Raw genomic sequence first — 128,175 nt, 5'->3', positions numbered from 1 at the left:
GAGAGCGAGGGTCGCAGCCTGCAGTGCAAGGCGCTTTGGGCACTGGCCGGGCTTCTCTCTCCCTCCCTCTCTCCCCCCCCCGTAGAGTAATTTAATTTAATTTAATTTAATTTAATTTAATTTAATGATTCGTCTGCAGCTTCTGCATACCGTCCCCTGCAGGCGTCCCGGGACGGTGCTGCGGTCCAAGCAGCCCAGAGGCCATCGAGCAGCGCGCCCGGCGTCCCTGTCCCGCTGCACCGCGGGCGCCCCCCGGGCCGGGGCTCCATCGCTCGGGGCTCCCGCGAGCCTCCCGCGGTGCACCGGAATCCGCCCGGGACCGGGGAGAGGAGGCGCTGCCCTTCCTCCTCCGGGCGCTTGTGCGGCGCTGGCAGATCTCCCCGCTGCTGGGGCGAACGGGCCCCGCTCCCTCGGGCGGCCCTCACAGCGCCCCGTTTCCGCCGCCCGGACCGTGCTTCTGCCCCCCCGGAACCCCTCCCGGCCAGCCGGCATCTCTCCCGGGCCGTGGGGCTCAGAACCGGCCGCCGCCGCCCAGAGGAGGCCTCCCCGGTGCGGGTGCAGCGGGACTCGGGCTCCGCGTACCTCGCTCGGTGGCAGCCCGGCGCCCGAGTGCCCGGTGTGGCCGCCCGCCACCGGGAGAGTCCATGCGGTGCGCAAGGGCATCCCTCTTCCGCAGCACTGCCACAGCCTCCTGCTGCTCCGCATGTGCCCGGGAGAAGCGCGCCGGCTGCACGACCTCGTTCCACGAGCGCCTACCCTGGAGCAAACCCGCTGCGTGCGAGCTGCCTGGTGCGGCCGACAGCCGTCCTCACGGCGCCCAAGTGGCCACTGCAGTCTCCATCATGCATGGCCGCACGGCCCCGGCACCGCTCCCGGAGGAGGCACGCAGCGGGGAGCCCTGCACCGAGGCCCAACAGGGCTCAGTGCAGTGGTGAAACCCCCCCGCTGGCTCTCCGGGTCTTCCCGGCCTGTGCCAGGGATCCATCCTGCACCGTTGACCCGTGCTTAGCAGCTAAGGGCACCAGCGATGGCCCCTCCGTCCCTCCCCAGGCCTTTAGTGTTGCCACAGAGTCCCCTGGGGGGTGGGACGAGGGGCCCCTGCCCAGAAATGTCCCAGTTACCCATTGGGTGCGTTTTGCGTCATGCAAACCCGCAATATGAGCCAAGGGAACGGGGCTGGATACGAACCGGGGCGTAGCGGTGGCTCGCCTCAGTGACTCGTTCGTCATTGATTCTTTTTTTCCTGCTATGGGGAGAATGACTCATGATACAGATAAACGCAGAATTTGGCCATGCGCAGACCATGGGTCCCCCTTCTGGTGCCAGGCACCTTCAACACGGGCGCTCTCTTGGCGCGTGTGGCGCATTCTGCCCCTCTGGAGCTTTCTGTTCTTCAAGATTTTCGAAAAGGTGACGTATAGCAAAGTGCCGCCCTGGGCGACCATCCGTCCCCGTTTGGTTTTGCGCTTCGGCACTTGGCCTCCATCCCTGCCTTGGATTTAGCTTTCTGGGCAGATTAATTTTCTCATAGTCCCCACCATTTCCCCGTCTGGGAAATGAGCATTCTGTGGCCGGCAGCCCCCTCCATGGTGCCCCTTTTGTGAGACCACCCACAACACACATTTTATTTATTTATGGATTTATATCCTGCCTTTTTCCTACAAAGGCAGCTGACATTCTCCTCTTCCATCTTATCCCCACAACAACCCTGTGAGGTAGGCGGGGCTGAGAGTCTGTGACTGGCCCAAAGTCACCCAGCTGGCTCCATGGCTGAGCAGAGACTCGAACCCAGATCGTCTTTCCACATGGTGTGTGCTGGGCGGGGGGAGGATTATTCCAGGCAGGTGTTCTTCCAGCTCTATCCGGAGATGTGCAGGGTTCATACCTGGGGGGCCCCGCAGCCTGCCTGGATTCATAAACCAGACAAACGACTGAGCTCAGTCTTGGAAGCGGAACCCAGGTGAGGCCAAAAGGGCCTTTCCAGACCGAGTGAGGGCTGGACAGCCCGAGCCAGCTTCCGACTTTCCATCTGTCCAGGGCCCTCTCTCTAGGCCGAAGATTGACCCTGCAGACACCAGCCTCGGCGCCGCTTCATACTTCCGAGACGGACAGAATCGGACGAAATGCACCGTGCCAGGTCGCTGCAGTGGCCGAAGTGTTGTAAATCCACACAAACTTCCCCCTCTTTGCCCCAGTCTGGATCCTAGCAAACGTGTCCCCCTCGGGAAGCCAAGGTGCCTCCGGCAGTGTAACACAGACTAATCCAGGACTCGCTCCCTTGGCTGCCTCTAATAGATTTCTTGGGGAGCCTGCAAATTGTCCCCAACTTTAGCCGTGCGCATGGACTCAAATCCCTACAGGAGGTGAAGGTCAGTGCGAAAGTGCTGGAGTCCACCGCCAGACGAGGCTTCGGTTACCCGCACCGGGCTTGCTGGAGGTCCTAATTCGGCCAATTAGAGGTTGCCTCCTTGCTTGCCACAATCCTGCCCAGAGCCATTTGTTTGCGAGCCTTGCGCAGGACAGGACTTCAAGCGCGCTCGGCTGAGCAACATGCCGGGGTCCACATGCAAGATTTATGCTCAATTTTGTGCCTGAAGAAGCATCTGTCACTCATGCCAGATCTTTAAAGATTATGCATAACCTGATGAGATGGAACAGTCAAGGTAGTTTTGCACAACTTCGACATCTCACTAGCCGTGGTCCTGTGCTAGTTACCGACCTGCCGCAGTGCTGAAGCCGCTCTGTTTCCATGGAACTGGGCTGACCGGCAGCGTCCGGGTTTGGGAAAGACATCTGGGCCCCTGCTGAGAAGAGGCCAGCCTTCGAGTCGCCGCATTGCGGCCCCCCGAGCAACGAAGGGCACTCCTGGGCCCGGGCCGGTGTGTTCCGCTGCCCCCATGAGAGGAAGGGGGGTGCAACTGGCAGGACATTTCCGACTTTCCTGGCACCTCCGCGCATGCTTGCCTGAGTTGGGAAGGCACGTCAACGCAAGGAGAAGGTTCCTTGTGTGACAGCTGCGTCTGAGAAGGAAGGAAGACGCTGCCCTCGGAGGGGTCACTGTGTGGAGCGCCCCTCCTTTCGCGAATATGACTCTCGCATGATGCTCTCGAGGGCTCTTTTCCGGGGATGCCTGCAGCCCTCCGAATGCAGGGGCTGCGGACGTCCATTGCAGGCCAGGAGGACCACAGAGGCGGAGCAGTTCTCCTCTCTCTGCCCCCAGAATGGCCACTAGGCCCCCTCCGCAAGGTCGCACCTGCAGCTTGGCAGAAGCAACTGCCCTGTTCATTTTGCAGCAGGCGCAATGAGGATCCGGGCAAGGCAAGAGCAACGGCCGAGCCCCAGAGCCGGCAAGCCAGGCACACTCTACGTCCACCGTGACGCTGTCCCAGGCCACAGGATCGCTCTGCCCCGGTTTGGCCACATTCACCCTCAGTATACCCATCGTGAGGCAGATGCGCCCATTTCACAGATGGGCCACTTGCATGTGGAGAAAACGAGTTCCTGAGACGGAGTATTGACTCTGTCCTTAAAGCTGGCTTTGCGCCCATGTCCCCCGAGTTCATTCCACTGGCAATACAGTATAATTGAGCCAACCTTAGGCTGCTTTTTCAGGCTTAGAGCACATACCCTCGTCCATTTCCTCCTCCACTTTCCTTCCATCCCACAGGAAATTTCATGACTCAGAGTCAGCATATTTAACAATAAAACACTGAAATCCGGTAACTTAGCTGGGTTTTGCTCATTTCCCCTGGAGTTTGAAAGGAAAGGCCCTGGTTGTCTGCAGGTAACGATTCTAAGTTCCACTCGTGGGGGAGGTGTAAGTTTGTGTTGTGTGGCATCCAACAATTCAGTTGTGCATTCTTACATCGGCTGGTTCCCTATCCTTTAATTAGTTCCACGGCTGTCTTGCGTTCGTGGCAGGAAATGGTCACCTGGGCACGAGATGCCCTGTCCGTTTCTGCAAAGGAGAAAATCTTTCAAGGATACCTTGAAATCCTTTTAGTGGGTTAGGGGGCCCAGCCTTTTATGGGTCAGACTGGGGGGCTTCACTACCGCCATGGGACAGAGAGATTCCGCTGATGTTGCAGGCCGTGCGTGTGATCTCGCTGCCTCAGCCCACCCCACGGCCCTCGCTCTGAGGACTCCCACCCTGGGCACCCTCGAGCAGGGTGGTCCCGGGGCACGAAAGGGAGGCTGCCGTCCCTCCCACCTCCTCGCTGGCAGATCCCACACGATCTCCGATGCCGTTGCCAGATGCTCTCTTCTCCTCCCAGAGTTTGTTTTTATTTTCTGTTCTTCTGTCTCTTTTCCTCCCCCTCCTCTGCACTTGATGAAGTTAAACTCCAGTCTCTGGGGTGAATTCCAGACATCAGAATTGGATTGGCATCCAAACAGCCAAGCAGTTGGTGGTGGGCGTCTGGGGGAAAAAGAAACAGCAGGTTTTAGCTAGAAGGGACAACAGCTTTATTTCCCTCTTGGTCCCTGACAACAAAGCAGATGTCCTACAATTATTATTTTACCTCCTAGTAATGGCTTGCCTCTCTTCCTATCCTCCCAGGTACATGTGGCAGCCTCTCCTGCAGATGTGCAGGTAAGGCTGAGCTGACTTCAAAGTGGTCCTCGCCGGACCTTCAGCGCCACCTGCTGCCGCCGTGGCTTTCCCTGCCGCTCGGCCCGGAGCCAGCCTCCTCCATGCCAGGGTGGTGCGCACGGGCATGGGGGGGGGGCTATGCGTGCACCACAGCAGAGGGGTCAGTCCTCTCCAGCGGGGATGCAGAGTCCCCAGAACCGCCAGGGGGTGAACAGGGAGCTGCATGTGTGAATGGGTGGGGGGCTTGCCCAGGGCCATGGTCTCCACGCCGGCCACCAGAGTGGACTCGCCGGCGCGCCCAAATTGGCCTTCATGAGGGCTGGCCGGCTGGCCGGGGGCGAGATGCGCCCCAGTGGTTCCCCTCCCTTCCCACCACCGGCTCCCCTTCTGCACCTCACCTTTGCCTGCACGTGTCCAGCCAGCGCCGGGCAACAGCTGATCGGCCCTCTCACCCCGTGGCCCGGTTGGCTGGACAGGCCGAGGGCCGGGGAGCGAGCAAGAGGCCACGGCGTCCGTGGCTCTTCCTTCGCTCCAGCGCTGTTGTCCAAATCAGGGCGAGAGGCAGGAGAGGAAGCCGGCCGTGGTGGGGAAGGGGAAGGGGCAACTCCAGGCGGATCTCGCCAAAGACCCCCGGGGGGGGGGCCCTCCGCAGCTGCCCAGCCTTGATGCCGCCCTGACCAGGGAGCCCTTGGACTGACCCCTGCCTAAATCCTTGGTGATGGAGCCATCGTCCCCGTCAGCATAACGTGGATCCCTCTTCAGGCCCTGGCCTTGTTCCTCCGGAGCGAAGGGAGCTGCCCGGGCACCTCCGTTCCCAGTTTTAAAGCAGATTCATGCAAAGGCCCTTCTGCTGCAGCCAAGGCTTGAAGCTTCTGCAGTGCTGAAGCTACCAGAAAATAATCTAAGCCCGCATGTGGGCAAATTCAAGTGCGGTTGCAGCAATTCCCGAATATTTGATCCGCAGACATCGGCTGCCTCCTCTCCCTGCCGCCCACGGAGCCCCTGACTGGCGATGCGGCGGCTGACAAGAGGCAGGAAGGCCTGCCGGAGCTGTCTGGCCTCATTAGCTCCTCGCACAGTTGCTTGCTTTGAAACTGATGGCACCTTCTGGTTCCTTTGAGAAGAGAAGCAGAGACGGGAAATCGGAGAGCTGCAGTGAGGAGGGCTGGAAAAACTGTGGGTAAGCAGGAGCAGGACATGAAGGATGAGGATTTAAAATAGATTCTTGCTCATCCAGGGGTTCCCGACCCGTTTGGATCTGTAGGTGAATTTCTGCAGAATTTCGTTCAGCATCTCACCGAGTAGGTCAGGCTGGTCAAGGCAGATTTCGCTGCTACGCTAGCCAGAATTCTCTGGAATTCTCTCGCCATGGCGTGTGAATATGGCCATTCTGAAGCATCTGCGTTAATCGAATGCTTTTGCTAAAGTTTTATCCATGCTCTTGCTTGCTTCTTGCAAGCCTCACAGGGTAGAAGGCATTGGTATCATTGCGGGGTGCGGGTCATTCAGCACCTGTCCTGCCTTCTGAACAGCCCTTCAAGTCATTTCATGAGAGCCAGTGTGACGTAGGGGCGAAGAGCATGGGACTGGGACTCAGACGATCTGGGCTCGAGTCCCCGCTCGGCCATGGAGCCAACTGGGTGACTTTGGGCCAGGCACAGACTCTCAGCCCAGCCTACCTCACAGGGTTGTTGTGGGGAGAAGATGGAGGAGGAGAATGATGTCAGCTGCCTTGAGCCCTTTGTAGGAAAAAGGCAGGATTTAAATCGATAAAAAAAGCAAAATAAAAATAAATAAATTTCATCCGTTGCACCAGATAGCTGAAGCTTCCTGAGCCGTTTACGCAGATTAAACCCTTAAAAGCACATTCTAGAAACTGCATCGATGCAAACACGTCCCACACAGAGAGGCGCACGTGCCTCTAAAACCGATGTGAAGCCATTTCTTCCTGCTGTTTCTTGCAGACCCTCTTTGGGGTTCTCCCCAGGCCTCCAGCGGGCTCAGTTTTGAATTTCTTCGTCTGCATCGCCCGCGTCCCAGCGCCGAGCGCTCGCCTTGCGGTTTTGGCGGGTGGTGCTGCCACCTAGCGGCGAGCCTGATTGTTGACCAAGGGAGAAAGCCAGCGGCGGCAAAGACACCGGCAAGCGGAAAGTCCCGAACTGGTGGGGCTGGTTGAGCTCATGGGAGGCCCGCTTGCCTAAATTCTTTGCCTGCCATCCGTCGGGAGCATCTGCGAGCTGCGAGGATTGCCGGCTGTGGCCCGTGCTTGGAGAAAGAGACATGACCAAGGTTTGAAGTGCAAGCAGCATCTCTCCCTGCGAAGGACAAGTCCTGTTCGCAGCTGACGGAAAGGCAAGTCCGGAATGTTGCAACTCTGCCAACCCTAAGGAGGGCCCGCAGATGTATGTGTCTCTCCGCACTTCTGCAAACCTTAAGGCCGCTCCCATAAAGATCTGGTGGCAAATGAGCTCCCCCCCGCCCCCCGCACAGGTCTGGCCCAAAAAGAACAGCAACTGAGGCCGCCCCCTCTTCAGCCGCAAGTGTCAAGTTGCATCGCACCCGAAGCCGGCCAGGTTATTTTGGCACCTCCAGCAGCCCCCCAGCCCCCCGCCCCAGTGCCTCTCCCCCTCCCTGGTAGCACAAATGCAAGACGGAGAAATTAATGCCTTGTCAGTATTCCGATCAGGCCGCTAGAAAACGAAACGTTTGGGAGAACGAGAATAAATCTGGGCGTGCTTGGCAGGCTGCCTGCACAGCGAAAGGGAAAAAGACCCTTTGAGGGAGGGGGTTTTCTGTGGGTCCACATGCGCTCCGGCGGCCATAAAGGTCTTTTCAGCAAGTGAGCAAGCGCCCGAGCAGCCGAAAGGGCAAATACTGCATTTCTGAGAGCTGCCAAACCACACGAACCCCGACCAAGAAGTCTGAAGCCTTTGTTCCCTTTGTGACGGCTAAAAGCGCTTGCCCGGTATTTATCCAAGAGAAGAAAGGAGCCGTATCTGTTCTGCGCCCCCCCCATATGGGGCGGGGTGTGCAGCACATCTCGAGGGCACAGGCTGGGCGAAGGATTCTAAACCAGGCAGCTCGGCTTTCCAGCCTGGGAACTGGGGTGCACATCCAAGGACCATCCAAGAGGCCGCCAAGCTGAATCCCCCCCCCCCCGTAAAAAGTTCATCTGGATCTTCTCTGTGGGAGGTGAAAAAGAAATGCAGCCGCAGCAGCGTTGAAGGAAGCACGAGACTGAGAGCCAAGACCTTTCAGTCTGGCACGGTGCGGCATGTGCCTAAGTCCCGTTCTCTCCCTCTCCCTTTGGGCGAATTCCTCATTACTCCAGCTCATTGTGGGGCTGGCACAGAAGGATCCGGCCCTTCCCGGCCTTCCCTTCCGCCACCCCTGCGAGGCTTGTCCCAAATCAACAGCTGGTGTCCTGCTGCGCTGGGGAAACAATGGCGTCTGTTCCGACAGACAATATACCTGTCACGAGAAAACATAAAACTGGCAATTAATGGAAGCGCTTCTGGGTTTTGCTTTTCAGGCCACACAATGAGAAGGGCCTGCAAGAGAAAGATTAAGGCCCCAGCATCCAGAAGAGCTTGTTAAATGGCCCCTGGTGTGGTTTGTTTTTGCAAAAAAATAAAGCCTCGACCAAAACCTCTCTGACCCGACGTCATTGCTCGTCGCAGGGGAGAGCGTGTGTATCTGTTTCCAGCCTTCCAGGGGGCAGGAGTGGCCGGGCAGCCGTGGGGCGTGCGCCTGTGCAGGAGATCCAGGGGCTGTGCAGAGTCGCTGCCCAAAAGCGGGCTCGGTGGTGCGGTGCGAACGCTGGATCTCCGAGCACCTGGGCAGGTGTGTGTGTGCCCCTCTTAGGAGCAGAAGAGCTTCTCAGGCCACTGGGTTGGGGTCCAGGCCCCGCTCCCCCACATTCTGCAGCACTGAGAGAGAGTTGGGGGTCTGCCCAGGGCCCCCACCCCTCTCAGGCCCGCTGGAGCAGCCACATGAAAGCTGAAGCTCGCTCGGTCCGGAGGCAGTCCCTGCTCGGACCCTGGCCTTCCGCTGCTCCTAACTCGCCAGCCTGCATCACAAGCCAAGAGTCCATTCCACCTCAGGACTCAGCCGCGGGGCACCGATCCGTCGCTGGAAGGGCCTCCGCTGCACCTCTCTTGCCTCTCTCGCGGTGCAACGAGAAGCTCCCCATTCGCGCCCGGTTCTCGAGCGGCTGCACATCCTCCTGTTGAGCCGTCCGCGTGCCTGAGCTGTGAGAGGCCACACGAGCGCACGAACGCTGTATGCTCCTAAGGGCCGTGAGGAGAAGTCCGTGGGGCAGCCGGCCCTTTGGCTCGAGGGGGCCGGCGCATGGCCCCTCGGCTGCCCACGTGCCGCTGTGACTGTTGCAGTGCTGCGGAGTGGGGAGAACGGGGCCAAGGAGATCCGGACTCCAGTCCCTACTCTGCTGGAGCAGGGGCCAGTCCCTGCCCCTCAGCCCAACCTACCTCACAGGGTTGTTGTGAGGATAAAAGACTACCGTGAAGGGGGAGAGGATGTGCACTGCCATAGACCTTGTGGCAAAGGGGAAGGAAGACGTGTAATGAATAAAAAAATACAACGGGTTCGGAAGAAGGCCCCACTGAATTTATCCATCGCAGAGGAGTAGAGTTGGAAGGGGCCGAGAAGACCCCTGGGTCCAACCCCTGCTGAAGCCAAGCATCCCTCTCAGGTGGCTGTTCAGCTGCTCCTGGAAGGCCTCCAGGGTGGGAAAGTCCGAGGGTGATTGGTTCCACTGTCGTGCCGCTCTAGCAGCCAGGAAATTTTTCCTGACGTCCCAGCCAGGAGCTGCCTTCCTGCAACTTGAGCCCGTTATTCCGTGCCCTGCACTCTGGGACGATCGAGAGGAGATCCGGGCCATCCCCTTCCGGACAGCCTTTCAAGTATTGGAAAAGGGCTGTCAAATATCCCTTCAGTCTTCTCTTCCCAAAGCTAAACATGCCCAATTTATTGGATTTATATCTCGCCTTTTTTTTTTCTTTTAACACGCTCAAAGTGTCTCGGATCCTCCTCCTCCTCCTGCTCTTGGTCTTCTCTACAAAACAACAACCCAGCGAGGGAGGTAAGGCTGAGAAGCTGTGACTGGCCCAGAGTCATGCCGTTGGCTCTATGGCTGGGCAGGGCCTAAATCCTGGATCGCCGGAGTCTCTTAGCCACTCCATCGCACCGGCCCTTTCGTGGTTCCTTCAGTCTCCCATCACAAGGCTTCCCTTCCAGCCCCCGATCGTCTTTGCTGCCCTTTTGCACCTTTCTCGAAGTGTGGTGCCCAGAGCGGGCCGTGCTACCACACCCACTAGGCCACCGCTGCCCAACTCCGTCTCCAAACACCTGCGTGAATGAGGATCAGCTCCATTCTTGGCGTGCTTCAACAAGATCATGTTGGGCTAGGCGTTGCTCGGGCTCCAGCAACGCGCTCCGCCTGCCAGCGCTTCCTCGGTGTCCTCGGCAGGCAGCGAGCGCCAGTCTGCATCCATGATCCAGGCATCCGGAGAGCAAACAGACATTGCTCACGGCCGTCACCCATTGGCTGGCCCCAGCGGTGGTTGTCATGGGGCGGAAGCCCATCTTGCGCTTGAGCAGCGAAGGCATCTGTCCTGTGCAAGATTCAGTCCTTGGACTGGCCAAGAGGCAGGCAAGAGGCGACCTTCTGGAAACGGAGAGCGGGGCCATGGGTTGACGAAAGAGCTCTCGTTTACTCGCTCTTTTGCACCCTTTTAATCGTGCAATAAAGAAATTGTTTGAAAGTGAGATCGAGTCGCTTATTAGCAAAACTTTCCACGGAGATGTTTTCGAAGGAACTTGCCTTTCAACCAGGCACTCGCCAGATGTGCCGCACTACAACTTCCAGCATCCCTGGCCAGTCTGACACACCCGAAGACATCCAGGTGGTGGGAGGCTTTCTAAGGGGGTGCTATGCCCCCATTGATAAAACTTATTTCACACTGATTTGCTTTGCAAACTCAAGAAAAGCGAAAGTGTGCAATTACGTGAGATCAATAAACAGGGCAGTCACAAGACCAATGAAAACAGTGGTGTGAAAAGTCCAGTTTCATCCTTTAAAATACAGCATTTTGGGAACATAAAAAACATGTTCCTGGCCAGAGGAACTCCATTCAGCGAGCGGTTCCTACCATGTTCTTTCAGCATTGAAAATTTAAGCCATCGCCGTGTTGGCAGGAATCAAATTGTCTTAGTCAGACACCGAAAAGACCCCAAAGTGGGTGCCAAGCAGGTCTCGGTGGGGTGGGAATTCCGTAACGGGGCTCTGAAGAGGACCTTTGTGGAAGATGCTAGAATTCAACTCAAGGCAGGGCTTGGGGCGTAAGCTCCAGTGCCTCGAAGCAGGAAACGAACCTGTATGGATCTCTCGGAACTGGCAAAAAGGCTCGGCAGACACTCCCGTCCTCAAAAAATCCTGGCCCTGACACTTTGGACCATCTCCAAGGGTCGCCTCGCACCCTTTGCATCCCTGCCCAGGAGGGGAACGACCCTTTCCTAAACCAGACTTCCCCGACCGACCGGCTGTGCTCCAGATGTGTTGCCGTGCTGGGGATGCTGGGAGCCGCAGCCCAACACACCTGCGGCGCAGCAGATCGGGAAAGGTTCCCGGGGTCGTCTCCTGCCAAGTGGGCCTCCGGGCAGGCTCTGTGGCCGGGTGCCCACTCCGTCACCAGCCCGGCCTTCCCCTGCTCCGCCGCGATGCCGTTCGGGCGGCCACTTCCTCCGAGGGCCATTCAGCAGCTGGCCAGGATGACGAAAAGGAGCCATGCCACAGCTTCAAAGGCCTGCTTTCTTTTGGAGATTTATGGCGGTCTGCAGAGGCGCTGGGATCCGGTAATTGCCTCAGCCCAGGACCGAGGCCCCACAGGACAAAAGGCAGGGGCAGCGCGAGCATCTCTTTCCTGGGGAGGGAACGCTGCCCCCGCCGGGGCTGAATGGAGGGAGGCTGAAAAGAGAACATCTCCCTTGAGGAAGAAAACGATGTTCTGACCACGGGGTGGGGGTGGGGGGACGGATGGGACGCCGCTCAAGAGCCGGCTGTTTGACTCTCCGGCTTGGCTTTGAGCTGCTATTGAATAAATCACAAAAGCCCTTTGTGGGAAAGACAGAATTGGGGAAGAAATAATCCGACGACGTCTTACGCTTGTTCACATGTTTGGAAGCCTTGTGTAGCCAGTGTGTTTGTTCTTTAATCACATCTCTCCTCTGGAACTGAAACACTCAAGGGAGACCATTTTCACACTTCGGGGCAAAATGGAAGTCTTGTTAAAATCCAGGGTCCACTCTTCTATTAATGACTGGCGCTGACACGGCTTTTGTTGATGGGGGACAGTGCAGGCCTTCTCAGCACCCCCTTTTTCTGGGGAGGGAAGGGAAACAGTGCTGGAACTTGGCAATCACATCTCCCGATGCTTTACAGTCGTGCAAACGGCCATTTCAAAAGTGGGGTGCGACCACACACAGGGTCCAGCTAACACGTCTTGAATGCATGCAGCGTCGTGCAGGGGGTGCCCGGGACCGAGATGGGAGTTTTTGTGTCTCTCCTCCGCTGTGAATGAGTCAAAGAAAAGTATGTGCCCAGTTCTTTGGCTTTCAACCTGAACCCTTGTTGGGAAGGGAAATTCCGGTTCGCCCTTTTCTCTCACTTTGCTCCATCCAGGCTTTGAGTAATCACCTATTACCCTCAGCCAAACCGCCTCCTTCCTTGCAGCCCTGCGATCTGGCTGGAGAACAGGGTTAGGGCAGGTCAGAGAACTTTGTCCCAAAATCAAATTTCCACGTCCAGCTTTCTTCCTGAACTGTAGCGATGTGTGGCGGTTTCTTCCTCGCTTGCGGTGGGGCTGGCACAAACGGCCAGCATGCTGCAAAGGACCCCCAGCCCCCTCCAGGGTGGGCAGCAGGCATATATTCTCCGGTTTCTGCCTCTTGCCACGGGAAAAGCTTCTGCGGCCGCTGGGAAAGCCAGACCTGTGCCCAGGCCTGGACACCACAGCCAACCTCACCCGGGGATGGAGCGGGGGGCTGGAGTGTCCCCCAGAGCAGCTTTTTAGCCCCAAAGGGGGGATCAAGATGCCCCCTGCACCCAGCTGGGCGCCCGGAAGGAAAGCACCCCACTTGGGGTGTGCCACTCCTGGGAGGGAGGCCATGCCCCCTTCCAGCCCGCGTCTCCGGCGACGCTTCCGGCTCGCAGCCCAGCCCCCTTCCCAGGTTCCAGAAGCCTCCCCAGACCGAGCCGAGGCACCCGACTGGGGCGACGTGCTGCTGATTCGGGGGGCTTGCAGTCACCCCCAGCCTGGGCCTGCGGGGAAGGGGAGGGCGCCCTCCCTCCCCGAGACCATTTCCCGCCGCCTCGCCTCGCCTCTGCCCGCCTTTCCTGGCTCTTTCCTCCGAGGGGGCGCCCGCAGCCGGGCCGAGCGGGCCTGGGAACGGGCTGCGCCCCCCGCGCCCCCCGCCCGCTTGGGTGAGTCATCGCGGGGCCCCGCCGCGCCTGGGCCCGCGCCCAGGGAGACAGCGGCGCTCTTGTGCCTGGCCGCAGCCTCTCCGCTTCGCCTCTCCCTGCTCCCTTTGGGCAGCTTGCCGGTCGCTGGCGGGGCGGGAGGGGGCAGGAGAGCGCGCCGGCCGGGGCGGGGGCGGCGGGGAGAAGCGGGGGCCGCGCCGGCCCCTCCCGGGCGCCCGTCGAGCCACTCGCAGCCCGGCGCGCCGCTGCCTCCCGCGGCTCCCTCGACGGCTGCTGGCGCGCCGCGATGCGCGGGGTCGAGCCGGCCGTGCGGCTCCCGGGCCGCCGCCCCGGGGCAGGTGAGGCGAGGGCCGCGCCTCCGGGCGCCTGCGAGGGGCTCCCCGTGCCTCGGCGGCGCGGCGGCGCGGGACGGGGCGATCGCGCAGCGGGCGGCGGCGCATCCGAGCCCCCCGCGCGCTCCGGAGGGGGGGCTGAGCTCTCCATCGCCGCCTCACCGACGGCCCGTCCGCTTCCCGGCGCGCCTGCCCGGCCCTGGAGAGGTTTGCGCGCAGCCGGCGGCTCTGGAGGAGGGCGCAGGATGCGGGAGCGGGCGCCGCGGCCCCGAAGTACTCTGGAGCCCCGGGAACAGCCTGGCCGCCCCGTCTGCCCCGAAGCGCCCGGCAGCGCGGGTGCTGCAGCCGCCCGGCGGGGAGACGCACCCAGCCGCCTCTTCCGTGGCCTCCGGGTGAACGGGCCGGACGCGCCCCTCGCCCCGCAGAGACGGAAAGCCGGCAAGGCGACGGTCGGCATGGTCGGCGGACCGCGGATGCGCGCCTCTTGGCTCCTCTGCCTTCTGGTACGTTGGCCGGACTTGGGGCGGCGTGGCGCGCCCAGCAGCTCTGGGCAGAACCTGCCCGTGGAGCCTCTTACGCGCGAGGGAGAGACGCGGGCCCATCTTCCCTGCAGCCGCGGAAGCGGGATGCCTCCACGGACATTCCCACCAGCTTTCCCCAGACGGTTTTCATTTGCGCCTGGGTTGCTGGGCGAAGAAACGGCTTAGTGATCAAAGCGAGATCAGGTCCGGTATCAGTAAGCGGAAAGCCATGTGCGTTGGGCGACAAGTCCCCGACTTCAGGCACGAACCGATGGGATCTGGCTGGCCGAGAGAGAGAAAGTGGCATTTGGGCGCTCAGTTAAAATGGCAGCCACTGGGGGGAGCACTTGAATTTGGGGTCCTGCACGGAGCAGGGGGCTGGACCCAGTGGCCCCCTTGGGCCCTCCCAGCTCCATTCTTCGAGGATCCTCTGACCTCAACATCCCAAAAGTATACCCAGGTTTGGTGATTCTTGGGTGGCTGTTTCAATTTTTCCCTCCATCAACATGGTTACCAAGCCAGGCGTCCACATATTTTTCCTGGGCTGCCGCTCCCAGTCCCTTTGTTACGAAACTGCTGGTCAATGTGTGGGAATATCCAGGGCATTCCCACGTGGGGGGGAAATGAACACATCGCTAGAGGAGAGCTGCTGGATTGTCAATCCCCCCAAACAGCGGCCAAGCTTCCTTTGCAGGTCAGCCTTCCCCCAAGGAATGCTCTGGGGTTCACCGTGCCGGCTGGGAACCACACAAGGGCGGGTGAGTGTCTTCGTTTGTGAGTGTCTTCGTTTGTGCTCTGACATGCTTAAAGGCAAGCTCCAGCGCTCGCAGGCAGTGAAGGGCACCCTGTGGGATGCAGCACGAACACCCCCGTGGGCCTTCCTTTTTCTGCGATGAGGGGCATTTGCTCCCGGGACCAGAGAGGTCCTTCAGCCGGCCTCCTCCTCCTCCTCCTCCTCCTCCTCCTGGTGGTGGTTCCTGGGATGGAGTGGCACTTCCAAGACCTCTGTGGTGCCCATCTTCCCAGTCTGATAGATCAGACCAGCCATCTATTTTTGTTGGGGACGGCAGAAGGCCGCCCCGTGTGGCAGTGCCGGCTCCCGGGCCACCGCTTTTCTTCCTTGGTCCAGCCACGGAAGCGCACCGTTTGCTCCTGGCTTGGGTGGCAGCTCAGAGCCGCCTGTCACTTTGATGTCCCACAGTGCCCCTGCTGTGACGATGCTCTGGGGCATTCTGGGGAATTCTGAAGGGGGATAGTTCCCCGCTCCAGCCAGGTGGGGTGGCATCGGGCCCCGGCAGCCGCCGGAGCATCCTGGGTGCCGAGCAAGTGGGGTCTCCCGGGACCACGAGCAAGAGCGAGCCATCAGAGGTTTGTCCTGAGGAGGGTGGGCTTTGCAGCAGCCACGCTTTCCCCACACTTCCTGCCTCTTCTGCCTCGTCCCTCCAGGCTCCAGCCCCGTCCCGCTGCTCCTCGAGACGCCGGGGGAGATGTACGAATACGTGTCCACACCCCTGGACTGGTGGCGTGCCGACGCGCACTGCCAGCAGCACTTTGCGCAGCTGCCCTCCGAGGCCCAGAGCGGGGAGCTGGCATCTCTGGGCAGAAAGCTGCCCTCCCACCAAGTCCAGGGGGGCGTGTGGCTGGACGGCGAGGAGGCGTTCCTGCAGAAGCCGAGGCGGAGACGTGAGTGGAGGGGCGAGCAAGCGGGGTGGGGGGGCCCAGTAGGGTGCCTGTTAAGGCCCTGCTGCCCGGGAGGGATGAGGCTGCAGCCCCACAGATATGGCGGGCACCAGGTTGGAAAAGGCTCCGTGGGTCAAGGCTCTCTCTCAAGCACCCGTGCTTTGGCCTGGGTGGAATTGGAACCCGACCCTGTTTGATTGCCGTCCGGCACACGAAGGGCAAAACCGCGCCGGCATCTAACCAACCAATTAATCAACTAACCCAGTGATGGCAAGCGTTTTAGAGGCCGAGTGCCCAAACTGCAACCCCAAACCCAAGCATATATTGCAAAGTGCCAACACTACAACAAAACCTGAAAACTGAGGTTTTAGATTAGAAAAAACACCTCACAGCCAGCCAGTCCAAGGAAATATATGTATATCCTTGGCAGCGCACTGACCAGCCATGCGAAAGCTCGGACGAGTCGCGGCTGATGAGTCGCGGCTGATGTCGTCATTGCCTGGCGCCGCCACTCCTTTCCGAGCGTGCGCATGGCCCCTTAGTGCTGGTACCCGATGCTCAGCTGCTGGGGCGACTTGGCTCTGCCTGCCCACCGTGGGGCACGTGCCGTAGGTTCGCCACCACTGAACTAACCAATTCAATTAGGAGTAACCTTCCCAATTAAGTAACTCACTTAATTGGGCTGGAGCAACTGACGTTGCACTCCAAACAGCCGGGAGCAATTCTCCGTCCTCTTGCAACTTTTATTGGGTTCCTCAGTTGCGTCTGGTTTCTTCTAAAACGCAAACAAGGAAAAGCAGAACCGATAGCAGACAGGGGCTCATGTTGCAATTTCCACCAGCGGGAGATTTCTAAACTCTGTCCATAAACATCCCCACTTGAACCTTCACTTTTACTTTACCTTCCCCTTTCTAAACCCTAAAGCAGTACTTAAGCTACACATAAAATGCAAGCAGTAGAAGATTTCATTGGACCCAGAAATCTTCCTCCACAGGCCAACCTTCCCCACAGCTTGTGGCCCTGCAGTTCAGAACATCTGGAAAGCAACGTATCGTGTGTGTGTTTAAAGAAAAGAATCATGATTTTTAAGAGCCCCCTGATTATTGGCACTGATCAGAAGTTGTCTGATCGATGCTAATAATTTTGCCCAGGTGTGTCAGGTTTGTCAAAAGTTGCCGCAGCGGCATCGTGATCATTCTTATCCATCCATCGATGAATCCCAACATCCCGCCCGTCGACCTGCAAGGAATCCAGCACGGCTCCCAGAACCCTCCCCATTATATCCTCATGACTCCCCTGTGCAGCAGGTCACGGCTGGCTTTTGCATATGGACGGCTGGAGGGTGCCATTTTGGTTTTTGCTTCTGCTTCTCCTGCCCCTCCCTGGCACCGAGGCCCCTCTCCACCTCTCTCCCCAGGAAGCCACCCGGCGCTGGTCCTGGCATTCCAGGACAAAACAGACACGAAGTTCGCGAAGGTGCGAGCCAGCTTCCCGGCACTGCCCGCGCTGAGCGCCTGCGCCCACGTGCAGTGGGACCCCGGAGCCGCGGAGGTCTCCACCGTCTTCTCCTACGCGGTCCCGGCCTTCATCAACGAGTTCCAGCTGCGGGGCTTCGTGGACGAGGAGGGCTTCGTGCGCTTTGCCGTCATCCTGCACGGGCATCACTCCCCGTACCTGCCGGTGTTCCGGGCAGATGGGCGGTGGCACCATTTCTGCGTCACGTGGCAGGAGCACGGCGGGGCGTGGGCCGTGTTCGCCGACGGGAAGCGGAGGGCCGCTGCCACGGGGCTCCTGGCCTCCCGGGCCATTGGCGGCCGCGGGACCTTCATCATCGGGCAAGACCAGGACTCCCTGGGCGGCACCTTCAAGAAGAAAGAGTCTTTCAGCGGGAACCTCACGGGGCTGCACCTCTGGCGGAGGGTGCTCAGCAGAGGGCAGGTGGAAGGGGTCCGCTCCTGCGTCCCCGTGGTGGAGGGGCTCTTGTTCGCTTGGGACAGCAGCATCCTGGAAGTGGAGCCCAGCCTCCTGCAGGCCACCGTGCAGCTCACCTGCCCAGGTAAGACTCTCTCGGGCTGGGACTACTCCAGTCCTTCCCTTTTTGACTTTCATTTCCTTTTTGACTCTGCAATTCTCCCTGGGGGTCCACAGCTCCCATCCAGCACTGCCTGGATTTGTGCTGCTGCAAACCAGGCTTCGCGTTACTCCTGGCCCCTCTTTCTGCCCCTTGGGCATTTCTGAAGGATGCAGGGTGTCACGGCTCACAGACGGGGGCTCAAGAGCCTGGTTTTGGCACAGGCAAGAAGTGAACGACGGGGCCGGAGACCGTGGGCGCTTGGCCGCGGTTCAGATTCCCATGCGACTGCCTGCTTTCCTCTCTAAAGATCCACAGAGACTTTTTGCCCGTGTGCTCCCACAGGGCCTGTGGAAGAATGCCGCGTTTTTACGCCCACCCGTGGGGGCCCCGCAGATGCTTCCTGCTCGCAGGAGCGGCCTTTTCTGTGCCGCTACAAGAAAGGTACGGTGGTCCCAGCTTGATCCATTTCAGCTTTGCTCGAAGAGCCCCTCCCGGGATGTTCTCACCTTTGGGCTCGGACTCCGATGCCCACCTTCCCCGGGAGGGCACTCCCTAGGGGTGCTGGGCTTCATCCGAGCCTCGCCAGCTCTTCCGTTGTTTGGAATCCACCTTGGACCTCCTCGCATTCAGTGGCTGCTCCTTCAGGGTCCTACCCTGAGGCCTGTTTTTAGTGAACCTAACGCGGGAGCCGGCATTGCTGGCGTGGACGTGGGCTGGGCCGGCAGCCACGGCTCCCGGGGTGCACCACACTGAGCACCGCTGCTCCCGCGCAAGTGCCGGCCCCCCTGCGAAGCTGCGCTGGCACGCCGGCCCTTCTCCTCCCCAGATCTGTACTTCCAGCTGAAGGAAAGGCAGTCAAGATCCGTCCCGCCGCTCGCCGCTCGGGTTAACACGCTGGCCAACGCGACGGTGGTGAGTCTGCAGATGGCACGTTCTCTGTCAGCCTGGGGGCCGGATTCCGTTTTGGAAACATTCCTGGGGGGCAGCTTTTAACCCGTTACTGAGGTCCAGCGACTTGCCAGCGTTCCACTGAGGCTCCGCGGCCTCCCCGTGCCCCTTTGTGAAGCGGGTCTGTCTGTGGCTGGGGATCAAGCCGAGTGGAAGGAAGACCCCTGAGCCAGCGCCCGAAAGGCATCTCTCAGCCAGAGCACGGTGGGAACTTGCGTGAGAACAGAGGCTCAGGGCGTGTGTCCCGGGGCACGGATTTCTCAGGCTGGGCACGAAGCTCCAGGCTGCAGCGCAGAGCGCCTGGTTTAAGCAACACCCAGGGGCTTGTCGGGGTGAAGCAGGAGGCCGTTGGCTGCCAAGGAGCCAGACCCTTCGCAGCTCACGCTGGCCGGCTGCCCCCTTCCTGCCTGCCTCATTCCCCCCACCCCCAGTTTCTTCTCTCCCCGGCTCCATGGCTGGCTTGGGCACGTCCCCAAGCAGCCAGGCCTTCTCAGCTCGAGCTCTGCAACCTGGAGGCACAAATCACTCTGCGGGGTGATGAAAGCAGCAGAGAATGAGCCGATGCGGGCTGCCTTGGATGGCCCTTGCTCTGCTGATGGCACCCCTGCTTCATTCTCCGTCGCTTGGCTCCCTGATGCACGTGGGCACAAGCACACACACACGCAGCCCGACGCAACTCCTCCGCCCCTCAGACCCGCGAGTCCTTTTACCTGCTGCAGATTCCTGAGAGCGTCTTCCAGGCAGAAGTCCAAGCCATCAACATTTCGGCAGCCAGCGATTATCTGGGGGTGGTGGAGGCGGTTCTCTCTGAGGTGGAGCCTCCCCAGCTGGACGCAGCTGCCCTCCTCGGAGTCTACCAGCTGCTGAAAAAGGTCTCGGACGTGGAAGCGGACACGCCGGAGCAACTGCCAGCGCTGGAGCAGCTGGGCCAGAGCTTCGTGCAGGTCGCGGGCATCCTTCTGGAGGAAGAGAACGCCGAGGAGTGGGCTGAGATAAAACCGGTAAAGCACAGGAGCGTAGCTTTGGAGCAGGCCTAGAGAGCCATTTCTTTGCCTCTGGAAAGGGACCCCCCCACACACACACACATCATTGTGGGAACTGGAGCTTCCCAAGTGAACAACAGCCTTGGCTTGGCCTGGGAGCTGGACTACAGCGAGTCCAGCCTTGGTCCTTTTCGTCTGGTGCCTGCGCCTCTCTGGCATTTCCGGCAGGAATTTCCCCAGCCCTCCTCCATCTGGGCGCCTTCTGTGGACAAAGCAGGGGCACCACTGAGGAGCAATGGTCCTCCAAAATAAAACGAGGCGCCAGTCCTCAGCGCTCTGAAGAAAGGGCTAAATGAAGCAGGAAAGCAGAACTTTCAGGACTCAGACCATCTGTCTAAGTCAACTTAGAACTGCGGGGTTTGAGGCAGAAGCTGTTCCGGCCATACCTGGAGAGGCCACCATTGAACCCGGAGCCCCTGCAGGCAAGGCAGATGGGGCTCGAGAGCCTGGTTTTGGCACATGCAAACAGTGAACGACGGGGCCGGAGACCGTGGGCGCTTGGCCGCGGGTCAGATTCCCATGCGACTCCCTGCTTTCCTCTCTCAGGATCCACAGAGAGTTTTTTGCCCGTGTGCTCCCACAGGGCCTGTGGAAGAATGCCGTGTTTTTACGGCCACCCGTGGGAGCCTCTGTTCTGTCCGTGGGAGAGGGAACGTGGCACATGTGGCACAGACGCCTGTGGATGTGTTTTCCCGTGCGGGCGGGCTGCGGGCGGTGTGTCCTGACCCTTCCCTCTGCTCGTGCCACCCCCCCCCAGATCACCGGCGGACCCATGAAGCTTGTGGAAAACATAGACAGGATGGCCAGCAACCTGCACCAGCTCCTCAGCGCCGATCGCCCGAAAGTTTCCATCCAGAGCAAGAACGTCGGTGAGTTGGGGCAACCCCTGAACTCGGCCGGGATGGCAGAGGAGTTCCCAGGGGGCTGAAAGGAGTTCAGATGTCTGTGAATCCGGGCTGTGAATTCTGCAGCGGATCACGCAGAGTGGAGACTGCGTTTCGACTTTTGAGGGGGGATCTGCGAGATTTCTGCAAAGATTTGCGAGATTTGCAAACGCAACTGCACGTTTGCAAGCGTTCCTGGTGCAAGAAAATCTCATTCTGTCGGTGGACAGAAAACGGAACGCAGGACGGCTGACCCTCTGCAAAGCACAGTTGGAATGGATTTAGCAAGATCTATATGTCCTTCTGCGTGATATAGCCCAAGTCGCGGACCTATTTGCAAGGTCGTGTGTGGGGTGTTTAGTTCCTCATTCCATCTCTGGGACAGGACAGGTGGCCACATTTCCTCACTGCTTCGCCCGGCGAGGCAAGCTGGGCCGCGAGTGCCAGGTCAGCGCTCCACAGGTCAGAAGTGGGCAACTGGACAACCTGGCACCTGTTCGAACACCTGGGATGGGTGTCATTGCAAGATGCAGCCACTAGAGGGCACCGTGGGAACACAGTTCTCCTTCGGAGCAGGCGGCTCTGCCCTGGCTGGTTGGCAAGCGCTTTCGCCTCTGTGGCAACAACAGGGATTCGGAGCAGAGCAAGAGGAAACCCACCCATGCAGAGCAGCGGGCAGAGACCAGCCTGGGACGCGGGAGGCGATCTTGGAGTCCCTGCGTGGCCAAGGGCTCACCGGGGCCAGGCAGAAACTCTCAGCCTAACTTCGGAAGGGAGGAGGCGAGCCACGCTGGGCTTCTTGCAGGAGGGGGACGGGTGGGGGCGGAAGGGCATCCCACCACAGCCAAGCACGCCCTGCAGCTTTCCCAGCAAAAGAGGGGCTTCTCCAGGCAAGTGTCCCTGCTCTTTGCCCTCCAGGGGTTGAAGTTCGGCGCGTGGAGCTCAGCACCCTGGCGGCCGGCAGCGCTGCGTACATGATGCGGGCCCAGCACCAAGACACCCCAGACCAGATTGAGGTTCCAGCCGAGGAAGTAGAGAGGCTGAGAGTGAGAGGTGGGTGGCGCATGATCCTGTGCCCCCGCTTGGCCCCATCCCCTCCCAAGCAAAGCTGCAGCCCCTCTCCTGCTCTGGGGAGACCAAGGGGCAGGGCGAGGCAGCAGCCTCAGGCAGCTGAGCAGCCGGGGTGGCAGCGTCCGGGGCGGGGGCGGCTGACCGGCAGACTGGAGCACCAGGGCCCGGCAAGCGGGTCAGAGCACGGGGACACTCACGCCACCCGAAGGTCAGAGCCGGGGGTCGCAACACCAGGCAGTCAGCGTGGTCCGACTAGGTGGGCAGCAGGAAACCAGGAAGACGCTAAGGGCACAGGTACCTTGAGGGCTGGAGCAAGGTCACAGGCGGGGCGTGCCAGGCCGGGCCCCAGGGGCAAATTCCAGGAATCCACACACCAGGCGCTCTTCAGCCAGGCAGCTTCTGGAGAGCAGCCAGTTCTTCTACAGCTCTTCCCCCAGGGATCCCAGGTGGAGCTCATGATAGCCCAGGAAGCTGCCGCAGGCTGGGGCAGTGATCCTGCAACTACAGGGCTGCCGTGCTGCCCTTAACCAGCAGAGGGAGCCCTGAAGCTGCCTCGGCGCCTCACACAGGGCTGCCCGTGCCGCGCAGCCACCTGAGTCCACCAGGCCAGCCGGCCGTGGCCCATCTCCCACCGGGATGTGACTTCTCCAGGCGGGGTAAAGCGAGCGGCCATCTCGGCCCTCCCCTGTCGGCCGAGTGGCGTGGGAAGAACTTGCGCGGTCTCCCCCTTTCTCCAGGCCTGCACCAAGTCACGGTGACGAACACCTGGTACAGATACGGCTCGCTTCAGCGCCTCCTCACTGCCGACCGGGCCGTGTCTGAGGACGCCGCTGTCTCGGACGGAGGCATGAGGTAGGAGCCCACGAAGCCGGGGCCCTGAAGCCTCCGCCGCCTTTCCTACCTTCTCGGGCTGGTTCCCCACTTGCCAGGGCTTTCTCCGCTCCCGAGGCTTCAGTTCCTCACCAGGTTAGGGGGGAAGTGATTTTGAGGGGTCCGCCAAGTGGGGGGCATGTAGGAAGCGGCGATGTGGACTTGCGGACAGCTTGCCAAAGGGCTAAGAATGCCGCTCGGATGGGTGGAAGGGTGGGTTGCATCCTGGTACGGCCTCCCTGAGGCAAAACGTAAAAAAACCCATCAAAAGAAGAAATCTAGTACAAACAACATGAACAATCGCGGCAGCCTCTCCAAAGGCCCAGCTGGGAAGGCGCACGCGGACCTTTCCACAGGGTGTGCTGGACTGGCCACGACTCCGGCTGCAGGGTCTGGAAGCAGCACGCGACACCCCCCCCCCCATAAAAGCCAAAACCGGTAACTGGACATGAGCCAGGCACGAAATTAGCAGCAGGCAGGGGCTGCCCCAGAGCGCCGTTCTGCGGTTCAGCACCACGTGGCGCTGCAGCCTTGTGCCCTGGCGGAGAAGTGCCACATGGGTGCCTTGGGTGCCTCTTGCAAAAACCGCTCAGGGTGACTTACCACATAAGCAAAACAGACAACTGGAGAGCCACACTGGAGAGGCAGCGTGGCGTAGTGGTTAAGGGCATGGGACTGGGACTCAGAGGATCCGGATTCAAGTCTCCGCTCGGCCATGCAGCCAGCTGGGTGACTTTGGGCCAGTCACAGACTCTCAGCCCAGCCTACCTCACAGGGTTGTTGTTGTGGGGACAAGATGGAGGAGGAGATGTAAGCTGCCTTGAGCCCTTTGTAGGACAAAGGCAGGATAGAAATTGGGGCGGGGAAGTCTCTGCTAAAATATCTTGCGCACAGGCGTGAGCTCAGGAAATATCCAGGGGGATAAAACGATTCAACCGATTATGAGGAAACACCAAGACATACACCAGGATCGCTGAAGGACCGCCTGCCCCCGAACGTAGCTGCCAGGTCCCAAAGCTCAGGCGTGGAGGCCTTCAAAAAGAGGCGCTTTCCCAGTGCGCCCAGCAACAACAATTTAATTTTCCAGATGTTCTTACAACTGTTTTTATTCTGTTTAATTTTAAAGTTATTCAATTTTATATAGTCCTACTGTTTGTAGCTTATATAGTTTTAACCCATCACCCTTAACTCTCAGCTGTGGGTTGTCGGTGTAGATCTTCGTGTATACTGTTAGTGTTTCTGCATATGTCTGTTTTCTTCTCGTCACTTTATCGCTATATTGTGTTTTTATCCCGTTTCACTGTTATTGTTGTGCTGCCATAATCCACTTAGAGACTCTGATGGGACGAGTTGTGGAGAATATAAGTTTAAGAAATAATAAGTAAGGTCCCAGCATCCATTGCCTGGGAATATTGGGCACTCTGAGCCTGGCAACATCGGTGCCAGGCTGGCCTCTCCGGGGGGATCGTTCCGCAGGTGCAAGGGGCCAGCACCAAAGAAGCCCTACCTCAGAAGTGAAGCAGAGTCCATCGGGCACATCGGCCCGATTCTTTTGAACGGTGGGGCTGCGATCAGCGTGGGTGGGGAGCCCCCTCCGTCCACCAAGATGCCCCACCCCCGTTTTGCCAGGTCTGTACCCCCCATGCCATTCCCGCCCCAGCCCCCTCTGGCTGAGCTCCTTGCATGCCGATCTCTGCCAGGTACCTGAGCACCCAGGTGGGCTCCTCCCTCATCTCCTCCACTCTGGTCAGCGACTACGAGGAAGTCAGCACCGCCGTGCGCTACCGGCTCCGGCACCGGGCTCAGGTGAGGCCGCTGCACGGGGGCTTTGGGGATGAGTGAGGGGGGCCCTCCCTCAAAGCAGACCCCCTGACCGTGGGGGCTAGGCGCCCCCGTGGCCGCTCTCCAGGCCACGGCTCCTGGCTCTCCAGGGGCCCGTCCAGCCCGCGTGTTGGGAGCACGGTGCCTGGAGAGGGGACTGCAGCACGTGTCAGACGCCCAGTGGCCGGAGGAAGGTGGATCCGGGCAGCCGGACCCGGCGGGTGGCCTGGGGCAGAGGGAGCTTTCCCGGGAGCGGGACGGTCTGTGCAGGCCCAGGCAGCGCCCCCTGGCAGCGCCTTCTGGCGGCGGCGAACCCTCCCTGTGCCTCTTGCGGCTGCCCCCAGGCTTTTCCGGACCAGCTCGCGGAGCCCGTGTGCGCCTTCTGGAACTTCAGCCGAAGGTAGGTGGTCCGCAGGCAGCTCCACACCCTGGCGGTGGCTCGGGAAGGGACAGAAAGCTGCGCCGCGCCTGGCACCCGGCTCGCGGGCGGGGAGCCGTGGCGCTTGCGGGCGCGAGGGGGCGATGTGTCTGGAGAAGCCCTCTTCTGCAGAGTCCAAGCCCTCTTGCACGACAGCTCCCATCATCCCCGCCTGCACTGGAGGGCCCAGAGCGGCCTTCCCCAGCTGGGGACCCTCAGGACGGGCTGTGCCCACGGGCTCTCCTTTCTGCCCCCACGTCGGCGTAGCCCCGAAGGAGCGGGGGGCTGGTCCACCACCGGCTGCGGGGCCCTCGCCTCCCACGCGGACATCATGCTCTGCGCCTGCAACCACACGACCAACTTCGCGGTGCTCCTGCAGCTGTACGAGGTGCAGGTGAGGCGGCAGCCCCCGGGTGGGGTGGGGGGCACGAGCACGGGGGGGCTGCAGCGCTGGGGTGCCCCTTCTCCGCCGGGGCTGGGGCAAGAGCGGGCAGGGCCGGCCCTCTCTTTCTTTCCCTGCCCCTCCACCGTGGATCCCTCACGGGGCCAGGGGCCAGCCCCCGGATGCCCCCCAGCAAGCTCTCCCCCTGTCCGGAGCAGCGGAGTGCAGAAGAGGAGGCCACCCTGAAGACCCTCACCTTCGTGGGCTGCGGCGTGTCCTTCTGCGCCCTGATCGTCACGCTCGTCCTCTTCCTGGCCATCGGGTGAGCTGGAGAGGGCAGGGTCCCCGGAGCAGTGGCCTGGAGCTCATCTTCCGAGGCCGGGCCGGCAGGGCGAGGGTGCCGGGGCCTCCCCGGGGCCAGGGGCTTGCGGGGTTCGTGCTGCTCAGCGCCAGACGCACCCTCTGCGGCTGCTCCCTGCAGAGCCTCCAGGCTGGGAAGCCGCTGGGTGGGGGGTCGGGGAAGCGGGGCTCCTGCAGGAGCCTCCCAGACCTAAGTGGGTGCTTGCAGTTTCTGCTCTGTGCATGTGCAGAGTTGGGCTTCACAGCCCCTGCCCTCTGGCCATTCCCCCCTGCTGCAGGGTCCCCAAGAGCGAGAGGACCACCGTTCACAAAAACCTCATCTTCGCCTTGGCGGCCGCGGAAGCCTTACTCATGTGCAGCGAACTGGCCAAAACCAACCAGGTAGGCAGGCAGGCGCTGGGGGCGGTTGTGTGAGTCTGGCCCACCGGCCCTCCCGATTCACCTTTTGGGGGTGCCTCGGGGGGCACACCCCCTTCCCTGCCCCCTCTTCCCCCAGCCACACATGACTAGACATCTTCACGGCTTGTGTGCATCTCCCCAGCTCTAAAGGGGAGAGCGGCTTCTCCGAGACACGGACAGCGGCAAACGCGGAGGCTTTTCTGCTAGTTGGAGCCTGGCATTTCCCGCGTGTGCCTGGGCACCAAGGGGCGCCATGGCAGGGCGCTTGGCCTTTCCCTGCAAGACGGTTTGCAGGTCTAAGGCTGGTGTTTTGGCGGGTCAAAAGCCCAGGAAGATCTTACGCTGCGCTTGACCTGTGGGACCAGGACCAGCCCCCAGGGCAGCCCGGCTGGGCCCATGCCAAGGGCCCACAGCCCAGCAGGGGGCCACCCCCAAGTGTCCCCTGCAGATTCCCCTCCCCATCACCATTGCGGCCTGCTTGCTCACCTGCCGCTCGCCCTGGAGAACTTCAGAAAGCCGTTTCCCACCTCCCTGGAAAAATGGATCAGCTTCGGAGACGCAGAAGCGTTTAGAATTCCAGGCAACGCGTTGAGACGTCGTTGCCCAACTATTCCCCGCACACCCCCAAAAAGATGTCTAAAAACGATGATATAAGAACTGTGTTATCGAAAGGCTGCTTTTGTTCTTCTCCTGCTGGATTCTCTTTGCCAGCAGCTGCTCTGAACAATGATACCGCAGTGCTCCAAACCCGAAGGTTTTCCAGCCAAGACCTTCTCCTGACACCTTGCTCACAGAACCTGCCTCGCAGAAGCGGCTGCGATGGCCTGCGTGTTCCGCTTCTCCGCAAACAATCCCAGTATTCTATTTGTCTGCATTTTTGTCTTTTCTCTTTCATGCATTTTATCTTCATACACTTTGCGCTTCTGAAATGCATTCTGTGACAAAGCCGTGTTTCACGGGTCTTCTTACGGTCGTTTGCGTTGGAGTCCATGGTTCCGCACCGCAGAACCGGGAAGACGTACCGCCACACGCGAGACGTTCTCGGGGCAGATCCCCCCCGAGTCTCCGGCGGTTCCCCTGGCTTGGGCATCCCCGGCTCGGCTCCCCAGCGGCCCTCAGGCCTGTTCTCCCCCCGCAGGGCGTCTGCTTCGCAGTCACGGCCTTCTTGCACCTCTTCTTCATGGCGGCTTTCGCGTGGATGCTGGTGGAAGGCCTCCTCCTGTGGAGCAAGGTGGTGGCTGTCAATATGAGCGAGGACCGGCGGATGCGCTTCTACTACGTGACCGGATGGGGTCCGTGTCCCCGGGAGCCGGAGCGAGCGGAGAGCCGCTGGCGCCCTGCCCCGCGTTGCCGCGCCTCACGCTCCCCCGCTGGGGCTTCTGGATCCGTTGCAACGGACCCTTCGCCCCCGTGCCCTCCCCACACCCCGTGCGGCCGCTGGAGCGCCGCCTCATTCCCCCTGGGATTGTGGGGCAGAGGCCGCCCGGAGCCAGAGTCAGTGCAGCCTCCTCCAGAGAGACACGGGCGTGAGGCCCGGCTGCTTGGCCGTGGTAACCCTTGCAAGGGGTGGCGTCACCGAAAAGCAGTGCCTTTGGCTCCCGGAACTCTCCGTGCCCATTAGAAGGTCAAAGAAAACGGACCGGGCCGAGGGGGAAGGCCTTGAACCAGACACGCACCAGCCGTCCCCAGCCTGGGCCTCCCCGCTGGTGTGGGACACACCTCCCATAATCCCCAGCCAGCTGCAGCTCTCCCACTGTTGACAGGAGCATTTTAAGCACCTCGCCTTGTGTGTTCAGTCATGTCAGTGATAACAACAACGGTGCCTCTGAGCATGCGGGGAGCCCCTTCCAACCCCCGTTTCTCTCTCGCAGCCAGAGCGAGCTGACCGGGGCATTGTGGGGGCTGCGTGAGAGGCCCAGACTGGGGGGGCTGCGGCGGGCGAGCGGCGCAAGGTGGCTGGGGATCGTGGGAGTGGGGGCCCGACATGGCCGCCTTCACGGGCCCCTCCCGCTCGCCTCTGCAGGGCTGCCGGTGGTCATCGTCGGCGTGACCTTGGCCACGTCGTTCAACAAGTACGTGGCCGACAACCACTGCTGGCTCAACGTGCAGACGGACATCATCTGGGCCTTCGTGGGCCCCGTCCTGTTCGTCCTGATGGTGAGGCCTCCGTCTCGAGGGGGGAGCCGGGCCCGTGGCGGGAGCCGTGCTGGGTCAGGCAGGCGCTTGGGCGAGGGGGGGGCACCGGCCCACAGAGAAGCCTGAGCCCCCGGAAAGGACCCCCCGGCCGGGGGGGCGCTGCGGAGGTTCCGTGTCCCGGGGGGCAGGGCTGGTCCCCGCCCCCTTTGCACCCCCGGCCGGCCACGCTCGCCCGTCTCCGGGGGCCGGGCTGCAGGGGGAGCGCGGCATGACCCCCGGGCCGATCCCTCGCAGGTGAACACCGTCGTGCTCTTCCGGGTGGTGATGGTGACCGTGTCCAGTGCCCGGCGGCGGTCCAGGATGCTGACCCCCAACAGCAGCCTGGAGAAGCAGATTGGCACCCAGGTCTGGTGAGTCGTGGCAGCGTCGCTGTCGGATGCCCAGGCACTCACGTCCGGGGGGTCCCTGTTCTCCGTCTGCTGGAAGCAACAAGAGCCGGAACGAAAGGTTTCTGGAGGCTGGGCCTCCCGTGAGGCCGAGTGTGGCCATCCCTTTGGACGGCAGATGCCGGGGGGAGGTGGCCGCCCCTTGGCCGGGTTCTGCTCCCAAACCCCCCGCCGCTCCCCCCGCTTGGAGGCCAGAGCCAGGTGTGTCGCTCATGCCTGCTGCTTTAGGCCTGGGGGCCGGGGGAACAGTGTCCCGTTGCTGCCACCAAGCAACTCAAAGTTCAGTCCGCTTTGGCGTCAGAAGCTCCAGGCCCATGGAGGGCCCCTGGCCGCTTCCACCCCGACTCCACGCTCACCTGCAAAGCAGGTGCCAGGAAGGGCTCCCGCCGCCCGCCAACCAGCCTCCCGAAGCCCCGGCTTCACGCGGCTCCTCGGAAATGCCGGCCGTGCCTCCATTCTGCCCCATCCTTCTTTCGATCCTTCCTGCCCCGTCATGAGCCCTTTTCCAAAACTCTGATAAGGCCACGAGGCTGGAAATCGCTTGTTGCTGTTCAGACTGGCGCCGGCTGGCAACCCTCAGACACACGCTGTTCCCGGGGCTGCATAAATAAATGCGGCTTGACGGCAGGCCGGCAGCGGAGAGGGCAGGTTGACACCTCTGGGGCGGGGAGGGGGTCCTTGAGAAGGCCTTTTCCTGACCCGCTGATGTCCCAGACCTTCTCTGGGGCTCGATCTTGTTTGTAAACAGCTGGGCTGGCTTCGGACAAAGCCGAGCAGCGAGGCAAGCTGGCAGACCTCTGGTTTATTTCCAGAAAGCCCTCTTATTTTGGCTTTGAGTCAAAAAAAGAGTCACCGCTTTCCATAACAAAAAGCAAATTCATTTGGCATGCATTCTGCCCCGTCGGGCTGCACAGCCTGGATTTAAGGTGCCCCGATCTTGCGGCAGTGTCCCCCAGTCGTGGGGTGGGGCAGAATCGGGGCGCCTTACCAGGCTGGGGTTGTCGTTACGTATTTTCTGGAGGGGGTTTGAGAATGCCTTTGGGCCGAGCCCCCACACAGACAGCTCTCTGTGTGTGGCAGTTTGGGTTAGTCCCAACAGAACAGAAATCAGACCCCCTCACGGTTAGACAAAAGCCAAATCCCGCGACACGGTCCTGAGGACGGAGCCTGAGCGAAGGAGGGTCTCAGTGCAGGCAAGGTGCAAGCCGGGCAGAAAAGCCCTGGGTCGCCCGACCCACGTCGAATCGACCTTGAGCGAGAGCAGTGCAACTCCGAGACGCAAACACACCCGACTTGGGGTGCAGCCGTGCCTGGCCTGGCCTGAACAGGGGGATTCCTCTCCGGATTTCTCTCCTCATCCTTTTCCAGGGCCACCGCCCGTCCAGTCCTGGTTCTCCTGCCCGTCCTCGGCCTCACCTGGGTGTGTGGGATCCTTGTGCACTTCAGCATCAACTGGGCCTACGTCTTCATCGTCCTGAACTCCCTCCAGGTGAGTCGCCTGGCCCGTGTTGGAACGAGGTGATCGCCCCAAGATTTGATGTGATCTCTTTTGCGCTCGCTCGCGCTCTCTCTCTCTCACACTCGCACACGCACCGGGGCTGACCTCGCACCATTTTTCGGTGGGTCCATCCTGCAGTACAGTTAGGGTGCTGGTGATGAGCTATAGAGCCCTAAACAGCTTGGGTCCTGGGGAGCTGAAGGAGCGCCTCCCTCCCATTTCCCACGGGCTGCTCGGTTTGCGAATGCCCATGGAAGCTGTCAAACAGAGCTGGCTCTGTCCATCTTGCCCTCCCTTCTCCAACCTGGTGCCCTCTGGGTGTTTTGGACTAAGGCTTCCAGCTTTCCTGACCACTGGCTATGCTCGCAGAGCCGACGGGAGAAGTGCAAAACAGCTGGAGGTCACTGGCAGAGGTTCCTTCCTACTGTGGCCGTCTCCAAAGAGGTGCTGCTGCCAGTCCGTGCTGGCAATGCTGGGTTGGATGGCCCACGGGTCTGAGTCAGTAAAAGGCCACCTCGAAGCTTCAGCAGTTTACATGAAGTACTGCAGAAGAGCCAGTATCTGAAAATAATTTTTAAAAGGCAGTTGCTTGAATCCCTACCCTGCTTTCAAAGGCCTCTTGCTGCGGCCAGAAGAGAAACGTTCGGAAAGACTGGGGAGAGAACATCATAAGTCCCAAAAAAGCAGAGTTGGAGCAGAGGCAGGATATCTTCCTGCAGCTTTCGCCAGAGAAGCCCTACCTCCTGGGGGCGGGGGGGAGGGGGGGACACACAGGCTGATATGTCCGGGAACAGCAACAGCTTCCTCCCCGCAACGCGCTCTGCCCCCAAACAAGGCCCAGGTGGGTGTGCGTAGACGAAGGCCAGCCGGGGCCGGGGAGTTGATGGCGCTGCTGATGGCGCTGCCCCCATCTGCCGCGCGCATGATGTCAGCCCCGCCGTGCACGGCCCCCTCCCTCACCCGCGTGGGAGTCGCTCGCGCTGTGGGGGTGCTCACTGCAAGGAGAGCAGCAGCAGCACAGCTCCGGGGAGCAGATACGGGACGCGGGGAGCAAGCCTCTCCTGATCCCGGAGTGAAGGCGGGGCGGGGGGTGTGGAGGCGGGAGGGCGTCAGCCGGGGCTGTCACTGCAGCCCTGCAATGGAGGGTCTGCAGGACGACGAGGGGGAGAGCGCAGCCCGCTCCCCGGCGAGCCCTGAGCACGGCAGGGAGGCAGCGTGTGAGCTCGTGGGAGGGCCGGCAGAGCTGCCAGGAAAACGCTCGCAGCTGGACCGCCCGTCTCCAGGTTGCAGGCTGCAGAGCTTCAGCCAATCTCGGACCCGTTTTCCGAGCAGCTGCGGAATTTTCCACCTCTTGGCCAGCAGGCGTTTAGTCTGAAAGCCATGTGGGGTGCTGCATGGTCCCCGGTGCTGCCGTGGCTTGAGCATCTTTCTCTTCAGCGACTGAAGGCAGGATGATTCTGCAAAGACCGGGCCTCCAGGCTCAGGGATTTATCTCTGAATTAGAGTTTGCACACATGAGTCGGTTGCCAACGTGCCGAGCGGCCACGGAGGGCTGTTGTCTCCAGGTTTTGCTTCTGGGGTCCCCAGAGGGGTCTGGCCAGCTACCAGGTGACGCTTGTGTTGCAGGCAAACCATCACATCTGGGGTGAGACTACCTCCAGCAAAGGTCTGGACTGAGCTGGCCTGCTGGTCCACTTGACCCAGTATAACCCACAGGGCAGCAACGGATTTGGGGTCAGACGCTTTCCCCATCCTACCTGGAGATGCTGCAGGAGGGCAACCTCGAGGTCCTTCTCCAGCGATGCTGGAACTCGCTGGTCAGGCTGCCTTGGCGGCTGCCCCGTGTTCCCTCCCCTCTCGAACCTCCGGCCATTCCTGCCATCTCCAAGTTGCTCTCACTGTATGGAACATAAGAAATTTTTTACCTAATCATCGGTCCTTAGCAATAACCTGCTCAAAATCAATCAGTGCGCTTACTGTCTCCCAGGTTTCATGGCTAAGTAAGAACAGAAATATGCAAAAAAAAAAAAAAAAAATAAATGGCACAGAGATGACCTTTAATTACGTCAAGGGGTTGTCTCTCTTGTTAGCATAGCTTCCTGACACTTGCCAAGCCAAGCGCTGTTCTTTTAAACCACAGGCAAATTCTTCTGTCACAGCATCTGTCTGACTGAATTGTGTCACTATTCCTAGCATATCTGACCTACGTCATCCGAGAATTGGGAATGCAGGGAGGGCACGGGCGCTGTGGCTGGGGAGGGCTGCCGTGGTCTTCCACAGGTTCTGGAAGCTCTCTGGTGGGGAGTGAGGCTGCCCGTGGCCTTCCCTTCCCTGCAGCTGAGTTGCGTCCTCGGTGCCGTGGCGTTTTGCCCATCAGCAGAGGCGTTGGCAGACAGTACCAAGACTCCACGGCCTTTGCCTTCTCCTCCATGTTGGATTTTAGGCAGCAAAGCGGGGAAAGCAGTGGGAAAGCATGGGTAGGAAGCGAAGGGAAGGCCGCGGTGTTTGGCTCACCCTGAGTGGCCGCACCGTAAAAGTCTTGTCTGGAGCGAGGAGTCCGGTGGCCCAAGACAGCATCAAAGGGGCCAATGGACAGCTGTGACCTTGCCGCTGGGAATCGGCACCTCGGTGCTGCCCCTCCACCCCCGGATGAGGCGAGAACCATCTGGCTGCCTCGCCAAGGGCAGGAGCGTGAGCTTGGAGAGCGGGTGAAGGGGACTGGAAGGGAAGGCGATGGGAGAAGCCGAGGCACAGGGCATCTCTTCCAAAGCGCCCCGGCAAGATGGCGGGAGGTGGCGGGAGGAGCCGCTGCTCCAGAGCAGCTCCAGCCTTCCTCCTGCTCTGCCCAAGGTGCCGAGACTCCAAGCTTGGACTTGGAGTGCGCCTGAGACACTCGGCGTCGCTTTGCCCTTTGATGCTGGCGCGTCTTCCCGTTCCCTCTTCCTTCTGGACGTCAGGGTGCCCTTTGGGCCCCTCTTGCATGTTCCGCTGGGGCTTGCGAGGGCCGGGGGGCAGAAGCTAGAGCCGCGGAGGGTTCTCGCTGGTTCGCCTTCCCCCAAATGCCTTTCGCGCTTGAAAAATCACAGCTGCAATTCTCCCTTGCTCACCTCATCCCACAGAGGGCTTGGAAGGAGAACAAAGCAAAGTAAAAGCCAGCCTGTACGATGGGTTGCAATCCAGACCCAGAAACGTTTTCCAGCCCGTCCGTGGTCGCAGAGTCAGGCAGTCTGGGGCAAGCGTCTCCATTTGCAGGGGTCAGGAACATCCAGCCAGGGATTTTCGGAAGCCCCTCCCCTCCACCCGGGCCCCTCTCTCTCCAGCTTTGATTCTTGCTGACTTCCTGGATTTTGCGGAGTTTTTTCTCCCTGTTAAAAGTCTGAATTGCCTCTCCTAAGAGTTTCTCCAAAATTGTATTTGACTCACTGGCTGAAAGAGTTTCCCTGCACATGGTAATCATGCTCTTCGCCCGCTTTGGTGGACGCCCCAGGCTGTCGGCGCCTGGCAAAGCAATGGCAGCGCTCCACAGGGCCGTTCATGGCTCAGCAATATATTTCTGATCCTTCATCTTTTCGCTTTCTTTTTTATTTTATAGGGTCTCTACATATTCCTGGTGTATGCCATCTACAACAGCGAGGTAAGGTCAGCGCCGGCCACTGGGGTGGGAACATTTTCTGCTCTTGCACATTTCTTCTTTAAAAGCTCCATGTTTCTAGCCCTTAAGGCTTTGCAAGTAAGTTTGGATGGGACCTCCCGACACTCATCTGGGAAAGGAGGCAGTCAAGCCCTGAGGCAGCTGCTTTGGGTAGTTGATCCTAAAGAGGAACCAGAATAGATGGGAAACGAGCACAAAGGGAACAGATGCAGGCCAGTATGGGGGGATCTGACCGACGACAGGAGGGGTCCGCCTTGCCCCCCGGCCACCTTCAAATCATAGCTCTGTAGAGGCGTCTTCTCTACGCCCACCTGCCCGTCAGGGCCAGACTCCGGTTGTGCTTGACTTCCAGGTGAGAAGCGCTATCCAGCGAATGAAGGAGAAGAAGAAGGCCCTGTCATTCATGGTAGGTGTGCCGGTCCAGTGCCCATCTTTCGTTTTCATAGAATCATAGAATAGTCGAGTCGGAAGGGGCCGTGAGGCCATCTAGTCCACCCCCTGCTGTTGCAGGACACCAAGTCACACCACCCCACTCAGAGGGCTGTCCAGTTTCTCCTTGAATGCCTCCAGTGTGGGAGAGCCCCCCACCCCCCCAGGCAGCCAGTCCCACCGCCGTGTTGCTCTGACCGTGAGGAAGCTTCTCCTGATGGCCAGCCTGAGTCGGGGTTGTCGCGACCCGACTTGGTTATCCCATGTCCTACGCTCTGGGTCTCTCGTGCCTTTTCTGCCGCTGCGTCTCCAGACCATTTCCGTCCCAGCGCGGCCATGGATTGCGTTGCCTGATCCTCTCAGGGAAGGCCAACTCTCGTCCTAAATGCAGGGATGGGCCACTTGAGACCCTTATGAGCCTTGGCCGACGACTTCCATCATCCCCCACCATTGACTGTGCTGGGTAGGGTGATTGGGCATCGCTATCCAAAGTAGCTGAGGGGCCTTTCAAGCTTTCTCCAAGCAAGCATTGACTTGAGCTTTTGGGGGATTTCCAGAGCTCGCTTGGGGTCCCGTGGTGGGTCTTTGGGACCGGATTTGGGAGTACGGGGACCGTGGGGTTTTCTGAGCATGTGCCACACCCAGTGACAGCCTCTCCATGTGCTAAGAAACCACACGCCTACAACTTGTGAAGGACAGGCCTGGGGCCCATGTCAATCCCCCGTGGGAACAGTTCATCGAATGCGAGGCCATCAGCCCTCCAGTTCCTCAGATGGGAACTCTGTTCCTCTCTTTTCAGGACTGACTCGGTGTGGATCTCACCAAGCAAACTTGGGCTTGGGGACAATCATTTCTGTACCCCCCCGAGCTTGCAGGCTGAACCAGGCGTCCCCAAACGGCACTTGAAAACCGCAGAGCAAAACATGCATGGATTTTCATGGCTTCCCCTGCAGAACATTAAAAAATCCCACCCTTCGGCAAACTCCTAAGGGTTCAAGACAAGGCTTGAGCTACTGCCGTGCGCCTGGGTTTTGGTTTTCTGCAGATCCCCGGGTGCAAGGGAGCTTAGTCCAGGAAAATGAGGACGTTAATAAAGGTGTTCTTCTTCAAGATGCCACGGGCCTCTTTGCTTCTTCCTGGGCAGAGCTGGGCAGCTCCTCTGGAGCCTGTCGCTCTGAGCGATCTCTGGGCTCACCTGACGAGGCCGAGTCAAGTGCCACATGACGAAGGACGGCTAATTTGCGGGGCTGCCGGGCTGTCTGTGCGTGGCGTTCTCTTCCCGCACGGCGTCATTCCGGTTGCTAGGCTGATGCAGCCCCAGTCAAACGTAGAAATCGCACAGCGTTCACGGCAAACTGATTTCGGTGGCTGTATTTTGCATCCAGCCCCTTGGCCATACAAGGAAGCATTCGGGAGCACCGTGTCTAAGGTCACGGCCTGGAGGGACTCCAGGAACGCATAACCTCTGATCACCAGGTGCAGGCGCAGAGCCTGCAGGGTGGCTGTTATTTCTTATTCATTAGTAAATAATAATAAATATTTATTATTTCTTATGCATTAGTAAATAATAAATATTTATTTCTTATTCATTAGTGAATAATAATTTATAATTATTAATCATTAGTAATATAATATAATAATATAATTATTAATCATTAATCATTAGAATAATAATAATCATTAGTGAATAATAATAAGAAATATTTATTATTTCTTATTCGTTAGTAAATAATAGTACATACCTATTATTTCTCATCCATCAGTAAATAATAAATACCTATTATTTCTCATCCATTAGTAAATAATAAATACCTATTATTTCTTATTCATTAATAAACAATAATAAATACTTATTATTTCTTATCCATTGATAAATAATAAATATTTATTATTTATTAAAATCCCATCTTTTTTCCTTTTCAAGTAGTTCAAGGCGACTTACATGATTCTGCTCCTCCTCTTAAGCTTACTCTCACAACAGCCCTGTGAGGTAGGTTAGCCTGAGAGTCAGCGCCTGGCCCAAAGTCCACACCGAGCCTGAGACAGGGCCCGAACCCAAGTCTGCACAGCCAGTCCAACACTCTAACCACTAGGCAACACTGGTCCTTGTCATTTCAGAACTGCTCTCATCCCATCAATTACCTGTCGAGTCCACGGAATACATCCTGGGAGAGGGACAAATTTAACCCTTCCACTCCCGAGAACACGGCCTCGCCCTCCTCAGAGAAGGATGCAGTGGCCAAGAATGTCAACAGCAAGGGTACGTAGAAAGACGCTCGCTCTCTTTTTCTTCTTATTTGTGTCCCAACTAATTCCCAATTAATCTCTTCCTGGCACAGGCAACTTTGGCACCAAAATTCCCATGGGACTTGCCTTGATTATGTCTCCGGAGCGGCCAGTAAGTAGCCACTTCCCACTCAGTGTGTGGCCTGGGTCCATGAAGTTGCCTTAAATTTCCTTCGAAGAGGAAGGACCTGGAAAAGGCCTCTGCCTCTGCTCTCGGGGGGGGGGGGGGGCTGGCATATAGGAAATTAGGAGGGTGGCTACCTGGAGAAGGGACTCTTTGGTGGTGGCTCCCCGACTTTTGGAACACGCTCCCCAGTAAGGTTCGCCTGGTGCATTGCTTTATTCTTTTCGGCATCAGGGGAAGATCTTATTCTCCTAACATTTGAACAGTCAATCGGTTTTATCTTTGATTTTACCATTAACGGTCAGAGGCAGCGTGTTGTTTGTTGTTCGTGGCTGTTTTGCTTTTTGTAAGCTGTTCGGAGATTTTAGTATAGGGCGGCATATAACATTTTAAATAAATAGATGTGGGGACCTGCGCCCTGCCCTTCACCGAGTCGCCCTTACCGCCGTTCCACCACCTGCTGCTATCTCAGGCTGAGTCACCCCTCCCCACCTCCGCTTTCTTTACACCTGTAAGAGTTTTCTTTACACCTGTAGCTTGCATCCATCGCCTCCCCAGGGAAGGACCAAGCCTCCTGCCAAAGGCACTAGAATGCAGGGAGAAGCGTGCCCTGCCTCCAAAACCGGGTGCTCAAGCAAGCGCCATCCCTGCTTCAAGCGCTGCAAGGCTGCTTTTTCTCTCCGAAGCAAAGCCCCGGTCGCCGTCTTCCCAGGAGGGCAAGCAGGGGCATTGTTTCCCTCCCCACCTCGCTCTGCTGTTGGCAACCGCAGCTGACCTCAGAGCCTGAATGAGGTGTTCTGGGAAGTAAGAAATATATATATAGAGAGAGGTTCTTTCTAAAGACGATTACATTTCTGCCACGTTTGTTCCTTGCTATTGAAAAACAGGATTATGCTGTGCTCTCTCCACTTGACATCCAAGGGCACTTCTGCCGCCTTGCAACCAAATAAACAGCACATTGTTTTGTTTTTCATCTGCGGAACAGGCGGGGTATTTCAGGCAAGGGCGCGGGCTGGCTTTGGGTGGCCTGGTTGGCCAGGTGATGAGAGCCGCATGCCGGTCACCTTCTCCCCGGTGAGCACAGGTGTTGGATCAGGGGAGCTGCGTCATTGCTAAGCTACTGGGCACCCAATCTAGTAGGCATGGACTAAAGAGATTAAGTTTCCCGGGAACATCAACACAAACCTGGTGGCTTGAATGCCAAGGACACTCCGCTCGCCTTTCCTGTTGTCGGACCGAAAAAGTGGGAGCAGAAGCGGCGGGTGGCCATGTTGCCATGTTCCAGGAGGGACGGCTCGGGCCCATTCAGCATCTGAAGGAAAAAAATAGCCAGACTTAGTCACGTACATGCAGCCCATTTTCTCCTTTGCCTATTTTGGGATGCAATTCGGTGGATGCTGGCCGCCCGTTCTCCAAATTGTGCCTTCGATGTGCTTTTTCAAATCACAGAGAAAAGCAAAGGGAATTTGAGCATGGGGAACAGGGCCCGGACACCCGCTGGTTCCCAAGCTTTGCTCCCATACTTGCAAGCCTTACACTTTTAAGGGCGAGAAGCCTTTCTTAAACATGAGGACGTGGGTATTTTGGGGACGCTGTATTCCAAACCAAGCCCAACTTCTGCGCAGGGTAGCTATGGGGCTACAAAACGAATAAACAACTCCCCCTTTTAAAATGCCTGTCCATTTTATGGTTTTTTGTGATCTGGCTTCCAACATATGCAATCTGGAAATTTCCCTGGGAAGAAACTGGGACCGAATTGATGATGCAGTTAGCCTCTGGGCTGCACAGAAAAAAAAAAAGCAGGATAAATGAGCCCCCCTCCCTTCTGCCCGTGGGCTCCAAAGACACTAGGACCAACCTTTGAGCTGGTCATGATCTTTTCCTCCAATCAGCTTTTATAAAAGCAATCGTTTGCTCCAATCGAAGGTTATTTTTACCTGACTAGTCCATTTCTACCAGCTTTTCTTGAGATATCAGAAAAGGTAGATATCTTGAGGGCAGGAGCGCCGCTGAAGTTTTTCCCCAAGGACTCTCCAAACCCCGGGAGCCAGTGCTGGCAGAAGCGCCTTGGAAAAAGCCAAGCTGTTCATAAGCCACAACTGGATGTTTCGCACTGCCCGTCGCCGGCCGGACAGGGTGGATGAGGGAGAAACTGAGGCCCTGCTTTGTAGCAAACCTGGACACGTTCCTTGAGAGTGACTAGCTTTTACGCCGGACTTTGGCATCAGTCCTTGGGCCGGTTTGTTTATGACACGCTCTTTTTCGTCTTTCAGGCCGTGCAGCTGACTGCTTTCAAATCTTCAGGTAAGCTTTCCATTCCAAGGGTCCCACATCACCTCTTTCCTGTGCTTTCCCGTCAAGGCGCTTCCGGATTGTCGAACGTTTAACAAACGCTTTAAATTTACCTGGGTGAGATTTTTAAAATGAAGGTATTGGAGAAGCTTTGCAGCACAAAACATTTTCACTCTCTAAGAATGTGGCTGCAGCAAGCGGAATGAGGGCCATGTTTACATCTGTTTTTGTTTTAATAGCCATAAAGTGTGTGTGTGTGGGGGGGACCTTTTGCAGTGTAGGTGGGGGCAAAGCAAAGGACCAGGCCAAAACTACTGAGAGATGGCAGCTGAAAGCCGTTACAGAAAAGAAGCTGCACCTTGAGGATTCCAGCTCCTGGAAAAGATTTTAGGAAGGTGTCCGAGGCTGGCAGGACCCCACTGCCGTCTTGACACCTTCGCCGTGCCGAATGCTTCGGAGTCGCCACGGGGTTCACTCTTTGGGGGATGTGCTTTTGACCAGATTGGAAGTCCCCCGCCGTCATCTGTACCGCTCCAGCTCGGGTCCCCCTTCGCCTTTTCCCTTTTATAGTCCGGTTTGCGGGGGATTGAGCGAGAGAGCAAGCGAACCGAAACTCCTCTGAAAGAGAAAATGGAGCCACAGGTGCTGCGTGCACGCAGGGGTCCCTGACCCGCCGTCGCTTCCATACAACAAGGCCCCATCCTCCCACGTATTGTTCCACGCTTATTAAATAGGGATTTTGTTCCTCCGCTCGTCGTAGGTCTGAATTAATCCCACACATCCTGGGATGAGAAACCTTGTCCTATTCTTTGGAGAGGAGAGTGTGTGCGCTGGGGGTTGCTCACGGAGGCACACCCTTCTCGTGCGTGCATTTACACCTTCTCTCTCCAAGAGCACTGTCCTTTCACAAGCGGATGGAGGCAGAAGCTTGTTCTGCTTCCATCCGTCTCTTTTATCTTGGTCCACACTTCACACAGACATCAAAGACTCTAAGAACCCGGAACATTGAGTCCCTAATACATTGTGGATACAGTCAGTGTTCCCCATCCGCATCTTATTTGCCTCTTCTTTGTATTATGCATGTTTACAAGACACGTCAGGCTGCTCTCTAGGAGGGCAGAGATGGTGCGTTCAAGTAGGGCCATGTCCTAAGCTAAAACTGACCTAATACTTTAATCAAATATCGTTTGCTCTTTGGGTAGAGCCCATTTCCGAGTGCTTTTCCAGTTGCAAAGAGCTGTATGGTACGGTTTGTTTTTCCTCTGTTGTATTTAAGCTTTTGTTATCGTAAGCTCAAGGTGCAATTTCAATGTATCCACAGTCGCAGACGGGGCTCGGTTTGCCACAGCTCTGCCAACAATGGATTTTCAGAATCCTTTTCTGCTGCCTTCCCTATCCGCGGCCCAAGGGGGCGTCCAAGAACAGACCAAACAATGCGCATCCCAAACAAATCCAATTTTCCAAAATGTAACTTCAGGGGTAGGACCTAACCCTCACAGAGAACCAGAGCTGTTGCCTAGACCTCAGGGGGAAATCAGCCTCTGATTTAGAATTGACTTATTCAGCTATTTGCAATCTACGACTCAGTCTGAGATAATCATTTAAAAACAGTACAATTCCTGTTTCATTCCTGGGTATCTGCTCCAGTCATGTAGAGAGAAGCCTCTTATTAAGCCAAGACGGGCGCCACAGAAGGTGTTCGCTGTTTGTTTGAATTGGGAAGACACTTCCCCACCTCACCCCCCCTTCAAACCTTTTTCACCCCCTTCTCTTTTGAAAAAGGCCCAATGCCCCCCCCCCCCCCCCCCCAAACACACAAACACCCTCCTAATGAGTTCCTGGTCGGCTTTATGGAGACATTGATGCGCCGTCAATGTTCATTACATCCCATTATGTGGGCAGGCGAGGCCCCGGGAAAGTGTGCGCGGGGCGGGGGGAGCGACGTTGTCGCATATTTGCACAGACAATGAGGAGCGTCTTTTTCATCTTGGCAAAGAAGGCGATTGCCACGGCCAGCGTCTCCTCAAGTGCCACCACATTGTTTCCCAGTGATAATTTCATTATACACTTTGAATACGCCGTGTATGTTGCTAAGCCTCGCATAGCAACATAGGCCTCCTCGGCTCTGCAGATGGGCGTCTGCGGGACCGGGAGGCGGCCGCCGTTCCGACGAGCCTCAGCCACGCAGGCCAAGCGCCCCCGTCGGCCTGAAAACTGCCCCGCTGGCGCCTTGCTAATGCTCGGCGTGGGCAGTCGATGCTGCCCCGAGAACGGCCGCTTGTGCCGAACGGCGGCCAACCAGAACGTAGCATCTCCTCCCCACCCATGTTCCTCCGCAACCGGGGCACAGGGGCTTGCTGCGTCTGATACAGCAGCTATCACAAAGCCCAGAAGCCACCAAGAGCCTTCTCATCCGTGGACTCGCCCAGTCCCTTTGAAGCTGGCCGATCTGGCGGCCGTCGCTGCAGCTCACGGAAGCGCGTGGCATCTTTTAACCGTGACAAAGCCCTTCCTTCAGTCAGGCTGACTCTCCCTCCCATCGGCACCATAGCAGCATCTGTCAGGTTCCAGCATGGCTTGGGATGATGGGAGTTGTGATCCAGTGGAAAGCTGGTTTAAATCTCGGAGTCGTTGGTGCGGGAAGGGCATGACCTGATATGTTTCTTGTCCTCCCGCAGGTTTATGAAGGGGGCCGTTCTCCGCCCTACGAGGTTCAAGAATGGAAGCACAAGACAGTGGAGGAAAGAGGGGTGCCCAGCTGGCTGGCCTCCCCGCCGCCTCCTCCAGAGAGGGAGTAGATCAGATGGGACCGTCTGCTCCTCACTGGCCGAGCCAGTGGCTTTTGCCCGGTTTCACTCACTTCCATCGCCAAGGCCGGTGTCCTGCTTTCCCTTGGAGCAGGGCAGTCACCGCCAGGTGTGCCCCGTGCCTGGAGAAGACCCCTGGGGTAGCACGAGCCACAGAACCAAAACTCTCCTCCCCAGCAGATCTGCTTTTCAAGCCTGGGGAAAGGCAAGGAGGACGAGGCCTTACCTGGGCAAGGGAGTCCAGAGATGGGCTACCTGTTTCCCTGCCCTTTGAAAAGTGCAGCACAGAAGTCCTGAGACGCAAACCCGCTGAAGGAACCGATCCAGAGCAGATCCTGGTGGGTTTTGCGCAGCTTTGCCACACGTGTCCCGGTCAACGTCTCCAAAGGGTTGTGGAAGGATTTCCTAGCTGAGTCAGTCCGCTTGGATTGGGTTGCGCCTCTCCTGGGGATACCTTTCTCTGGATCTCTCACCTCCCGTCTCTCTTTCTGCTCTCTAGAGCTTTCTGCTCTCCTTTCTCCAGGCCGTGGGCCGCATCCTGCTACCCCCTGAAACCTATCTGTTGAGCCGCATCCCTTTGGATTTAATGTCTCTTTCTTGTCCATTCCTCCTGCAGAGGGATCTCTGCTTCTTTGTCTAAATTCCTGGCAGGCTTTAGAAACTGACCTTAGAGCCTTTAGAATGCAGATTTTGAAAACATCAGTAGTTTAAAAATTATTTAGCCATGCTTCCTGAGCTTTCCTCTGTTTTGTTATGATTCATGATGTTTCGGGAATGTCCTATTGTATTGCTGTGTATTGTCTGGGTGGATTGAATTTATGGACTAGTACGGTGACCCTCCAGAGGTTTTGGCCTACAGTTCCCATCAGCTGTAGCCAGCATAGCCAATGATGAAGGATAATGGGTTTTGTGCACTGTGCATTTCTACCCTGGCTACCTGGGGCTTCCTTTGAAGGAAAGTGGAGGTTATTAAACTGTTGAAATAACCACAATGGGTTTATTATTTTTAAAAATCTTGCCTGCCATTCAAAACTATGCGTTAGCATTCACTTTGATGGATTTTTAAAATGAGAAGGAAGGCCTTTCTATCCTGCAATACCTTCTGCTTTTCAACAAGACTTTCCACACCGTCAGGTTTAATCTCCTTTGGTAATTTGTAAAATGCGATTTGCAAATGGAAACAAGATACTCCTGTGGAAAACTTTGCAAGCAAACTGTATTCAAGAGGTTTGCGGGAAGCCCTTCCTGCCATGGTCTTTGGAAGAAAATCGATTTTAGCCTGCTGTGTGGGGCTGGGGCCTCCACCCCACTGTACTGAGGCTTGGAAAAGGGGCTGTCTGAACCCAGAGTGGCCTTTTGAACCCGGAGCAGTGGAACTGCTGGTCACCGCATGGCCCTTGCCTTCCTTGGCCCTGAACGAGCTTCAGGGAAGGCCCCACCTTCGCAGCAGGTGGCCGTGTGGCTAGGTCGGAGAGTCTTTCCGTCCACTTCTGCACCGCTGCAGATTAGCTCACATGCCCCCCGCAGACGCACATGCCCCCCTTCCTCAGGGGAGGGGATGAGCCTTTGTAAGACCTGGTCCTATGTTGTGGGCGGCCGCGGCGGAGGAAGCCCCTCTGCCGCCACTGCCTTGCCCTCCCCCGGTCCTCAGAGCTGGAGCTGCTGTTTGCGTTCTCCTCTCGCTTCCTCCCGGCTTTGTCCCACGGCGAGGAATGCGCCACCCCCCACACGCAGCTGGACTGCGGCCGGCCGCCTTATCGTGGTGCTCCAGCCCCGGCGGGCTCGCTGCTGGGAGGCAGGTTGGCTGGTCCGTCCGCGGGAGGAGGCACAGCTGGGGCGTGCTTTCTCCTCCGTCTTCTCGGGGGCAGACAGATCCCTCGAAGGCCGTGGTGGACGTGCCCGTGCGTCACGGTGACGTTGGCCAGATGGCTGCCGCTGTGCCACCGCTTCCCGGGCGGGTGCCCAGTCCGCCTCTCCGAGGCCCTTCGGCGCGAGGGACTTGAGCCCTTCTCCGCCATCAGCTGGTTCGAGCTGCCCGCCAGTGGCGGCTGCCCGATCTTCGCCTCGAGTGTTTGGCGAGCGAGCAGACGCTCTCGCCGTCGCCGTCCAGGCTGCTGAGCCACGGAGGACCCGTGAAGACGCCCCTGGGGCAAGCCCACGGCTCGATGCCGGAAGATGGCCTTCGGCGAGGGATGGCGAGGGCTTTGGGGACTCAGGCCCTGGCCGCCAGCACGGAAGGGCCCCCATCACGGGTGCTCAGCCCCGGCCCTGTGAGGGGGCTGGGGGAGGCATCTGTGCTGGGGCAGGGCTCAGGGACCTGGTTCCCGTCCCCCACGCAGCCGCCGGTCGCCAGCTCTCAGCCTAACCAACCTCACAGGGCTGTGAGCACAACAGAGAACTGGCGTGAGCGGCCTTGGATTCCGTGCAGGAGAAAGGTGGGACATAAAGGTAGGCCTGTACTCAGGTGTAACGGTTACTTCCCCGTCTCGCCCCACTCGAGCACCTTCAGGTCATCTGGACCGCAACAGTCATGGCTTCCGATTACCATCAGCCCCAGACAACATGGCCGACCATCAGTGAGGGCAGGGATGGCGGGACAGCTGCTTCCAAGTTAAGGGACAAAGTGCCCACGGCATGAGCTCGTCATGGCGGTGCCTTCCTCTTCTTTTGAACTACAACTCCCATCAACCCCAGCCACCACCCCTGCTGGCTGGCGCTTTTAAGAGCGGAGGCATCCAAAAAGCTGGAAGCCCCCAGCCGGGTCGCCAATCCTTGACCCCGAGCCATCAGCACAGTGGCCGGACCAATCCTGGACGGTCCAGGGAGGGCTGGAGGGGGCCCGGGCAAGCTGAGCAGGTGGGGCTGCACTGCCACAGGCCCTGTTCCAGGTGATGGCTGCACCTGCGCGGAACTGGGACAGATGCACTTGCCCCCTGCTCAGGTAGCAGCGTCGCGACACGTCCTTCCCGCGCGGTTCGCGACGCAGCAAGGACGAAGGGACCGTGTGAAGCCGGAGACGTTAATTAAATCTCACGCTGGTGGGCTGGTGCCTGCAGTTGGCCGTCTGCGTGTCCTCAGAGGATCAGGTGCTGACGTGGCATCAGGTGAATTGGAGGACAGGCCCAGAGTGGGCGCTTTGCTGACAGGAGCTAATAAAGAGGCCATGCCGTGAAGTTGGAGCATCGCTCCCCCAAGCATCTCTCAGACCCGATGCAACAAGGACGGCTTGGCAGCGCTCTCCGCCCCAGCAGGATTGCGCATTTCAGAGCAGCCCTGTGGGTCGAGCCGAAGGCCTGGCCCATCCCGCCCAGATGCCCAGAGCCAATCCCCCCACAGGAGATGTGCCCAGCAGTGCCCCCACCTCCAGCTGCCATGATCTGGCCTCATCCTGGCCACAGCATTGAGCCGTCCGGACAAGTACCCACCACAGCCGTATTCACCACAGCTTTGACCGAATCCACGTGCATCTGCGGCCCCCGCGACTGCTTGCGGAAGCCGGTTCCACTGTCCGTACGCAGGGAGAGACTTCTCTCTCTCTCAGCTCTTCCCACCTTGGGCACCATCTCTGTGTGGCACTCCAGAATCCACAATCCACAATCCTGCACCTGTTTAGACAGAGCAAAAGTCAAGTCCCAGCCACCCGCGGCCCACTGGCCCCACCTCCCCCCCCCCCGCAAAAAATGTGGTAGGACTTTTTTCTATTAAACATACTTAGAATCCCGCTTCACACACGGCCAGTGGGAGAAGAGACCCTCCAGAGGACCTCCAGCCCTTTTGGACTACAAACCCAAAGAGACCTTGTGGGATATGTAGTCCAACAGGCATGGGGGGTGGCACCAGGTAAGTCTCGGTTCTGTTCCGTTGTGTTTTCCTTTCCCCAGCCCTGCCTGGACTAGTACTGGGGTTTCATGCAGCCATGTCGGTCGAGTGATAATTACAGTGCCCTGTCCATTCAATTTATTTTCTTTCACACTTTTCTAGTGTGGATCCATCCATTTTCAAGCCTGCTTGTGGAGGGAAAGAAAGGCAAACATGCTGGCACTCGGCAGCGAGAAGGACTTGTCAGAAAGGAAGAGAAAGATGCACTTGACTTTAAGTGAATTGCAAAATTTATTGGAATGTCTTCGTTTGGCAAGGTAGTTCATTGTAACCCCCCTGGCTCAGAAGGTCTTCTGAAGTTGAGAAAGAGCAGAGAGAAAAGGGGAAGAGAAGGACACTTAAGGGGCGCTTCATTTTTAGAAGAAAAAAGACACACACGCACAAGCGCGCACGCAGGGCATATGCCGCTTCCCAACTATGCTCCCCGGCTCTCGCAAACCATCCCACGCACGCACGTCGAAACGCTACACCTGGCACAGAAAATGCAGCACGGTGTCGTGAAGACACACGGAGACGATCACGGCAGCGCCTCCAAGGCGTCCGAAGGCTTTGTCGGGTGTTGCGAAAGGCAGAGCAGGGTGACGGAAGAGGAAGGCACGCGCCGGCCACGATCCGGGGGGCTGCTCCTTGCGGCAGTCTCGGTACGAGAATTAAAAGGAGCAGGTGCTATTAGAAGGCGACTTGTGCTACGGAAGCGTTGCGATGCTGAACGTAACCTGTCCCTGCGAGAGCGCCGGCCGGCCGTCCCCAGCAGCACTCGGACCCTGACCTTTGTCCCCACCAGCAAAAGCTGCGGCACCAGTGAGAAACCCGCCCAGCGCGCAGAGTCTGTCAGAGCCGCCAACAGAGACACGATGCACCCGAGGTACGATCGTAAGCTGAGACAGAACAGCGTCCCACCGCAGAACGAGGGCCGGGGGAAGCGATGTGCTTAACAGTGGGAGAAAAACGGAGGATCTAGTACATCAGAATCGAAAGGGACGCCAAACGGACTCGGCTCCGAGGCTGCTCAGACTCCCGCACGCCGTGCTTCCGAGGCCCGCACCTCAGCCGAGGAGGAGGGCAGCAGCGAGCGGACACCCCCACCCAAGCCTCCGTCCATCGCGGGGGACCCGGGGGCCTTTCCCCCCGGGGCCGAGGCTTGGCTCCAGCTGTCTCCTGCCGGACTGAGGCGAAGGCCACTCCCTGGCTGGGCACAGCGGAGGGTGAGCGGGAACTGGCCATGCAAGCCATACAAGGGAGTCCCACAGAGGCAAGCCGCGCTCTTCTTCCCGAAGCCCAACCGCAACCGCAACCCTCTTGCCCCCCAGCCCTGGCAGGAGGGCAGGGAAGAGCAGCCCCCCAAAATCCAAGCACACCCCCCCAAAAGCAGAAGAGCGAGGGCTGCCAGAGGCCGGATCTGCATGCCCGGGGGGCTTTCGAGAGCACCCCTCATCAGCAGAGCAATTAGACTGCCTGTGGGAGGGGGCAACGAGGCACCCCCCCGCCCCACACTGCCCCCCGGCCGGGCCTGTCCGTCTCTCTTCCCAGGAGGGGAGGGGCTGCCCGGGCCCTCAAGTCCGCTTGGCGTGCAGCATCTCGATCAGCAGGTTGTTGCAGGGCACCTCCCCGCTCAGGTGCTTGTGGTACAGGTACTCTTCCGCCTGCATGCTGAGGGCGCGGATGTCGGCCAGCCGGAGCAGCAGCTGCCGGAATTTGTCCATGGTGTGGGGGTAGTGGCAGGCCGTGTACTCCAGCAGGGCTGCGTTGGCTTTCTCCTGGGCGTCCTTCACGAGACTCGAGTTCTCCACGTACTTCACATCTGCAAGACAAACCGGGCCCGTGTGAGCCTGGAGCAAGCGCAGCGCTTGAAAAGGCAGCCGAGAGCGGAGACACGTTTCGGAGCCCCCGGGTGGATCCGGACGCAAGGACCGAGTTCCAGGCACTCGGCACAACAGCGGCTCTCCACTCCCTCTGCCGGTCGGGTGGGGGCACAAGGACTGCCCCCTGCCGGGCTCCGTTAGCCCTTGGCTGGTCTGGCCACGAGGCCACGGCACGTGCGTAAGCACTCCTAGCTCCAGCTGCTCGGGAGGGTGGGAGAAAGTGCTGGCACAGAACACAAACGAATAGTGCTGCTTCAACCGTGAAGAGAAGTCAGCCGGGGGCAAAACCTCACCTGCACATTTCCAGATGCCATTAAAGCTGAAAATCAGAACACCCGAAGAACGCCGGGTCCATCCAGTCCTGCATTCCATGCCCGGACCGGTCAAACAGCCGCTCCGAGGAGCTCCACCAGCAGGGTAGGAGGGCAAGACTCAGTGCCCATGCTCCCCAGCAGCCGGTGCCCATGGGCCCACGGTCCCTGATCCTGGAGGTGGCATCAAGCTCTCCAGGCAAGGAGCCACGGAGAGGGGCCTGCTCCCCGAGAACTGGGCCCTGTCAAGCCGCTCGCAGGGGCAGCCGGCACCAGTTCGTAGAAGCGATTTCCGTCGGGCTGGGTGCAGCGGTGTTCTCTGACCTGCGTCTTCCACCATTTATTTATTTAGGAGACTTCCCTGCCGCCCCATTCGCCATCCGCTTCGGGGGACAACCTGGCTGGCTCCCGCTACTGGGAGACGCGGAGAGGGTTGCTCCTCAATCCCTGTCGCCCCACCACACACAATTTCCTTCACCTCTCTTCCCAAGCTGAGCACCCAACGGTGCAAACACGAGGCCTTGTACCTTCGCAGCCCTTCCCCGCCAAGCGTGTGCCCTGCTTTTCCCTGCACGCGGTTTCAGGTCGAGGGATGACCTTCGGGGCAGATCCTGCACCTTGTCGCTTTCTCACACGCATGCAGGCCGGCTGCAGCCGCTCACGCTCCCCCCGCCCACCCGGACAGAGCTCAGAAGGATTTCTCTCCACGCCGTGCCAAACAAACCTTTAGATTGCCGGATTGAGCTCCGTTTAAGAGCCGGAAGGAGAGGCGAGCTTAATCTGCCCGGCTCAGCCGACATGGAAACCGTGATCCCGGCTGCCTCCGCAGAGCGGCCGCGTGGCGTGCAGAGGCGAGAGAAGCCGGCTGGCAGGTGTGACGACGGAGAGATAACGAGAGCCCTTTGAGCCGCCGTGCTGGCCGAGGTGCCAGCGCCAGAGCCCCACTCGGCCCGAGCGCGGAGCGAGAGGCGCGGAGCCAAGGGGAAGCGTGCTCCCGGGCAGGGGAGAGGGGGCCGTGGGTGGCGGGGTGCGCGGAGAGCGTGTGGTCCCCAGCCCCTGCAGGAAGGGGGCGAGGGAGGGGATGCCGCGCGCCACCGAGAACGGTTCAATGGTCCTGGATGCCATTTCCTCCGTTTTCCCCACGTGCCGGATTTTAATCTGCACGCTCTCCAGGTCAGAGGGTTTTTTCCTGTGCTCTGCCAGCACCACATAAATCAAACATCTTTTCCTCCCGCCAGCCTGAAGGCTGAACTCGATTTCAGAGAAGGCCTCCTTGCGCTGGACAGAGCTAAACTGCAGCGCGGCCCCTGGCACCTGGTGCTAACGGCTCTTACGGAGGGTGGCGAAGGCTTTGAGGGGGCTCGCTTGCGAGAGGGAGGAAAACCCCGAGCGGTGGGTGGTCCGGAAGGAGATGTGTCTCTCTGGGGGAACCCAGAGGCCCACGGGGGTGGTGAGCAAGGCCCGGATGGAGCCTTCCAGAAGGCCTGCCAGTCTCAGAGGGACACAAGTACAGACAAGAAGGCCGAGGAACCGTTCAGCTCGAGAACGGTTCCCCCAGAGAACCATTCCTCCCAACCAGATGGGAGTTTCTTGCCAATACCCGAAGCACGAACGCGATATTGTCGCCTGCCTCCGCCTCTCGGATAATCAGTCTTGTCATTATGGAATCTCTTTCTCTCTACGGTGTTATTGCAATTTTCATATTTAGAAGAGAAAGAATTAGAAGCAAGGGAAAAAAGCTGCTAGAAGTTATGTTGCTAAATGTCAAATCTTCTCTCCCCCGAGTTGGCTCAACAAAAGCGGGTTCATCCAGATGAACTCACCTGGTTTGGAGAAGAACCCCTATTCACGGTTTAATTGAATATTTGAATAATCTTTTCATTCCTGCAAGGCATAAAAGAATGTTGTCCAAATAACAGCGTTGAGCTCGCTTCATTTAGAGACCCGGCGGCGGCTGCAAAGACTCCATCCCTCCACAAAGCCGCCCCTTGCGCAGGAGGAGCTGTGGGGATGGTTTTCTATGCCCTCGAGTGCTCTTTGCATTCAGAGATGCTTTTGTTTGCCTGAGGCTTCTGATAAATTGCAACCACTTAAGGGAATGCAGGCACATAAAAAGCCGCTCTTGCTCCCCTCCCCTGGAGTGGCTACTAGGAGAATGGAAGTCAGACAGGCGCATGCGAGGGTCAATCCATTAAGGCACTATTAAGCCCTTCTGGAGAACAAAGCTAACCTGTGCCGTTCTCATAAATATTGCTGTTTGGAGAAGCCCTAATTTTAATTAAACTTCTTTACCTGCTCAGGAGAGAAAATGTATTTAGACTCAAAGGACGGCCCCTCTTGTGCTTGCCTGCGTGCGTGTGCGGATGTGCCAGGACTGTGCCACAACCGAGAGGGAAAAAACAACAACATGAAAATTCTCTGTTAAGAGCAATTACCGCCTACGCATAATCAGGGGGGCGAATCTTTGCAGCTGAGCCTGGGAAGAGCAAATGCTCTCGGAGCATCGGCGGCACCCGGAGAGGAAAGTTGGCCATGGACACGGATGAGGCACATGCCTGGCAACCTTTTGTTCCTGGCGGGAGGCTTCGGGGAGCCACTGGGTGGAAGCTTCCAACGCAATGCGCAAAGGAGGAAAGAGAGGGGGCTTTGGAGGCATGCACAGCGGTTCTCCGCCTGGCAAAAGGCAGGGGAGAGTCCGGTGCCCTAGGGCTCCAATCAGGAACACAACACGTTAAGAAAAACAGAGTCAAGAGAGCCCCAGAGCATGCACAGAGAGTCTTTCAGCCGAAGTGAGGAGGGCAGAAAAGACGCAGAACTCGGCACAACCAGGATTTCAGCTTTCAGGTTTGGGAAGAAGAAATAACCTGGCAGGGGGTGCTCACATAACCGGCAGAAAATGAAACTGTGTGAAATGGGGGGGGGGCATGGAAATACGTGGGGTGCTTTTGCATACGGGTTGCAAAGCCAGCTCGCCCGGGGCAGCTCAGTGCAGAGTCCCTGCCCGTCCCTCTCTGGCCCCACACAGAAAAGCCGCCTGCAGTATTTCCCACAGGGGCCCAACCCTGACGCAGACGGGCCAGATCCTGCCGCTAGCATTGTCCTGGTGCATCGCAGTGCTGGGCACTTCCAGAAAAAGGAAGGGGCACTGGAGGTGGGAGAGCGTTGCTTCTCCAGGCCGGCTCCCCCGAGGGGTGCGCACGAGACGACCCCCCCCCCCCGGCCTGCTGGTGCAGTTCGTAAGCCAGGCTGCAGGCAGCCAGATGACCATCCAGTCCCCGGCCACAGGCGAGAGGAGAGGAAGCCCTGCATGGGCAGCCACGGAGGTCTGCGAGCGGGGATAGCTTCTAGCGGGGGGGGGGGGGGGGAGGCAAGCCAGCCACGCCTCTCCCGCACAGCCCTGCCTCCCCTCCCAGGCGGTTATTATGTCTAGGGGATAAGCAGCCACCTCGATGTCTCTGTGCCCCAGGCTGGGTGACAATCGCTTGCGATCTGTGGCTGCCAAGGCTGCCCAAATTCCTCTGACGCAAACCCAGCCAGGTGTTCGCCTTCCGTCCCGAAGCAAGAGGCCATCACCCCCACTCCTTGTTTTGCAAAGGCCTATCAGGCTGTTTTGAGCAACAGCCAGTGCAGTACAGCAGGAGAAGAAAACCGGGAAGGGAAGGGGGGGAAGGGGAGGGGAGGGGAGGGAAGGGGAGGGATTGGCAGGGCAGGGCAGGGCAGGGCAGGGCAGGGCAGGGGAAAGATGCTCTGTTTGGTCTTGGCTGATCCAACACAATCCACTCCAAAGGCCATGTGCAAAACACACTGAGGTTGCAAAACGGCAGCACAACTGACAAGACAAGTGTGAACTTGGATGCCAGAACGTCGAGAAAAGAACCGCTCCAACATTCAGACCGGGAGAGAAATCGAGCGTGCGAGTAAAAAGCGGCAGTGCTCAGGGGCAACCTTCGCTAAGCCTGTGCCCCCAGGATCCCTGCTGGCTACGGCCGATGGGTGGACGCCAGGTAGGGAAGGGCGATTCAGAGGGGCAATAGGGGCAGGGCAAGGAAAACCGGAGGGGTGGAGAGGCCAGGAATGGCACCCTGGCCGCAGCCTCCTTTGGCAACCTGCAGAGGGAGCTGGTCTTCACAGCCGGCCCTGCGCAGGCAATTGGGTGGGGAGCTGGGCAGGCCTGGAGGACAGCTTGCTCTGAAAATGAGCAGGGGCAGGAAGGACCGGGCCCGGCTCCTGCTGGAGCAGGCATTTTCTTTTCCTGGTTTCCTTAAATCAGGAACACAGGGGGAGGGGGAGGCGGAGGGGGCAGTTCCTGCCTCGACAGTCCAGCTATTCAGCTTGCCAGCCCAGGCTCTGCAGACGAATTCGCGAGCCAATTCGGGGCCAACACAGAAAGGCCCCTGCAGAGGACGCCCTCCCCCAGAGCTTCCCGGCTCGAGAGTCCCATCGGCGGTGGCTTCTCCCGCTTCTCCGGCCCAAGGCTGGCTCACCCGCACCTGCCCCGAGCCACCTCCTTCCCACCCCTCCACTTACCAAGGCTGAAGAGAATCAGGAACTTCAAGCAGACGAACTCCTGCTTGTCCACCTGGAGGGCATGCAGGTGGAGCACCACCTCCTGCGCTCTCAGCACCAGGTTGTTCAGGATGGAGCCCGCCTGCGTGGCGACTGCGGACATGTCCACCTGGGCAGGAGGAGACAGGCAAGGCTCAGGGGCACGAAACGGGCTTGCGGGGCAGCCTCCGCCGAGAAATGTTCAGGGCACGCGTTTGGACAGAACGACCCCTCTGTCTCCCACCCAGAGGGCAGCAACTCAGGAGGGAGAACATGTTGCTGTTGCTGTTTTTAAATCCCAAAGCTGCGAGGATGCTCTCCAGCCCAAAATCTGATCCTGAACGGAACCCATCCAGATTACGGCTGCTTGTTCCCCCTCACGACGCCCTCTGCCACTGTTTTCATTTCGAAACGAAACGAAGGCTCAAAATGGTCAAAATCAGCTCGTGGCCTGCAAGGGACGCCCAGCCTCTGTGGGGGAAATGTGGCCCCGGCCATCCTGAGGTCGGCCCCCGGACCACCGAGCTTGACTGTAAGAATGGCAAGATCCCGAGTTCGGAATCTGCACTCTTGTTCTCCGCACGTCAAGGATGCGGGAGAAGATGCTGCGGGACTCCGGCTCCCATCTGCAGGGGTGGAGGCGGCTTGGGGCTGGGTCCTGCATGGCTACACGCCGGGATAGCGGGCTGAGTCATCTTTGCTAAGCTAGACAGACGCGGGCCTGCGGCCGGATGGGTGACCACAGGTGGAAGCGGAGCGGCGGCTGGACTTCTCCCCCCCTCCCAGCAGTGCTGCCGTTCTTGCTCCTTATTCCCCGGAGTGACTTTGGACCAGTGACAGACTCTCGACCCATCCTACCTCACAGGGCTGTTGTTGTGAGGATCAGACTGAGAGGAGGAGGAGAATTCTGTAAGTGGCCTTGAGTGTCTTGAAAGTAAATATCATATAAATATAATTTTTTTAAAAGGAGCCTCTGCAGGGCAACCGGGTTCTCCGCCTCTTCTGCACAGCACGTGGTCTAAGGCCTGACTCATACGACCTGGCAGGGCAATTCCTGAACACAGTGCAACGAACATGCAAAGATAACCGCCTCCGGCCCTCATGGTGGGCGTGTCGTGAGCGGAGCCGGCTGGAGCGAGGGTCAGACTAGATGGCCCGGGAGGCCCCTTCTGCCTCGCGCTGTTTCTCTGCTTCCTGCCCCCACACATGCAGGTGCGGGCGTGCCGCCATCCCATACCTCCTGGCCGGTCACCAGCACCATGGTGTGCTCCTTCCCATACTGCACTTGGCGGAAGATGTGGTCCAGCACCAGCAGCTCACTCCAGCAGTTCTGCAGCAGCTTCATCTGGTCTCCCACCTGCGAGGATGAGAAAGGGCGCGGGTGCACAGGAGCTGAGCCCCAGGGTGGATCAAGCCCACGGTGGCCTTCTCTAAGGATGCCCTTCCTCTGGGGGTGCCCCAGCCATGGGGAGCTGGCCTGCCGGATCAAGCAGGGCTGGTCTCCCAACGGGCATTACAGAGACGCCTTCTGCTACACCAAGCGAGCGCCCAAGTAGGTATTTATTGCACCTCATACGGCCTGGCAGCAAAGCTCCTTGAGCTACCGAGTCAGACTGCAGCTGCCCCTTGAGCCAGCACTGTTGACACGGGCCGGCAGGAGCAGCTCTGCAGGGCTTCAGGCAGGCATTGTCAGAGCCCCACCTGGAGTTGCCAACTGGAGACCTTTTGCCTGCAGAACAGGGGCTCTACCTCTGAGCTATTGTTCTCCACCTAAAATAAAGTTAAGGTTCTAGTCCTCTGGATTCTAAAGAAAGGCGGAATTAAACTGGAACAGCAGAAGTCGCCTTCTGTGTGAGGAGGCATGAGCCACCCCAGACCTCGCCTGCAAAGTGAGCCGAGCAAGCGAGTCCACAAGAGGGATGGATTCGAGCAGAAACAAGGGACCTTTTAGCTCTCTTTCCATTCGTTTTGGCAAAGCACTTGGTGGTGGCATTTCAGGGGTGGCTGGCCACTGAGGCGGAGGCCCCAGACCCCCAAATACCGGTAAAGTTTAGCTCAGAGTTCTTACTGCCCGTAAAATCAAGCCTAGAGACAGACACGTCACCCTTTAGAAGCAGGGGGCAGAATCCACAAAAGCCAGAAAGACCTGCGAGAAGCGAAAAGGGGCCCCGGGGAGATGGGAAGCCTTCTCGGGAAATTTAAAGGCCGTGCAAGAACCCATGTGGGGCCGGCGGAGGCCCTGGAGCTGCCTTAGGTGTTGTCCAGGACTGGGGGGGGATCCAGCTTGGCGGAAAGCGGAAACACCCATGCAGGCTAGAGACGTGCGGGCGAACCCAGCAGAACTGCGCTTCCCGAGAGCGCACGGTGTGCCCCCTCCCACCCCCGGGCAGGGGGGCCGCCTCCAGGCTCCGGCAGCCCACCCAGCCACGCAGGCCCCTGGCTTCTGCTTCATGCAAGTCGGCCACCGTTTCCTGTGCACGGGGGAAGGAAACCGCTTGGCAGAAGCGTAAGCACACGGCGAGCAAAGCCAGCCTCGCTCAGCTGCACCTTATCTTCCCCGGGCCGAGACTCTCCCCAGATTCTTCAGTGTCAGCTGGGCGCGTCCCCCGTCCAGCGACGGGAGGGGGGAGAGAGAGAGAGACGCCCCCGTTGCGGCGGCACAAAGGAGGCAGTGTCTCCCTGGACAGATACATTTATACAGCCATCCCTGTTCAGGAATGTGCAGCTGGGAAAGCGGCGGTGGCTGAGCTCACCTGCTGTTCCACAGAGGGGCAAGGATGGCCTCCAGGCCCCTGGCCACGTTTTGGGAGGCAAACGCCCCAGGTCGCAGAATTTGGTGGTGCGGAATAGTCAGGACCGTGTGCTGAGAGACACTCTGGCTCGCTTTCTCACTCTCTCCTTCTCGCGCACACACGCGCGTGCCCAGGTGCATGGCCCTTCCTTACAGGGCCCTTGCAAAAATCGCCGAGATTGTATGTCAGCTGCCCCGGGAGACATCTCACCCCGAAAGGAACGCCCACCGAGGCTGCTCTTCTGGGTCTCTGGGCGAGTCCACCACCCTCGGCTTCCTTGGCGTCCCCAGGGCGTGGCTACCGCCTGTTCAAGGAGGTGGCCAAAGCGGGGAAGCCACGAAACCGGTTCACCGAGGGGAACGCTCACGGGAGCAGCCGCAGAGAGCAGCCTCCAGGGCAGGCGTGTGTGGGAACGGGCTGGGAAGCTTCTAGTGGGCTCGGCCCATCCAGCAGTTTTACCCACATCTTCCACACGAGGGGAGGAGGGGACCCCAAAGCGTCTCAGAGGCGCTTCGTCGGGGCGGGGGGGGGGCAGCCACCCTCCATGTCCGCACACCCGCATTCGGACTCTGGACATCCTGCTTCTGGAGACAAGGCCAAGATGGCAGCCACCCCAAGGACTCAGGAAGCACCCTTTGGAAACAGCAAATCTGTTCCATCATCCTGCGCAGATCAATGCCTGGCAGGCTGCGAGTGCACCAATACAATCGTGTCTCACACACGTGCAAATGGCTCCACCCCGCCATGCAATCGTCCACTGGCAGGTCCTGCCTGGGCTCCCCCGAAGAAGTCAGACTGGCAGCCACATCGCCTCCGATCCGGGACTAGCAGCCACGGACCGCATCCCCCTGCAGAAACTGGCTCTCTCCCCTTTTTGGGCCATCCAAAGCGACAGCCACAGCTGCATCTTGTGCTACGGAATTTTCCAGTTTAACCACAGGGTGAATCCCAGTGCAGGGGCCACTGCATCACCAGCAGGCTAATTTAGGAGCGTCTGACGCATCCCCGAATGCCAACAGCTCTGCCCCGCGCGGCTCAGCATCCGTTGGCCGAGCGAGCCGCTTCGCTCCACCCAGTGCCACAGGCCTGCGGACTCTCCGCAGCTTGCCTGGTAGAGCAATCGACTCACATTTCGATGTTTAAGAGCTGTATGGGAGGGGGGCCAATTTTAAAATCGGTGCAGAGGGGAGCTGGAGGGGCCAGTGGAGATTGTTTAGAGCGTAATCATCACAGCGGGTGGGAAAGAATCGCATTCACAAATCTTGCGGCAGGTGAAACGCTTGCAAATAAATTGCAGCGTAAAGCTTCACGGACTGCCTCAGATGCAGGTTCGCAGATTTATGCGCCCCTGCTGGGAAGGGGGAGCCTGCACGCGCTGAAATAAAAGGGCCCCGAATGCAAAGGGGCAGGAAGCAACCGTTCCTTTGCAGCGGCAGGTTCTCCACGCTGGGCCGGCCACCTCGACCAGGGCCGGCCCGTTTCTGCGCCCTGCCCCAGTGCCTGGGCAGGATGGCGCTCGGTGCCGGGGCTCAAACAGACACGCCCGACTCATTCGCTGGGACAGTGACGAGCAAGCACAGGTAGCAAAGGCAGACAAAATGAAGCACACCAGCTGCTGGGGATGATAGGCAGGAGGGTGCTTGCAGCTCTGCCGTGGGCGAGCCGGTTGGCCGCTGTGGGAACAGAATCGGAACGACGCCCGGTCTGCCATGGCCCGTATGTCGGAGCTCCGCGTGGGGAGCCATTTTCCCACCCCAAAGCATGTCGCATCTGAGCATCGTGTTTAGGGGTATGAGCGCTATCCCCCCGCAGCCCTCGGCCTCTGGAAATCTGCTCCCATCTGCTCGCCACCCCACGGCTGAGCAAAAGCAAACATCTTGGCAGAGCAACAAAGGGGAGCCGAGCGAGCGCATGGTGGATAATGTGCGCAGGCATTGCCCCTCGAGCACCTACGCACCCATGTGCACGCGCACAGGCACACGCGCACCGGGAATGCAGGCTTCCGCTGCCATTATGTGAGGCGCTTCTAATGGAAAGGAGGCAGGTGTGACGCCAGAGCCAGAGTGGCCGCCGAGAGCGGGCGCGATTCCCCCAGCGAACCAACGAAAGGCGGCGAGAAAGCAGGGCTGATAGATGGGGAGCAGAGGGCGGTGGCGGCTTTTATGGGGCTTCTGCACAGAGCAAGTGTGTGTGTGTGTGTGTGTGTGTGTACACACATACACACACAAGGGGGGGCATCAGGGGAGGCCTACAAGCCTTGGCTTTCTCCTTGCAACAGTGAGTAAGTCTGCCCAGAGAGCGTGAAGCCAATGGGCAGCCTTTGAATAAATTTAATTAACCAGCAAGTCAGGGAACAGCCACTACTGCTGGAAAAACTTTGGGTGGGGGGGGGGCCCGCATGAACCAACAAAAAAAACACGGGGGGGGGGGGCAGGCCACCACCATTGCCATTTCACAGACTGGCCAACTGAGGCTGACCTGAAACAGACTGGCTTAAGAGCAGAGCTTGCAGGCCTTTCTGCCCTCTGCGTGCCCCCGAATATATTTCTCAGCTCAGTGCCTTGCACATGTGTCGCGGGCTGGGGGGGGTGGGGGGGACTCTTCTTTCCTCATTCCAGCCAATAGAGATCCATTTCTCCATTGTGCCCAGCGTACAGGCTAGACAACTGAGGCTAGCCGTGTTAGCACACGTACACAACCAGCCACAAAATGACAGCTACATTTTGTGGAATTCGCAGAGCAATCCGAGGTCTAATTAGCACGTTCAAGCTGAGGCAATACAGGAGGTCAGGTAATCTGGTGGGTGCCCTACAGGTGTCATGCACTGCAACTCTCATCAGCCCCAGCAAGCATGGCCAACGGCAACGGATGATGGGAGCTGCGGTCCAGAATATCCCGGGGACAAGCAGTCACAGAGCCCTGCCGAATGGGAGGGATCTGAAGCTCTGATCCTTTAGCGAGTGGGTCATCATTTTATTCATGCTGTTAGCCATCCAGAGACATTAGTAATTGGACGGCATACAAACTTTATAAATAAATAGATACTCCTTCCACATTGAGGATGTGGCCAAGGCTAATAAAAAGTCAGACACTTCCTTGCAAGAAGCTGCACACCCTTTTGGCCCCTCAAACTGCCTCCCCCAAGCCCCCAGGCCTGAATTATTGAGCCAGAACATGTGCTGAGCTTCACGTCAGAGTCACCAGGAGCACAGTCAACAAGGCGCTAAACCCACAGTGCCAACAACTGCCACACAAGTCTTTCAAGACAGACACACCAAGAACAACTTCTGTGAAGCCAGCCAGGGACACAGGAGGTATGCAGGATCAGACCCCTGGGCTAGCTTCCAAGAGCCAACGAGAGGGCAGAGCTGGGGCATGGGTGACCCGGGTTCAAGTCTGCACTCGGCCCTGGAGCTCACTGGCCCTGCCGGTGACTCTCAGCCTATCCTACCTCACAGGGTTGTGGTGAGGATACAGTGCAGGGGAAGAGGACGGGGTACTGGCTTCCTTGCGGCCAGCCAGGTAAGCGGGACCAGGTGCCAAGTGGGACCAAGCAGAAGCCGCTTCTGTTTATAAAGCATGTGGGTACGGGTTCCGCAAGCAGGCAGGCAAAACCCAATTCTGCAAATTCGACTCAAAGCACGGCCAGAAAATAGTTTGGAACTGTACACACTTAAAACAGGGCATGTCATGCTTTAGCCGGTGGGGGGAAATTCACACCAGATTTAAGATTTTTCGGGGCCACCTTTTGTACAATTGTCCTGTTTGCACAAAACAGAGATTGCGGCTATGAACACAAACTCGTGAGGCGGGAGGCAAGCCAATTTCTAGAGAACCTGGGTGAAAATGTACGTGATTTGTACAATCTAAATGCACGAGCAGCCTCTGAGTTTTGTTCCCCAACACCTGGGCATCCAGGGCAATATACTGAAGTCATGCACTCTCACCAGCTTTTTGACATTCTAAGGAACTCTAAAATGTTAGCAAAACAGGACTTACTTTTGCAGAAGCTGTGCCGATTCTCCTTCAGCCAGACTTGACCTTCTCCGTGCTTGGTAACTATGCATTTCGTAACACTTTCCACCAATTTTCATGGAACGAACCTGGGGGTTGTAACCTCTGCGCACGGAAAAGGCCCTACAAGTGCCAGAAGTCCCAGATTTTGTCTAAACGGGTATCGGATGGCACCCCAAGCCAGCCAGCCTCTCATTTCCAAGCTCCCTCCAATCAAGGCAGGCTGTGAAGAGAGCATTTCTGACTTGGGAGCCTTTAATTGTCTTTATCTGAACCAGATAAAAGTGAGAAATAATGAGAATGTGACAAGAACTCCAAGAAACACTCTATTAGCCCCTGGCCAATTATGGAAAAGGGGCTTTCTGACAAAAATGGCTGCGCTTTCCGTGAAGGGGGAAGAACGCAGCTTGTGAGACCATTGACCTCTGGAACTCGAAGCCCCAGGGAGAGCAAAAGGCTATTTCCAGAAGGGTGCTCCGTCAGCAATGGGCTCGCTGGCCAGAGTGACTATTCGGAGGTGCAAATTGTCTGGCGGTCTGGCTAATGTGACCACTTGGGGCTGGAGGTGCCGGCCTCCCCGGGGGGAAGGGGGCAACTCCGACTGAGAGGCCAAAGGCCTCTGGATTTGAAAGGAGCCTCACCTGGAAGAATCTGGGAAGGATTAAGACATCAACATTGCTTCCCAACAAAAGTCCACTTTGAAAACGACAGGAACCCCTGAATTTGGGCGAGGGAATGCTCTGCCAGCTGGGGATTGTGCCTTGCCCCCGAGTCGTTCACAGCAGCTTGGAAAGCAGAACTCTTTCCGCAAGCATCTCCAGGAGGCCTGAAAGGCCCACCTGCATGGCGCTGGCAGGCCCGTGCCGGATAGTCACGCAAAGCTAATTTTGCCCACGCGCCCCTTTGAGCAGCTGCTCGGGATGCGACAACTGCAGGTGGACAATTATTTGCTGAAAATCAGAGGGTGTCACCTGGCCAATGGAGAAAGGACAGAGCAAAAGGTGGCAATCAAATTCTCACACAAGTTGGAGGCGTTAATAAGAGACTAACCGCCTTCAGACATGATGGGGAGCTCCCCCCCTCGCCCTGTTCCCCTGAAAGACAAGCAGGAAACTGGCTGCAAGACCAGCCAGGAAACCGAGCCGCTGGCCACTTTCTGAGTCGCTCTGCATCTTCCAGGTGCTGCGGCAGGTAGCGGAGGGGGAAACACTGAGCTTCAGACCCGAAGTGACCCAAAACGGGTATTACTACTAGTATTATTTTTCCTAATTAAATATTTCCTCCCACTGCATGAAGCACTCTTGAAGCAACTAATGAAAAACAGAAATCCGTGATTAATTTAACCAGGGAAGGGTGTCCAAGACGGGCCGTGCCGTGCACAATGATACATCCAAAAGTAAATATCCGAAAATGTAAACGAAGGACAAGGTGATGGGAAAAAGGCTTGTCTGCAAATGCAGAAAAGGACCCGAACAACATGTGGCCTCAGATAAGCGCCACAAAACGGCTCACAACAACCAGGCCATCACTGCGACCGAATGCTTGGGGAAACAGGAAGAAGCCTGTTTTGGCTGTCCAAAAACGCCGGGCTATCACAGGTTTACTTTGCTCCCCTTCCACCTGCCCCCCCAACCTGGGGCCCTCCAGCTATGTCCCAGGCTCAGTGCCAGCACATCTGGGGGGCCTACGCAGGTGAGGCTCTGCTGACAGCTTCGGCTGAGAAGGTGAGAGTCGCTTTACTGGGTCAGGCCGAGGGGTTGGGATGCGTGTGGGGCTCAGGTGGGCCCAGTGTGGGAGATCTGGGTTTGGAGGAGACAGGAACATGGGGCAGTTGCAAAAGGGGAGAAAAGCTCTCTTGCCTTCGTCTTCCTTCTCCTCCTGCAAAAGAGACGGATAAACCTCCCAAAACCGCCGTCGGTATTCATGCCACACACCCCTGTACAGACTGGGCCGGGATATCCCCTCTTCCACTTTGCTTTGGGGAAAGAACCGACAGCACAGAGAGGATGCTGCAGGGATAGTTCCATGCTGGCTGTGGCTGATGGGACCCGTAGCCCAACACCTCAGGAGGACACCACGTCTGGAAGGGTGGGGTAGGGTGCAACTTTTCAAAGGCACCTCCTTGGAGGAGCTGGGGGGAAGCAGCTCTGCGAACGGCTACTGGGCTCTCGCCGCAAGCGTCAGCAGGCGCCCAAGGGATGGAGAAGTGGCCACGAGCCAAGCGACGTCAGAGGGAAGCCGTTCCCCCAGAATCTCCCTCCTAGCGGCCCGCGAGCACGTTCCCAGCAGCCAGAAATGTTCTGGCGCTGAGTAAAGAAACAGGGGGTCACGCTGACCCAGATCAAAACCTGGCACGGGGAGGGGGGCATGACTCCAGAGCGGCCAACGGGGCCGGTGGGATCGCAGAGCCGAGCGGCCCGGGCGAGCACTTGCAAGGCATGCTGGGGCAAACCTGTGAGCCGGCGCCGAACTTGGGGGCATGTCCCGGGCGACTCTCTGTAGCCAAGAGTGGCTCTGGGGCAGGACTGGCTGCCCAACTGCACAAGCAGCCCTGACGCAACACGGCTGCTGGCAGGGCTACACACGCAGTGCGGCTCATGAGGACTAGCCACCCACGCCCTGTCTTTCTGGTCACCTCTGGGCTTGCTTTCCACCTGCCCAGGCAAGGCAGGCAGCCCTCCCAGGTGGTCTGGACAACCATCCCCAGAACCTTGACGATGGGTCGTGTGTACTGAGGCTTAGGGGAGTCACGGCCAGGAACGTCTGGAAGGCACCTGGCCGTGTCCCCCCGCTCTGGTGGTCTCGGAGCGTGCCGGCTGCGCACTCTCTTTCCCCGGAAGCCCCCTGCCCACGCCCTGCCTTACGCTCCGACAGCAGCCCAGCGATCTGCAGCCCCAGCTTGCACGGCTCCCACCCTGCAGACCTCCTGGAGCCCTGGCTGGCTCCACAGCGGAAGTCCTGAGGCCTTGGAGGCTCCGGCCATGGAAGCAGGGATTCACAGCCGCCCCGGCCTGCGCTTCCCACAAGGTCTCCAAAGTCCAGGAGCACCTGCGGGGCAACAGGTGCTTTGCCTCCGGTCCGTCCCGGGATGAGAGCAAAGGAGACTTACCTTGCCTGACCTGAACCTTCTGCATGTTACGCTGGCTTGAACTCTCTCAAATCTGGGGATGGGAGAGCCTTAAGAAAGACTACAAGACATTTTATTCCAATTATCTGGGGGAAGGATGGACCCAAACAGTCCATTCGTGCTCTCCCGCACAGGCCGAGATTCCCGTCACGTGGAGCCAGATCCGTGGTTCAGGCACCGGAGAGCGATCTGTGTTGACACCATTCCTTAAATTATATGTTAAATGTCGCGACCGAAAGGACAAAGTGGCTGAAACGGGGACGACGTGAGCCACAATCTGTGCTGCCCGCCCGCCCGCCCGTCCCTGCAAATCTTTCCCCCGAGGCTGACACTTCTCATCTCGCCTCACTTAGAGCGGGTATTTATGGGTGTCAGCACTGACCTCTCCCCCCGGCTCGCCCGCCCTCGCCGCACACCGCCCTCCATAAACAAGCGGCCCCCCCAAATCCACCTCTGCCCTGGCGGTGTTATTAGTCTCGCCTCCGAAGGCCAGCGAAGCCTGTAACTCTCCAGCGGCTGACACCGCAGGAACGGCGGAGCATCACTCTTGCCGGCAGATTGGCAGGCAGGCCTCTCATTTGTCAGCCCTGGACTGACAGAATTACTAGCCCTCAAATGAAACGATATATCTGGGAAGGCAAATCAGTCTCCACTCCAGCTGGCCCCGGGGGTGGCCAGAGCAGCCTGCCTGAAACCGGTCCGAGCGGCCAGTCCGCCCGGTGGCGCCGCCGCCCATGTCTCCCACAGCCAACACTGAACCCTGGGAGCGGCTTCTGCACAGCACGGCCAGCTTGGGCCCCCTCCGGCCCAGGGCTGCCGGTACCAGCGGCCCCCCAGGGATCCCGGGAGGAGTCGAACCCAGGGCCTGCATGTGGAAAGTGGGTGCGCACCCACAGAGCGACAGCCATGGAAACGCCCCACCCTCCAGGGCCCGGGCATTTGGGGCCATTTCTGAGCCTGGGGGCTGGGAGAGGCTGCAGACCCCCAAAGAAGACTGACCGTGGGCCAGGGAAAAGGGGGAAGCAGCCCCCTTGCAAAGCCCCCCCCCCCCCCAGCATGAAGCAATCTCCCTATGCAACTTCCTTGAACTTGTGCTCTCTGGATGCTGGGCATTGTTTGGGGAAGGCCGCTATGTCATCCATCTCAGAAAAGCATCTATTTATTATGTTTATATCCCACCACGCTTCCACTGTGGAACCCGAGGCGGCGGCTTGTGGTTCCCGGGCCATCTCCCCTCCAGCATGGTGGAAGCCTTCCGTGCCCTTGGGCCAAGCGCAGCTTCCCCCTCTATACCAGGGGAAGCAACCAGCTATTTCTGGACTTCGCCTCCCCTCAGCCCCAGGCGGCACGGCCAGTGACTGGGATGGTGGGAGCTTTAGCCCCCCCCCCGAAACATCTGCAGAATACTAGGCTGCATATACTGACCTAATGGATATCTAACAGAGTACCGAACGCACAGCAGCAACAGATCAGCTCTCGCCCCGCGGTCTCACTGTCCCACCGCAGGAGTGCTGGCGAGCTCCGAGCCCCCAATCCTGAAAACGGGGGCTGGACCTGAAGCCCCTTCCTCTCCCGCCACAGCCAGTCTGAGCCATTCTGGAGGCACCGTGCGCCCAGAAATGAACACGAGGTTCGGGGAGGGTCTGGGGCTGAGGAGGAGGCCCCCAGGTTTGGCACGAGGGGAGACCGTCTGCTGTCGGAATCTGCCAGTGACCCAAATCGCAGCTGCGCCCCTTTGGCCAGGCCACCAATGAGCTGCGCCCATCGATTGCCGCGGGACACGAATTTAGAGGGACGCGATAAAAGCCACACGGCTGGCAGCAAGAGTTCAATTAACGTCCCCTTTCAACGTCATTGCCTTATTACGGTGCTGGGAAGGATGGATGGGAACTGCGGGGATGATGGGGAAAGAGAGCCCTGTCGTTCTGCTAGGTTAGCCAGCCAAAGGGGGCCGCTTGGTAACAGACCCCCCCCCACCGCCCTTCACAGTGTCAAAAGGTGGCCAACGCCTGTGATTTAAGAGGTGGCTTTCTCTCAGTGCAAGATGGTCTGGGGAAGGGGATGCTACGCACAGCCAGGTCTGTTCCTCTCTGGTCATCGTTTAAAACGGGGGGGGGATTGTGCCTCCCCCCAGGTGTGTGGGGCAGTGACTCCCAGAAAGACGCAAGTTATACCTCCGAAGGGCACCAGGTTGGAGAAGCCAGGCCACGCTCAGGTGAGGGGGGGGGGAGTTGCAAGCCAAAGCATGTGGAGGCAAGCACCCACGGGCCGACCCTCCACCTCGGGGCGGCACTCTGCACGTGCCCCGAGACACTTCCCCAGCTCCCCCCGGCCAGAGGCCTCCCAGGAGGCGCTCCCGCTCCTCGCCCCCCGGGCGCGTGGCCAGCGGAAAGGGGCCTCCGCCGGGGAAAGGGGCGCCCGCCTCCTCTGCCGCTCACCTCCAGCTCCTTGAAGAAGACGCAGCTGCGCGCCCACTCCACGATGGCGAAGAGCGTCTGGTCGGCCATCTTGCACATGAGGCCGAAGGTGCTGAGCTTGTCGTGGCGGCTCTTGCCCTGCTCCTGCTGCAGGCAGGCCAGGATGCGCCCCTTCACCTGCGCCTCGTCCGGCTCCAGCTGCAGCAGCTTCAGGATCACGTCGGGGACGTCCGGCGCGGCGGGCGGGGAGCCGCCGCCGGCGCCGGGGTAGGGCTCCGGGTAGGGGTACGCCGGCGCCGCCTCGTGGGGATGCGCCGCGTACGGGTCCGGGAACTCGGACTTGATGGCGCGGCTGGCGAAGGGCGGGTAGTGGTAGCTGGCCAGCGCCCCCTGCCCGGCGGGCAGCGGCAGCGCCAGCGCCGGCGTGCCGTAGGGGCCGCGCTCGTAGTCGACGGGCGTCATCGCGGCGGCGCTGGGCGGCGGCAGCGCCTTGGCCGCGCCGGGGTGGTGCGCCAGGCCGTGCAGCGCGGCGGGCAGGCCGCTGTAGTCCGCCGCCTGCACCGGGGACACGATGGGCGGCGGCGGCGGCGGCGGCGGCGGCGGCGGGGGCGCCGTCTCCAGCTTGAAGCCGTTGGCGCGGATCAGCGCCTTCTTCTGCTGCTTCAGCGCCCGGTCGCGCTTGTACATCGGGCCGAACTTGTTGCGCCCGCCTCGCATGCGGTCGGCGCGCACGGCTGCGGGCGAGAGGAGAGGAGAGGAGAGGAAGAGGGGAGGGGAGGGGAGAGGGGGCGACGCGCTCCTCGGCGCCCAGCCCGCGCCGCCGCCCCGCGCCTGGGCCCGGCTCTCCGGCGAGCTCGTCGGGGCGGCTGCGGGACCCGCTTGCCCAGAGCCCACAGGCGGGGCCTGGCGCACCCCACGCTCCCGGGGCTCCTCGTGCAGCGCGGGCATGGGGCAGGGTGCCGGGCGCCCCCTCGCCTGTCCGGGCCCGAGGCGCCTTCCCGCGGAGGGCCCCATGCCGCGCTCTCTTCCCTCGAGGCCCTTCAAGGCGCCGGTAGCCGTCTTCACCCGGGCGCCCCACGGCAGCGTTGCAGTACAACTCCCAGCATGCCCCACTCGGCCCAGGGGCATGCTGGGAGTTGTACTCCAGCACAGCTGCAAGGCACCCGATGGGAGGAGGCCGGCTGTTTGGATTCCGCAATGCTGGAGCGCACCTGCCCTGCAGGTAGGGCTCCACTGTGTGAACAGAACCTGGGCTGGCCAGAACTTTCGCGATGTCCTTAGGGGTGGGAAGAAGAAGGAGGCCTCAAGCACAGCCTCCCCTTTTCTCATTCTTGGTTGCTTTTGTAAAAAAATATATATATATAGTTCCACATGGACTTCCTCCACGGAGACCCAGGTTCAAATCTTGCGCTAGCTGGGAGAGCCAGGGCAGTGATCAGAGCACTGGACAGGGGCTGCGTTGCCATCCACTGTCCCCGGGGACTTCGGGCCAGTGGGTCTCGTCCTAGCCTACCTCGCAGGGTTGCTCGGCATACTGCCACCAACCTCCACCCCCTTCTCTTCTTCCTCCAAATCAGTCGTTTTAGGCTGGCTTTCTTTGCTTTGGTTTTGAAAGATCTCTTGAGAAATAAGAGCTTTCTCATTTCTTTCGTGAGTTCTGCCTATGCAGAAAAGCAAAACTCCTGAGTTCTCTGAGAAAAAGGCAGAGGGCGGACAGGCTGGCTGGGGCATCATTTTCTGCGCCCCCCCCCCCCCCCGTGATCCCTGGTGGATAAGCCAGCAGAAGCCTTGTCCCACTTTCCGTAGTTAGATGGTGTCAAGGCCAACCGGAGCCCTGTGCCAGCTGCGAAAGCTGTTAACCCGCCACCCCTCTGGCTTGCTCTCAGTTGTGTGAACGTGATCGTGTTTACCAAGAGGAAAGCGTACGGCACACATTCATGGAAGAAACGCGCCGTAGCCCTAAGAAAAAATCCATATTCATGTGATCCCTTTATCAGGTCAGCTCAAAGCAAGCCCCGAGATCTCTTCAGACAAAGTGTTAGAAAAGGCAGGATGGGGGCCGGCTCCCTTTTCTATGTGCCGCAAAACGGATCAAACGCAGTTGCCTATTTTGTGTTCCACGAAACTGGGAACCGTCTCATCACCTGCTGGAGCCCAGTTCCATGTTACGGCAAAGCAGCCCTTTTTGCTCTCCTCTCCCCCCCCCCCCGCTTCACTTAAGCATCACACCTTTTGAAACACCTGGCAAGGAGATCTCGAGATCTTGTGTATTTCTGAGTCGATCCAATAAAGGTATTGCTATCATGGGTATCCAGGGCTCTGCCTTAAGTGTGTTTACAAGAATATCGGAAGCCTAACTCTGGCAGTGATGGGAAATGTTCTGGAGTACAGGTCCCATACTCCCTGGCCATTGGCAACCTTACAGGCTGGAGGGAGTTGTGCTCCAAAGAAATGGGGTTGGGGGAGCGCCAGGCTGCCCCCGTGCCAACAGCACGCGGGGCTTCGGGCGGAAATGTGTATCTCCTCCGTCCACGAAGAGCAGGACGCACGAGCCTTCTCTCCCCCTCTCTGACCCCACCGTGGGCTCCATCCGGTCGCGCACTGCGCGCCCAGGGACTCTGAGCCAGCCTGGCACCTCCAGTGCCTGACAGGAGGGGGGTGGCGGCTGCTTTCGGCGCCGCTGGGGAGATGCGAGGGGGAGTCCTCCCGAGCATATGCAGAGCGCTGCTCTGGAGATGTGGCGGAAGCGCTTCTGGGGCGCGGAGAGAGGCCGCTGTAACGGCACCAGCACCCCGCCGGTTCCTGCCTCCGCTTCCCGAGAAGGATGCGCTTTCGCTTTCGCTTCCCTCAGCCGGCCAGCAGCATCCCCGGGCGCCGCACCGCCCGAGCACCTGGCCAGGCCGGCAGAGCCCTCTGGGCAGCCAGAAACATCGCCTCCCGCTTCGGCGGGGTGGGGGGCAAGGGGGGCGCCCCTCAGCTTTCCTGGGAGGTCGAGCCGCGCAAAGCACCTTTGCGGAGAAGTGCAAACCGCTTGGTAACGGTGAGGAAAGCTGCGCATTGTATGCGCTCGAGAATACGGTCGCCCTAATTGAATTCAATTGAATTCGTTAAAGCTTTTATAGGCCGCCCCATGACTAGCGTCTCGGGACGGTTCACAACAGGCACAGATTTAAAAGCAACCCTTATTTCTTCGCTGATAAAGGGCTGATCGCCATTACGGCATTCATGGTATATTAAGATGAATAATCATGCATTGCTAGCAGGAATGTGGGATCCAGCCAGCATTCAGCACAATTCTTTTCTTCTTGTTACGGGGACCGCCTTTAATTGCGCCTCAGCGGGTCTACCTGGGAGCAAGTCCCAGTGAAGCGAATGGAAAGCGCTTTCCGTAAAAGAGAAAGCGCTTTCCGCGCTTCTGCCACGCTGCGCCTTCCAAACTCGCCCTCTGACGCGGGGACAGGAGGTGCATTCGCTCCATAAATGCACACGCGCATCTTTAGGGGTTTTGCCCCCGGGGTGGTGGGCGGTGGGTGGCAGAAAATGCGGGAGCGGGGAAGGATTAAGCAGGCAGCCCCTGCGTGGTCGTCTTTCCGCTGCCCGTGCCAGAAGAAACGCGCGCAAAGGTAGAAAGCTCCATCTCGCGGGGTTGTTGGTCGTGGGAAGCGTTAAATGCGCCGGAGGGGGGAATTTGGTCACTAGCGAGCTCCCAGGGGAGGGCCACCACCTCGCCTCTGACACGCAACCGGGAGGGGACGCGCGACTCACCTTCCAGCCTCATGCCTACGGCCAGGCACTTCTGGAAGCGGCAGTAGGGGCACCTCTTGCGCTGCGTCTTGTCGATCTTGCAGTTCTGGCTCTCCGTGCACGTGTAGTGCTTGTTGTTCTGCACGGTCCTCTTGAAGAAGCCCTGCACGGGAGAGGCGGGAGGGGGGACAGGGAAGGCTGAGAGAGGGGAGGAAGGCAGGGCCCCTGGTGTTTCATGGCGGCCGGAGATGCCTCCGCGTCCCTCGACCCCCATCGCATTAGGTTCTGGGGCTCCGCCTGGGGCGTGCGCCCAGGAAGAAAATGCAAGGAGGCACTCCGCATATGCTCAGGAGCTTGCCTGCCCGCCCGCCCTTCTGCCCGGGCGTTCCAGAACAGAGACAGCGGCACCAGCTTTGCTCCGGGGCAGCGCAAGTCCCGTAACACCCAGGAGAGCCAGCCGGGGCTTGCAGGCGTCGCGAGGCCTGTTTATGCCTAAAGAGGCGCAGGAGTGTGCCGCCAATGACCCGCGCGTGTAGAGGAGTAAACGCGCGTGGCGTTATTCCTTCACTGAATCCGTAACGCGATAAACCTGGACCCATCCGGAAGACAGCACCGTTCTAACGAGCTGGTGTGGAGCTCTTAATTGTGCGTGTTTTTGTTTTGGTGGTGAGCCGCCCCGAGGTTTTGTTGCGATGGGGGCGGCATAGAAATGTTTTAAATAAATACAATAAATAAATAATCCATCGATTTGATCGCTGATAGCCGATCAGCCTCCCCGAGACCAAGCACCTCCTAGATGTGCTGCACTACCAGCTCCATCATCCCCACACGCTCTGCCTGATGCTGGGTGGAAACGAAAGATGGTCTAGTCCTGGGCATTTTGGAGGGCACCAGGTTGGAAGAGGCGGGAGTGGATTTCTGGCTCGGGGTTCAAATCCGGGGAGTGAGGGGCTGATCCAGGCAACGGGGTGGGGGGGGTGAGGCTAAGAGCTCGACTTCGGTTAACCCTTTCCTGCCAGCTGTTCCTGGACACGGCAGTGCGAAGGGCATACAGAAGCGATAAACCGCGCAGAGACCAAATCACACCTCAGCCATCATTTCGTACACTGACCGCTCGATCCTTGACTGGCTCCGTCACCCTCCCTTTATCCTCACAGGCCTGCACGGTGGGCTAGCCAGAGGGGCGGCCCGAGGAGACCACCCGGAAGAGCCTCATGGCCGAGGGGGGCTCCCGCCCCCTAAGAATGTCCTGCTTGCCGAACCGCGCAGAGACGCGCGTCCTTCTCTGCCCCACGCCTCTCCCCAAAAGACTTCTGGGCATGACTGAATGCCTTCTGCAGCTGGAGGCTCTCGCAGACGGGTCGGCCTGCCAGCTAGGAGGGCGCTGGCCATATTGACCGGGGCCCATGGAGGTTGTAGTCCAGCCCAAAGGGCTTCAAATATCAGCGATGGGAAACGAAACGACACAAGAAGGAAAGGAAGCCGATGGCTGCTGGCTTCCTCCCTGGCACCTTGACCATGCCCTTCCCAAGCCTTCTGCAGCCTGATGCTCGCCCGATAGGGCAGACTACAATATCCATCATCCCGAATTAGCACGGCCACCATATTCCAGCTATAAGCGATGAGTGCACCGGATCCTACACAGCCGAGAGGTTATAGATCCATAAAACCATGTCATGCTTATAAGTTTGAGGATTATCCATTGCTATGGTTTTAAAAAATCTAGTTTTAATATTTTCTAAGGTCCCCCTCTCTCTCTGCATGTGTATATATTAATTGCTAAACTTCTGATAATATTGAAACTAAATGTTATCATTATCCTTGTTAATTGCACACACGCATTCGAACACTGCAAGCTCGCCCGGCCCTCTGTACATTTCCATGCGCGCTCCGCACCGCGGAGCCCACTTTTATATATCAGGGATGGGTCCTGGAACGCGTGACCTCATCAAGAGAAAAGGGGACCTCTGAGTGTATGCAGAGTGTGCCCTTTCTTCTCAGTACGCCTCCACCCTGGGCACGTGAAAGAGTAGGATACCTAAAAGAGTACGGGCTTCTTTGAGCATGTACAGAGGGCGCAGGATCGTTTCTCCTCCTCCTACAGGGCTGCCCGTTTCTGTCCAACTATCCAAGGATTAAAGTTTAGGGCAGAGAGAGGGGGAACCGAGGGCTTCCCAGTGCTGTTGGGACTCCGGCTCCCATCAGCCCCAGCTGCATGGGATATGGGAGCTTAGCGCTTAGGGGTCCAGCCTCAGCCCCGGTCTCAGCACACCATCCCACGCCCCCCCCCCCCCCGGCTAAGCCCTGGGCCAGCAAACGGAGGCCGGCAGGAAATTCACTTCCTGGGGGGGCGGGCATGTTTCAGCTGCTGCAGGCAGCTCAACCGGGACATGGGGGCGGCTGGAGACGGGGGTTCCTCCGAGCACCCCAGAACCTCTCCCCCAGGGCCCAATTCTCCCCCTCCACACAGGCCTGGACCGAGGCGCCCCCCTCGGTCCACGTTTCAGCTTTGTGCAGCTGCGGCGGCGGCGGGGTTCTCCTTGCGGCCCCCCCACCGGCTCCGGGGCTGCCTCCGCACTGGCCGAGGGGGGCGAGGCCGTCCGGGGGCTGCGGGAAGCCTTGGAGCGCGGCGCGGGGCAGAAGCGAGGCCGCCAGCCAAAGAAAGCGGGGCGGGGGGCTCCCCCGAAATAACTGTCGCTCCTTCCCGGAGCGGAGCGGGGCGGGGGCTGCGCGGTTATTCCCGGGGCACGGAGCCTCCCAACGGGGAGGAACTTCAGCTGGCAACTCCGGCACAATTATTGGCGGGGGCGCGACGCTCCGAGTCCGAAGCGCCCTCTTGCCCGCAGCCCCCAGAGCCGCGGGCTGCCTCCGCCCAGCCGCGCCCTCGCCCTCCTGCGCGCCCCGCGCAGCAAGCGCCCTTCCCGGCGCTTCTCGCGGGGGAAGCCGCGCTGGGCACCCACGAAGGCACGCCGAGGGACGGAGCCGGCCGCCCCCGAGCGCCCCGTCGCCCGGGCGCGGCGCTTTCGTTTTGCGCCCGTCTGCGGAGCCGGCGGCGATTTCGCTTCGCCCGTGCATCGACCGAGGTCTCCCGGCGCTCCCCCTTCAAAGCCCGGCGTGCCCCGCGTTCCGCACCAAATTAAATCAACCATTCCCAGGAGCCCCGGAACGTGTGGATTGCGAGGAAGCTGGAAGAGCGCAGAGGGCCAGCCTTCTCCCAGGCGCGTTTTGCGCGGCTCTCTCTCCCACTCGCTCCGCTCTCCTCCTTCACACGTTTGATTTCTCCACTATTATTCTGTAGTCGTGATGCTTTTGGGGTTGTTCCAGGTTCCCCGCGCCGCGCGCTGGAGACCGCTGACGGGTGCCCAAGGAGGCCGAAAACGGACTTCGCCAACCCCCCGCCCGTTCCGAACCGGAGCGACTTCGAATCGGCGTCCCCCGCGGTATCCCTCGTTTGAACGCGCCCCGTCCGAGAAAGGGCCAGCCTGGAAATCCGGCGGGTCCCTCCCCGGGCGCGTCTTCGAAAGGAACGGAAACGAATCGATGGGGCCGGGCCTGCAGGCTCGGGGCTGGCGCCGGGGTTCGGTCGGCCGGTGGTTCGGTCGCGGCGATTTCCGGGCACGCAGCGCGGAGCCGAGGGACGCCTCCGGTCGCCCCGAAGCCTCGCCGGGCGGATCCCAGGGAGGGCCCCTCGGAGAGCGCGAGGATTCTCGCACGGACCGCGGCGCGCTCCTGGTGGCCGCGAAGGCCGGAGACGCTGGATGCCGCTCGCGCTCTTCCGAGCCTTCCCCCCGAGCGGATCCCGCGGCCTTGGCGAGCGCTCCGCTGCCTCGCAGGCTCCGCGCCGCACTGTCCGCGCGTCCGAGGACTGCCCCCGCTCCGCGCCCCACTGTCCGCGCGTCCGAGGACTGCCCCCGCTCCGCGCCGTGGAGGCGACGCTGCTTCTGAGGAGGCGGCCGCGTGCGGACTCCCGCGGGGGCTCGGCCGCTGCCCTGGAACCCTCCTGGGGCGGGCGTGGATGGGGCGTCGAGGGCGAGGGTACTCGGGCCCTGCCCCGTTGCCCCGCCGCCGCGAAGAGCCCTGGCCGGCCAGTCCTCCGGAGAGCAGAAGCGCCGAACAGAAAACAACCATTCCCGGACTACAGAGCCTATTAGCCGCGGCCCGTGCGGCCGGGACAACGGGAGGGGCAGCCGGCGACAGACGGGGCGGGAAAGGCTGCCCTGGCCGTCCTCCCGCGGGCGCGGGGAGCCCGCCCCAGCCCGGCCGACCGCGGGTCCGCCTTGGGGCGCCTGGTGTGGCCCGCCGGGCGCGCGCGGCGCTTACCTTGCAACTTTCGCAGGTGAGCAGCCCGTAGTGGTAGCCGGAGACCTTGTCCCCGCAGACGGGGCACAGCTCGTCCAGGTCGTCGTCGTACGAGTAATCCATCACCGCCGCGGGGCCTGCGGGAAGGAAAAGAGCCGGGCAGCGCCGGGAGCTCTCCGCGGGCGGGGGAAGCGGCCCGAGGGGGCGGCCGGCGTGGAACCCAAGGACGGACTGGCAGCCCCACGGGCGCGCCGGGAGGGCGGGAGGAGGAGGGAGGGCTGGCGGGAGGTGGGCGGCGGGCAGGGCCGCCTTTATAGCGCGCGGGGGGGGGGGGGCCGTGCGCGCCGTGCGCTTCCCCGCTGCTGCCGTGGCCGCCTTTGCCGACGCTGCTGGGGGCTGCAGGCACGGCGGGGGGATCAAGCCGGCGGGAGGAGGGCACTGGCGAGTGGAGAGCGAGCCCCCCCCCATGTTCGCGGGGTGCAGCCGCGCCCCCCTGCTCGGCCGGGGCTGCAGGAGACCGGCGAGAGAAGGGCCCGTCCAGACCGCACCCCGTCCTGCCCCGCGCACGCCGCTCAGCTCGGGGCTGCCTTCTCGGCCCGACGGGGCGCACCGGCTAGGAGGCGTCCGCGGAGGAAGGGGACACCCGAGGGGGCGAGCACGGGCGACGGGGTGCCCGCCCCGCCCCCTGGCCCCCTCCCCGACGCGAGGAGCTCGGCAGGCCTCCTCCTGCCGCAGCGCCCGGCGCTTCGCCTCGCAGGCCCCGCCGGCCGCTCACCCGGGGTCGCGGCTCCCTCGCGTGGAGGGGCCACCCACGCCGGTTCCCTGCTCCCCTCGCCCCAGCAGCGCCCGGCGTGGGTGGCTCGGACCCGGGCCGGGCCTCCCCCAGGAATCCTCGGGCATCTCCCGCGGAGTTGCTCCCGAGTAAACCATTCGCGTTCGCCGCCGGCGCTGCTTCCCGCCGCTGCTCCGTTTCAGAAGGGTCGTTGCCAATTGCTGCGAATAATTCTCATCAGAAGCTCGCAGAAATGACAGCAGCCGCAACAGCAAACGGAAGCATCATAATCGCACTGATTCTAAGGTGTACAGAGTGCTGACCACTTATGCCGGTTAAAATTGTGAGATTTAAGCGAAGGCCGCGCCGCATAATCATCCTCGCCCCGGAATTTCCCACCTGGCGCCTCCTTCCCGCTGCATTAAGTTCTAAATGTGGAAGGAAATTAGCATGGCGCGGAGAGGAGAGGATGCGCCGCACGGCGGGGGCTGAAAAGAGGGAGGGGCTGCGTGGTCCTGCCCCCCCCCCCGGGAGGCGCGCGCACCTTGCAGCGCCCCAAGGGAGCAGCGCCCGAGCGCTCCGAGGCCGAGGGCGCGGGCGCGGGGTCGGAGAGGGGCCCTGCCCCGGGGCGCCTCCCTTCCCGGCCGAGGACCCGGCCGGGGCAGGGGGTGTCCCGCACCTGTCCCCGCTGCTCCAGCGGGTTTGCTCCCCCTTGGCTACCAGCAAAACCGGCGACAGGGTGCCATTCACACGTGCTCAGCCTGGAGGGGGCGAGGGGAACGGAAAGCGGGAGAGGCGGTCTTGCCCGAAGGGTGCTCGGTGGGGCTGGGGGAGGGCGCCCCCCGCTCCCATCTGGGGCAGGGGCAAGGATCGCCCAAACCAGTCCTGTCACCTCCTCCCGGTGTCTTGGACTACAGCCTCCAGCCAGACCTGAAGCCTCTGAGGCATGATGGGTGTTGTAGTCTGACCATCTGCCCCTCCCTCCCAGCGTCAATCCATCAGAGAGTCGGGGAGGCTAAAGGCCGAGGCGATGGAGTGGAGCTGGTGGTCGGGGGGCCTTGGGGTGGCATGGCCAGGAGGCAGCCCCGCTCCTCTGAGCCCCCTTTCCTTGGGGGGCTCACCACCCTCGCCCCCACCGTTGACCATCCGCAGAGTGGGGAGGGCAGGTCCTGAGTTGCCTCCCCTGAAGACAGACCCCCATCCACTACAGGTTGGAATGCAGAAGGAGGGTCACTGAGCATGTGCCGAGTTCTACAGAGGCACCTGAGGCGAGGTGCAGCATAAGTCTCCTGAGGGAGGGGCTTCCTGGCAGCTCCCCCCCTGAACGGCCATTTTAGAAATTAAGCCCCGCCCCTCGCTCTGAGGCCGCTCTCCATTCTGCTCTCGGCTTTTTTACAATGGCTTTCCAGCGTTTCTGTGGCGCGGTGGTGCTGCCCAAGGGGTGGAGCACTGGCTAGGGCTGGGGAGATGCAAGGTCTCCTCTGGCCTCGGGTGCGAGGTTCACTTTGGGCGGCTCCTGACCCTCAGGGGTTGCTGCAAGGGCAAAAGGGAGGCGAGCAGGAATCCCGTTTTGTGCAGAAAACCAGTGGGCTGCATACTGAACGGATGAATGAATGCGGATGAATAAATAAATAAATAGAGACGCCTTGCCTGGAAATGGATCGCCGCCGCTCGACCATGAGGCAAGAGAACTGTCCCTCATAAATTCGGAAAAGAAAAACAGCAAGATGACCAGTTGGGCCCCTCCCCTGCCGCTACCCCCGGACCTTGTCTGAAGACGCGGAGAGGCAGGGAATATTGAACGCCAGGATTCTGAGCCTGAAAACGGTCCAGCAAGAGCTTTCCCGAACAGAACCCAGGATCGTGCCCTGAGTATGAGCCACAATGGCCAACAGAAGTGGTACAGCCCAGCCTTCAGGGGAGGACTCTCCCACCACACATGGAGGCTGGGCCTAGTGCTGTGCATTTCCCTCATCTTCTGGCACCCCCCCACCCCGGTGCCCGGGGAGGATCTGAGGTGGAGGACATGCCAGCCTGGGCTGCGCTGTGGATCGTGGGTGAGGATGACACAGACGGGGAAAGAGTGGAGCTGTGCCTTCGCGTGCCTGCCTTCGCTCAGGTTGCCCCACGCTCTCCCTACACGTTGGCTTGTGTGTCTGCTTCTTGGGCTTGGCTGAAGGCTGCCCCCCCTCCCGCAGCGAACGAGGGGGGACCAAAGGGCACATGGCTCGCGGTGGCGCTGGGAGGGAGCTGCTCAGGCCGAAGAACCTCCAACTTGGCCTTCCTCGACTTGAAAGAACTCCCGCAGGATGCCAACAGCAGGCGCCCCGTTCCCACGAGCAGAAACCACGTCCAGAGCCCCTGCCCAGGCAGCACTGCCCCAGGTCGGTGGTGAGAGAGCGGGAAATGGCTCCCAGTGACCCCCAAAGTGGAAACCGCGCCCATCAAGGAGACAGGTTGGCCAAGGATGGTTTTTTCTCCCACAGTCTCAGCGGGAAACATTCAGATGCACACAGATCAAGCTTGACTCTGCTCGCAAACGACAATAAGAAAGCCACTGAAATCTTGGGGGGGGGGGGGACATGGCAGCCTTCTCCCAGTCCCCGCAGGGCTGTCCCAGGGAAGAACACCACGTTCTCTTCCCTGCGGCCCCCAAAGCAGAATGCAATCCAGTGGGCTTCAATGGCAGGAGGGGAACTTGTGGTTGCCTCGATGCTGGAGAGCAGAGCCCGTGGCTTGGGGGCAGGGGGTCTCCCCTGCCAGAGCTGGGCACCCGTCTCTGGGGCTGAAGGGACTCAGTGAGGGGGGCCGGGCTGGACGCTCTCCAACTCGCGATTCCCACTGGGACTTGGACTGGGACCAGCTCTGCTTTGGGACTGGTTGGAGCACTCTTGGGGGGGGGGGCGATTCCTCTCCAGGCCTTCAGAGGCTCTTCCCAACCCAGCTGGCCTCTAGCACGCCCCAGAAAGATGGGAAAGGGGTTCCTGGTTAATGGGGGGGCATCATCCTGAGCCCTACCTGCTCCAGCCAGAGACCCGTGAGCCACAGATAAGCAAGAGGATCCTTCCTTTTCCTTTCTGGAAAGGGCCTGGGGGTTTGGTGTTGGCACTTGTTCGCCCCACAGCAGTGGCCCCCAACCAGCCCCCAATTTATGGAGGGGGCTTGAACGACTCCACCTTCCCTCTACGGAGCTTACTATTCCCCAGCCGGCTCGTAGGAGGCTAAGCTGGTGGGACGGGCAAAACGCGTGGCCGGCAGTGCTGCCTTCTCGCTTTCAACAAGGAGACACTGCAGAGGAGGGCAACAGAGAGACGCCTCGGAAAGAAAATGGCGAAGGGACCCACAGGGACAGCAAGGGTCCAGCGGGCAGGCCAGGTCCCCGGTATTTCTGGCAAACGCACGTTAGTTTCAAGCCCTCTCTCCACGCCTTTTTAGCAGGCTGCCTTGAAACTGTGGCCTCGCTTGGGCTGCTGGAACCCCAAGCTCACAGCGGCTGTGCGTGTGGCCGGAGAAAGGGGCTTGTCCGTGCACAAGGACGTCCCTTTCTTCCGTGTGCCACTTGTGGAGCCGAATCCTGGCCCTCAAAGATAAATCTAGGTTCTGGTGCTGAGCTCAGCCTCTGACGGGACCCTGCCTGGACGCCAGGTTGCAGCTTAAAAAAGCAGCCCTGGCCGTTTGGGGAAGGGGGGAGCCCCGGCCACTTCTTCCTCTCCGCAAGGCCTGATCTGGTCCGGCCAGCCCTGCCCGAGTGTCGCAAAGCACGTCCAAGCAGCCGGACGCAAAGGAAGAGCACGCAGGCAAGCGAGGGGGTGCCGCCTGCCCGTCTCCTCCCAGTTGAATAGGTACGGGAGGTTTGGATAAACAGCTGGCAGAGGGATAAGCAGAGGGGTTGAGGCATCGGGCTGGGAATTCCACGGCACCCCAACCTGCCTCGCCGCGGCTCGGGAAGGGAGTCACCGGGAGGCGCCTGGGTGGGCAGTGAGGGCCACGACCTTGGCAGCGCCCGCCGAGCAGCCACCTACCTGCAAGCGTCTCCCGCGCTGGCTCCCGGTCCCTGGGGCTGCAGAAGCAGGGCGCTCTCTCGGTGCTGTGCCCACGAGCGTGGAGTGGCCTGCAGCCAAGTCCTTGGATGGTCTTAGTCCAGGTGGAGCCACATGGGAAGGATGTGCGAGAGCAGTTGTGAGGGCGGGTCTCTCCGGTTTTCCCTCGCAGGAGGGTCTCGGCGCGGCACCCTCGTTTGGGGAGTCGCAGCTTCTGCCGGACCCTCGGCCGCTCTCTGCCTCCAAATGGTGGCCAAGATGGACTCAGATTAGTTGCCTCATTGGCTTTCTCCGTGGCCACGTGACGCCGTCCTGAAAGAAAAAAAATTAAGATACAAAATGCCGTTCATAAACTAGCATCGGAGTGTGGCAGCCAAGAAGATAAAGTGGGACCTTTGCCATAGATAAAGCGAGGGGAGAAGGAAACTGGCGAACGGGATTGGGGAGGGGGCCGTGCGTGGCCCGAGAGGGGGCTCATTAAAAAGTAAGGGAGGGAAAGGAACCGAGGCTGATTTATTGCCTGCCCTGTTGGGCCGCAACCAAGGTCTCCCCGCCCGATGCACCCTTGCGAGCAAAGCCGGCCCTCGCCCGGCGTGATCTGGAGTGGTGGGCCTGGGGTGCCACCGTCCCACTCTGGAAGTGGGAGTGCCTCCAGGGCTGCGTTGCCTGCCCCACAGCCGGCTGGCCGGGCCCTCTTCACATGCGCCTCAAACACCCTTTGCATCCCTGGTGGACCTGCAGGGCTGTGGGGCCAATGGCCCAGTGGGGCACCTCTGCTGCGGAAGCGGCAACTGTGAACTGGGAAGGCCCGGAAGATCGCCCTGAGCTCAGGGCTCCAGGAGGACACACCAAGAGGCGGCCGCACCGGCCCCGGAGCCCCAGAGTGGGCCATTCCGAGTGAGTTTGCTGCCCAGCTCTCCCTTGGTGGGAACCCAGAGGTCATGCAGTTCAAGCCTTGCCCAGAGCGATGGGCTTCCAGCCTCTTGCCGAGGAGACTGCCCCCCTTCCCTGCCCTGAAGTCGCAGGCAAGGACCCATCCTTGCTTCGACGGAGAACCAGGTTGTCCCTTCTCTGCTTTTCTTCAGCATCTGTTTTGGCCTTCCCTGGTTTGGGATTCTGGAGGTTGCCCTCCAGCACATCTGGGGGGCACCAGGGCGGGGAAGGTTGCTCTGTGTCGCCCTCCTCCGGCGTGCCGCCCCTCTGCCAACCAGCTTCTTCAGCCACGAAGCCCAAAGAAAGGCTGGAGAGAGGCAGCTCAGCCCGAATCCTAAAGCGTTTCCCTATCTGTAGTCATTGATCCCTTCGATTGATCTCATTCAACAAACGGCTGGAAACAAAAGCGAGAGGGCGCCCCCGTTCAAAAGGCAGCGCAACGTGATTGAAGCAGGCCCTCCAAACAGGATAAAAGCAAAATGCAGGGGATTAAAGGTGTGTATCTGGTTTTGGGAAAGAAGACGCACAGAGAATTCTGCCTGGTGTGAAGAAAGTGGAGGGAGAGAGTCCCCCCCTTGGGGCTGAGGGGTGGGGATTTCAGGATAGATTCTCCACACAGCAGAGAGTTAACCTGCGGAACTCACCTCCACGGGTGCTGGCTGCCCATTCAGATCACGATAGAGAGATCAGCTCTCTGGATATCTCGGCCAGAAGAAACAATATTCTGGTGACACCGGGAAACGGCTCGGCTGGCTTATGTCCGAGAGACAGAGAGATGGGGAGGAAAGGTGCCTTGGGAGCATGCACAGAGTGCCCTTCCTCCATTCGTTGGACACGGCTTCCAGCCCCAAAAATACTTCAGGGACAGCAAGTGGGACAAAGCTTGTGTCCTTGGGGTTTCCTTTGAAGGAAGTCCTGGAAATCCATATCAAGTCGGAGCGCTGAGGCTCAGCTCTGCTCCGAGAAATCCAGATTAAATTGAAGTCCCTAATTTGCAGGGCTGTATGTGCTATTCTGTCATTCAGTGTCCTCGGCCTTCCCCGAGTGAGTGCCCTGCAGATGCGTTGGATGGCAAATCCCAGCACCCCAGCCACACATCTGGGGGGCACCGGGTTGAAGAAAGAGGCTGCTGCAGCTGTAGAGTCATGCTGCTTTTTCCGGCGCCTGTTTCCCAGGGATCCTGTGCGCACGATTCCAGAGCCATTCCTGCCCTTTCCTGCCCCCCTCCTCCCCCTGGTGCCGAACCGACTCGGAGCTGCAGTGCCCGTGGCCAGCCCAGGATCCAGCGTGGGCTTTGGGGTGTGCGTGGTGCCCCTGCCCCCTTCTCCCGCACCAGGCCGAGTTTCCTCGGAGCAGGTGGCTCTGATAGGAAAGGCCCAGAAAACTGGAGATGTTGAAAAAGGGGGTGCACACGGCTAGGAGCCCCACGCTGGCAGTCCGGCGTTCCACAGCTGCTCTTCTTTTGGCACTTTTCCTGATCCTGAGAGCCGGGGATGACTCCCTTTGAGGTCTGGTTCTTGCAGCAAGAACTTGAGCCGTGGACTTTGTCCCCATCCCTCTCGTCTCGGCCCCGAAATGTGGCTGCAGCAAGTTCTGCGACGCGGCCATCAGCAAGAGGGTTCGCGGCTGATGAAGGAAGAGCGGGCGTCATCAGCCATATCACTCAGCCGGGGAAAGCGAGGGCTGCCCCGTATTCAGCCTCGCCAGTGCTGCTGGCTATAGAATAGCTCTCCAGGGTTTCAGAGAGGGTCTTTCCCAGCCCCCAGCCCCACCCTGGAACCTGGGACCTCTTGCAAGCAAAGCTGTGCTTGGCCACCGAGATAAGTTCTTTCAGCAAACAGCAGAGCAAGATTCCAGTCCTCATGGTCTTCCATACAGGCATAACCCATGTATTATCCACTTTTCAGGATAAAATAATCCCAAAGAAGAAGGTAGGGAATGAATAAAGCACAGCATTGTTTAGGACTGAAGTTTAAACACCATCCTATTTCTCTTTAAAGGGCATCACTGAGAAATCTCCTGGGTGCTGCTTACAGCCTCCACGGCTGGGCATCAGGACAGTCAAGTCCGGTGCTGCCCAAAGCCTTCTCTTGTCTTGCTGTTTCCTCGTCCCACGTCCTACATGCAGCCCCCGTTTGAACTGAGACATCACGCTTCAGCCTGGCTTTTCCTCCTGCTTCGCTTGCATCCCAAGCAGAGCGCCGCGTGTGTCTGGGGGCGTGCAGAGTGCCGCAGCCCGCCTCCCCTGCAGTGGGGCCTGCAGCCGGTTTGCATCCTGGCCAGAAAGCAGCCCCCTGCTGCCCCCCCCCCCCCCACAGCCTGAGGCCTCCCGCTTTTGCCGCCCAGCTGAAAGGAGCAGGGAGAAGCGAGCGTGGGCTTCCGGCTGTCTCTCAGCAATTATCAGCCGAATGCCAGATGTTCGGAGCCAGTGCCAATGTCATGAGAAATAAATCTCCAGCAGGTTCAAGGCCTTGGCTGGGCAAGCTGCACGCTTTTCGCTGCTCTGCAAGAGCCGGAACGGCTCCTGGGCAAAGTGGCCACTTCCTCGGGCAGGCCTGCGAGCCGCCTGCTATTTTGGGCAGCGATGGGGAACTGGGGGGGGGGGGGGGAACCACGTACTTGCTGGCCTTGGGTGCTTTTCCCCACATCTCTCAAGGACTTGGCTGGTGCACAGAGGTTGGAAGAGCCCCCTCTGCCAACAAGGGTTGGGTGCAGGTCATGGCTACGGGGGTTCGTTGCGGATGCAGAGGCTGCTCTTTCCATTCAGGAGGCCCCTGGTGCATGGTTACTTGGGTGGTGAGAGGATAGCTCTCTGCCCATGCTCAGAGGCTGCACCCCTCTGAGTGGAGTGGAGAATGCAATCCTGGGGCCATTTTTCTGCCCTTTCTGCCCTTGGAAGCCGCCCTGAGGCTTCGGCAAGGGGCGGCATAGAAATGTTCTACTACTACTACTACTACTACTACTACTACTACTACTACTACTAATAATAATAATAATAATAATGAAGCAGGGGTCAGAGAAGGGCTTCTCTTAGACAGGTTGCCCACATCTGCCTCTGGCGTGTGGCTTGGCTCACTCACCTGAGTGCCTGGATGACATTCAGAGAAGCTCGCCTGGATCGGCTTGGAGAGGCTGAGGGAGGTATGTGCGGCAGTGCCTGAAAATGCTGGGCATCTGGTTGAGGTGAGGCAATGCTTGCTGATTTAGTATATATCCCACCCTTTTCCTGTGGGGAGCTGAAGCTGGCTTGCCTAAACATCCTGTCCTGGTAATTCTCACAACACCCCTGTGAGGTAGGCTAGACTGTGGCATTGAGCCCTCTTGAACGCATCTTGAGGGCCTCAGTTGCCTAGAAATCATTCTTCATCTCCCCATGGGAAGTCTCTTCTACAGAAGTGAAACTATTTCCCCCCTGCAGCCAGCCTGCCCCCAGATGCTTTGGACTACACCATCCATGTTCCCCAGCCAGCATGGCCACGCAGTCTAGCACATGTGGGCACTTCCGTCAGGCCACTTCCGTTTTCTCCAGTGGGCACCAGCAGCTTCGGGGTGGAGCACAGAAGTGGGGGGGGGGCTGCTATTCCAACAGCCCCTCGCCCACAGGGCCAGTACAAGCAAGGCTGGTGGGTGCCAAGGCCTCCGGAGCGGCTGCCCCACATGAATGGGGTGCCCTGGAGGAGCAGGGCAATGCACAGCTTTCCCGTCGGCTCCCCCTCTGGGCGCAAGATGGGCAAGTGGCGAGGATCGAGCGCAGCTAAAGGCTGCAGCAACGGGTAGACAGATCCCCTGGGGGGGGGGTCCTTGTGCATACCCCCACCGAGGACCCTCTGATGCCTGGAGCTGGTGTCCCCACTGGGCTGCATCCCCCCGACAGCAGGAGGGGTGGGACGACACTCTGCGCACGGCCCAGGAGCCTGGCCGAGCGCAAGAAAAGCCGTCCCGGCAGAATGGCTGGCAAGAGCTGCTTTTGCAACCTTGATATTTAGCAAAGCCCCAAAGGGAGCCAGATAAGGACCCCCTATCTGCATCTCCTCCCGGTTATCTGCAGCGGGGTCCGAGCCCTCGCCTCCGCCACGTTCCTGGAACGTGGCCGGGGGCAGGTGTGGGCCCACGGCGATGGGCTGCAGAGCTCTGGCCTGCTTGCTTGCCAGCCGGCCAAGGCCTGGGGCCCTGACTTCGGGACCTCCTGCAGATAAGGCCCGGGGCCTGCACGGTCCCTGCGGATGCCGCAGCCTTGAGCGGAGCGCATGCGCAGCCGGCAAGACTTTCTCTGGCGAAGGTTTACGGCGCTGCTTTTGTTTCCACGAAAGCACGGGCCGACGTGCACCACCGTCCCGTTCAGCAGGGGCCGGTAGTTGGGGGCATGCCAAGAATCTCCTAGCCTGACCCGGAGACATGCCTTCTCCCGGGTCCGTAGAATCTGGGGTCCACCCAGAAAGCCCCCCTCTCCCCTGGAGCAGACATGGCTGCCGCCTGAATGGGCTGCACTGCAGTCCCACGGCTCCCTGCCGTGCTGGTGGGGAATATCAGGTGTCCACTGCGACCCGTCCGGAGGATGCCAGGCTTGCGCCGGGAGTGCCCCCACCCCTGCCTGCTGCCCTCCACACCTTCAGCTTACCGCTCCCACCAACACTAGCCGACACAGCCCACGATGTGGGGTGCAGGGAGCACCTGGGAAAACGTCCCGGAGACCACCGGGGCACGCGATCCAGCGCCATTTCTCCTCGCGCCAAGGGCAGTTCCCTGCGCATCCGGACGCCTCCTGCAGTAAGCTGCCAAGTGCAAAGGACTGTTTGAGCAGAAGGGTTTCGCATCGGTTGCCCGAAGTCACCTGCAAGCTGGGGAAGTGTGGGGTCTGCCCAGGCTGCCGCAGGAGCTACCCCACTGGAGACATTCCCCCATGCCCTCTCGAGGCGGGACTCCGCTTCTTGCCATGGAAGCCAGCCGCCCTGGGAGGAGACCCAGGGCAAGTCTGGCTGGTGCCGAGCGAGCCTGGCTGGGTGGCAGGGCTGGCGGACGGTGGGGGGGATGGGGGGACAGGGCCCCCTCCAGCCGCCTCTCCCCCTCCCTGAAGGTCAGAGGATGAGCTGCTGACAGAACAGCCTGACAAACGCCGCGCGCCGAGTCCTTGGGCCCGATAATGGATGTTCCCGGCATTGTTGACATTTGGTGATCCACCAAAGATCGGGTTAACGAGGCCGGCGCTTGTGACAGCCTGATTTGCTCCGGCTCCGGCTCGGGGCATCCAGGCTGGCGTGGCCTTCGGCAGTAAACCATCGTGCCAGGCTCTTGGCGGTGGTGCCGGTGCCACCGCCGTCACCGACCATGTGAGGAGAGCGGGCGGGCGGGCGGGCAAGGGAGAAGCTCTCGCTGGTGGCCGAGGTGGACCAGGCAGGCAAGTGCCAAGCTCCCCTCCGTCTGACCCAGACCGCAGGGGCAGGCCTCCAGATGCCTTGGACTACAACTCCCAGCATTCCCATTCCTTGGTCTGACCAGCACCGTTTCGCATCTCGAAGCCAAAGCCCAAAGCATCTGAAATGGGGATGCAGCCAAAAGGCCCCCCAAGAGGTGAGAAAGGCCATCAGTGGGTGGGAGAGGAAAGCATTTTGTTGTGGGGGGGGCTACTGATAATGGGCGTCGTGGAGTCCTTTAAAGGGGGCAGGGATGACGCCACTGCCAGGTTTCAAGGCCCAAAGTGCAACTCAGATGTCGCAATGTTCTCCTGCGTTGTACCAGGGCGGACTTGGTCAAATCGGAAGCCCAGCCTTGCTCAAGATTTGCACCCCACAGATGGGGGGCCCAGAGGTTGGGAGCCCCCTCCTTGGGAAAAGGACCTGGTACGAGGCGAGACTGAGGGAGCTGGGTCTTTTCAGCCTGGAGGAGACTCAGGGGGGATCTGTTGGCGACGTATAGGCATGTGAGGGGGTGTCTCACAGAGGTGGGTAGAGACCTGCAGAGGAGGGCAGGACGCGCCCCAGCGGAGCCAAGCTCAGGGAGCCAAGGTTGAATTTGGATGCCAGGAAGCACTTCCTGACAGTCAGGACCCGAGGGGATGGAATGGGCTTCCCCGGGAGGTGGCTGAGGCCCCACCGGTGAGGGTGGTCAAGGATAGGCTGGACATGCACATGATGGGCATGTCATGAGCGGAGCCGGCTGGAGCCGGGGGTCAGACTAGATGGCCCGGGAGGTCCCTTCTGCCCCACTCTGGTTCTGTTTACCTGCAGTGCAGAAACACACTGACACAGTATAGGCAGGGTGAGGGAGGGAATGTGTGGGAGGATCCTGCTTTTTCGGGCTTAGACCCACCAGGTCGAGCCAGAAGTCGCGATGAGAAAATGGACTCTAGGCCAAAGCCAGAACAAGGGGCGAGGGGATTCCGGCCTTTTGCATCCTGGCACTGGGCAGATGTGTCGGGTTACAGCTCCCCCAGGAACGAGACTGATGGGAACAGTAGTCCAGCACATCTGGTGGACTGCAGGTAAGCACACAGCGGGACCCACGAGGCTGTCCCGCAGGTTTGGTCTCCCAGCACCCAGGTCCGTCCTCGAACAGCCCACCGGGGAGACGCTTCAACAGAAGCCGGCAGGTGAGGGCTCACCCCTCCGGTGGGTCCGAAGACGGAGGACAGCCTTCGCGGGCGCCGAAGACAGGAGGCTGCGGCATGCGACACCAGGGGTGCTTCAGGCAAGCGAGGGGCCAGGCACACGTGAGCCCGGGAGATGCGAAGCGGAGAACCCGCATCGCCATGGCAATGGCTTTGATGGGGACCTTGTTGTCAGGGGAACCATTCCTGCGAGACCAGGCTTTCTGGGGGCAGCTCAGGCTTGGCTGATGGTCTGCTGTTCCCCGCAGGAGTGCGGAACGAGGTTTCTGCTACCTGGGCAGGCTGCACACCTCCACACCTGCCTGGAGGCCCAGCCACGCAAGGCATGGTGCCCTCCCGCCGTTTCCAACCAGAACCCTCAGCATTCCTGACCACTGGCCGTTCTGGTTTGTTCTACCCCTGCGTTCGTATCCTGCCTCTTTCCTTGTCCCCGTCCTCTTTCAAGGGCCCTAAAGCAGCTTACATGCCCCTCTTCGGCCTCAAAACACTCCTTTAAGGGAGGTTAGGGCCCAGGACTGGTGACCGGCCCAGAGACACCCAGTGCACGTCACAGCCGAGTGGGGAAAAGATCTCGGATCTCTGCAACTCTGAATTGATTGAAATTGCTTGATTAATGTTGAAGAAAGTGTGCAAGAAAACCATGAACTTCAGAAAGGCAAACCAGATACCTATTTACCAAATACTTATGCGTTATTTTTGTTGACATTTATAATACAAATTATAGTTAAAAAAAAACAAAACCTGGATGTCCCCAATCTCAGTCCAGCACTCTAACTAGTCCTCTGCATTCGCTGGAGTCCCAAATTCCTGGAGGGGCTTAGGGGAACGCACCAGTGCAAGTGAGATGGCCTGTGGCAAGGACTGGGCCGTCACTGCTCCCGGCCAAGACGGGTTGTCGAGATTTGCTGTCACAAGGGCCGGGCACGGCTTCTGTGGGTGGCTTTGGACGGAGCATCTTTGGCAAGGTGGAACATGCAAATGCTTTATTCCCATACACCGTGTGTGCTTCCCAGGAAAGGTAAAAGAACAGTTGGAGCCCCAGCCTACTTTGCAGGGTTGTTGTGAGGATAACACAGTGGGGAGGAAATTGTGCAGGGTGTTTTGCGAGAGGGAGAACTTCAGGACAGACGTGTCGCGGGTGGAAGGCAGCTCTCTTGCAGGGGAAGTGAAGTGCCTGGATGCTTTTGTGCACAAGTGCTTGGAAAGGGAGAGGTCTTACCATGTTTCCCCAGCCAGCGACGTGGCTGCCTCTGGGAGCTCTGGGAAGGCTCGCCGGCTGGGCAACGGCAGTCTCATCTCTGCACACCCACGCACAGCGCCTCCGTACGGCACTGCTCTCCCGGCCACACGGGTCCTGAAGCACATGCTCTTCATGCGCAGAACACGAAAAACACAAGGCTCCCATTCGCCACCTTGACATGGCAGTCTGACATGCGAGATCCTTAATTGATTCCTTGTTTCCTTCCACGGTGCACCGGTCAAGGCTGTTCTTTATTTTGGTTCATTTGCAAATCGTTTTCCTCAGTCATTGTTTTACGCATTATTTCTTGCTGTGCAGCAGCTATTAAAGCGAGAGGCACATTTTGGCGGGGGGGGGGGAGCCCTCTCCTTGCACACCTCTGAGCAACAAGGGCAGCGGCCTCTTCTGCCTGCGCCCCACGGTTCGGATGCCAACAGGAGCCCGGGACGAGGGGACCCACCCCTTCCGGCCGCTGCCACGTCGCAAGGCCCAATCCAAGCGCAGGCAGGGCGCACACCCACGCGCACGGGGAAGAGGGCGAGCGACGCCGGGAGGAAAGACACCAGCGACCCAAGCGGTGCAGAACCGTTCACATTTATTAGTTCAAATTTCTAACACTTGCTAAACATGCGTTCCACACTTACTGGTCACATTTCCACAGGTAGTCAAGTCGCAGAGGAGAGCTTCGGAGCCGAGGCGAAGGGGGCAGGGGCGAGTCGCTCGCGGGGGCCGAGCTTCCCCGCGGGGAGACCCGAGCCCGTCCCGCGGCAGGGGCCGGGGGGCCCTGCGCCCTGCCAGGTCGGCTGCCCGGGGGCTCCAGCTCCGAGAGTGTGAAAACATAACAGCTAAACATCCACTTTTTATGTTGCAGTGACACCTGCTTTCCCTGATTTGGTACAAGGGATTATGGGAAAAATGCATTTCGATCGATCGGTCAGTTGGTCGGTCAAGGGGCAGGCGGCGTGAGACGGGGCCTGTGGCTGTTCTGCGGCCGGAGCCAGGTGGGGAGCTTGCAGGCCAAGTGGGGTGCCCAGGGCGGTCCAGCCAAAGCCCCGGGGGGGGGGGCACGTGTGCACACGCAAGCCCCCGGATCCCTCTCCGCTGAGTGGCCAGGTGGTCTGGCCGCCACACCGACCGGCCCCTGGCTCGGGCAGTGGGGGCGCCCTCTGCGGAGCGAGGTGGGGGCGGATCGCCAAAAGGACCCGCCGCCGAGGCCGAGAGCAGCTCCGTGCCAAAGCTACTGAGATCGGCACTGGTGGAGCTCCAGTGGGCACGGCGGCTCTCGCCATCGGGCGCCTCCCGGACGGGTCGGTTGGCAAGGCCCATCCCCCCCAGCCACTCTCCCTGCATGCGGGCGAGCCCACTTCTGTTCTGCTTGCCTCCCCTGCAAGGGGGCCAGCGAAAGGGAGTCGGGTCGCCTGCCAAGTCGAGGCGGCAAGTGGGGGGCGGGGGGGCGGTGGCTCGGCTCCTTCTCCCCCGCCGGCAGTGATGGGGCTGCAACTGCCACCGGTCTGTCCGGAAGGGCACCGCAGGCGGCCCCCAGGGGCAGGTGGGCATGCGCCCGCGCCCCGGAGGCACCCCCGCTGTGCCGAAGGCGGCGGATGCGACACGGCCGCTGTGCAGGCGGAGCTGGGGAAGCGCCCCCCGCGCCCAGGAAGACTGCTCCTGCCGCGCGTCCCCTCAGCCAGGTTTTGTGGGAGGGGGTGCTTTGGTTTTGCATCAAAAGGAACGGGGTGGGGGTCTGGGGGGGGAGAAAATGTCCATTTTTTCACACAATCCCTTTGAGATGATAAACAGGGTGTCACTCAAGAGGTAGTTTTGTTATGGAAACTGAGTCAATGATGTTCTCGACAGCGAGTACAAGACGAAGCCATACATAGGAGAGAAGAATCTTGTCTATCACAAAGGCGGCTCGGGGGGGGGGGGTCAGCAGGGGCCTGCGGAGGGCAGGCCCGAGCCCGGCCAGTGGCTCCTTTGCCTGGACCCGTTGGGGGAGACCCGGGCCCCCTAAAGCTACCCAGCCGGCATCAAGAGGGCGGGGAAGCTCCAACCGGGCCCGGGGAGAGCCCCACCGGGCCCGGGGCCTCCGTGATGGTGGCGGCATTTCCCGGGGTTCAATATAAATACATATCCCTGAGTTTCCGTGGGCAGCCCACGGGGGGTGCACACGGAGACCCCCGGGAAACACTGCAGGTCACCACCACGGCCACTGGGCCGGGCTTCCCCTTGGACTGACCGTCGTGGAAAGGACAACCGCGCCGGCCAGGTCGGGTCGGGTGCCTGCCGCCCAGGGCAGGCCTCATGGCCGCACCAAAGTCTGATGAAAGCAAATCGCCGCCCTCTCGGCCCCTGCGGACCCGCCTGGTGTGTGGGGCTGGACCCGCCGAGGAGGGACAGGCGGTGACAGACACGATGGCGGGGGAGAGGGAAGGGCGGGGGGGCCCTGCTCCCCGCTCTTCCCTTCCTCCCCCCTTTTTTTGGTTGTTCTCATTTAGAAAATAAAAATATTAAAAAAGATAAAAAGAAGTTCAAGTTTATAAACAGCAACAGCAAAATTAAAAAGGTTGGTTTGAAGGACTGGATTGGACTGGGCAGCGGGAGGGGGACCGGGCTGCCCTGTGCCGTCCCCGCGAAGGCCTTCGGAGGGTGGGGCGGGGGGGGGGAAGGCCCTTTGGGTCCCGCGCTGCCGCTGGGGAGCAGGGTGCCAGTGGCCACAGAGTCGGCGTTCCCTTCCCAAACCAGGGAGGCAGCTTTTAAACGCCTGCCGGGAATCTTGCTGCGGCAGGTGGGGTGTTCCGAGCCGAAGGCCTGGAGACGCCACCGGTAATGAATGCCAAGGGGCCCCCCCCGCCCGCCCCAGCACCCAACAGCAAATGCTTACGTGGCCCATTTGCAAACCGAGCGCGGAGAGCGCGCTGGCACAGAGAGAGAATTCCAACCTTTGTAGGGCGTCCTTCAAACCAATTCACAAATCCATCTAGTGAGTGACCTATGGTCTCTATGCCTCTAGCTACATTCCTATTTTCTTCACATAATACCTGAGCCCGCAAAGCATTACATTCACTTTACCCTGTTTCAAACCCCCAAGTCGTGAGCGGACTCGGTTGCAGGAAGCGTTAATAGCAGCCCGACAAGTTACCTCCTGGCTTGCGTGTGGGCAGGGCTGGCTTTTCGGCCCCCCGGCAGAGGCAGGCGCTTTGTCGACGGAGGAGGCCTGCTCACACGAAGGTAAGAGGGCTCGCACAACGGCCAGAAAAAGGCTGGCTTGCATAACACTCCCAGCAGCTCTGGCCGGCAAGGGAGACAATCGCCCCCCCTTAAGTCCAGACACTTCTGAAATACTGGGGGGGGGCAGCGGGGGGAGCAAGAGATGGCAGCCTGTTCCCGAGGGCCCCGCGGCCACAGATCTGCAAGTTCCAAAGCCGGCGCGCCCGAAGGGGCCCAGCAGGGCCGGCCGGCCACGTGCGCAGCGCACTCCCGAGCAGGCGGGCAAGCCAGAAGGTAACCCCGTCATCCGAGGCATCGCGGGGCGCTCTTGGCCAGACGATCGCCAGCAGCGCCGCCTAGTTTACCACACAGACAGGACAGACAGAAGGGCGGACGGAGAAGAGGGCTGCGCCTCCCCGTCGCCCTTTGAGGTATATCACATTGGAGCAGAAGGGACTTCCTGAGACAAAAGAAACGACCGGCGGGACGCCGAGGGGCCGAAACACCAGCCTGGGATTGGCAAAGCCCCGGCGGCGGCGCCGGGGCCGTTACCCGTTTCGCCTTGCTGGACCCACGCAGCAGAGCAGCAGCAGCAGCAGCAGCGGCAGGAGGAGAGGTCAGCCGAGCGCACGAGCCTGGCCAGCACCAGCGGGCCCCAATCCCGCGGGCAGCCCGTGGGCTTCCGGCCCTCCCCTAGAGATGTGCCAAGGGTCCACGGGCAGAGGGAGGGCGGGGGCTCTGTGGGGTCAAGGCAGTTGTGGCAGCACCGGTGAGGGGTGTGTGGTGGGGCCGGGGTAAGGGAGGGAGGAGGAGGAGGAGGACTGGCCCCCCCAGTCGCTCCTCCGTGCTCGCTTGTGGTCTGCCGATGGCAGGAGACCAGGCCCGGTGGGTGAACTGAGCAGGCGGAAGGGCTGCGCCCCCATCTTTGAGGAGCTTCAGGTAGTTTAAAAAATAATAATCAAGTCTATGAAAAGCTCCTCAGCAGACCTCGTGCCCCCCCCTCCCCCGAGAAGCAGCAGTGGCTCCGGGCATCGGGAAAGCGGCCGAAGGGAGCCTCCGGCACGTGGGGCAAAGCCGCTGAGAGCAGCAGGAAGAACGACCCCCCATAGCCGAAGAGGACCCGCACGGGCAGGCCCAAGGGGAGGAGAGGAGCAGGGCCGGGGAGCTCCCGGATGGCCCCCGTCACCCGTCCGGGGAGGATGGGTGGCATCATGGACGGACGGACGGACCGATGGACGGGCAGTCCCTGGGGCTGAGGGGCTGCCAGCCCACGCTCGCACCCTGAAGGGCAGTGATGCTGGGGAGGGGGCTGTGGGGTCTGCCGCGTGGAGAGGGAGCGCAGGCCTGCGTGGGAGGGGCTCCGGGGAGGGGGAGGGGGCGTGCTGCGGCTTGGCACCTTCTCTAGGGGAGGGAAGGCCCCCGCCGCCAGGGCCTGCTGATTGCCCCAGGTGGAAGAGGCCCCGGGGACGGGACCCGCAGGCGAGCGCAAACAGCACCTTCTCCTTGAGGTAGTCTTTGTCGTCGGCCCCCCGCCCCCGCCCCCCAGTACAAAAGGTCTACCCTAAAATACTGTAACACGCATCTTCACGTGGCCTGTAAACTGCGAGAGAGGACGCCGTCGGGGGCATTCGGACAGAACGCCGTGTGCGGGGTTGAAGATCATACATTCAACTCTGTCGTGAAATAAATATTATAGGAAACGAGTAAAAAACAAAACAAAAAAAGCACCAGCAACCCCCCCCCCTCCGGGACTCCTGCTACCACGGCACGGCGGCCGGCAGCCCTGCCACGGCGGCCCCGTCCGCCGCAGACCCTCCTCCTCTTCCTCCTTCCTCCGCTGGAGGCACCGAGGGCGGCGTGTCGCTCGCGCCTGCTCACGCTTTGCCTGCGCCGGCCTTGCAGGAATGCAAGACCGCCTTGAACAGGAGCGGCAGCTGCTCCAGCGGCACGGTCACCATTTTTCCTGCCAAGACAAGAACCCGGCTGAGCTGCTGCCCCCACGCGTCCCCGTGCCTCCCGGGGAGACGGCCCGGCAGGGGGGGAGGGCGTCCAAGGCCCGTCTCCAGCGCTCAGCGCCCTCGACTGGTGAACTCCCCTTTAGGGCCGGCCAGGCTGGGTCCGTCCCCCGCCCCCCGTGACGCCTTGGGGTGGCGGGATCAGGGCGCTGACCGGGCACACGGGAGCCCCGAAGCTGCCTCGCCCCACATCAGCCTCTGCCCCACCCGGCCCGGGGCCGCCTGCCCTGACCGGCAGCCTCTCCAGGAGTTCAGGCAAGGTTTCTACCTTGTCCAGCTGGAGACGCCGGGATTAAACTGGGGACTTCCTGCATGGCAGGCAGGTATCTGCCATGGGGGGAAGGCGCGGTGGGGCTGGGGATGGAAGCGGGGGCTGAAGCGGTCTGAGCTGCAGCTGGAAAAGCCAGGAGCGAGCGGGCCGGGCCATCTGGCCCATGCCAGAGTCCCCACTGTGGGCAACCGGAAGGAGAGGACAGGAAGCCCCCCCGCCCCGCCCCCCCCGCCCCCTTGCTCAGGGCCTCCCGGGATCACGGCACCTGCGCCCTCGCGGCAGGCCCCTCACCTGCAATGTATCGGATCTCGGGCAGACACATCATCAGGTCGGGAAACCGGCTGGGCTGATGCGGGTACTTGAGCTCCATGAAGTCCTGGCACACGTACCAGCAGCGCTTGTTCAGCTGCTCCAGCTGCGGGGCGTTGGCCAGGCCCCGGATGTCTGCGTGGGGAAGGGGGCCCCGGCCCCGGTGAGCCGGCAGCGGCGCGCCCAGCCCGAGCCCGTGAGATGCGGGGGGGGGGGCTGCCCGGGGGCACCCGGCCTGATGGTGCCGGGCCGCCCCTGCCGTTGGGCAGGTGGGCCACTGTCCAGGTTGCCACGATCTTCAGGGCCAGGCCAGGCAGCCAGCAGGGGGCAGTGTCTGGGGTCCAGAAGCAAAGCCCGTTTCCCTGGCAGGGCCACCAAAGCAGCCCCCTCCTTGTTCAACGCCCAGAACTGGTGGGCGGGGGAGAACCACCCCACCCCACCCCACCCCCTTGCTGGGCCAGGCAAACCCTGTGCCCCACTGGCTGCTTGCACCCCCCCCCGAGCATAAAGTGAGCAGCAGAAGGCGGACTGGGGAGTGGGGAGGAAGCAGCCCCCAGCCCCTTGCTGGGCCAGGCCGGGACCCAGTCCTGCCGCTGGGCTGGAAGGGTGTGGACTGCCTGGGCCAGTGCCCGGGGGCGGGGGGGGGACATGTGGGGAGCGACCCCCCCCACTCACCTTGGTTGAGGAAGTTGATGGCTTTCATGCAGGCGTATTCCTCGTTGCTGACCTTCAGCTGGCTGAACTTGCGGTACAGGTAGATGAGCCGCTCCATCACCTCCATCCCCTCCTCGCTGAACCTGTGGTGGGGAGGAAGGCGGCTGCGAGTCAGACGGGCCCGGGCGGGCTCCCGGTTCTCCAGGGAGAGGCCTGGCGGCATCACCCGCTCGGCGGCCTGGACGCAGAGGCCGGCGCCCCAGAGCTGCTGCGGCGGCGGCAAAAAGGGCTTGGAGGGCGAAAAGCGCAGGGCATGCCTGCCGCTGCTCCAAAGGGGCCACGCAGGGATCTGCCTCGTGCTTGGTCCAGGCAGCCTGGCGTGGCCGACACAGGCTGGCAGCAGCCCCCTGGGGCTTCAGGTGGGTCCCTTCCTGACCGCACTTGTGGGTGGCTGGGGTGCAGCCCGGCAGCTCCCTGCTGAGACCGCTTGGGAAGCTGGCCCCCCGCCCTGGAAGGGGGACCTGCCTTTGCTACTCTGTGCTCATCCAAAGACAGGCAGGGCGTGAATCAGCAGCCCCCGCCCCCCCCCCGCCCCCCATGGAGGTGCCTGGGCCGCCCCGGAAGCCCGGTGGGTGTTCTCCTGTCCAGCGCAACCCCCATCGCCGTGTGCTGGGAATCCAGCCTTGCATCTTCCAAAGCCACGGGCGCAAGACAGCCCTTCCGAACCTGGGCCCTTCGGCTCCCCTGGGACTAGAAACCTCATCATTCCCAGCCAATGGCCTTGCCGAAAGGGGAAGATAGGAACTGGCGTTGGGAGAGTATCAGGTGCACCAAATGCAAGGAGGGCACGGCAATGCCCAGGTGGCCCTCCACGGGACAGCGAAAGCCATCTGGCCACCCCCACCTGTGCTGCTCCCTCCTCCTCCTCCTCTGGGACAGGCCAGCTTCCTCCAGAGTGACTTGCACAAAACCAAACCCCCAGCCCCACCTCGGGGAGGAAAGCAGCACTGCCTGAACTGGGGCTCAGCTCTCCCGGAAAGCAATTCTGGACGTAATGCGAGCGAACGGCTGGCCGATCCGAACGCGGCCCCAGCTTCGCTCCCGTCCTGGAGGCAGCGCTCCTGCAGGTGAAAGGTGCTAGGGAGGGCCTCAGCACCGTCCCCTGCTGTGTCCGGGCCGCCCCCCCCCCCCCCCGCCCCAGGGACAGCCGCGTGTTGTCCGGGTTCGGGAGTGCTGCGTATCTTGTGCAGAGCCTCCCCCAGCAGGACTGTCTGGGTTTATTGCTGCCCCCCCCCTCAACAAGCCAAACTGCGATCGTGCGGTGTTAAGCACAATTCCTGATAAGGGGCTCATTAGGTGGACAAGGGGCCATAAATTTGTTGCAAAGTTGCAGAGGCGTCGCTGTGGCCGGGGAGGGGAGGGCAGACTTGATTTAGCGGGAGGGCCGGAGTCTCGAGGTCAAGGATGCCGAGGGAGGGCCCCGGAGGGGAAGAGAGGTGTGTGTGTGTCTGCAAGCCCCCGTGCACCATGGAGCCCCAGGAGCCGAGCCCCCTCACCCCCACAACGAGAGCTGGAGGCCAGGACACCTGCCCGGCACGCTGGACGGAGGAAGGCCCCCCTCCCGATCCGTGAGCGGCCCGGTCGCGGGGGGTGGCGGCAGGCCATGCGTGACTCTCTGGGCCAGACTGCATTTGGACACATCCAGGGGGCTGCGGGCAAGCGGGGGCCCCACGGCGGTGAGCAGCCGCGACCAGGCGCTTGCTCCACACCGCGGGGGACCCTCCGCCAGGGGCTCCAGAAGAGGGCCACCCCGGCAACGTTTGCGAGAGGCGGAGCAGTCGGCGGCTGGCGTGGTCTCGGCCACAGAGGCGGGGGGGAGACCCGCAGAGAGTGCCCCACTACGGCCAGCGCTCTTTTGCCCCGGGGGGGGGGGGGCACCGTGGCGGAGAGCTCCCCGCTCCAGCTGTGTGGGGGCTGAAAGGGGGTCTGCGGGCGGAGCAGCGGTCTGGACCGAGCCACCTTTGCCGGGCTGCCCCCCGGCACCGCTCGGCTCCCAAGCGCTGCGAAGACGCGAGCACTGCCGTTTCAGAGGCACGTGGGTCCCAAGCGCGAGGAAGGCCCCTGGCCAGACGCCCTCCCGGGGAGCGGCTGCCCTTCGCTCTCCCCCGCGGGGCCCAGGCTGCACTCAGGGGTGCTGGGCCCTGCCCCGTCTGCCCCGTCGCGCAGGGAGGCCCCGAGGCGCGGGCGCGAGGGCTCCGTCCTCACCTGTGGAGCTCGTCGTCCGAGGGGGAGTACTTGGAGGTCACATCCGCCAGGTCGCCAAAGATCTGCTTGCTGTACACGGTGAGGGAGGAGAGCAGGATCAGCTCCTGCCAGGTGGAGCTCAGGAGGCAGGTGTAGTCCTGGACGGACAGGTCACAAAAGAACGGCAGCTTCTTGATCCAGCTGATCTGCCGGAAGAGCAGCTCGTCCGCCAGCCGGCAGAGTAGCGCAAAGAGCTCGGCCTGTGTCACTTTGTACCTGCGGGGGTCCCGAGGAGAGCACTGAGAGGGGGACGGGAGGCCGGGCACCCAGCCGGAGCCCCCTGCTCCACCAGGACAGGAGCCGGGGCGCCGGGGACCCGCTCCCGGACTCGGGAAGGCCTTGCAGGCGGGGCCGCCGGAGGACTCACCCGTCTTCGATCAGCATGGGGGTGCCGAGGGGGTCCAAGTCCTCCGCAGACACCAGCTGGCTGATGAGGAGGCTGTGGGCCTGGGGGTCGAGGCCTCGGGGCTGCGGGGGCAGCAGGGCCGAGTGAGCAGGGCAGCCCAGAAGGTGCGGGAGGTACGGGCAAGGGGCAGACACCGGCGTGCCCACATACTGGTCCCTGAGTGCAGTGAACCCGTTCAGTTCCACAGACCTGCTGGAGGAAGCGACGCAGCGCTGAGAGGCGGGCGGGCCGGCAGGGCATGTGCGGCCCCCCAGCCCCAGCCAGGCCTCCCCGCCTGCAGCCTCCCCCTCCCGCTCGGCTCAGAGTCCCACCTTGAGGAGGGGGTTGAGACTGGGGAGGGCTGGTTGCTCTCCGAAACCCCGTTGCTGGGGGAGCTGTTGTCGCTGTCCCCGTTGTTGCTCCAGGAGATGTTGGCCTCCCCCTCGAACTCCTGCCCGGACATGATCCGCTCAATCTCTTCCTCGGAGATCTGCCGGAAGGAAGAGCGAGAGAACCCCCCCGGGGCGTGAGGCTGCTGCACTCGCCCAGGGCAGGGCAGGGCGCTGCTCTGGCGGCAGGACTGAGATCCAGCCCTGTCGCTGAAGGGCTTCCAAAGCCGGGCAGGGGAAGGTCTCCCGGGGCAGGCGCAGGGCTGCGTCTCCACCCCAAGGGCCGCACAGCCGGCTCCCCCTGCTGCACACATCCGCTCCCAGGACCCACAACACGGAGAGGCTGCCGGGTCCGAGGGGCCCCCCAGCCCTGGGGGGATCAGCAGCCTCTGGCTCCCTCTCCTCTCCAAAAGAGACGGCGTTTTTTTCTGAGCAGCCTTCCTAACTGGGTGCCCTCCAGAAGGCTGGAATGCCATTTCCGCCGTCCCCAGCGTGCTGCTGCTGGCGTTGACGGCCCTGGTGCCCACCCACAGCCCCAGAATGCTGGGGTTGCCGTCCAAAAGACAGTTTGGCGTGGCTTTTTTGAAGACCCTTCTGGATAGGAAGCGGAAGGAGGGACAGAGCAAATGGATGGATAAGGAGGAAGAGAAGTACCCCCCACCCCAGCTCACTCCAAAAGTGCAGGCCAGGAACGGTTTGCTAGCATGGATTAGAGGCAAAGGGTGGGAGTGCCAGAGACTCGCTCCCCGGGGAGCCTTCTTCCCGGGAAGTTCCCACCACGCCTTGTGGAATCCAGCCATGGCATTGCTGTGGGAGGAAGGACTGGGGGTCCCAAGAGGCGCCACGCATTTTCCTGGTCGAATGGCCCGGCGAGTGTCATTCCGCGAGACCATCTGGGAGCAATGCGGCTGCTGCATTAAAGCCAGCGCTCGCCTTCCCAAGTGGCCATCTGGGAAGCGGCCATCATTTCTCACTTGTGTGGCAGAAGCGATTGGGCTGAATTACCCGGCATTTTACAAGACATCTCCAGGCGAGCCGGCCCATCAATCAGCCAGACATTTACTGGGTGCCCTGCTTGAGACAACTCCAGAAATTGCACTCTGATCACGGGAAGATTTACGGAGAACCTGGCAGGGACTGAAGGGCTTATGCTGCTGGGGGGGGGGGGGCTCCTGGGCTGGAGGGGCTGCCTAAGAATGCCCAACGCCAGCGGGGCATGGCCGGGCCGGAGCACAGCACTCTGCCGGCCCCAAAGGCGGGTCGGACGGAGCCCCTGCTCTCACCAGCCACCTTCTCCATGCAGCACACAGGGAGACGGTGGCAGACTCCTCCTGCGTGTTGTGAGTGGCGAAGCCATGCCCGACCCATCGCGACCCCATGGACAACACTCCTCCAGGCCCTCCTGTCCTCCACCTTCCCCCGGAGTCCACTCAAGCTCACGCCGACTGCTTCAGTGACCCCATCCAGCCCCCTCATCCTCTGCCGTCCCCTTCTCCTTTTGCCATCTATTTTTCCCAGCATTAGGCTCTTCTCCAGGGAGTCCCTCCTTCTCATTAGGTGGCCAAAGTATTTGAGCTTCATCTTCGGTATCTGGCCTTCTCAAGAGCAGTCAGGGTTGATCTCCTCTCGGACTGACCGGTTTGATCTCCTTGCGGTCCAGGGGACTCGCAGGAGTCTCCTCCAGCACCACAATTCACAGGCCTCAATCCTTCGGCGCTCAGCCTTCCTTACGGTCCAACTTTCCTGCTCAGACCATCCCAAGTCTTGCTGAGGGACAACCGGGAAGGGCACTGCCCCTCCCCAACCCAACCCAACCCAAGACAGGAGGTGACAGAAGCGCCCCCCCTTCCCCCAGCCAACAAGTGCACACCCAGGGAAAGTTGGACTTTGCTGAGGGACTCAGCAAAGATGGACTCCCGGCTCCTCTGGAGCCCACAGAGGGGAGACGCAGAAGACTCTGGGCACTGCACCCCGCGCTTACCTGGACAGGCCCAATGCTCTTGTTCCTGCCCCCAGGCATGCCATCTTCGCGGATTGCTGGAGGGAGAGAAGCACAAGACACGGGCAGCCGGTCAGGGGCTGGCCCAGGGCACAATGGTGACCCCTTGGGGCCGTGCGGGGGGCCCTGCTGCCCCCACCTCCCGCCAGAGCCTCCCACCAAGTCCAAGCAGCTGGAGAAGATGGAGGGCTACAACCGACAGCCCCACACTTGGGAACCGTGGCGCCACACACCTCCCTCTCTCCTGCAGGATGTCCTTGCCAGTGTGGGCAGCTGAGACGCCTCCGCTGCTTCAGCGGTTTGGCTGACCGGGGGCAAAGGGGCTGGATGGCAATTCCCATCCTCTGGCATCAGGTTTGGAAAGGTCGCATTGGGCAGATAGGAAGCAGCTCCTTCCCACTTGCACCCAGTCAGTGCTGTGGGATCTGCCCAGGCATGGGACGAACTGGACGGAACATCACAGGTCCCTTCAGGGATCCCCAGGGCCAGTTTTGCAACTTAGACCGTGGTGAGTCTGTGCCCCGTTTGGAGGAGCTGAAACGGTGTGCCAGTGAAGGCTGGAGAGCAGGACACCTGGGACATGGTGGCGGGGAGGCTGAAAGGTGCGCGCAGGGTGCTGTGCAAAGCAAAGTGCACCTGCGGAAGGGAGAGAAGAACCCGGGATCCCCTTTTCTCCGGGACGGGTCGCACGAAAAGCTCCCACTAGCGGCAGCTGGACTGAGAAATGAAAGCGCCTGCCCGACCTCCGTTTGCCTGCAGGGGCCGCCGCCTGGTGCCTCGGGCGCCCTCTAGTGGCCACACTTAACCGCAGCCGTTACCAGGAGCCGGCCCTGGGAGGGTGACTGATCCCTTCGGATTTATCAAGAGGTATTTGTACCCCCCCTTCAACCCTGGGGGGGCCAGCTGAGCAGCTCCGTGTTGAAAAAGGCCGCAGCAGGAAGCTGGTGAGCATTAAAACCGCAGAAGGTCCACCCGCCCCTGCGGCTGAAAGTCAGGTAAACGGGTTTTCAGCACATCTAATTGCTTTCGGTAAGGAAGGAAGATCTTCCTGCAGAGGAAACCAGGTGGGCTGCAAGGTGGGCCTCCCAGGGAAAAGGGGTTCCAAGGATGGGCTGCCACCACCGACCGCCCTACATCAGGTTGCCACCTGCCCTGCTTCCGATACTGGGGGGACACGAGGAAGAGACTCAGAAAGCCCCCCACCACCACCTTGGGGTCCTCTAGGTGGGTTGGGACTGCAACTCCCAACATCCCCAGCAAGCCTGCTGATGACCGGTCCTGGCACGGTCTGGGGCAGCCCCCCGGCTTGTGTGTCTTGATAAGGCAGGCAGATGGAGGGGGTGCCTGTCGCCCACCACCTCATCTGGCCGGCCCATCCCCATCCCCAGTCTAAGAAATGCTTCCTGGTTATCACTGCCCTATAAGAAGCTTGGTGAATCTTGCACGAACTGTAGGATTTCTCTCTGAGGGCCATATAAGATCTCCAAATGTTTCATCAGGAGAAAATAAAGCACGGTGGTTTAGAGGGTAGCAAGGGAAAGCTACCCTCTCAGTTGTCTCTGTGTCCATCCGTCCCCAATTCTCTAATGGTCTCCCCGGTGAGGCCTGCCTGGTACCAACACTATCATTTTTTGGTGCCAAATTAAGATGACTCCCAGGTATTTGATATCCTGCAATGAGACTTCTTAACGGGTCTCTGGGTTTTTGATTGTTAAATTGACTCTTTTGGGGGTATTTAAACACAGTTTATATCATGTAATTATCCTGCATTTTAAAGGGTGGTGGTTGTTTTTTTTTAATCCTTGGAAACCTCTCAGAATGCTCTGGTTTTTGGAACTACAGGACACTTGCTGAGGCCAAATGCCACATTTCAAGCTCAGTGAGTCCTGCCTGCGCTTCTCGCCAGTGCCCAGAAGAGGTCACATGCGTGCATGCTTTCTCTCTCATGCGTGCAAACACGTGCACATATCAAGGCTCCGGTCCTCTCTGCCTCCTTCCTCTGGGGAAGCAGCAGCTGCCATCCGCAGCCTTCCCTTGCACACTGCCAAGCAGCAAAGCGAGCGGAGGGGCCAGCCCTAACGAGCAAACGCTGCCCCTCTTCTCTGCCTCATGCAGAGCTCCCGGCAACTTGGGCTTTAGCAAGCCAGCTAGAAGCACAGACCCACTCCTCCTCCTCTTCCTCCTCCTCCCAAGGAGGTTTTTCCAGACCCCTTTCTCCCCAAAAGAGAGCTCTGCAAACCTCTAGGAGTAGCTCACCAAGAAACCCAAGGAGGTTACAAAGCCAGCACAGACCAGCAATGGAAAAAGGACCTTTTGGAGATGCAAGCCGGACCCAGTTCCTTTGCCCCCTGAAATGCAAGTCCTACTAAAACCAAACAGATCGACCTCAGTCTCGGCTGGCGGTGGCATGGGGTGTGGGCACTCCACCGCACAGGGACCCCAAAAAAGGCTCTGCTGGCTGCCAGCCTCCCACAGGGACAGGGGAAGAGCAAGCCTGTCCTCAGAGGACCGGCAGAGCGAGGATGAGGCATCCCCTAAAGCCACCAGGGTCCGAAATTAAACTAAGTGTCCCAAGCTGGCTGTGGGAGCAACTGGGCACGGGCAAGGTCAAGCTGGACTCCTGGACATGCACATGGTAGGTATTTCATGAATGGAGCTGGCTGGAGCTGGGGTCAGACTAGATGGCCCGGGAGGTCCCTTCTGACTCTCTCCGTCTCGATGCTTCTATGTTTCTACGTCAGGTAAGTTGAATGTTCGGTGGGTGACGTGCCGCTGCTCAGCCCCACGACAAGAACTGTGAAACGCGAAAACAACTGCATTCTCCAGACGTTTCAATAACAGTTTTTCACTGTTCCAGCACACTATTCTAACCTATTTCCACGTGGCTGTCAAGTGTACATTGTATACTTGTAATTGTACACAGTTATTGTATGTTGTTACTGTGTGTTGTTATTGTATATTATCACTCATCTTTGTTTAGCTTTTGCTTAATGGTCGCTACTTGATGTCGATATGCTACTTTGGTCTTTCTTTTGTTTTTGGCTGTAACCCGTGTGGGGGGGGCTTTGCACTGATAACGTGGAATATAAGCTGAAGGACGGACGGACGGACGAAGTGTTCTCCCAACTCTCGGAAGGAGCCGGAAGGACTCTGCTGGTGCTCCCAAAATGGAGCTTGTGCTAATGACTGATGGAGCTTTGGCTCCTCCAGCCCAGCTTCCAGGTGAGCGGCTGCTGGGGATACGCCCAGGTGTACCAGGAGCTCAGGTGACCGTCCCGCCCCGTTCCGGGCAAAGCGCCATGCTCACAGTGTAATGCAGCGCGCAGAAGATCTCTTGGCAAGCAGCTCTGTTTTTTCAAAGCGGTGCACCCCAAAATGTCAGGCAGTCTTTGACGCTGCCACGTACACATCCCCCGCCCCCCGTGGCACGTGGCGCTCCCTTCACCAGCTTTGGGTGCTTTGGGACCGCCGTCCCCATCACTGGCCACGCTGGCTGGGAAGGATGGGAGCTGTGCTCCGACACCCCTGCAGGGCAGCCGGGTGGAGAAGGCTGGCCGAGAGCAGGTGGCCCGGGGAAACAGCCTTGCCTTGCCAACCGCTCTGGGGGTTGCGTGCCTGCCAGCCACCCTCCCCATTGCCAGGGAAAACCACAGCAGGGCCCAGCTCGGCCTGAGGGAAAAGGGGCTCCCCCGCAGCCAGAGGAGACACGGCTCAGGTGGGCCGGGTGGCGAGCGGCTTGCAGGGGGAGTGCTCGGTGCGGGCTGGCGATTCCTCCCTCTCACCCTCACATTTCCGTCCGACTGAGCCCCGCAGGGGGCAAATGGCAGGGGCAGCATCTCCCCCGCTCTGTCGAGCTGATTGCCCTGCCTGTCCTGGGCCGGCCCGGAAGGCACGAGGGGAAGGGAGGGCAACAGGCACTGGACCACTGAAAGGCACGCTCAGAGGGCTGCCGGGAGAAGCCGGGAGGAGGGGGCAGGCCGCAGCCTCGGTGCGCGCGTGCAGAGTGCGTGCCGGGACTGCTGTTGGGTGTGCCTCCCTCTGGCCACCGGCGCCGTCGGTCACCTCCACGGCCTGCCGGCTGCGTGGCCTCACGGTGCCCCCGTGCCGTCGGCCCTTCCAGTCCGGTCCCCGCCCCCTGTGGCTGCTTCGGCCATCGAGACAGGCCCAAGTGGCGTCGAGGGGTGCCCCCCGCCCCCCCCATGAGGGTACCTTTCCGGTTCATCCCCATCTGGAGGCACTTCAGCAGCCGGCAGTACTGGCACCTGTTCCGCTGCTTGCGGGACATGACGCAGTTCCGGTCGCGGCTGCATCGGTAGACCCGCTTGTTGCAGATGCTCCGCTTGAAGAAGCCCTTGCAGCCCTCGCACGAGATGATGCCGTAGTGCAGGCCGGTCGCTCGGTCGCCGCAGATCAGGCAGGTGCGCTGGTCCGCCCGGTCATCTGCAAGAGAAGGGAGGGGGGAAATGGCCGGAGGTGAGCTTCCCTGGGGGGAGGCGAGACCCAGCTGAGCTCCGCGGGGGACACACACACACATAACACGCGCTCCTGCTGGGCAACCAAGAGCCACCCGCAGGGGCTGTTCTGTGCAGCTCAGGGAAAGCTCCAGTGCAGGTGACGGCCAGAGGGGGGACATGGCAACTCTTAACGATGTGGGAATGCCAAAGCCCAGAACAAGTTTATGAGACAGGAAAGTGAGGAGAGACCGGGGGGGGGGGGGAGGAGGGGAGAGCAGAGGGAGAAGGAGAAAAGCCCCCCTCCAAACACCAGCACTGCAAAGGTAAAGAAACTCGAGCTCAAATCCGCTTCCTTTACTCCAGGGGAAGTGACACAAATAAACCGGGTTTTATTCATGCATGCCGACTGCTCCTGCTGGTTGCCCTGCTCTCTCTTACCTTTAGAAGTGTCAGCAAAACCTCTGCTAAACAGTTGACAAAAAGGGAGAGAGAGGGAAGGGATCTGAAGAGCCCTGCTTTATGAGGGATAATCAGGCGAAGAGCCGTGGCAGCTGACGGGTCCCAGCCTCTTTCCCCAAAATAATAAGGCGGCTTCTGGATTAAAAGGGAATGCAAATGGCCCCCTCCCACGGAGCGGAGCTGTCACTTTCCGTGTGGCGTCTTAAGGCTTCCTCGTCCACACGGAGACAGAATCAGGCTGAGACACAGCCCTGCCGGATGGCGTATGCTAACTGCCGGAGACAGCGATGTCAGGCCCAAAGGCCCACGCACCGCGCGAGCGATGGCTGGAGCTGGAGACTCTGCAGGCGGAGTCCGAGCCTCGGCGTCCCAGAGGCGCAGCCGGCCCCAAGTCCCACCCGGCGCAGGGAGAGGGTGCGGCCGACTCGCCGGCAAAGTCCAGCACCATCCACGCCCTGCTCAGAGGCCAACGGCGTCTTTAGCCCTCCTCTCCTGTCGGGAAAGCGGCTGGCCAAAGCGCCCCGACCCGCCAAACATCAGCACAGCACTGCCTCTGCAGCAGTGCCAGGGTTGCCTATGCGCACGTCCTTTTCCTAGGGGGCAACGCTTGCGCTCACAGAAGTGGGAGAGGCAGCTGGCCCCGGGGGGCTCCCACCCCCCCACCAAGGCCCGGAAATGGGCGGCCCCCTCTGTGCGCACGGGCGCGAGCCAAACCCAATCGCCAAAACACTTCCTGCAGAGGAGAGACCCCACCAGGGCGGCCCATCTTCCACGGGGACGGTGGGAGCAAAGAGCAGGTTGCGGGATGGGCTCACCGGCCATCAGCCCCAGCATCGAAGGCCACAACCGCAGGAACACGCTGGCATTTGTGAGTGTGAAGGCAAAGTGGGGGGCGGGAGAGGCTGACCCAGTTGCGGAAAACAGAAGCAAAACGGATCTCTCAAAAGACCCCTTACGTGAGTCTCTTCCGAAGCGCAGCCGACGCAAACAGCCCTCGGAGGGGACAGACTGGCAGAGTCCCCCCTTGGAGGACCTGCTGGACGAAGCCTTGAAAAGCCCGTGGCCAGCCTGGCTGAGCCCGGATGCTCTCGCAACCCCGAGGGACCCCGGACCATCCACCGGGGCCCAGGGACACGGCTGGCCTCTGCGGCCGGCACCCCCCGCTTCGCCCACTTCGCAAGGTGGTGCATGAGAGAAGCCTTGCCTCGCTCTTGCAAGTTTGTCCAAGCCTGGCCCAAGAACCCCGTTCGTTTAAACCAAGTACAGAAGGTGCCTTTCTTCATAAGAGGATTTCCGGGTGGCAGACCCACAAATCAAATACTCCATTCAAAATCCACCCCCCACCCACCCCAGGGGTTCCTCGGCCCACCTGCTTTCACCATTCCTCTCCCATCAACCTGTCCTTCGGAAGGCTGCCCTCGAGAAAACAAAAGCCCCCGGAAGCCCCTTGCTTGAGAAAAGCTCTCTTGAGAGCAGCGGCACAGTGGAGAAGGGTGAGCCACCCAGGAGGGGCAGAAGGGCATTCAAGCCAGCTGAGGACCCGGCTCACACTTGGTGCCAGCCCGGTGTGCTGCCATGCAGCCACCTGGGGATGCTAGGAGTTGCAGTCAAGACAGCTGGAGGAGGCTGTTGTGGGGAAAACACTCTGCAGCAAGCCTTCCTCCCTGCCCCTCCAGGAGATGGCGCTGCCTCCGACTGGACTGGTGCAGGGGACCCCCCTCTTCCGAGGAGCATCTGCTGGAATTTACTTGGAAACGGGGCTGGCCCTGCCAAGGCCCGGGCTTTCGCGCACGGCCACTGTGGGCCAGCAGCCCCTTATTGATCTCCTCCCAACCCCCACCCTGGAGGAGGAGGGGGCTGAAAGAGCTTAAGAGAGCCTGGCTTCCTGCCATGGTGAGTGACAAGGCTGAAAAGCCAGATTGCCGCTTGGCTTGCGAGGATTAACCCCCTGTGAACCAAGACAGGCTTCGCAGGCCCAGCTGGGAAGAGGAGTGCTTCACGGGCCGGGCAAGCACTCGGCCGACCGGCAGGGCCACCCAAAAACCCGCGCCTTCTTAATAAGCTCGGCTGCCAAGCCATCTTTGTGCACAAGCCTGTACCCACTGGAGGAGCTTGGAAACTGCAGGCTTGGGGCAGTCCTCTGCCAATTTTAGAAAATGTCCTGCCCCCCCACAACTGTGCAGACACGCCGTTTCGGGGCCCCTCCTGGATGGGGGCAGCCTGTGCTGGGGATGGACTCCCCGTGGCTCTCCAAACTCACACTGTGGTTGCTCCCGAGTCAGCGGCCCTTAAACCACTCACACGAGCTGTGTGAGAATCGGGATGTGACGGCATGCATGTCTCTCCTCTCAAAGCCTCTTTCTGGAGCAGAGAAAGACGTGAGTAAAGAAGGGCACAGCTCGGAAAATGCTGCCCTCTCCCCCCACCCCGCAACTGGAGAAACACCCCGGGAGGGAGAGAAGCAGGAAGCGCGGTTCTGCGTTGAGTTCTTATCCATAAAGAAGCCTTTCAGAAGTGGATCTGGGTCGGCCCCAGCAGGCCTCACCTGAAGCAGGCGTCCATCTCTGCTGGAGCAAACTCCGAAATGGTCCTGAACTGGGACGCATGCATTCACACACGCACCGCGCTGCTCTCCTCCTCCCACCACCCGCCTCCTGGCCAGTTCCTCGGGCCCAGAGGGGCCTGTGGCTTTCTTCTGGATTGGGGGGCGGGGGGAGAGGAAGAATAGCTGCCACTGATCCGGACCCATTTCAAAACATCTCCCTCACCAGGAACAAGGACAACTTGAAAGCAGCTTGCTGAGGAAGAAACTGGGGTTCCTGGGGGCTCTTTGGAGAGGGTATGTGTGTCATTTGCAACAGGGAGGGAGGAGGGAGGGAGGGGGCAGGCTGAAAATGCTGCAAGGCAGCAGCTGGAAGCCCCCACTCGGGCCCAGGCACAAACAAAAGCAATTAATGCTGCTGCGGCCGCCTCCTCCTCCACCCCCTCCTCCAATTCAGGGCCCTTAACCAAGGAGGGAAACCTACCAGCAGAGGACAATTGGGGAGGGCTCGGTGTTGTTTTTGCGAGCTCGAGCTGGAAACTCTTTGCAACTCCGACCCAGGGGTGTGTGCCGGACTGATTGCAGGCCACACCAATCTACACGCTAAAGACCCCCAGGATTTACCAGAGGAACGCTTTCCCAAACTGTCAAAACCTACTGGAGAAACACACACTCGACACGCGTAAAAGGGACCTCAGGCGGGTCTGCAGCTACTGAAAAATGCAAAAGCGGCAGGATACGGGCGCAGCACCAGTTTTACAGCCAGCGGAAGGCGGGCCCCAGAGCTCGCCCCCCGCCCCGTGTGCCGCTCAGGCCTCCCCACCGTCCCCGTCCCGGAGCTTTACCTTCCCATGCCTCCATTTCGTGCCCCACTGCGCTGGCTGGGGGGCTCGGGAGCAGCCATGAAGGAGGCGGGGAGCCAGGGCCTCGGCCTGCCCAGCAGCCTTCCCGGCCCACGGCCGGTCCCTTGCCTCCTTGCAGGTCAGTTTACAGGCGGGTCATGTGACACAAAAGTTCAAGCCCTAAGGTCACGAGTTGCGGGGACTCCTTGGCGGAGGAGCAGGAAGGGGAGGCGTGCCGGAGCGCTGCCCCGAGCCAGGCTGCCTGCCGCGCACTGGCGGGGCCGTGCCGTGGCACAGAGGCGGCCCCCCGGAGCCCCCGAGTCCACTCCTCCTCTGCCCTCACACACCCGTGAACGTGCCCCTGGGCCAAGTGCCTTTCCAGGGTGCAAACCGCTCCCCTGTGGTTCAGCCAGAGTGGAAAAATCCCGGGGGGACCCCAGGTATCTCCAAGGCACCTGAAAAGGAAGCCTCGTCCTTCTTGCTCGCTCCCAACCCAAGTCCACAAACACCTAGCCGGGGCTGCCTCGCAGCAGAGCAACAGAACGAAAGTGACAACGGCAGCAACGAAGTCAGGCATGCCCCCGGGCACCCCCTCTCCGGTCCCACGGCCCTGGGCTCCCACACGGCCAGGCCAGGCCATCGCCATCAGGTGCAGCCCAGGAGCCAGGAAAGCCCGTGCTCAGGACCGAGCACGCCTCCAGGCTGCTCACCCCCCCCCCACCGGCCGGGGCAAAGCACCTCATGCACGCAGGGCCACATCCCCCCCCCCCCCTACCTTCCATAAAGCTGGTCTGTGGCTCGATGTCCTGGCCCAGCCGTCTTCAAGACAGCGGCCTGATGCCGGGCTGCGGTGGCAGCTGGTGGACCATGCTGACCAACGGCAGAGCCGACCTCGGTGCCGGGGAGCCGGAAGGGCAGGGGGAGGCTGGCCCCGTGGCGCCCGGGGAGGGAGGGTGCCCGGCCACCACACGGCCGGCGGCCCCGCAGCGGTCACCGGTGGAGGGCCCGGCTCAGCTCATGTGCTGGCCAAGGACGCCTGCCTGCCTGCCGCCCTCTTTCCTCTGGCTAAGCCAAAGCATGGCACCTCCCCAAGCATTCCACACGCCAGCGGGACCCTCACCCTCGGAGAAGGGTGGGCCAGGGATTTATCAGGGGGCCGCCCTGCCATTGGATGGCAAATATTTGCTGAGCTGACCAATGGGGCCCGCAGGGCTCGGTTTACAGGCCTGGCCTCTGCAGCTGAGGCGGGATAAGCTGCAAGAAGGAAGGGCCAGAGGTGATTAAGGCAGAGGTACTGCCGCTGCTCTGCTGGGGGGGGGGGGGGGGGGGGGGGGGGGGGGGATGAGGGAAGGCCGGATGGGAGGTTTCCCTGGTGCCTGAGCTGCTGCCCAGATTAAGGGATTCCCAGGACTCGCCACACGGCCCCTGCACAGTGCGGCGAGGCACGGGCGGAGGGAGTGCTCCGGATCCGAGAGGGGCAGTGCGTCCCCGCTCTCCCGCGGAGCCGGCCCAGAAAGTGCAGTGTCTCTCTTGCACCCTCGCGAAAGAATGCCGAGATTGTGAGCCGTCCGACAAGCAGTAAGGAAGAAAGCGAGTGGGGGGGGGGCACGTTCAGACCCCAGGGGCTGTTTGGAAGTCCCGCTCTGCACAGCTGTAGAAACGACGCACGGGGGACCGATTCTTCCTGGGCCAGGGGAGATCTGACGGGAATCTGTGGCCACAGACCCTTGCCGGCTGAAGTACTAGGGTGCAAAAGCGGAGAACTGCGAGCTGCAGTGATGACTCGAGTGTGGACCATGACGATCCGTGCAGAATGCGGCACTCTCCCGGCGATTCCCAGGAGGCCTCTCCCTCCTTCGGGCCACACTGGGGTGGGGGGGTGGAGAAAGGATAATGGAGCGGCAGAGTTGGAAAGGACCTTGCCGGTCATCTCAGTGGGAGCCAGTGTGGCATGGCGCGGGAACCCTGGACTGGGAACGGGAGCGCCGAGTTCCAGGCCCCGCTCAGCCAGGAGGCTCGCCGGGTGACTCTGGGCCAGCCACTCACGCTCAGCCTAAGCTATCTCACGGGAGTGTTGCTGCTGCGCGAATAAAAGGCATTAAAACGTCAGTTACAATTACCCGGCCCGAAAAGCCCTGATTTGACTCAGTGTTCAATGAGCACAAGCAGTCCTGTCGGATGACCAACAGGGGGCAGCAAGGGGCAGCCGAAGACCATCGGAAGCCCGGCAATGCCAAAAGTGGACTCGTGCAGTGGGGGGGGGGGGGGGGGGGAGAGCTGGCACTGCTAAGCGGAAGCCACCAAAATCCAAAAGAGGGGTCCACGATGTAACACTCTAACACCAATTTAAAATGGAGAGCTCACTGCTTTCTAGGCTCACGTCAACTAAAACTTAAAAAAACAAGTTTTTAAAAACTAGCCTTGTTGCATTATAACACCATAATACCAAAAAAAAAAAAAAAAAAGTTTGCATGCTAGAGCAGAATGCCCATCTTTCGTTTAAAAAGAGGGGGTAACACCATAATGCTCTAAAGTCCGGGTTTGCACCACTGTATTACACTGCCTTCTCACAATAATGCAACCCTATCCCGTCACCGGCATCTTGGAAGGGACCCACTTTTGGGGGGGATTAACATTACAGCAGAGGGGTGTTAGTGTCCAACTGTTTTGGGGTGCAATCACATGCCAATTAAAATTTTAAAAGTTACGACTCCTGGCATGCTGCGAACTGTAGCTCGACTTTCCGCCCGAGCCTCCACAGCACTGCACGCTTAAGCAATAAATGAAATAAATTTTTAAAAGACCACCAAACAGGGAGGACTCCAGAAGCACGTTCTCAACTCTGGCCAGCCTTCTGTTATCATTAGCCTGTCTGTTTAAACCCCCTTGCCAGGTGGGCCGAATCCGGCCACCACAAACAGACCCCACGGGAGAGACAGAGAAGGCCCCCAGCTAAGCTGCCGCTGGGCTTAGCCACCTGTTGGGAGATGGGGCAGCCCAGGGTATGTTGGCCCAGAAAGACTCTGACGGGCGAGAGATGCCCATCCTGGCCACTTAACTTCCCACAAGGCTCAGGGAGGAGAGGCGAAAGCAGAGGGGTTCCTCCAGTCCCTCTTTCCAGCGGCGTCACCATTCCCGAGGAGCCGGGGCTGCTTGCCCAGAGCACGCCCAGCCCCTGGCTCTCTTGGCACAAAGTCCCAGCGGCCTTGGCACAGGAAGAGGGGAGCCCAGAAGCCCGCGGAAGACAAGCACGGAGCTTTCCGGAGGAGCTGGGCCCCTCCCGGCCCGGCGCGCTCCTCTCCCCAGCCATCACATTAGGCGCATCGGGCCAGAGTGCCTCTATTGGCCAGCTCCTGCTGGTGCTCTCGGCACCCTCGCTTTTGCTCCAGATCTGTCACTTTGCATTAGCACCCCTTCCTACCGGCTGCCGACAGAAGTAACAGCCTCTGATGCGTCGGCACAATCCATTTGTCCTGCTCTAATTACTTTTTGACACGGCCTCTCTTGCTGCAATCTTGCCTCTCCTGACCTCCTGGCATGCTGCAGCCGCTCCTCTGCGCGGACTTCTACCTCTCGGCACGCGGGCGCACGCGGGCGCACGGGACGTGCATCGGGCCAGTGACGTTTCACAACGAGGAGCCGCCGGTTCTGGACTGAGAGAAATGAGGAGGGGACGGGTCCCGAGGGCAGGAGGGCAGTCCTGAGCAGGAGTGGAAGGCTGGAAGCTCACAGGGAGGGTGCCTGGCACGTGACGGCGGAGAGGAAACAGCCACGGGCCGCCACGGCAGCCAGGCATGCAGCCTGCACAGAAGAGAGGTGCAGGAGCTGCACTAACCTGGCCGGAGAGGAGGCAGCTGGTACAGCCCTAGCAAACGGAAGAGCCCTTCAGCAGGAGCCCAAGAGCCAGCCAGGGGGAAAGGAGAGCGAGAAACGCAGGCAGCCTCGCACAAGAAGCAGCAGCAGCCTGGCTGAGCGATGAGGAGAGAACGTGGGGAGAGCAGAGGGCGGCCGCAAGGGAGAGGTCATCCCCCCACCCCGCCCCGGTTCCACGGCTATGGATATTCCTCTCAGCGAGGCTGTTACTCTCTTTCTGGCACCTGGGAAAGCCCCGTCCACTGCAGCGGGCCTTTCAAAGGGTTTTCACATCTTTTCACAACGCCGTTTGAGAGTGTGCTCGTATAATCGCTGCAACGTTTTGCCCCGCGAGAGGAGATTTAAGTCGCCGTGGCGTGGCTGGGATGGACTGCTCTGAGCATTTTGGCCCTGTGGGGTGCGTCCTGCGCCACAGAGCTCTGCTTGGTTTTTCTGTTTTTGTTTTTAATATACAGATGCCTTTACGTTCTGATGTGCATCAGCGGGGAACCCCGGCTACGGCCAACTCAAAAATACCATGAATAAGCTTCTGCTGAGTAGAGGACAGAATGACTGCCATCGTTTCGTGTCCCATCTCCTCCCTTCCCGCAGGTTCTTGGGAGTCCTTGCTTCATCACACCCACAGCCCCCTGCTTGGATGGGACCCCGGGGAGAGGGAGACCTCTCCAATTTCGGGGGGCACTGGCACACCTCTGCTCGAGAGCAATGCTTATTTTCGTGGCCCTGAGGAGAGAGACTTGCAGCGGCAGTGGCTGGCCAGGTCTCTCCGCACCGCACACGTCACAGCAGTGCAGCGCAAGTAACAAAGGCTCTTTAAACAAACACACACATGCCATTCTCGGATAGCACAATGGAGCAGTGCTGAGACACGGAGGTGCTGTTACGGGACAGATGACTGGCGCGGGAGCCCTGCATTTTTCCTCTGGAGGCCCGGATCTCTGGGAGGCCCTCTGCCCCCCACCCCACTGCCCGTGGGCACTTGCCAAAAGGAAGGGCTGAGGCCCCGAGGATGCCCGCTGCATCCAACTCCCAGGCTTGTGGGCTTTTGGCCCACGTGCCGTGCTTCCTGCTGCCTTCTCCTGAATCTTTCTGCCCCGAAATCTGATTCCCTCCACTCCCCTGTCCAAAAACACCCCTTTTCACAAAGTGCATGGCTTTTCAAGATGCGCCTTCCCCAGCTCCCCTGACAGCACCCTGCTGCGCACTCCCCCCATGTGAGAGCGCACGTGCAGCGCCTCCCCACAGCCAGCGACTTGGGCCCACGGTGGAGTGCTCACTGCCGGGCATCAGCCATGAGCGGAGGCCGCTGCAGCTCGGGTGGCCAGGCCTGTGCCACGGCCGAGGACACCCGCACCCCCAGCAGAGCAAAGCGAGCATCCTCGCAGCGAAGGGCAGGTGCAGGTGCCACTGAGCCTCCGGGAACTTGCCTGGACGGCTGCAGGCCACCAGGAGACTCCGTCGGAAATTAAGCAGCACAGAAAGCGAGGCAGCTTGTGCGGCTCTTTCTTGAGAGCAATTGTGTGATGTTCCTAGATATTTTGGGAAGGTGCTAATTCCCTTACACTAAGTACATTTTCAATCCCGGTCCCTCCCTGGTTTTGCATGAGTTGAGTATTAAAATACCTTAAAGAGACATGCTACCAGTGACAGAAAGGCACGGATTCCTGGCTGGGTGGGATCTTCTAAGGAAAATGAAGGAAGCGCTTTGTGGGCACCTGCTAAGATCTTAGCTCAGAGGAGCAAAATCTCTTTCAACGCAAGGTGAGAATTTGGAGAAGCTTTGGGGAGCCTCATTCTAGTGCTGGGTGGGTTCAAAGGCCCCCAAATATTCGTTATTTATTTGAAACAGGTATATGCCGTCCTTTACGACAATGTCTCAGGATGGGTTACAACATTAAAACCAATAATCAATAAAGGCAATCAATAAAGCAATAGAATAAAATAGTATATAACCAATAGAATAAATCACGGCGGCTGTTAAACTACTAAAATTACTAAGTTTTAAAAAGACGTTTAAATAAAAAGGTTTTATACTGGCATCGAATAGAATATACCCACATACTTTAGCCCTACTGCAAGTACCTAAGCCATAAGAATGGCATTCCAACCTGTCTGGATGAGAGCAAAACTGCACAAAAGCCCGGATACCACCAAGATTGCGGGATGCATTATGGGAAGGAGCGACCTTTCGTTCCACTTATGTTAGCCTCGAAGGGTGCAATCCTATGCATGTTTAGAAAGGGGGAGAGAGAGAGAGAGAGAGAGAAGTACTACAACTCCCTGGATTCCCTTGCTGGCTGAGGGATCCTGGGAGTTGTAGGGCTTCCCCCCTCCTCTGCTATGGCACATTTGCACCGGCTCAGCAGATCCAGGAGCGGCGCTTCAGCTCAGCGGCCCACTTTCCTGCTTCAGAGCTGCAGAGCAACCCAGGCCCGAGCGAGGCCAGCCTCCGTCGCTTTGCGGCGCCCCCTCCTCCCTCAGAAGGGGCCGGGGGCACAGCAGCCTGCACGCGGCAAGCAGGCCGGAGACACACGTGCTCTCGGAGGCGTGCGAGGAGCGTGCAAGCAAAGCACATGCTTCGGAAATCCAGGCAGTCACCGGGGCCGAGGGGCAGCCATTTCCGAGGGTCCCAAACGAGGCACGGCACGGACCAGCCCGAGCCCGCCAGATGTGCTGGACACCAACACCCATCATTCCCAGCCACGGACCTTGAATAACGGCCGCCGAGGAGCCTCAGGCCAGTCCCTCTGCCTCGGCCTGCCCTACTTTTCCACTGGACCCTTCCAGCTGGTGTCCTCCTCGGAGAACTCCCATCAGCCCTAGCCGGCAGGAGCCACGGCCGAGAATGCTGGGAGTGGATGATTTCATCAGAAAGGTATTTTACTCCCTCTTTCATCGTGCTAGAAATCGGGGTCACCCCATCATGCTGACTGGAGGGAGAACCAGGACGAACAAACAGAAGGATTCCTTTATCCTGCACGGAGCCGCTTCACACAGCGCAGATGGCTTCGAAAGTGGGTGAAGCGTGGCCAGGCTGTGTGGCCGCCCTTCTGCACCTCCCACGCCTACAGAAGCTGCGAGAGGACCCCTCAGGATGCACTTCGGGAGCCGCCACCGGCGATACCGGAAAGCCACCCGGCAAAGCTCTACCCAAAAGGGACGGTCATTCGACCTTCGTTTTTGGGGACTCCAACACCTTTGGAGGTGGCAGCCTCCTTCCTTTCGACCCTCGCTTTCAGACACGCCACAGTTGCTTACTAAGCCTGCCAAAATCAGCAGCAGGATCTAGCACGGGGGAAGAGGCAGTCCCCTCGGCCGTCTTTGCTCTCCCAAAAGCCTTTCCTCCAGAGTAGCTGGACCAGATTAAGGCCACACGCATCGCAGAAGGGTGTATGCTGCAAAGGGTCCTGCTGCCGGCCCCTTGCCCAACGCCAGGCCAAGACAGACAGAGGCAGTGGCAGCCTCAGAGAGAGGGCCTCATCCCAGCCGTCCTCCCCTGCGGGCCCACCGGGCTGCCTCCCGTACCTCCGAAGCCTCCCACGCTTGCGGGCTGGGACTGTTCTGCCAGGGGCTTCCACACATCCAGCAGGAAGATGGCAGGGAAGAGCAAGCCGTTCCCACTGGCAGGTCACCAGTCGGTGGGAAGGGTTCCCAGGAAGGAGCTGCGGTCAGGCAAGATGGAGACGTGGCCACGGCATCACTCCAGCGAGAGCAGCTTCCACCCACCCAAGAAGAATGCCACCTCTGACAAGCGCTGTACGGTGACCTACTTTCCCAGTGGCCCAGAAAGCCAGGGAATAAATCCAGAGAGCTGGCATTTGGAGGAGCTGAGGAGCAGCCCCCCACTGTCGCGGGGGATTAAAAGTGGCGGCCCAGCTTGTCAGAGGCCGCGTGGCTCCGAGCGACGGGACGAGGTCCTGCGGTACAGCCGGCACATCTGCCAGAGGATGAGCACTGCGGAATCCTGTGCAGTCGCTGCTCAAGACTAGAAAGAGGCACTCACAATGGAGCTGGAAGTGGCTGGAAGCCAGGAATAGGTCACCTGCTCACCTATTCCTTCACATGCCGTTTACCCTACGTCGCACCTCCTCTCCTGGTTCTGAAAACACTGGTCTGGAAGCGGCTGACGGACGTGTTCTGCTTGCTCAAAGAGCCGGAATCAAGTCGCAAAGCATGCAAGAGTTAAACATCCACCCGAGGGGCTTTCATTTCATTTAATTCTTATTCTTCAGCGTGCCATGTACGGCAACGAGTTCCTGCCTTCCCCCCTCCCAACAGCTGTTTTGCATTTTTTTCATTACGTTTGTAAATCTCTCTGCAACTGCAAAGGCTAGGAACTGGGGAAGGAGACGAGGAAGGCAGTCTGCAAAATTCTAGCAAGAAATGAAAAGCGAGGTCGCAGCTCGAAGGGAGTTTGGAGAAGTGCGGGAGAGCTGGCACGCGATTCTTAGCACTAGACAGAGCAAGCCCTGACCCAATTCCAGCAGAGCAAGGCCCCTTTTCCGAGGTGAAGGGGTAACTTTATGCAGGAAAGAACGGTGGGAGCATCTTGACACCCACGTTTATGTTTTATTAATAGAAGGCGGCATGTGCTTCACTTCCTGCCAATTCCATTTTCTTTAAAAAAAAAGGGGGGGGGAACGCAGTGGGAAAGGGTGCATGGATGGGCGACGGCAAGACGCCCGGGAGAGCTGAGTCTTCCCTGCACTCGACCGTGATGGTCCCCTGGGGACTCTGGGTAAGACCTGCACCTGCAGCCTGGATCCAGCTCTGCCTCTCTCAGGTATCAAGAGCACCTTCTTCAACTATTTTTTTCCTGGCTGTCCAATCTGGAAGCTCAACACAGGCTGTGATTGGCATGCCACTGGACAAATATCAGCCCAAGATCGTCTGCATCTCATCCGACACAATGACTGGGGGCTCCCGCAGCGGTGAAGGTCCTGGAGGAAGGGTATAAACCGCGCACACGGAGCAGCTGTTTCCCAAAGGGAGCTTGCCGTCCCCACGGAAAAGGCCGGCGATGACAGTGTGAGCTACCCCACCACTGGGTGCAGGTTGCCTGTTGCCTGCAAGGACTGCCCCTGGTCCTGCCGATTTGGAGGATGGCATGATCTGGGGGCTAGAAAAAAGCTCGAGGAGGAGAAATGGAAAGAACTGGGCACGCTTAGCCTGGAGAAGGAGGAGCAGACCGAGGGGCAACATGATAGCCCTCGAAAAGCACTTGACAGGCTGCCACGGCGAGGCGGGCCAGGGTCTCTTCTCGGTCATCCCAGAGGGGAGGACATGGAATGACGAGTTCAAGTTATGGGGACCTCAGGAAGAACTTCCTGACAGTCAGAGCAATACGGCAGTGGTACCAATGACCTGGGGAGGTTGTGGGCAACTTTGGGGGTCCACATGCCCCTCAATACTTCACAGCAGGCCCCATTTCTGCTACCAAAAACCAACAGTGCAGCGGCAAAAGAGCCAGAGGAAACTGGAAGTTTCCTGCCAAACTCGCACGGCAAAGTGATGCAGAGGGTTAGAAGTGACACATTTAACTTTCTTTCAGGCTAAATTGGTTACCGCGAAGGCTCCCTGCCCATGGGCTAACCAACATTCAGCAGAAAACCGCCAACTTTCCCCATGTTCTCTTGGTCAAGGGGGGGGGGACTAGAATTGGCAGCACTTCCAGCCGTATCAGCAAGACCATGTGCTGCCCGCCTCTACGATATAACACAATTACTCTCTCAGACCACCTGGCCGCTGGTCATTGCTGAAGACAGAATGCAGAGGAAGGGAGGTCCTTGAGGTGATGCACCTCTCCTCAGGTGTGAACTGAGGGGCATACAATGGAGCTGCCCTGCTGCAGTTCAGCAGGCCAGGATCTGGTCAGCGCTTGGACGGTTGTTCATCCAAGAACCCTGCGTGGTGCCCTTGAAGTGCCACGATGGAAGGGAGGTCGAATGTCGAAGCACTAAAACAGAGGAGGAAGGAGGATAGGGAAAGGCAGTTCCTCCACGTGCCGCCGGAAGCATGCTTTGGTAGGAAGACGAGGCCACTCACAGCACATCTGCCCCTCCAAGAGGATAGTAAAAAAGCAAAGCAGCCAGAAAGGCCTTTCATCAACAGATCACGGACGACCCGCTGCGCATTTGTCCCCCTCAAAATTAAAACACGCTGACCGAACGCTCTCAATGCCAAGGGTATGCTTGGGCACCGTTCCCATCGCAAGTTTGCCGAGGAAGCGCCACTGGCCGCCACCCTCCGCGTCATTCTCGGGGTGCTTCTGGCCGTTCCCAAGGAGAGCAGCCACCATCCTCTCTGGAAATGGGAGCGAGGGAGACAGGTGTCTCAGCTCAGACGGTCCAGGCCCAAGGAAACAAAAACAGGCGAGCGTTCCAGCCCGCCTCTCCAGCGAAGACAACGAGACACCCAAACAGTCGAATTATAGCCTTTGAACGCTCTGGGGCTTCACATTTCAACACTCCGGCTCTGGCCCAATCAGAAGGCAAACCCCGGCATTGCCTCCGCTCAGCAAATCGGCTGTGTCCCAGCCCCGCACATGACGGGATTTGCTTCTGTCCATCATCTGGGTCATATATAGTTCAATTCAAGTGAGGCAGACGGAGCTGGGAGGAATTCTGGAGTGCTTCAATTGCCTGTCTAGCCCGCCTGGGTGTGCGGGAGCCTCCGCCGCTTGGGGAGAAACTTGCTGCCGATTTCTCCAGCGGAGCCGAGCGCCAAATCTCTTCCGATGTGATTATTGCACTTTCGTTCCACGCCGGGCTGCAGGAAAAGACCTCTGCCGCTTCCGCGCCCCCAGTCCTCTCCATCAGCTGCAACTTTTTTGGGACAAAAGATTCAACTACCAAAAAAAGTCTATCTGATGGCAGTTCCAGACTCCTCCATTTCCTATTCCTAGGTAAGAATTTTAATCCTCTGTTGAACCCTGATTTGTTCTGAACGGGCTTAGAGAGAGAGCGTGTGTGCCAGGCACTGAAACTGTCAGTACATTTTCTTCTGGACTCATTTTTGCACGTGCTCCTTTGTTCTCTCACAACAGAAGCTTTTTATATACATCTCGTAATATAACGCAGCTGGAGAGAGTCACTGAGGCAGGGAAGGTCTCGCAAATTCGCAAAAGAGTTGCCCGACAAATACATCTTGCTTTTCTTAGATTAGCCAAAGGGGGTCCTTGGCGTTTTGTTTTGCTTTTTTAATTTGGGGAGGGGAAAGACTGAAAGAATTCCCTGCCGTTTGAAGTTTTATTCTGCGGAAATCCTCGGGTTTGATGTAACCCAATGCCTGCGTAGCCCGAAGGGCAAGTGGAAGCAAACAGAAAGAGGGAGGAACTGAGCCAGACACAGCGGACAAAGGCATGAGCCCAAACCAGACAGTCCAGGTCGCTCTGGAGGCCAGCCGCGGACGAGACAGGTCAGCCAGCTGCTGCGTGGGGGGGGGGGCAAGGGGGGGGGGGGGTGGGCGAGGTGCTCATGCGTGCAGCCGTGACGGGCTTTGCGAAATGCCAGCCATTTTCCCAGCTGTGCAGCTTTGTGCTGTCTGAAGGAATGCGCTGCCCAAGAGGCAGTGGCACGGCCCGGGGGGGAAACCTATGCGAAACCAGGCAGATGGGGAGGGCAAGGAAGGGAGGAGGGCTGTGGGCTGGAAGGGGTGACAGACAGGAAGTGCCCCCTCGCTGTCTGTCCGCACCACCGCCACCCCTCCAGTCGCGCCTGCTTTTGTCTAATTCTCATAATCCACCCGCGGCCACTTACAAAGCGGGTCGAGTTGGAGGGCGGAGAAGCAGAAAGGGGCTTGCTGATGACCTACCTGGCGGAGAGCAGGGGCCAGTGCACTTGCCTACCCCCAAAGCGCTCTGGAAAGAGGGAGGAACAGCGGCTTCTGGCGCCAAGGAGGGGGAGGAAGGGCTCCAGCTCGAGACTGTTCAAGGGCAGCTCCCAGCAAGGAGTGTGCCCACCTTGGCCAGCCCCCTTGCTGCCCGGCTGGGGCCTGACCATGCGCCGTGTAGGATGCATGAGCGGCGCCTTCTGCATGGCCAACCCCACCACAGCCGGCGGAATTCAGCACATGGGCTGGGCGGCTGCTTCCATCGGCACCGAGAGGTTTCCCCTAGAAGACACGCTTGGCCGTGTTTGCTCTGAAGCTGCGCCTGTTGCTCCCAAAACGGTAGCCTATCATGGTCAGAACTCGCCTTGGGATGCTGCTCAGTCGATCTTCGATGGCCCCCGTTTCCACTGGCACTACAGGACAAAAAAACTTTGCCACGCGACAAAACACACCTCTGTTTTGGGGAGGAAAGAATCCTTGCGCGGGGGCGGCGGTGGGGAGGGAGGAGACAAGCCTTATTCCATGAGGACGGAGCCAGCGCCGGAGCATGGGGAACGTTTAATGCTGAGCTACCTAAATGTTCATTCCTCCGCTCACTGGGGCAGTTTGGTTCATGAGCATGACATGGCATCCGTGAGCGAGAGCGCACATTGACACATGAGCCGCCAGTCGCATGCGCCATTGCAACCCGCCCGCTCGAATGCCACCCCTACGGTCGCACGAACCTTCCCGCCACGAACCGAGGCCCTCTGGGGCACTCTTCTCCACCGGACTGCTGCCGTGCCCCACTTCGTGTGATGCTGAATTGGCGTGGCTCCACCTCTTGGCCACAACTCCGACATCTAAACCCGGACTGCCCAGGGGCTCTAATGCCCTGTCTTCGGTCTCTTTCCCAAAAGAAAGTAACACCAGGAGCAGAGCAGAGCAGAGCGGAGGGGAAAAGCGAACGGCAAGCCCGGGGGACGGTGGTCCTTGAGGCACCCTCTTCCTCCTCAGCACGGCCTGCGGCCCTCGAGTGGAGGAGAGGTTACATGCACGGCGCCTTGGGAAAGCCCATTCCTCTCTCCGTCCACCTGGATTTGAATAGAAACCAGACAGTGATTCTTTGGGCCCGGGCCACCCTTCGGCCCACCAGACAATAGAGATCTGTTAGTTCTTCGGCACAAGTGGGGCGGCACAAAGGGGATGGCGGCCGCGGCGGCAGCGCAAGTCACGGGGGATTCGACCGGCAGGAAATTGCAGCTTTGGAGGCACCCCGGGAAGACCTGCTCCGCTCGACGGTGCTGCCGCCGCCGCCCCCTCCCGGGGGGCACCGCTGCTCGCCGCAGCCGATGGGGTCCCGGCTTATCGGCACAGGATGTACCGCTGGCAGGAAGAGCCCCCCTGCGGCACGTGGGCCGGAGTCTGTGTGGCGCAAAGCGGGCTCGACAGGGCACAAAGCACAGCGTTTCTCTCTGCCACAGCCGCTCAGGAGGCAGAGGAGGGGGGCCTGCAGGGCAGCATCCGCAGCGGGGAGAACTCGTCTTCTATCAAAGGGCCGTGATGCAAAATGCTTCATTTCTCCTCGTCTGCCCTGCGTGCACAGATAAAGCAGAAGTGTGCTGGCGGAGGCGAACGGCCCGAGCTCAGCCCCGGGGGCGGTTTTGCGATTCGCGCAGACGACCTGCGTAAAGCACGAAAGGCAGCCCTCCAGCACCATGAGGCGGCCGTCATGGTTGCTCTCCTCTTCGTGCATTTGCAGCCTTCTGAAGATGAAATATGAAACGGCTTGTCAGAGGAGGACGAGGGAAGCAGATCCGTCGCCTGTTCGGAGAATCCAGCTGCTCCGCTCGCCCTCCTCTCCCAGACTGGCTGCATACCGTGCGCCGGGCACAGCAGCCGCTCATTTTTTGCTCCTGGAACTGGGAGGAGAAAGTCTTTCCGATCCCAATCCCCCGTTGTACAGGAAAGTTTGAAAAGTCCACTGTGGGTCCCGGTGGATGCTTTGCCCCTTCATATCAAGCGGCGGCACGCGGGTGTCTTCCAGTAAACCTGCCACGGGAAGAGCTGCTGCAGAGCAGCCGAACGTGGCTCAGTCTCCGACAAAGGAGAGAACACTCTCGGTTCTCATTTCAGGAGGGGGGACCTGCTCTCACCTGCCCTTCCCCAGTGAGTGCAAACTCTGGGGCAGTCGCCCACCGGTTTTCACACTTTTGCAGGGCGGTTCTCGGATCAAAATGCGCGTAAGGATCCATGCACCGGGCGAAAGGAATGCAATGATGCACACAGAGCGCTCGCACGGAGCCCGAGTGCCCCGACCGACAAATCTTCGTGCACATGAGCATTTCTGCGTGGACTTGTAAAAAGAAGAAAGCATTAAACGAGCTGATGTAGAAAACCAGGATGGCTCAAGCTTGCTTTTGGAAAAATGCAAGCACTACAGAGAGCGATCTGCACGGCCCCTCTGTGATAGGTATATTTCAGCGGAAGGCGACTTGGGCTATATGAACGGCAACAAGAATCCCCTGGCTCAGCCGAGCAAATATTTAGGTCTACTGCATGTCTGCTCACGGTGCTCAATCTTAGATATCAAGAGCTTCCCACTGGACGTAGGCCGGGGGTCCAAACCTTGCTGCAGCTGCTCCAAAAAATGAAAAGCAGCAAAAGCATTTATAAAGCGGGGAGTAGAAATGCAGAGCCTGCTAGAGCGCATACCATTATGAGCTGGCAGGAGGCTCCGGGGTGCCCTTTTGCGCTGCTCCGGGACAAATATCCAACCAACTCCAGCAGTGTCCAAAGCACCGGTTCTTCTCCACAGGGCTGTTTTGGAGCGGTGCTTCTCCGCGGCCGGAAGAACCGCTTCCCAGAGCCTAAAAGGTGAGCTGCTCCTGGGGCGGCACCAGGCATAATTTGTGTTTGGCAGAGGAAACTCTCCACCCCTTGTGCTCTGCCGGCCTTGGCTCTGCACCTACCAAAAAGGCAAGGACAAAAAAAGCCAAACCATCTGCAGCATTTATGAGGAAGCCGCAGGATACCCCTACTGGGGACATGCAGAGGATGTCGGACTACCGCTCCCAGCATTCTGCTCAGGAAAAATAAACTGGACACGCGGTTTTCTGGGAATGGCCAAGTCAGGAGTGGTTCATGAGCCTGGCAGCCCGGTTTCCTGATGTGCGGCTCCCAAATCCCCAACACATCTGGATGGCACCAGGCTCCACAAGCCATTCCTGACTTGGACACATCGGTCAAGTGCCGTGTCTCATTTTCGCTGAGCAGTCTGCATGTGCTCTTTGGGCATTTAATATGGTGGACGGGTGACATTTTACCTTCGGCATTCCTAGCCCGGCTTTCCCCCAGGCGGCCGGTTCTCCTCCATTCACATTCATCCTCACACCGGCCCTGGGGTAGGGTTACACCAGGCGCTTTTTTAGCCATCTCAGGATGTCCTGGAGCGGTCGGGCACTAGTTACCAAAGGCAGGGACGGCTCGCCCTGCCTCAGCTCTCCTTTCGGCATTTGCATCGCCATCAGCTTGGACCTCGACTCTGCATTCTGCAGGAGCATGAACCCCCTCAATATGCAGATTCACCAATGAGACAGAGAGCAATACACTAGTTTTCCATGTGGGAAATACTCTGCCCCAGCAGCTGCGGGCTGCTGTGCCATCGCCACCACTGGGAATCTCCCTGCACCTGGAACCCGTGTGAGGCCGCTGCTTTCTCCAGACCCGCCACTGGCTTCTTAGCAAATGCACCTTACGGGAGGTGGACAGAGCTGCTAAAAGCTCTTTGAACCTGAAAGGCTCTCATGGATTTATACCAGAATTTTAACAGCCTTAAGACAGCCTGACGTTTTGCATAGGAGTTGCAGTCCAACACACCTGGCAGGCCCAGGCTGCTGAAACCTGCACGGTAAGGTGGCCTTTGGTTTTCAGAGCTGCATCTGAACTCTCTTCTGAAGCATCTGCTGCGGCATGTTTATTTATTTGCATCCCTGCCCTGCAAACGCATTTGCTCAGGGTAGCTAATTTTAGAAGATTATGGCTAATTCTAGACCCACCCAATTACAAAATCACAACAAGACAGGCTCCCGGTAAGAAAAGCCAGCCGATGCCAGAACGGATCCAGCCTCAGAAGTGCTACGAATGTTCAAGGCACGCAGGTGGGCCGGATGGCCCTTTAAGAGAGACCTGCCTTAGGAACCAGCCACCTCCCCTCAACTCAGAGCTGGTTTGCAGAGTCACTACTGAGAGCACAAACAGCCCCACTCCATTCAGCTGTGGAAAGGCTGGAGAGCACAGCCCTTGCGGGCGGGTGGGCCGTGAAGAGCCTCTGCCCCCACCTCCGTTAAGACCCCACAGCTTCAGGGAGTGGGCCGCTGGGGTGGCGCTGCACTTCATGCAGGAACTTCACGGGACCTGGAAGGAAGTTTCACCTGAGCTCGGCCTGCAGCACAGGCACTGCTTCTGGCCAGACGGGTAACGCGAGCCTACGCTGCAGCCGCTAGCAGAGAACAAATATTCCCAGAGCAGGAATAAGCCCTGTCAGGAGCGTTCCAAAGAAATACGGAAGCAGCATTTCCCCCATACGGGCGACGCCGGAAAGCTTGCTAGCATTGTGGTAGCTGAGCGCTCATGTTTTGGCACAACGCTGCGGAGGCCGTAAGATGAATCTTTGATTCCCTGAAATGTTGCACTTGCCAACAGCTGTCGAGGCGAGCCGAGAACACGTCTGCGTTCCAGGCCAGGCTCCACGGCCAAATGCTGGCCCGCTCGTCCCAAAACGGAGGATGGGCTGCCATTGCCCATCCCGTGCTCTGCCATGACGGATTAGGCTCTGCACGCTGGTGGGGAGAGAGGCCTGGAATCCCGCTCTGGCTACCCCGGCATTCCGCCCGGAGCCAGAGAAGCCTCTCGCTGCTGGCAGCTGCTTGGGACCTGCTACAGGAGATTAAAAAAGCGAAGCAGCTTACATATTTATGGCTGCTCGTCAAGATAAATGAATTGGTGCAGCTTCGATAATGCGGGCGACTAAGATCTGGAAGCGTACGCAAAACCGCAGAGGCAAAGGGGAGAAAAGCCCAGCCGCCTGATTGCAGTCCATCAGCTACGGTCCTGTTAAAAATACGAGGCTAAGTGCAAGATCGGGGGGTCCTCGGGGAGAGTGGAATGGGTCACGGGACGACACGCAGGGGACCACTTCCGACTTCGGCTCCAAACCTGGCAGCAGCAATATTGCCCCAGGCGGTGGCTGTCCCAGAAAGATTTCGGTGTGTGGGGAGCAGGTGCTGTGCTCTTTGGCAACACAGACGCCCCAGGTATTCGCGAGGCCGGATGCTGATGCGGCTCACGGCGCAACACACACAGGGGCAAATGGCGTGCCTCTCCTGGGCCGCCATGCTTTGGTCCACCATTAGGCACCGGTTTGGAAAGGGGGACCGGACTGGCACGGACAAGAACGAGGGAGAGCAAAGCACGGCCAGCCAAGGGACTGAATGCAAGGCCTTGGCGCGGCCCCTTGCCAGGGAAGCCCCTCGAGAGAAAAGCTCGGCACAACCCAATGGTGGAAGCGAGAGAAACACGCAAGGCAAGAAACATAATATAATGGCTATCGAATTCGACGGTAGCGAAAACTGTCTGTCTTCCCAACGGAGCCCACGATCGCACGACCAGACCAGCAAGCAGTACGTGGAAGGAACGAAAGATGACGAACCCTTTCATAGCATGAAACGGAATTCACATGGCTTTAAAAAGGATCAGAAGCAACTGAGTGGCCATTACCCAGAACAATTTGAAGTAGAACCTCCAAAAACAGAGGCGGTCTATCTCTACTGGCCCTGCTTTTGAAAAACTCCACTCCTTTTTTCCTTTTAGCTTGCACTGGGCAGCGCAAGCAGCTGGGCCTGAAGCACAGCAAGCTGGAGGAGCTATGACAAATATGCAGAGGGCTTAGTGGAAAGCACGCATCCACCCCACGAACCGCCCGGTGGCTCTCACTTCGGGGAGCCTCTCGTAGGAAAGGTGGTCAGCTTGGCAAGATTTCATGAAAGCCCCCCCTTGCCCAATGCCTGGCAACTCCAGGTACTCTGGCCCGAAAGCATGGAGAGGTAAATCTGGCTGTGAATTTCAGATCCGTGCAAAAATACAGGCCTCCACCCCACAAACTCACGTGCATTAGAGTGGACCCCCAAATTCTGTGCAAACCTTCCCAGGGGGCTGTTTAAAAAAAAAATGTTCATTTTAAAAATGGAAGCTTGCATGCTGGCTTGACTTATGTCAGATCGAGTTGACAGAACGGAAGCCACAGGGCTGAGTCTAGAATATCAATCAGATGTTCACCTCCCCACCAGATTCCTCGCACATCCCTAAGCGTCCGCAGCCCTTCGTTAGCATCGCTTTCCCAGTGATTGGACCAAACAACTCTTGGCAAGACTAACAGATGACTTCAAGAGGACTATGAAAGGCTGTCTAATCCATAGCTGGCTTATACCTCTCTGGAGTTTGCTATTACTAGCTATATAGGAATGACTTTTTAAAAGCCCAATTGCCTTTAGTTTTTCTCCTATATGGGGATTAGAAACTGGAATTCCAGTAGGCTTGCCCACTGCCAGATGAGCAGGCAGAACTCTGGCCCAAGAATTCTAGGTGGAGGTGTAAGCGGCCGTGGTAATACTGCTGATAATAATGTTACAGCTGCTGCTGGTTCTGGGACAAACTCTATTGTGAAGCTTTAGCTCCCCTTTCTGTTCACTGAATATCAAGGTCAATTAGAAATGAGGTCCAGCTAGAATCTGCCAAGCCGATTAGACAGCCCCCATCAAGCGCTTGGACCACGCAGAGGTCGTCTGTCACTGTGACCTAGATTTTGGCAGAATCTGTCCTGTTTGTTTTGCTGGAAATGTAGAAATATGGCGCTACCCCAGTATTTACCGCTGAAAGGTTTCTCGCACAGTTAAAAGCAACGTGATTGGTATTTGCTAGCCTGTTTGATGATCCAGCAATTCTGGGTGGTACACGAAGGTGGGCAGCAGGGAGTTGTTCTGCACAGCAAAATACTGCCCTGGTAAACTATTCTCCCTGGCCACTGGCTACCGCTGAAGCAACGGAGGGGACTACCATCCGAAAAACAATACTTCTCAGGGTTCCCCTCTTCTCAGGTGACCTCTGCATGGAAAGCGCACTGCAGATGTAACTCAAATGCTTCATCAAGTATTACAGCTTTCGTCCAGCTGCAGCCAGAAGATGGCCTGGCTTTCTGTCTCTCCAAATGATCAAACACGCTCTCCGGGCATTTGGCCGGATGCTGCTTTGGCAGCGATCGGGAGGAGGCAGCTATTGGGGGAAAAATGTAACAGGAAATCCTAGGTACGCCCAGCACACGCCACCCGCAAAGGGAAGCCGCGGGCACCTGGGTGCAGAGGGCCCATTCGCACGAACGACGCTTGCTCAGATCCAGCCTGTCGGGTCACGCGGCAAGTGCCCACCCTGGCTCCCAAGGAGGGAGAGCACAATCCAGTGTCCTTCGTTGTGTTTGGGGGCTCGGGGTGCTCTCTGAAATCCCAGCCGCAGGGGCACGAAAGAGAAGTCCGGAAAGAAATGCATGAGTGTACCCCCCGCTCTGCTTGACAGGTAATCCCGGGGGGGGGGGCTGCAGAAGGAACCCCCACATCGCCCTTGCGCCTGTCCTTATGAAAGGCTGAACACGGAGGAGGCGGACGTGAAGCGAGGCACACACTGACGCCCGAGGGCGCTCGCTTTCCCTTGACCCATCACACGTCCTCCCGACCCGGCAACGGCGGCACAACCAGCGAGAGGGCTCTGTGCCCGGGGGAAGAACAGGTGCCCCTCCTTTGAGAATGATCACAGTTGCCGGAACAACAGGCCTAAGGGCCGTATTTCTGGGCACCAGAATACAACTAAGGATTTTAAAGCAGGCAGGGATAAAATAAATGGCCCAACACACATAAATAAAACATAAATAAAAATGGCCCAACAGCAGCTGGAACTGAGTAGTATCGGTACCTGTTACACCCCCTCCTTCCACATGCCCTGCCCCACCGATCCTCGACATGGGCATCCTCACAAGACTACAACGCGCAACTGCATTTTAAATGTGTTTATGCCTGAGTGACAATGCAAGAACTAATAACTAGCAAAATTTTTTGACTGCAGGAAGGCCGCTTGAAATGGACACATATTGGGGAAATGCAGAGGCGGCAGCCCCCCAGGCTCCGGCTGCTTCCAAGATATGCTGGAGCATTCTGTGCAGAAGGCGGCCTTAAGTCTATTTTGCTATGATGTGTCTGAAGTTTGCCACGCTGAAGGGACGGGAAGAATCGCCAGTGCTGCCTCTGGATGGGGCTAATGTTGGGAAAAGCCACGCACAGGCCAAGAGATGGACTCACCGCTCTCCTGGGCGTCTCTTGTGCCCGAAGCCCTCAGCGGAGCTTGCCACCGGCCTGGCGTCCCACCTTCCGCCAATTCCGCGCCAGAGGAAATGGCACCACGGTTGTTCTCGAGAAAGCCGAGGAAGGACGTGGCACCAGGCGGAGGGAGGCCTGCCTGAGTCTTCTGCGCGAGAGGTCAGTCCCCTTGCTTGAGGATGGTGTTGTGTGGGGGTGTGGTGGGGGGCAAGGAGGTGTCTGCGAGGCCCCCCAAAGCCTTAGCTGAAGGCTGTGCTGCCTTCCTGTGTCCACTGCTCCAGCTGGGCAGGTCCAGCCCCGGGAACGGCCTGGATGGAAGGCCAGCTGGGAAACCACGGCTAAGATGCAGGGGCCCGGGGGTTGGAAATGCCCTGGGAGAAGCCTGCTGCCAGCTCTTTGGGCAGCGTGTGATGAGCAGGATAAGCCCCTTCTCAGCTGCTTGCCAACCATGCGGGTCAGGCACGAGGGTCCCCAAACTGGAAGCGGGGCACCCCACAAAAGCACCGACCCCTCTGCGGCCAGCAGGACCGGTCCTCTGTCACTACAGTCTCCCGTGCCCCTCCGAAGCCCAAGCCCTTTCTCTGCTTGCGCACGGTCTCCCCAGACACATGGGTTGCTTAGTCCTCTGGACGGCTTTCCCTTTAGGCTGTGGAACTGGAGTTGGGCAGAGACCAGAGGCTTTATGCACCCCACAGCGCATCTGACTGCGACTTTTGCCCATGAAGTTAGTACAGCGGAGCCAGCTGCCCCAAGCACCGGCAGGGCGGTCCGAGGCTCGCAAGCCACAGACCCCTGAAGGAGCCGCTGTGCGCTGCTGGCTCACACCTTGCGCAGGGCTTGGAGTGCGGCCGCACTGGGGCAGGCCTGCCAAGTGGGAAGGGTGCTCCGCGTAGGGGTGCCCCTGCACCCCTTCCGCCAAGCCAGCTGCAGACGGCACGCGGCCCTCCAGCCATCGCCGGCCTGCCGTAACCCTCGTCAGCCCAAGTGGCATCGCCGCGGATGGGAGAGGTTGGGAGCAGCAGCCCCGCCAGGCCAGGAAGGCGCCGTCCCAGTCAGTACGAAACAGCAGCCGGTTCGCCTTGCGGCCCTGAGGCAGCCAGCCGGCGTCCTCCAGAGAGTTCAAAGTAATCCGCCGGGGCTGCTTGCCGTGCCCAAAACATCTGGATGTCACCGGGAGGGTGGGAGAAGGGATTTCTGTGGGGGGTAAGGAAGTTCCCCTCCCTCTGCACTGCCCAGGGTGCCCAGAGCGAGCCCCTTCGAAGGCCGAAAAGATGGGAAGAGGCAGAGGGAGGCCCTACCTCCTCCAGGCGCTACTGGGACCAGCAATCTCCCTGCGAAAGCCAGGTCTTGCGTGTCGCCATCGCTGCTCTTTGGAGAGGACCCCCTCTGCCTGCCACGAGGAATTTGCTTCAGCAATCAGCTGGGTTGTCGGGGGAGGAAAAAAAGAGGCAGGAAAAATGGAGCACCCGACCTCGGCCCGGGCTTTACTCAGTCCATGCTGCTGCCACAGGTCTGTGGAACGGCACACGGATTTCTGAGCACGTGCAAAATGCCTGCTTGTCATCAAAGGCCGAGCCAAGCCCCTTTGCTTCACTATCTGCAGGATCTGAGATTAAGTCTAATCGGTTGGAGAGGACAATATTTATGTCTGGGGGTGATACGCTAAATAAATCTGAGGCAAGGATAAACTCAATGACCTAATCCATCAGGACTGAACGCGGCTGAGGAGCGTGCCCCCTGGCATGTGCAGAGTGCCGCTTCCACACTACCCAAGAAACGCCAACACATGACTTACAGAGGACTCTGGGAACTCTTTAGTAACTCAAGGACTGCTTAATTGTCGTACCCCTTCGCTGCTTCCGTTTCGAATCTCCGCTTACACCCTCCAGCATCTCTTAAGAAAAGAGTATGGGAAACGCAAGGGCTCATAGCTGGCTGTAGAGCAGCTGGTGCGAAAATTCCACACAGCTACTTCCAAAAAATAAATAATCCCCAGAAAGCAAGCGCCTACCCTTTGTTTCTTAACATTTGTACTGCGTCATCGACTACTGTGACCTAAGGCACTTTCTAAGCTGCCAGAAAAATGCAAGATCCAGTTTCCAA

The 128,175-nt window shown here is 59.7% G+C and overlaps 3 protein-coding genes across 3 annotated transcripts in view; 1 reads left to right on the top strand and 2 right to left on the bottom strand.

Moving 5' to 3' along the window:
* The first annotated feature begins 13,665 nt into the window (after positions 1–13,665).
* ADGRD2 (adhesion G protein-coupled receptor D2) lies at positions 13,666–42,548 on the top strand. The gene is made up of 25 exons (XM_044439728.1): positions 13,666–13,923; positions 14,636–14,699; positions 15,388–15,624; positions 17,039–17,677; positions 18,038–18,136; positions 18,522–18,607; positions 19,363–19,644; positions 20,444–20,555; positions 21,489–21,623; positions 22,379–22,493; positions 24,212–24,317; positions 24,443–24,732; positions 25,018–25,144; positions 25,351–25,454; positions 25,771–25,873; positions 27,030–27,183; positions 27,915–28,048; positions 28,322–28,437; positions 29,842–29,962; positions 33,564–33,605; positions 33,976–34,029; positions 36,171–36,312; positions 36,392–36,450; positions 38,736–38,766; positions 41,433–42,548. The coding sequence occupies exons 1-25, from the start codon at positions 13,666–13,668 to the stop codon at positions 41,438–41,440; spliced, it is 3,618 nt and encodes a 1,205-aa protein (XP_044295663.1). The 3' UTR covers positions 41,441–42,548.
* Positions 42,549–46,993: 4,445 nt separating this feature from the next.
* On the bottom strand, positions 46,994–72,674 carry NR5A1 (nuclear receptor subfamily 5 group A member 1). The gene is made up of 6 exons (XM_044439951.1): positions 72,573–72,674; positions 68,274–68,415; positions 64,530–65,242; positions 53,396–53,515; positions 52,141–52,288; positions 46,994–47,241 (listed from the first exon to the last, which is right to left on the bottom strand). Exons 1-6 carry the CDS (start codon positions 72,672–72,674, stop codon positions 46,994–46,996), a joined length of 1,473 nt encoding a protein of 490 aa, XP_044295886.1.
* Positions 72,675–90,893: 18,219 nt separating this feature from the next.
* Positions 90,894–128,175, bottom strand: part of NR6A1 (nuclear receptor subfamily 6 group A member 1) — a 64,661-nt gene continuing 27,379 nt past the window's right edge. The window contains exons 5-12 of the mRNA XM_044439968.1: positions 101,883–102,113; positions 97,656–97,711; positions 95,618–95,775; positions 95,268–95,495; positions 94,862–95,116; positions 92,618–92,739; positions 91,925–92,077; positions 90,894–91,310 (exon numbers count right to left, since the gene is read on the bottom strand). Coding sequence (XP_044295903.1) covers positions 91,222–91,310; positions 91,925–92,077; positions 92,618–92,739; positions 94,862–95,116; positions 95,268–95,495; positions 95,618–95,775; positions 97,656–97,711; positions 101,883–102,113 — 1,292 coding nt within the window. The 3' untranslated portion in view covers positions 90,894–91,221. The remainder of the gene's footprint in view (positions 91,311–91,924; positions 92,078–92,617; positions 92,740–94,861; positions 95,117–95,267; positions 95,496–95,617; positions 95,776–97,655; positions 97,712–101,882; positions 102,114–128,175) is intronic.

Source organism: Varanus komodoensis, unplaced genomic scaffold, assembly GCF_004798865.1.
Source record: "Varanus komodoensis strain SLA01 unplaced genomic scaffold, ASM479886v1 scaffold36, whole genome shotgun sequence".
Classification (NCBI taxonomy): domain Eukaryota; kingdom Metazoa; phylum Chordata; class Lepidosauria; order Squamata; family Varanidae; genus Varanus; species Varanus komodoensis.
The sequence above is the reverse complement of the archived record's forward strand: the minus strand, read 5'-3'. Positions and strand labels throughout refer to the sequence as shown.

What these genes read in the sequence shown, in the direction of transcription:
- ADGRD2 (XM_044439728.1), top strand. Translation starts at nt 13,666, where the DNA reads ATGCGGGAGCGGGCGCCGCGGCCCCGAAGTACTCTGGAGCCCCGGGAA. An exon ending in TTCTGGAACTTCAGCCGAAG is followed by an intron (nt 24,733 to 25,017) that starts GTAGGTGGTCCG and finishes ACGTCGGCGTAG; the next exon opens with CCCCGAAGGAGCGGGGGGCT. An exon ending in GTCCTCTTCCTGGCCATCGG is followed by an intron (nt 25,455 to 25,770) that starts GTGAGCTGGAGA and finishes CCCCTGCTGCAG; the next exon opens with GGTCCCCAAGAGCGAGAGGA.
- NR5A1 (XM_044439951.1), bottom strand. Translation starts at nt 72,674, where the DNA reads ATGGATTACTCGTACGACGACGACCTGGACGAGCTGTGCCCCGTCTGC. An exon ending in TCACCTGCGAAAGTTGCAAG is followed by an intron (nt 68,416 to 72,572) that starts GTAAGCGCCGCG and finishes TCTCCCGTGCAG; the next exon opens with GGCTTCTTCAAGAGGACCGT. An exon ending in CCTGATTCTCTTCAGCCTTG is followed by an intron (nt 47,242 to 52,140) that starts GTAAGTGGAGGG and finishes TTTGTCTTGCAG; the next exon opens with ATGTGAAGTACGTGGAGAAC.